The 142,923-nt window shown below is 46.6% G+C and overlaps 3 protein-coding genes across 3 annotated transcripts; 1 reads left to right on the forward strand and 2 right to left on the reverse strand.

The window, feature by feature from the left end:
- Positions 1-347: 347 nt before the first annotated feature.
- On the forward strand, positions 348-84,975 carry Snx30 (sorting nexin family member 30). Its single transcript, XM_051162754.1, has 9 exons — positions 348-729; positions 44,392-44,583; positions 55,665-55,775; positions 65,380-65,538; positions 70,878-71,073; positions 72,409-72,608; positions 76,809-76,895; positions 80,443-80,595; positions 84,522-84,975. The coding sequence occupies exons 1-9, from the start codon at positions 574-576 to the stop codon at positions 84,579-84,581; spliced, it is 1,314 nt and encodes a 437-aa protein (XP_051018711.1). The 5' UTR covers positions 348-573; the 3' UTR covers positions 84,582-84,975.
- A 7,907-nt stretch (positions 84,976-92,882) lies between these two features.
- Positions 92,883-100,492, reverse strand: Slc46a2 (solute carrier family 46 member 2). Its single transcript, XM_051166409.1, has 4 exons — positions 99,248-100,492; positions 97,834-97,917; positions 97,077-97,233; positions 92,883-93,017 (listed from the first exon to the last, which is right to left on the reverse strand). Exons 1-4 carry the CDS (start codon positions 100,380-100,382, stop codon positions 92,960-92,962), a joined length of 1,434 nt encoding a protein of 477 aa, XP_051022366.1. The 5' UTR covers positions 100,383-100,492; the 3' UTR covers positions 92,883-92,959.
- Positions 100,493-130,591: 30,099 nt separating this feature from the next.
- Positions 130,592-134,949, reverse strand: LOC127198445 (major urinary protein 20-like). The gene is made up of 7 exons (XM_051156415.1): positions 134,842-134,949; positions 134,405-134,541; positions 133,521-133,594; positions 132,219-132,329; positions 131,761-131,862; positions 131,520-131,603; positions 130,592-130,714 (listed from the first exon to the last, which is right to left on the reverse strand). The coding sequence occupies exons 1-7, from the start codon at positions 134,941-134,943 to the stop codon at positions 130,632-130,634; spliced, it is 693 nt and encodes a 230-aa protein (XP_051012372.1). The 5' UTR covers positions 134,944-134,949; the 3' UTR covers positions 130,592-130,631.
- Positions 134,950-142,923: the final 7,974 nt, after the last annotated feature.

A 142,923-nucleotide genomic window follows, 5' to 3' on the forward strand; every position in this document is an offset into this window, starting at 1 on the left:
TAAGGGGACGTCAGTGTGGATCTGAAGACATCCCACACTGCCTCTTTAAATGACCTTCTAGTTTCCCTACTCGGTGTTCGCTAGCGCCTCTGAGCCACGTAACCCTTTACCGTTACTAAGATAAGCTCCACGTTTCTATTTTGGGTTCTTTCGGAGCGTTCAGCAACGCCGGAAGACCCTAACTCACTTGAGCGCATTTGGAGCTCTTGGCCTCCAGCCCCCGGCCAGTGGGCGCACTTCCTGCCGGGAGGTGGGCGGGGCGAGCCTCCTCTCTCAAGCCCCGCCTCTCCCTGCGTCCCGCCCTCCCCTCCCTGCGGGCCGTGGCTCCGCGGGGGCGGGGCTGTGAGCCGTGGGCGGCGTGGCGCTGCTAGCTGGGCGCAGGGCGGGAGGTGCCGGGGATCGCCGTAGCTTAGCGCGCGGAGCTCGGGTGTATATCTCGGGAAAGCTCATTCTCACGGGTAGGAGAAGCTTCTGGTGGCGGCGGCCCTCACCAGCTAGCGCAGGGCCTCGGGCCGAGTGGGGCCGAGCGCTGCGGGAGGAAGCGGCGGCGGCTGGCCCCGAGCGCAGCGCGCCATGGCGGGCGGGCCCCCCAAGGCCCTGCCGTCCACGGGGCCCCACTCCTTGCGCGATATGCCGCACCCGCTAGCGGGCTCCAGCAGCGAGGAGGCCGTGGGAGGCGACAGCACGCCCAGCCCGGACCTACTGATGGCCCGCAGCTTCGGTGACAAGGTGGGGCGCTTTGGGCTGGGGATTCCTGGGGCGGAGCGGGGGAAGGATGATGGATCCAGGGCCACCTCTGACACCGGGCCGCGTTCACCCGGGCTCCCCTTTCCCCGGGGTTAAGCGTGTTCTAGCTCCTACAGCCCTTGACTAAAGCTTGTCCTCTCACTGCCCCCGAGGGGTCGCAACTGCAGGCTGAGCGGCCAGAGGGCATGTGTTTCCCTGGCTGAGACTGGCCTCAAGCGCGGGTGACAGCTGGTGGGGAGGGGTTCAGGTTGCAGCGTGCTTGTGGGGGCCCGGGGCGTGTGCTGCGGTACTTGGCCTCTCTATCTGGGAAGGTAGTCCCTCGACCCTGTCTCTAGGTTCATTCCTTGAAAAGGAGCTGCGGAATAGGAATAACTTGTTGGCGCCTCCAGTTTCTCTGCACTGCAAAGAAGCAAGAGTTAATGGCTAACGGCTTTCCGGGGTGGGACTGAGCAGCCTTGCTCCTCTTCACCCAAGTCGGTCATGTAGGGAGTGATCTTTGTTTAGGTTTGCTGTTTGCCCCAGGAGTCACCTGACTCCGACCTCGGCGGCGGCGGCGGCGGCGGCGGCGGCGAGGAGAGTCTCCCTGTGGTTTTCTGTCTGGGGCTTCATTCACCTCCCATAGCGGACCACATTGATTAGGTTGGGCAGTAGCTGGTTCTGTGGTTAAAGGAAAGAAAGCTCGCCCTTTGACCTTCTTTGTGCAGGGAGAGACTGTCGGTCTTTGAGCTATGCTACCCTCCTGCTGCTTTGAGAGGCTGCAAAGTCCAGCGAGGAAGAGGAAGCATCTTTCCCCACCCCCCATCGCCATTTCAGCAGCGGCCAGGATTTTGAGCAGTGATTGTATCTGATCTTCTGCTGCCACTTTGTCATGAGTTGTAGCCATTCCAGCTGTTCTTAGCACTTGAGATCAGGCTTTCTCCCTCCTACCTAATATTAATGGAATCAGGAGACTTTTCTTCTTCCCTTTGATGGGAGGGCAGATGTGAGGGTAAAATGTTCGCCCTAAGCCCTCAGAATGACCAGGGAATGATAAGGATTTATAAAGCTAATGAAGTTGATGGGTCGAACAGCTCAAAATAAGTTCTTGCATGCATACCTGTACCTCTGTGCTTGTTGCTCTTTACATATTTTTAGACTATATGAAGACATAGGTAGCTTGCTTTGCTTATATGTTTGACATTCAAAAAGTGATTGTTGAATGCCTGATTGGTATTTTCTTTTCTTTTCTTTTTTTAAAAAGTAATTTATTTAATTTTATATGCATTGGTGTGAGAGTGTCAGATTACCTGGAACAGGAGTTACAGACAGACAGTTGTGGGAATTGAACCTGGGTCTTTTGGAAAAGTAGCTACTGCTCTTAATCACTGAGCCGTCTCTCCAGCCCCGGTATTTTCTTTTCTTATTAGTAGAGAAATTGGTTTCCCCTCCCCCTGGTTTTTTTGAGACAGGAGAAATTGATTTTTAATGGATGGAGAATGAGAACTAAGGTTAAACCTTGTGCTTGCTGGCTCGTTCTGCATAGGAAATTGAATTATTTCCTTAGTGCTGTGTAACAAATTAGCCCAGAATTTAGCACCTGAAAATAGCTGTCTATGGGCCAGGAACCCGGGTGGTTCTGTGTCAGACCTTTAGGAAGGCTGCACGGGAGGGCTCTAACCTCACTTTTCGGCTCCCTCAGTGGTTCTACACAGGCCACACCACAGTAACTGGATTCTACCAGAGGACGCAATCTGAGACAGCCCATGGAAACTAATCCTCAGAGTGTCATACCTCTCTGCTATACCTCTGTCGGCTATAGAGGGACACTGGAGGAAGGAGATGTGAGTCCTAGAGAACACTAAGAAATGGAGCTCACTGTGACCATCTTGGAGCGTGTGTGTGTGTGTGTGTGTGTGTGTGTGTGTGTGTTTTGCCGGGAATCGAACCCATGGAAAATGTTCTACCACTGAGCCAAGTCCCTTGCCTCATGTACAGCCATTTTAAGTATTCACTTATGATCTACTCTTGGATAGTTAATCCGAAGTGTAGCCATTTTACTAATGAGTACTTGGGAAGGTAAGTGATCTGTCCGACTAAGACCTGATTGGTTGGCAGGAACGAGGCCCTTGCCTAATTATGGGTGGTTTCCTCCACAGGGTCTGTTCTTGAAGGCACTATTATTAATTATTCAACATTTAATAAGCACCCTTCCAACTGTGGGGAGCATCTAAATGACACAAGCCTCAAGAGTCCGGTTCACAGTCAGCACTTTTCCTTAGAGGCTAAGCACTGTAGTTTCTTTCCAATTGGGAGTAATATTCTCTTGTCTTGGCATACATGTGCTCTCCTACGCTTTTAAAGAGATTTATTGTGTGTTTGAGTGTGTGTGTGCAGGTGCCCTCAGAGGCCAGAAGAGGGTTTTGGTTTGCCTGGAGCTGTGAGCCTCCCGACATGGTGCTGGCAGCTAAACTTGGTTCCTCCAGAAGAGTAGGAAGTACTTTTAACTGCTGAGCTCTCTCTCCAACCCTTCCCTAATATCTGTAAGGAGAAGCTAACCAGCCTCAGAAATGAGATCAGTGGAAGGGGATTTAGGTTGTCAGCTTGCATAGCGAGTGCTTTTACTGCTGAGCTGTTCTGTTGGCCCCCTAGTTAAGATTCTTTTAAAAGGACATAAAACCCGAAAAAACAAGCCGATCGTAGGAAAATGTACAAGTTTCATTATTGAAAAGACCCAGATATTTTGGCTTCAGGAATGCCCGGAATCTGTGAGGACAGCCTTGGGAATCTGCCACTGGAAACAAGCAGGAAGGGTACCTCTTCTTGATAGTTTGGACAAAGCTCTGTCTTGGCTGGAATTGGGTCAGGCACACACACCTGTGTTTGTGACTGATCAAGCAGAGCTAGAATTCAGTTACCTTTGGCTTGAGGCACATTTAAAAAGTAGAATATGCAAATTAAGTGTATATAAAAATATGCCTGTAGGATGTGAAGAGTAAGACATATTTCTGTCAGTTGAGGAATAAAATCAGCTTCATGCTTCCGACCCTCCATCTTACAGCGTAGAGTCTTTTTTTGGGGGGGGGGTTTGAGACAGAGTTTCTCTGTGTAGCCTTGGCTGTCCTGTGCTCACTTTGTAGACCAGTCTGGCCTTGAACTCACAGCAATCTGCCTGCCTTCTGCCTCCCGAGTGCTGGGATTAAAGGCGTTCGCCACCACGCCCAGCTCAGTGTAGAATCTTAGTAATATTTTAGAAGCTACTCCATGCTCAGGCAGGAGGGGATGGCTTCCACAGGAAATTGGGATAGGCGACCAGTTCTGTGGAGCCCTTGACCTATTCCACAGGAGACCTTCCCCCTGAATTCCTGGTAACACTAGGGGTGGGGAGAAACTACTAAAAGCAGAGTGTTTATGTTACCAGAGGTAAGAGTGTGTGTGTGTGAAAGCCGGGCGTGGTGGCTCGGGAGGCAGAGGCAGGTGGATCGCTGTGAGTTCGAGGCCAGCCTGGTCTACAAAGCAGGTCCAGGACAGCCAAGGCTACACAGAGAGACCCTGTCTCGAAAAACCAAAAAAAAAAAAAAAAAAAAAGAGTGTGTGTGTGCGCGTGTGCAAGCAGGAAGCAATGAGTGCTCACTAGAGATACTCCATTACATTGTGTGTGTGTGTGTGTTCATCATTGGGTGCCTTCTTCAGTCACACTTTACCTTCTTTTGTTTTGTTTTGTTTTTGCCATACAGTGGTGGCACATACCTTTAATCCCAGCACTTAGGCAGTAGAGGCAGACAGATATCTGTGAGCTTGAGGCCAGCCTGCTCTACACAGAGTGAGTTCCAGGACAGTCAGAGCTACAGAGAAACTCTGTCTTGAAAAACAAACAAACAAACAAACAAAAACCAACAACAACAAAAAAAGAAAAGATAGGGTCTCATTATCTAGGTCTGGCTGTCCTGTTATTTATGAGGTAAACTAGCCTGGCCTTGAACTAGCCTTGCCTCTGTCTCCCAAGTGCAGAGATTAAAGGCATGTGTCACCAGCCTTGGCTTCTATCTATCTAATAATTAAAAATTATTTTATTTTATACATATGGATGTTTTGCCTGTTCGTATATCTGTACTGCGTGTGTGCCGGGTACCCAAGAAGGTCAGAAGAGGGTGTTGTATCCCCTGGGACTGGGTTTACAGACAGTTGTGAGCTAGCCATGTGGATGCTGGGACTCGAACCTGAGTCTTCTGGAAGAGCAGTGTTCTTAAGTACTGAGCCGTCTCTTCACTCTCTTAACAATTTTTGTTTTCTTGAGACAGGGTTTCTCTGTGTGACTCTTAACAATTTTTAAATTATCATTTTAATTCATCTCTTGTACTTTCTTACTATCTGCCTTTATGATCCTGGACTTCACTGGATCACCCAGTGAGGGCCTTCCCCCACCCTTGGTGACAACTGGATCACTCTAGTTTTGAGATAGTGTCAGTTGGGCTGTGTTTTAGGTAAATACAGAACAGTCAAGGTGGGGTACAGAAAGACAGTAGAAAGTGTCACAGTGAAGCAAGCTAGCTTAGATCGTCTCAGTGTCTTGGCTATAGTGAATGGTGCTGTTGTGAACAGGAAGTGAGCATGGAGATCTTTTTAAAAAAAGATTCTTTGTGTGTGTGTGTGTGTGTGTGTGTGTGTGTGTGTGTGTGTGTGTGTGTGAGAGAGAGAGAGAGAGAGAGAGAGAGAGAGAGAGAGAGAGAGGGAGGGAGGGAGGGAGAGAGAGAGGGAGGGAGGGAGGGGTGGGGACGACGACGACAGGTTTTTGCTATATAAGCCTGGCTGTCTTGGAACTGTATAGACCAGGCTGTCTTGAAACTCACGGAGATCTACCTGCCTCTGCCTTCCAAGTGCTGGTATTAAAGGTGTCTGATACCATATCTGATTCACTCTTTAGTTATTCCGGGGTCAGAGGTATATGCCACCATGCCTGGCTTTGTTCCAAAATCTCACAAAGCATTGTGGCTAACTTTTCAGGTTTGGGATCATTTTTCATCTAGGCTTTCTGCATTTAGACTTTGATAGTTTCTGGTAAGGATGTCCAGCCTACCGTGGGCTCCTGTGTCCTGGAAAATGCTGGACAGTCTATCTGGAGCGAGAAGACTGTGGGTGAGACAGCTCACAAAAAGTCAGGTGGAATCCCCACAGCCTTACAGCAAGATGGGGAGCAGAGAAGACAGGAGGATCGCCAGGAAGCCGGAGGGTCAGCTAGCCAGGAGAGACAATATAGGCCCTGCCTCAACACAGTGGAAGGAGAGAAACAACACGCACGCACGCACACACGCACATGCAATAACAAAATGAAGTGTTAGAACATCCCTGTAACATAACCAAAATTTAGACTGGGAAATGGAGGCATTTTAACATTGAGAAGTTTGTGTGTCCCAGGCCACAGAGCTTAGCAGTCACGCATGTATCACAGCGACTGTAACCATCTGTTGACGTGTCTCTTTGTCACTGGACCATGAGCACGCAAGAGGCGGATGCCCGCTTGCCTTTGTCTACACCTGCAGCATCTAGCACAGAGCAGGCACATCGCTCAAGAGATCCAAGCTCGAAGGTCCCCGCACCCCGCTACACCAATGGGGCACATGCTTTCTCAAACAGCGCTCCCCAACCCTTTTCTGAGTAGCCTGGCTTCCCACTCTGCTCCTCCAAACACACACATGGCAGTAGTTCTCATTGGCTGCTCTGGCGGCCAAAATGAAGGGCTCAGAGCCCTCTGCTGCCCGTGGCCAGTAAACTTTAGTGCGCATAAGCCTCTGGTGTCCCGTGGCCAGGCTGATGTCTATGTAACTATTCTGCTATGAGAAGCTCTTGTCTGTCATGGGGAACATCTGTCTTCCCCACGGCCGCCACTAGCTCTCAATTCCCAGACCACTATGGCGACTTGTGCCCTCCCTTTATTGTCAATGCCCTTTGTATCTAAGTGATTTTTTAAAAAAGATGTATTTATTTATTTTCTGTATATGAATGCTCTATCAGCATATACACCTACAGGTTCATTACAGACGGCTGTGAGTCACCATGAGGTTGCTGGGAATTGAACTCAGGACCCCTGGAAGAGCAGCCTGTGCTCTTAAGCACTGAGCCATCTCTCTGGCCCTTTTCTTTTTTCTTTTTTTTCTTGTTATGAAGCCTTCCTGGTCTGGTACTTGCTGTGTAGCCCAAGCTAACCTACCATTCCCTAAAACACTTTTTGTCTAAGTTCTGGACTCAACTCCTTCACCCTGCACTCTCAATTCTACTCAGACCTTCCAGTGACTGCTCATCTGAGAGAAGAGTTCCCCAGGGCAGCGCTCATTTGAGCAGGCTGTCAACAGTGAGCTTTGGACAACCCCTGTCCTGAAAGAACTCATCAGCACCACGTCCTAGTCGTCTGAACACATCACTAGCTCCCTTGCTTTCCGTCTGAACCCATCTAGGAAGGCACAGATCCGCTCCGGCCGCTCGGACTAGGAGGCCAGTCCCTCCCTCCTTCACCAACACTTCCTGACCCTTCCTCCTCAGGCGCCAACTTCAGTCTCTGCTAACCTGACCTTTCACAGCCAGACACATTCCCTCACCCAGGCACCCTATAACACTGGCTAATATTTACCCGAACAAAAGAGAAGAAGAGGAAAAGCTAACATCCATGTTGCTGACCTGAAAGAGGTCCTCAGTCTCTTCCTGCCATGTCTTCTCTTTACCATTCTCAAAATCCATTTCCTTGTTTCTGATGCTTAGTCATTTGCTGCAAGCACAGGTTTTCCCCATCTTGGGAGCTTTGCTTAGGCACTTCCTCGGGTGGTGCTTTCCTCATACCTCCACTTCATCCCTAAAAGCCTCCTTAAGTGTCAAGGACCAGATGAACGCACAGACCCTGCCACGCAAGCCCACCGGAAGACAAACACAAATACCTCCGTAATGGGACTGACCAACAAGAAGCACACAGCACCTTGTTGACACTCTCCCCACATTTTCACTCTATATATTTTTGTTTGTTTGTTTTTGTTTTTCAAGACAGGGTTTCTCTGTGTAGCCCTAGCTGCCCTGGAACTCCCTCTGTAGACCAGGCTGGCCTCGAACTCAGAGATCTGCCTGCCTCTGCCTCCCCAGTGCTGGGATTAAAGGAGTGCACCACTGTGGCCTAGCTTCACCTCATTTTTTTTTTTTTTTCCACTCCCTCTTTTGTTTTTGTTTTTTTCAAGACAGGGTTTTTCTATGTAGCTTTGGCTGACCTGGACTCACTTTGTAGACCAGGAACTCACAGAGATCCACCTGCTTCTGCCGTCTAGCCTGGGATTACAGGCGTGTGCCCCCACACCAGGCTTTACTTCATAGTTTAAGGTGATTTTTTTCCCCCAGTTTTATGTAAAGTAGTATCAACAGAAGGAAACCAACTTTTATAATCAGTCATACTGCTAATCAAGCTGGCTCCAGAATTCAAATGATCTTGCCCCTCTTTTTTACTTCTGACTTTATTTTATTTTGAGTCGGGTCTCATTATGTAGTTTTATCTGTCCTAGAGCCCACTTTATTGTAGGTCAGGCAGGTATCGAACTCACAGAGATCTTCCATGCCTCTGCTTCCTGAACCTTTGGATTAAAGGTGTGTGCCACTGTACCTGGCTTTGACTTCATTGTTAAGTAGGTACTTGGTGCATTATGGGAAACAATTGCAGGTTGAAGACAGAGGTCAGGTCTTTCTCCCTTACCTTCTCCTCTCATCTTCAGAGGGAAGCTGGGTAGGCTGCTTCCTATCCAGGGAGGAACAGCCTGCCGCCCTGCTAGAGTCTACAGACGTGACCAGTTTCTAGTAAGGTCAGCTGCTCCACTGACCGTCCAGTCCTGAGCATGACAGGAGCTTCTCTACCGCTGCTCTCGATGGCCTCCCCATGCCCTGCTGGCTCCTGAGCTTCCTCATCACCTAGGCAGCTAATCCCTGTTCTGCGCTCCCTCGGACTGAAGTACCGTTACTGAGTTTTGTTCTCCAATTGGATCACGCCAGACAGAGAAATCACAGTGAACATCCAAGAATGTAGGAAGAACATATGGAAGAACGTATCGGCGATGAAGAGAAACTACCTTACCGCACTACCTTGATCTCACCTCACCCCAGGGATGGAGGGCTCTCTGTGACCGCTTTCCAGGCGATACACATCAAGGCCGTATCAGTGGAGTTGAGACTCAAAGCACGGGAAGCCAAGGGCAGGGCCTTAGAGCACAAGGGTTCTTAGTGTGTCAGGTGGTACCTGCAAGGGGCCAGGTGAGATAAGGGAAGGGAAACATTTGCTGGATTTAGCAATAAGGAAGTCAGGGAGGACCCTGAATAGCAAAGTCAGAAAGCAGATAGCAGGAGGCCCAGGAGTAAGCGGAGGTTACAAGTAGAGGGGAAGGCAGCATACATTCCCTCTAAATTTGTTCGCAATAAGTAAATAAATAAAATAGCAAAATCCAAACACATATTCATATATGCATAAACAAGTAATAAATAAGTAAATCAAAATAACAAAATAACAAAGGCCAGACAGATACATTCATATATGCATAGGCAAACATTAAGTATGAGATGGAGGGGAAGACCATCAGGGAAAAAAATTTCCTGACTGTGACTTTGAGTATGTTCAGATGTAGATGGAAATGCGCCAGCTGGGAGTGTTGGCTGCCAGTTTACTACAATGAAATGCCCTGGGGACAAGTCCCTTTCATCAGAAGAGATTTAAGCTGTGAGTGTGGATTGCAGACTTGCGTATGCAAAGCTTGGGGTTTCAGTCTGTCTGCCCCCCACCCCCATACACACACACATACACACACATACACACACCACACACTGAGGTTTTGGGGGCTCAAGGGCACACTGCCTCTATCAGCTTACTGTGCAGGACTCAGGAAGCACAAATCGGGGCTCCACAACCTTCCAAAAGCAGGAGGCTTCCTCAGTCACTCAGCTCCCACAGTTCTTAGCATCTCCCGGTACTACCAGTCTGGAGGCCAAGTTCTCAAAGCTTGAACTTCAGAAGTTGGCGAGACACAGATTGTATCCATATCATAGGAGGGAGACCCAGGTGAGGAAGAGAAGCGCCCCAAGAGTGGACTGTACCCAGGATTGGCCATATCAACTCCCACTAAAACAGCGAAAAGGAAGGCTACAACTTCAGATTGTGTACTTTATTGAGAGGAAGTTCTGTCCTGTGGCCTCTCAAGTGTGGTTGAGGTCATTGGTAGAGTGGGAAGGTGGAGGAAGTGGAAGAAAATGTGAGGAGTAGGCAGAAGCCTATGGCCAGCCGCTGGCCTTAGGGACTGTGGAAACAGAACCCAGCACCTGCGAGCTCCGTCCAGGATGCTGGGGAAGGACGTGAGCAAGTAGAAGCAAGGAAACAGTGAACTGGGGCAGCTGTTGAGGTAGGCCTTATGACGTAAAGCAGATGGGGTCTGAGGATGTAGTTCAGTCAGTAGAGCGCTTGCCTAACATGCAGGAAGCCCTGGGTTCTAGCCCCAGCACGCTATAAGCCCTGTGTGGTGATGCGCCTCTGGACCCAAACACTGGAGGTAGAGACAAGGGTCAGAAGTTAAAGGGCTGCCTCAGCTACATAGAGAGTTTGAGGCCAGCTTGGGCTCCATGGTACCTTGTTACAAATAAGCAGTAATAAATAAAGCAAGTAGAGGTGTTGGGAATGCAGCTTCGGGGCACGGCACTATCATGAGTTAGGGCCTCGGCTCACTTCCTCATGCCACAAAGGAGGCCAAAGATGAAAGGAAAGGAGCCAAGGGAAAATGAGGTTGGAGAGCCAGTGTCGTCTGGTTTTGTTTTTGTTTTTTTTGGTTTTTCGAGACAGGGTTTCTTTGTGTAACAGGCCTGGCTATCCTGGACTCACTTTTGTAGACCGGGCTGGCCTCGAACCCACAGCGATCCTCCTGCCTCTACCTCCTGAGTGCTGGGATTAAAGGCGTGCGCCACCAAGCCCGGCTCAGTGTCGTCTGTTATTAGTGACTCTGAGGTGGAAGAACAGGATTGTAAGGCAAGGTGACTTGTGGCTCTCTGAGTCAGTGGGCATCAGCAGAGCCACTGTAGAAAACAGTACAGAGGGAGGCCCTACAAGCCCCCATGTTTCTGCTGGGCCTGCTCTCCTCTCTGAGACCTGGGCCACAAAAGCACAACTTGGCTGGCCAGAAGCTAAGTATTTTTGTTTGTTTGTTTTTGTTTTCTGGTACCTTCCTCTAAAGCACCCTTCTGTATGTACCATGTGGCTGCTTGGCCACCATGTGGCTAATCTCCAGGCTAGCTTCTTTCCTTTTTTTTCCCCTCTCTGCTCCATTCTCCTCCTCCTCTCAGCTGCTGCTGAGATTTACAGATTGCCTGTTCTGGAGGTTTTTCTTTTAAATTGTTTAAAAATTGTCTTGGGAAAAAAAATTGTCTTGGAATTTTTTAAAAAGGCAAACAGTGTAGATATTCCTAAATCATTTAAAATGGAGTTACCAGATGACTCGGAGATGCCTTTTCTACACACACACTCCATGCAGAGCAAGCGAAAGCACCCCCTCTAAGACACCTGTACATCCATGCAAAGCAAATGAAACTACTCCCCCAAGATGCCTGCACTGCGGCTACAGAAATGGCTCAGCAGTTAGGAGCATTTGCTGTTCTTGCAGAAGACCTAGGTTTGCTTCCGAGCACCCGCATGGTGGCTCACAACTGTCTATAGCATCACTTTCAGGACTCTGACACCCTCTTTTGGCCTTCAAGTGCACAATATACACTTGGGACACACACATTCATGCAGCCAAACACTGGGAGGCTGTAAGTTTGACCAGTCTGGTCTACATACTGAATTCCAGGCCAGCTAGAGTTACAGAGTGAGACCCTGTCCTAAGAAAGGCAGGCAGGCTGGCAGGCACACAAGCAGGTAGGCAGCAGTCAGGCAGGCTGGAAAGCACACAAGCAGGCAGGCACACAGGCAGATAGGTACACAGGCAGGCAGGCACACAGGCAGGCAGGTACACAGGCAGGTAGGTACACAGGCAGCAGGCAGGCACACAGGCAGGCAACAGGCAGGCAGGTACACAGGCAGGTAGGTACACAGGCAGCAGGCAGGCACACAGGCAGGTACACAGGCAGGTAGGTACACAGGCAGCAGGCAGGCACACGGGCAGGTAGGCAGGCAGCATTTGAGAAGTGAAATAGGTACAGCATGACAATGAGAGGAAGAGCATGCTACCAAGGGAGTTTCCCTAGACCTTCATTGCACACTGGGAGCCTGTTCAAGGGAAGGGATGAGGCTGCCATTAGCCAGTGGCTGAAGGCTGCTTGCTGGAGTGGTGAGTTTGGGCATTAATTAACAGTACTCTTCAAGCCAGGCGTGATGGCGCATGCCTTTAATCCCAGCACTTGGGATGCAAAGGCAGGTGGATCTCTGAGTTCCAGGCCAGCATGGTCTACAAGGCAAGTCTAGGACAGCCAAGGCTACACAGAGAGACCCTGTCTCGAAATTGCCCCCCGCCCCCACAAAAAACCAAACCAAACCAAAAATACAACAGTTCTCTTCAAACTGCCTAGTGGGGACACAGAGCAGGTTCACCTGGGGAGGCAGTCAGGCTGAGAACCACAGGCTGGGGTTGGCAGTTAGACTAGAGGGCGCTGAAGTGGTCAGAACCTGCACGGACAGCACCTGTCACAGTTACTATGAAGTTTGTGTACAGTGATGTGCCTCTGCCAAAGGGGCTAAGTTTTGAGTCAGAGAACGAAGTAGTTGATTTCCTAATGGGCAGAAATAGAAAGCCCGATCCACCCCTCCCCCAAAAGTCCAAAATGTAAACCTGCCGGCACTAATTGTCCAGTGGGAAACACAGTGGAAGGGCTGGGGGTGGTGAGCCTGGAGAGGCAGGTGGATGGGTGCACGGTTGGGATCTGTAGTAGAGTTACAGCAAGCAGGTGGGAGGCCAGTCACGTGGTGAGGAATGGGGAGGAGCAGGGCCATTTTGTGGTTTTAAACAAGGCCCTGATGATCATGCCCCTAGCATGGCTGTGGTATATAGAACTGAGAGCTGGGGAACAGGTGGTTGCTGGTGGGGGTGCAGTTCTGCAAGGCTCTCCTCGCTGGACTCTCTTGAGTGTGCTGGTCAGTTCTTGCTAATGCTAGGGAATCAGTTCCCTTTAACTCAGCAAAAAGGGGCACGCGAGGGGTGGGAGTAAGGTGTGTGATCCTGTTGACAGTTGCAGCTGGAACCTCTGAATGACACTGGGGATGGGTCACAGTCTCAGGCCAGGGTCTTCCATGGGGACGTGTGGCAGCTGTTGCATCCCTCACACGCCACAGCTCCATAGCCAAGGTGTGCGCCACCATACCCTGCTCTGAGCCGCAGGTCTTAAGAGCACATACTGGGGTTGGAGAGATGTCTCAGTGGTTAAGAGCACTGTCTGCTCTTCCAGAGGTCCTGAGTTCGATTCCCAGCAACCACGTGGTGGCTCACAGCCATCTCCACTAGGATCTGATGCCCTTTTCAGACATGCAAGTGTACATGCAGATAAATAGATATTGGGAGGCAGAGGCAGGTGAATCTCTGTAAGTTTGAAGCCAGCCTGGTCTACAAAGAGAGTCCAGACCAAACAAGGCTACACAGAAACCTTGCCTCCAAAAACCAAAGAAAAAAAGAAAAAAGAGGGGGAAAAAAAAAAAAAAAAGAAAGAAAAAGAAAAAGAAAAACAAGCGCATACTGCTTTTACCCACCAAGTCATCTCTCCAGGCCTGTTTATTTATTTAGGTAGAGTTTTGTATGTTGCCCAGGCTTTCCTTGAATTTTGGGCCCAAGTGATTCTCTTGATTCAGCGTTTCTGGTGTTTGCCACTACGGACACATGCCTGGCCACAAAAAAATAAACTTTTAAAAAGTATACACTATAGTAGTTTTTAGTATAATTATGAGATTACTTCTGGGCTCTAAAACATTTTCATGTCTCCAGAAGACCCCTGTGCCCATCTTTATTTTCTCATTCCCAGCTCCTAGCAACTACGGACTCTCAGTCTGCACACTGGCTACACAGGCATTCCACAGTGGTAGAATCATAGGGTATACGGCCTCTATGTCCGGTTTCTGTCGCTTTCTCTGATGCTTTAAAGGGTAGTCCGTGTCAAGTGTGTCAGCACTTCAGTCCACTGCTCTGTCCCCCAAGCTTTCCTGGCCTGACTGCCATATAGTTAGATATATTTAAGACGTGCAGCTCGATGGTGTGATATTCATGCATCATGAAATGACCGCCACCGCTAAGCTATTTAAAACACTTATCACTTCCTGTGGTTACTTGTTACTTTATTTTTGGTAATAGGCAAGAACATTTCAGTTTTCAGCAAATTTCATATATAAAATACACTGTTATTAACTGTAGTCACCATGTTATATATTAGGTCTTTACAAGTTACTCACTTTATGACAGGCAGCTTTTGATTTTTGACTAACACTTGCCTTTTCCCTCAACTCCTCTACCCCTGGCATTGTACTGTTCCTTGATGTGAGGAATACTCGTTTTATAAATATGCCCCATTTTTATTCTTTCATCAGTTAATGGACATTAGGTTGTTTTCTAGGCCTTTGTCCCTCTTTTTTTTTTTTTTATTCCCAAAAGCATAGAGAACATAACCTATATAATTTTCTTATAATAGCTTTGATACATGAGGTCAATGGTCACTTTAAGTAATTAATTTTTTAAAAAATTTATTTGTTATGTATACAGTGTTCTGCCTGCATGTACGCCTGCACACACGAAGAGATCTTTAGATCACATTATATATGGTTGTGAGCCACCATGTGGTTGCTGGGAATTGAACTCAGGACCTCTGGAAGAGTCGTCAGTGCTCTTAACCTCTGAACCATCTTTCCAGCCCTAAATAATTAATTTTTAAAACTATGCTAGGGATTGAGCACATGACCTCACCATGCTTTGAATTAGATCTTCAGCCTTTTTCTTTTCTTTTAGTTTCTTTCTTTCTTTCTTTCTTTTCCTAGAGACAGGGTTTCTCTGTATAGTCTTGGGTATCCTGGACTCACTTTGTAGACCAGGCTGGCCTCAAACTCACAGCGATCCCCTGCCTCTGCCTCTCAAGTGCTAGGATTAAAGGCATGTGCCACCATGCCCAGCATTTGTTTGTTTTTCAAGACAGGGTTTCTCTATGTAGCCTTGGCTGTCCTGGACTCTTTGTAGACCAAACTGGCCTTGAACTCAGAGTGATCCACCTGCCTCTTCCTCCCTGAGTGCTGAGATTAAAGGTGTGTGCCACCACCACCTGGCTAGAACATTGTTTGATAAAGAGAAACTGTACTGACTAAATGACAGCTCTATACTTTTCCTTTGCTTGACCCCTGATAATGGGTATTGTTTTTGTTTTTGTGAAGTTCCGTTAAGACACTTCTTGGGGGAGGTGATCAGTCTGCATTTGTCTCTTTTGTGGCTTATTTTACTTAGCGTCATGTCTTCAAGGATCACACATGTTGAAATATATGACAAGACTTTCTCTTTGTTAAAGCTCAATAGTATTCTACTGGAATAGCCACTGTAGCTTTCTTTTTTTCTTTTTTTAAACAACATACTTATTTATTATTATGTATACAGAGCTCTATCTGCAGGTACACCTGCAGGCCAGAAGACATCAGATCACATTATAGATGTGAGCCACCATGTGGTTGCTGGGAATTGAACCCAGGACCTCTGGAAGAGCAATGCTCTTAACCTCTGAGCCATCTCTCCAGCCACCACATTATCTTTCATTATCCATGTATTAAGGGACATTGGGTAGCTATTTGCCTCTTGGCTGTTTTGAAAATGCTACATTGAGTGGAGCAGGGCTGGAGAGATGGCTCAGTGGTCACCAGCACTCACATGGAGGCTCTTGACTGTAACTCTAGTCCAGAGGATCTGAAGCTCTTCTCTGGCCTCTGCAGGGACCGCACACATGTGGAAGGTCCTTGCACTCTGGAAATGTCATTAGCTTAGCACAGGTCAGGCCTCAGACATTGCTACAAACAGTGTCTTCCTGTAATAGAACATGAAGGGTTATAGACTGACTGAGTTACTACAGAAGTGGAGGTCTAAGCCATCCCAGGACAGCTGGGTGAGGGCAGCAGGGTGTGCGCAGCAGCAGGCTTGTCCTGCTGCCTTCAGCACATCTGCTGGAGAAACTGCAGCACCCTTCCCTGTGCCATCTGTCCAGGCACACAATGTGCACACCGTTAGAAAGGGCAGGCCGCTTCTTGTTTGTTCCTCAGAGATTTGTTCAGGCCTATCATGTGCTCTGTCTGAGGGAGTCTGAGATGTGACCTCTGAGGACAGACACTCAGACAGAGGAAGGTCAGGGGAAAACTTTGGGTTAGCTGACTTAGATACACACAGTGCATGGGAGGGACACAGAAGGCTTTTCGTTCGGTGGTGTTTTTTGTTTTTGTTTTCTTTCTTTTTAAGACAGGGTTTCTCTATGTAGTCTTGGCTGTCCTGGACTCACTTTGTAGACCAGGCTGGCCTTGAACTCACATTGTACCGCCTGCCTCTGCCTCCCAGAATGCTGGGGTTATGGGCGTGTGCTACCATAACTGGTTTTTGTTTTGTGTTTTCTAAGTTAAAGAACTTTGAGATTTGACTGAGGTCTTGAGTAGCCTACTTTAGGTAACAGCTGCATTTTGTATTTAATTAACGGTCAGTTTTGGGATTTTAATGAGGAAAACGGTTTCAATGGCTGTTTTCTGGTTTGACAATAATGAGAATTTCCCCACTCTTTTTTAGCCCTTAGGCATTCATACTCTCTTCCTCCTTCTCTCTTGCTCCCCTCCCTTCCTCTCTGCCTCCCCTTTTCCTTGTATGCATGTATGAGGAGTGCATGCAGCTCCTCAAATGTCACCGTCACTTTGGTGTTTTGAGACAATCTCTCATTGGTTCCTAGACTGACTGGCTGGCCAGTGGACCTCAGGGATCTTCCTGCCTCCATTTCTTCATCCCTGGGATTCCAAGGTGGTGGCCCATACCCAGCTATTTGATGTGGGGCTGAGGATCAGACTCAGGTCTGTAGGATGCGTGGTGAGCACTTTACTGGCAGAGCTAACTCCCTACCCCGGTCCTTAGATTTTTCTAATCCAATTGGCATTCATTACCAGTATATCCACATTTGACTATGTAGTTTCTTTTAACATTTTTTTTTTTTTTTTGAGACAGGGTCTCTCTGTGTATCCTTGACTGTCCTGGACTCGCTTTGTAGACCAGGCTGGCTTCGAACTCACAGTAATCTACCTGCCTCTGCCTCCCAAGTGCTGGGATTAAAGGCGTGCACCACCACCACCCGGCAACATTTATTTATATTGGTATTTTGTCTGTATGTTTATATGACGGTGTTGGGTCCTGGACTTACAGACAGTTGTGAGCTGCCATGTGGGTGCTGAGAATTGAACCTGGGTCCTCAGAAGAGCAGTCAGTGTGCTTAACCATGGAGCCATCTCTCCAATTCCCAACTATGTAATTTGTGAGGCCCAGTGTGCAATTCAAATGCATGCCTTCTTTTAAAAAAATATTAAACATGGGGGCTGGAGAGATGACTCAGCTGTTAGGAGCCCTGGCTGTTCTTCCAAAGAATTCCAGGTGTAGTTCCCAGCACCCACGTCGTAGTTCACAGGTGTCCGTAACTGCAATTCCAGGGCATCTGCTGCCCTCTTACAGCTTATGTTGGTACCAGGCATACACATGATACACACACATATGTGTAGGAGACAAAATACCCATACGCATAACAAATTCAAGTATTAGGTGTCTTGGGGTGGTTACCACAGGCTGTCAAGCTCAGCATTGGAATGCTTCTGAACGCAGGGTCCTGTACAGGTGCACAGATGGCACGTCCTTGAAAGAGCGCCCCCCCCCCCCCCCCGCCCCGTGTCCTTAAGGGCACTAGCTTCCAGGTCCAGTTAAGATCATTGTTAATCTGTGCTGCACTCTAGGTCTGTCCTGTTTCCATTCTGTGTGTGAGGCAGCTGGGCTCACCAGGCTTCCCTTCGCTGCCTTGGTTGACAGTGTGGGACACCAGACCCTTCTGTAGCACTCTCTGTTCGTAGCACTTAACGGTCTCCCCGAGCCCCAGCCCTCCTGCTGGCCCGTTCCTTCCTTAGCCTTGCCTCTGCTGTTTCCCCTGTTCTTGTCTCTTCTGCACCAAGGACATCCAGGGTGTGCTCTCTCATTGTCCTCACTGTCTCTCAGCGATCACAGTAGTGTGTGCTCCGGTCACCATTGCTAGCACTCATGGGGCCCATGTTTTGGAGGGTCCTCTGTGGTGTTCTTTCAGTGAACTACTCCCTTGACGTGCCTACTGTCCCGTTCCTCTCCGACAACCAGAAAAGCAAACAATAAGAGGTGAAGAAACATGTTCGGGGCTACAGAGCTGAAAGAGGGTAAGGCTGGGATTTGAACTTGGGTCTGTTCAACTTAGGGTCCTTCACCAGTGTCATAGAGCACAGCCCTAAATTGACCATGTATGTAGATCGTGGTCTTCAGATAATCCCTCTTGTGTCTTACCTGCATTGGTTCCCTTTTCTCAGTTTCTGACTTTTTTTTTTGGCTTTAAATTCAGTGTAGCTCTCTGCCATCTTATGGTCCCATTACACCATGGGCTTCTTGGATGAGTGGTCTCAGTGTACTGTTTCCATCTGCCTCACCATCTGTTTCCTTCTGATTCAGTGCCACGCCCACATCACTCAGGTTCCGCCCCATGAGTCTGGTTAAATAGACCCAGTAGTTGTTTCTCCACTGTGGAATCCCAGGTTGCTAGAGCTGAGAGGCTGTGGACTTCATTTCTCATTTCCCCCAAGGCTGTCTATCTTTCTTTCCTTCTTTCTTTCTTTCGGGGGGTGGGGGAGGGTTTTGAGACAGGGTTTCTCTATGTTGTCTTGGTCATCCTGGACTCGCTTTATAGGCCACGCTGGCCTTGAACTCACAATGATACACCTGCCTCTGCCTCCCGAGTACTGGGATTAAAGGTGGGGGCCACCACGCCCCGCTTAAGGCCGCCTTTCCAAGTTGAGGAACCTGATCCATCAGACCAGAGCTACCCAGGCGGCTCGTGGCTCAGGTGGCCTCAGGACCGTCACAGCCATTTTCTCCATCTAATGCTTAGTACTCCCTGAGTGAATGGACTCTTCCCATGTTTGGCCTTTTCCTCTACGCTCTGTGGCCCCACCCAGCCCTGGTTCCTCCCTTCATCCATTTCTTCTAGAGATCTCAGGATGGCTTCCATACTGTAGAACAGCTTAGGATTGTCACAACTGCATCTCAGCCTCAGCTTTCCAGATTTTTGAATGATTACCACTTTTTGGGTCCTGTAGTCACCTGTGCAAGAGTATTTCAAACCATACCTCACCTCCCCTCTCCTAGACTTTTTCCTGCGTGAGCTTTACTGTTCCTGCATGTGTGTCTTCATTTCCGCTGTTGCTGTCAGCATTCACATGAAGGCCATGGCTGTTTTATTCAGCCAGACCCCTCAGACTCTGAACACTAGCCAAATTCCACACACCTCAAGGACTGCCTTGCATGTTCATTCCCCCTGTGTGGACATCGTTTATTCATCAATGATCTGTTAGCCAGCCTGGCTTTCTCTGGTCAGGGACCTATTTGTTTCTCTTGTCCCTATCTAGCAAATGCTGCCGCAGCCAGCTGATTTCCCTCACTGAGCTGCCCAGCATGGTTCGTGAATTGTTTCCAGGAATATGGCCGTGTGGTGGAACAACAGGAGCACATGGCCTCAGCCCCCTCGCCGGGTTGTAAGATCTTCATGTTGCCGTTGAGTGGAAGGAAAGGAGGGGCACTGCAGGAGGGGTTTTACCTTGAGACCTCAGTACTCCAAGTAGCCTGTAAACCGGGAGCATTGCCACCACCCGAGGGCTTGTTGGGGATGGACACCTCCAAACCTCAGGCTGAGCTCCAGAGCTGCAGGATCTGAATCTGTGTTCTGACTGGTCCCCTAAGTGAGTTGTGTGCATATCAAAGTATGAGTGGGATGCTGGGTATGGTGGCATACATCTGTAATCCGAGTATTTGGAAGGCAGAGGTCTGAGGAACGTGAGTTTGAGGCCAGCCTAGGCTATATAGTAAAAATAAACATTTTAAATGCTCCTCTTCCTCTCTGTCCTCCCTCCCTTCCCTCCATTCCTTCCTTTCGGTGGGAACACCATCTTAGAACAGGTTATGAGCTTTAGCTGGCTACTCAGCTCCTCTGAGGAGCTCTTAGGCAGTAGTGTTGCCTTGGTCCTACCTTGAACAGTTTGGATCCCAGCTGGGTATGGTGGTGCAAGCCTGTAATCCTTAGGGAGGCTGGGGCAGGAGGCTTGCGAGCTTGAAGCTAGCGTGGTAACACAGTGACACCCTATCTGAAGAGAAGAAAGGCCAGCCAAGATTGAGGTGGCAACTTCCTTTGATAATTCCTTTTCTGTTTGTTTTTCTTCTACAGGTAAGTGAGCACAGAAGGGAAAAGGCTGTCCTTTCCCCCACCCGTTAGCATCACGCAGGACCTCTGTACTGAGTCGCGTCTGTCTCCTCATCCTTCCTCTAGTCAGTGCCGGGGGCTGTTGGCTGGCATTTGGGTACTCCTCCTTCACTGTAGGAGGCTCCTTGACATGTGGGTTGCCTTAATGGAAGCTCCACTTCTCAACGAGCCCGATGTCAGGGTCCCTGCAGCTGCATCCTCGGGGCTCAGACAGGCATCGCTGACCCTTCACTGGGCTTCTGGGATGCCACTGTTCTGTTCTCCTTTGCACTTAGCTGGCTGCCTGTTCTCAGCTTTCTTTGCTGGTTCCTCCTTGTTTCCTTCCACACACTGAGATGCTCCGGAACTCAGTCCTGACGTCGCATCTCTGCCCAGTGTCCCTAATCTAGGCTTCATGTCTATAAATACCACGTGTGCTCAGGGAGGACAATCCTAGACCCTCTCCTGAGTTCCAGATCCCCATCTCTCGCTGACTTCTGACACCCAGACCTGCATTTCCAGAGGGCTTAACTTCTCACTTAGCTAGGAAGTGACTTCTTCCAGTCTTTGCTGCATCAGTCCTCACATTCTTAGGCCAACAAAAACCTACAAATCTTGAGAGTATTTTAGCTCTTCTCTCTTTCTTATCCTGGCCCCAGCCTTCCAACAGATCGTTTAGAGATGATACCCAGAAAATGACCACTCTGGCTCCCCTGGCCCAGGCAGCCTCACCTTATGCCTGATTTGCCATTATCATCTCAGGACTCTCTTGGCCAGCCATCCTGCTTCCGTCTCCCTCACTTTCAGTGAGTCGCTTTTGAACAGCAGACATCTAAGTTCGTACCATGTCCTCACTTTGGGGGCACTTCAGCACTCACAGCCCTCCTCCGTCCAGCCACTGCTAACTTGCCTCAGGCCTTCTGGGCTTTGCTTTCCCTTGGCTGAGCTGTCCCAGATAGCACTGGGACTCAACAGTTTACAACCTGTAGCAAGTAGTTTACCTTATTCCTGGCTTCTCTTTCTGATGTTTCTATTATCCGTGATCAGTGGCACCCCAAACATCTTGCACGGAAAGCTCCAGAAATTAAAATTGCACTGCAGCTAGAGAAGCTTGTTAAAGTCAACACCTTTCTACAATGTCCCACCCAGGTCACAGATGATGCCTGGCTCAAATGTCTGTGCTGGATGCACTGACTTCTCATTTCCTGTTTAGTAGTGGTCGTAAGTCATCAGTTTAACTCTTGCTTTACTTAAGATGGCCCCACATTAGTTAATTTTCTCGTCTCTCACCCACCACCTCCCCACCCCCCGACCCCTGACAGCACTACCAACTGGGGACCAAATGTGCAAACATTGGAGCCTTTCTTTTTCCAACCACTACAGGCCTCACAGTGCAAGCATAGTGAAGCTGGCAATTGTATTAGAGTATGTTGTTGTGGCCGCTTCATTTTTAACAGTGACTGTTAATCTCCTGGTGTGCTCCGTGTACAGATTAAACTGCCGCCTTTGTGTCTGTCTAGGGAAATCATCCATAGATCCCAGCATGCGGCTCTCTGTCAGCACTTGGTGGGGACTCCCTTAGAATGTACACCCTATGGGGGAGGGCGACTGCTGTGCATGCTAGTGCCCTCTGTGCCCCATTTTCTCCATTTCTACCCTACTTTATGTCGATTAACAGCTCTTTTGCCAGCAAATACAGAAACACCTGTCTCTCCATTGCTATAAACCACTCAAGGGGAAGAGCTGTTTGGTCCGCTTATTGATGTACTTTCAGTGCATGAACAAAACCTAGGATGGTATATACATTTGTTGACTCAGCAAATGAACATGTGCTAAGTGATGTTCCTATAAAGGGATTTGGTTTAATGTTGTGTTTAATAACAAAACAAAGGGCCTAAGTAGCATCATTTGGCATCTGGCTCCCAGGTTGGCCTGGAAATTGGTCCAGGATGGCCTTGAGTTCACAGCTATCCTCTTGCTTCAGCCCTTGAGTGATAGGATTATAGGCATAAAGTACCAGGCGGTGGGACCTGGGAGAACGGAACCATAAATGAGGCCGACTAAAGTCTCATACAAGAGCCAACTTGAGTTAGCGCCTCAGACAGTTTTTACTCTGAGGGTCACATGAGTAACGTTCTCATGAGTTCAAGCTGTCTACAATCACAAGGACAAGCTGCACATGGCAAAACCGTGTTTTTCCACAGAGGCATATAAAGGCTAGTTTAACCATTTCATTGAATAACAGTATCAGGCAATAATGAGTAACCCGAGGTAAACTCACTCCTGTCCAGTGCACCTGGTAGGGGCACAAAAACACATTTATTCTGTGTTGTGAGGAAACTGAGGTCACAAGACTCTTGGAGCGTTCTCACAGGCACTCAGAATTCCTCTCTTGTGACTCTATTCCAGGACCATGTTCTGACACAGAGTGAAGTGCTTGCTGTTTGGTCATGGGGACACGTGTTTGGCTCCCCAGCACCCATGTAAAAAAGCTGGTGGCACATTCTTGTAACCCTGATGCTGTGAGGATGGAGACGGGGGCTCCCTGGAAGTCACTGGTCAGCCAGGGTAGCCCAAATGGCTAGCTCTGGGTTCAGTGAGAAATCCTGTCTCAATGATATGGTGGAAAGTTGAGTTTCCTCAACTCTCTTGCTGCCACAGAATTCTCTCCAGGTGTCCTGGGAGGCCTGCCCTATAATTTTGGGTGTGGTTGAAGGGTTTTGTACAACTCAGAGCTTATCTTTGTAGCATTCAAGATTAAATAGCACTTTATTTGTGGTGGAATGAGGTCCAGGTGTGGGGCTGTGGCACTAACAGCGACTTCCTTCCTTCTTTCCTTTCCTTTCTTTCCTTTCCTTTCCTTTTCTTTCTTTCTTTCTTTCTTTCTTTCTTTCTTTCTTTCTTTCTTTCTTTCTTTCTTTCTTTCTTTCAAGATTTAGTATGAACACAGTGTGCTGACTGCATGTATGCCTGTGCCCAGAAGAGGGCACCAGATCTCATTATAAATGGTTGTGAGGCACCATGTGGTTGCTGGGAATTGAACTCAGGACATTTGGAAGAGCAGTCAGTGCTCTTAACCTCTCAGCCATCTCTCAGCCCTAACAGTGACTTTGACTTTCTAAGCACCTCTCAGTTGGTGATTTGGACCAAGTGCTTCATCTCCACCTTCAGCCACAGTTGTGTTGTTGCTTTTCTCCAATCATTCTGATTCTTCTAGGCGCCCCTTACACAGTGTGTAAGTGCAGACTATGAGAACATGCACAGGGCACTGCAGTGTTCCAAGAGGACTTTTTTTTTTTTTTTTGCTTCAGACATTTTTATGTGAAAATACATCTGTCTTCATCAGATGGTTAAAATTTCCATCAAGAGGACTTTCATCTCATCCAAGCCACTGTATATAGATGACTGTGCTTTCAGACGCTGACCTCGGCCTGTTTGCTCCTTAATGCACAGCAAACAGAAGCACAACGTTTCATTTCCCGTGTGTGTGTGTGTGTGTGTGTGTGTGTGTGTGTGTGTGTGTGTAATTAAATAGGTATGAGGCTGGCTACAGAAGTCTTGCTGTGGGCTTATTAATGAATCAGACAAACTTTATTTTGTCTGTGGGGTTATAATGTTGCAGTAAACGAGGGAAGGGAATCTGTTCATGGTGTTGACAGTGCGGCCAGGAGCCATTCTCCTGGGCTGCCCGTGTGCCTCTCAAGGCAGGAAGCGCTCCTGTGATGTTGAGAGCTTGCCTTGGAGAGATTGCTTCAAGGCTGTAAGTGCAGGCAGGGCAGGCTGCTGCAGGACGAGCCTTTGAGGTTGCCAGGAGAATCACGATAAAATCTCTTACTGGCTGTCCCATCAATAAATAGGGCATAGTAATAACAACACTCACTTCATTAGGTTGTTCAGATAACCTAATGAGATTCAAAAGGCTCAAAAGCTGTTTTTGTAGGTAGTTTCTGGTAACTTTAGTGAACATATTTCAATTTTTTAAATTTACGTTTGTGTGTGGTGTGCTGTGTGTGTATGTGGTACGTGTGGTGTGTATGTGGCGCGCTTGTATATGGTGTGTGTGTGTATGTATGGTGTGTGTGTGTGTCTGTGGTGTGGTGAGGTGAGTATATAGGTGTGTAGGTGGAGGTCAGAGGACAACTTGTGGGAATTGGTTCTCTTCTACAGTGTGGATCCCAGGGGTTGAACTTAGGTGCTAGATTTGGCAGCAATTGCGATTTACCCACTGAGCCATCTTGTAGGCCCAAGATGAACAAATTTTAAATGATCAAAAGGATTCTTCGCCTCTGTTGTTTATTTGTTTGTTGTTTTTTGAGACAGGGTTTCTCTGTGTAGCCTTGGCTGTCCTGGCCTCACTTTGTAGACCAGGCTGGCCTCGAACTCACAGCGATCTGCCTGCCTCTGCCTCCCTGAGTGCTGGGATTAAAGGCATGTGCCACTACTGCCCGGTGCTTTTTTTGTTTCTGATAAAGCATCTCACTCTGTGGCTCACGCTGGCCTTGAACTTAACGTGATCTTCTGTCTCAGCCTTTCAAGGGCTAGGATTAGAATTATGAGCTACAACCTCAGCCCTTTGCCTGCTTTTGGTAACTTTTGATGGTGGAGAGGTACACCTTATAATAGACGTGAGTGATGAAGGAAAATAAAGAATCGAGGCTGAAGAGACAGCTCAGCAGTTAAGAGCATCCAGACCAGAGGTCTGGGTTTGATTCCCAGAGCTCACATGGCAACTCACAACTGTCTGTAACTCCAGTCCCAGGGGATCCACTGCCTCTTCCGGTCTCCTCAGGTACCAGGCACACATGTGGTGCACAGACATACATGCAGGCAAAAAACTGATACACATAAAAATTACTAAGTAAGAATTTAAAAAATGAAAGGAAGACTGCTTTCTGACAGGGCTTACAGCAAATGCATGAGGGAAGGAAGGCTGGGCGATAGATCTGCTGTGCTCCAGCAGTGAGGTGTTCTTGCAGTCCTAAGCACTGGGCTCCAGCCTCGATGCATGAGGCCATGAGAAACCCTGTGTTAAAAAGCAAGGTGGGCAGCATCCTTGAGAAAAGGAGCAGCCCTGGGGTTTGCTCTCCTGCCCTCATGTGAAGGTGTACATGTCGTGAGTACATCCCTCCACAGTGGCCCAACACACACACACAAACACACACACACACACACACACACACACACACACACACACATAAACACACAGACAGACACATACACACTCACAGACAGACAGACAGACACATACACACTCACAGACAGACAGACAGACACAGACACACATACACATACACACACACACACACACACACACACATAAACACACAGACAGACACATACACACTCACAGACAGACAGACACACAGACACATACACACTCACAGACAGACAGACAGACACAGACACACATACACACACACACACACACACACACACACACACACACACACACACACAGAGCCAGAGGCGATAAATCCAGCTCTGCTGTGTCTATCAGTGGGAAGAAAACCCTGAGTCAGTTCCAGGAGTCATTTGCTATGACGTTGAGATAGTCCTGCAGCTGAGCGTCCCACAGTGCATAGTCACTATTATGTTGTTTACAGTAGCAGACTCTGATCTCTTCCTGGCACACATTTTCCTTTCCTTTCCATTATTTGATTTTTCACCTTGTTTCAACAAGACCAAATTACCCTGGGCTCATTGAGCGTGTAGATATTGAAAAGCAAAGGAAGGGCCTTTTAATATGAGTGCTGCACACCTTGAAGAATGGCTGATGTCGTCTGGCAAGAAAACAGTCTTTCCTCCCAAAGGAAACAGACGAGAGAAACCAGACCTAGTCAGGGAGTTCGGACTCCATTCATTTATTCATTAAATATTTATCAAGTGTTAGCGATCGGCTGTGTGCTTACAGCCAAATCCCCATTGGACAAGCCTCAGTGCAGGATCTTCCAGGCTTCCTCTGCCCCAATATATTAAAAGGTGAAGGTCTCAAACTAAAAATCTTACTGTTTTTGGCTTGTCAGTATGTAGTAGAGGTGTTTTTTTTTTTCCCCCTCAAGACAGGGTTTCTCTGTGTAGCCTTGGCTGTCCTGGACTTGCTTTGTAGACCAAGCTGGCCCTGAACTCACAGTAATCCGCCTGCCTCTGCCTCCCAAGTGCTGGGATTAAAGGCATCACCACCACCGGCATCTGGCATCTAGTAACTTTACTAAATTCTTGTCAATTTTCAATAACTTGTATTAGTTTCTTTTCTGTTGCTGTGATAAAACACCAGGGCGACTTACAAAAGGAACAGTTTATTTATGCTTTGGTTCCAGAGGGACAAGGACTCAATGCCATCACAGTGGGGTGGGGAAGCCTGGCAGCATGACAACCCTGGCTGAAAGCTCCCATCGTAAACTGTAAGCACTGGGAGTGGCTCCTGCCTTTGAAACCTCAAAGCCTGCCCCTACTGGCATGCTTCCTTCAGCAAAGCCACACCTCCCAAGTCTCCCCAAATAATGCCACCAACTCAGGACCAAGTAGTCAAATGCCTGAGACTATGGGGGACATCGATCAACCAAAACACTGCACTGTCTACTTAGAAAATCCAAGGTAATCACATTTTGAAACTCATCGATTTTTTTTTTTTTTCCCCAGCTGGCTGGGTATGGTGGTGTAACACTATCTTTAATTCCAGCATCTCAGGAGGCTGAGGCAGGTGAATTTCTGTGAGTTTGAGGCCAGCCTGGTCTACATAGCAAATTCAAGTTCAGCTAGGGCTACGTGGCGAGACCATGTCTCAACAACGACAGCCACAACCCCGAAGAGAACAGAACAAAACAAACCAACCCTAAGCCAAATTTGGTTTGAGCTGGAGGGATGGTTTAGTGGTTAAGAGCACTTACTGCTCTATCAGAGGATAGGAGCTCGGGTCTCAGCACCCAGATCAGACAGTTCAGCATGTACATTGTGCACACACACACATGCATCCAGAACTAAAACCAATCAAAACATTTTATTGCATTGGCCTGGACCTATGAAATTCTTAGATGGGGTTATTCTTGTCCTGCCTTTGTCAAAGGGGCATGCATTGAGTGTGTTTTCCCCCATTAGCTTTGTTTGCTACTGGTTTATTATTAAGTAGAGAATTTTTTCCACTCATTTTTTGTAAAGACTTATTTATTTATTATGTATACAGCATTCTGCCTGCACATCAGAAGAGAGCACCAGATATCGTTGTAGATGGTTGTGAGCCACCATGTCGTTGCTAGGAATTGAACTCATGACCTTTGGAAGAGCAGGCGGTGCTCTTAACCTCTGAGCCATCTCTCCAGCCCCTACTCATTTTAATTTTATGTGTAAGAGTGTTTTGCCTGCATGTATATCTGTATACTAAGTGTGTGCCTGATGCCAATGGAGGGCAGAGAGGGCGTTGAATCCCCTGCTACTGGAGTTACAGACTGTTGTGGGCTGCCATTAGGTGCTGGGATTGAATCCCGGTCCTCTGGAAGAGAGGAAATGTTCTTAACCACTGAGCCATCTTTCCAGCCCCTAATTTAAAATATCAGGGATCGAATTGAATGGTTATGATAAAGTGTACCATTTAGCATCTATGGATGTTATTATATTATTGGATATTTTTTTCTGTATGAGTTGGTTTTGTTTTCCCTTTTTCTTTTTTGAGACAGGGTCTCACTATAGAATCCTGGCTGGCCTAGAATTCTCTGTGTAGACCAGAGTGGCCTCAAACTCACAGAGATCCACCTGTCTTTGCCTTCTGAGTGCTGGGATGAAAAGTGTGTGCCACTATGCCCAGCTGTCAGTTGATTTCCTGATAATGAGCTATGCTTATATATATACTTAGAATGTGTCCTACTTTGCTGTGAATTTAGTTTGCTAACGGTTCAAAATTTTCCTTATTTTTAGTGAGTGTGTGTGCATGCATGAGTGTGTGTGCGTGCGTGCGTGCGTGCGTGTTATGGCTTTTGTGCAGGGGTTGGAGGACAACTCCTGGGGTCAGTACTTGCCTTCCACCCTGTTGAGGCACGATCTGTCTTGCCCCTGCTGTGCAGTGTACCCCAAGTAACTGGCCTGTGGGCATCTTGTCTCCACTTCCCACCTCCCCAGAGGAATGCTGGGATTGGTATTACAGATGGGCTACTTCAGCTAGCTCTGGTTTTGTGTGTGGACTTGGGGGGATCAAATCCAGGTTGTCAGGCTTGTGTAGCAAGCACTTTTCCATGGAACCATTTCTCTGGTCTTGCTGGTATTTTGTATGGACTTCTGAATTTATTTTTTAATTTTCTGCTTATCCAACCCTCACCTCTTTTCTCTATTTCCTATCTGAGCTGGTTGATCAAATTTGCTGTGTTCGGTTTTTTTCCCCCTCTGCAATCTCTTCTGTGTTTCCATTTGACTACTGTTTGTAGCTATATTTCTTTATTAAAAAAAAAAAAAAAAGATTTATTTATTATGTATACAGTGCTCTGCCTGCACATGCGCTTGCACAGCACAAGAGGGCACCAGATCTCATTATAGATGGTTGCTGGGAATTGAACTCAAGACCTCTGGAAGAACAGCCAGTGCTCTTAACCACTGAGCCATCTCTCCAGCCCCTCCCCAGGATCTTTAAATAAAAAGAAAATCCTGCCTCATCCCAGTCCAGCATTTCCCGTGTGGCCCATTTAGGTTTCCTTCCTTCTTTCCTTCCTTCCTTCCTTCCTTCCTTCCTTCCTTCCTTCCTTCCTTCCTTCCCTCCCTCCCTCCCTCCCTCCCTTTTCTGTTTTTTTTTTTTGTTTTTTGAGATAGGCTGTCTCTGTATAGCTCTGGCAGTCCTGGAACTTGCTTTGTAGACCAGGCTGGCCTCGAACTGAGAGATCTGCCTGCCTCTGCTTCCCAAGTCCTGGCATTAAACGCATGTGCCACCACCGCCCAGCTTTTTTAGACAGTGTGGCCTGGAACTTGCTGTGTAGACCAGGCTGGCCTTGAGTTCACAGAGATCTCTCTGCCTCTGCCTCCCTAGGGCTGGGATTAAAGGCGTTCTCTGTCATGCCCAGCCCTATATTTATGTAGTGTGTGTGTGTGTGTGTGTGTGTGTGTCCGTGTGTCCACGGCATTTGTTAGAGGTCAGGGGACAACTTTTAGGGGTTCTCATTGTCTACCTTGTTTTGAAGCAGGGGTCTTGTTTCTGGGGCTGCTACCACACCCATCTTTGTACATAGGTGTAGACATCAAACATCCTGTGACAGAACCAAAGATGCTCCTTATATTTGACGATAGCACAATGTCTGGCCACCAGGGCCTGTCCTGCCACAGGTGATTCTGAGGGCTGTCAGCCATGGTAAGATGAAATTCATTAGGCAGGACTATTACTGTCTGTGGCTGACAGGAAAAGCACTTAGGTTGCTGAAGACAAACGGGTGCTGTAAAATGCATTCGAGAGCTTTGCCATTGGCGTGGCTGAGGATGGAGAGGAGGCCCAGGATCTGTAAATCATTTTTCTTTTAGCTCAGACAGTTTGACAGCGCCTTAGACCCATGAAGCACCACCCCTCTTCCTGTTTGTAGGGTCCTTCCTTCATCTGGCTTGGGCAGGATTTTGAGTGTATTTGTTTTCAGTGAGGCCTTGGGGTCAGGGGTAGTTGGTAATGTCGGCCCAGTTGATAGGGGAGATGGCAGTGGTTTCATTTTGATACTGTGAGCTGGGTGTGGTGCCTTTCAGGAGGTTGGATGATTGCCGAGAACTTCAAGGCCAGCCTGGGCTCCGAGTATATTCCTGGCCACCCCACGCTGTACAATAGAGCGTGCCACTCAGAACATACATGCGGGCAAAACCCTGGCACTCGTCTCAGTTCTCTGGAGAAACAGACTGGCAGAGTGAATCTATGTATATTAAAAAGAGATTTATTGGAGTGGCTTACAGGCTGTGGGCCACCTAGTTCAGCCGTGGCTGCATCTTAGGGCGATGTACGACTAGCATGCTGTGAGGAGACACCACGATCACGGCACCTCTCAATAAGGAAACCATTTGGTTGGGGCTGGCCGACAGTTGAGAGGTTTAGTCTGTAATCGTCATGGTGGGAAGCATAGTGGCGTGCGGGCAGACATGATGCTGGAGAGTTGAAGAAAGCGAGAGTTCTACATCTGATCAGCAAGCAGCTGGAAAAGAGAGAGGCGCTGGGTCTGGTTTGAATATTTGAAATCTCAAAGCTCACCCCCAGTGACACATTTCCTCCACCAAGGCCACGCCTGCTCCACCAAGGCCACGCCTGCTCCACCAAGGCCACGCCTTGTAGTAGAGCCACAGTCAGAATTTACTTGCTACTGCTTACTGTCACCCTTTCGCCAGTTCCCCATTCTTTTTTTGTTTTGTTTTGTTTTTTCAGTTCCCCTTTCTTAAGCTCTCACCGTTAACAGAATATTTACATATTTATTTAGACTGGGCTTATCTATGTAGCTCAGGCTGACATTGAACTCATGATCCTTCTGCCTCAGCTTTTCAAGTGTTGGGATATTTTTTCACATCTTAAATACATGAAAAATAATCGGAGGTTTTCTTGCATGTTGTAATATGTAAAAACTAATGAGATGAAAGTTTCAGTGTCCTTATGTGACAGCGCAGTTACAGCCTGCTTGAACTGTGAGGACAGATACCGTATGGTGCAGACGTGAACATATTTTCTCTGTGATTCTGAACAATTTATAGCCCTTTGCTGTGAATTGTGATCAGCCTCCTTAAGCAAACCAACATGAGTTTTTTTGCGTTTGGAATTTGAGAAGTAGACTATTTGAGAAGGTCCTGATTATCATTATCCTTTAAAAAATAGTTAATCAAATTCTTCATTGGTATCCATTGAATAGTATTATCTCCTCAGCACTTGAAGTTCCACAGTTATCAATTAATATCAAAGCTCAGATTTATTCTATCAATTTAGGTGTTCTCGGGTGCGTCAGTCAGGAAGCTCTTTGGATGGGGTCTGTGTTCTCTGGGGATAAGTGTCCCTAACCTCATGCATTAACCTTGATATCAGATGGACCATCCACAGTGGTGCCTGGTCACATGTTTCCCCTCAGTGCAGACACTGGTGGGGTTCTTGGTTCATTTTCCTGGCATCCATGGGGGATTAATGGTGATGAAATGGAGCTGCTTGGACCTGCTCTGGAGCTGAGCAGCAGTATGACTTGATTTCTTTCTCTGATACTGGTGGAGCAGGACTTTTGCTGTTCTAGGAAACACATCTGGAAGGCTGATCGTGGTCTGGGATTTCCCTACATGTCACACCTGGAAAGAAGAGAAGGTGGAGTCGGAATATTTTGTTCAGTTGGTACTGTTTAATCAAGTCTTTGGGACCATGATCAACTTTCCATATTCTGTTCTTAGGGTCACACAGAGAAAATAAAAATCTCCCCTCAGCTTCCAAGTTATCCTAAAGGCTAAGTGAGCCCAGATGTGTGAGTGACTTACTTGCCCGGTGTCTGGCAGAGAACATGCACTTAGAATACTTTACTGTCCCCACCCTTGATTTGTAGCCATATGGGATCACTGTGAAAAATACACAATTTTATCTCCAAATAAAAGTTGTTTAGCTTTAATTCTGATTTTGTTCTTTTTTTTTAAATGTTATTATTTGATATTTTGAAATAGGGTCTTGCTATATCTATGTAGCAAGGCCAACTTTGAAGTGGCTGTGTAGCCCAGGCTAGCCTCAAACTTGCCATCTTCCTGCAGGTGATCTGGAGTTCTGGTCTTACAGGTGTGTACCAGCATGCCCAGGTCATCTTGTTTTCTAAGTCTGCTAACAGCCCAGGGTCCTGGGTGCTCAGCTGGACATCTTTTGTGTGTGGTCACATCCCCACCCCATTCTTTTATTCTTTTGGTTTTTTAGGACAGGATTTCTCTGAATATCCCTGGAACTTTCTTTGTAGACCAGGCTGACCTTGAACTCAGAGATCTACCTGCCTCTGCCTCCTCGGTGCTGAGATTAAAGGCCTGGCCATCTTTTGCTCTCTTGTTAAGGGTGGAGTCAGATGTCCCAAGAACGCTGTATAATGGCAGTCTGTAGAATGTCACCCTGACCTCCTCAAATGGATGGCGAGGTCCCAAGGTGAGAACTGCTGGTATGTGGTAGCCCAGATTGGTTATCGGTGAAGCAGACCAGAATCTGGAACAGGCCTCGGTGAGAAGACGATGACGAGCACTATGCGTCCCTGGCTTATAAGTGTTTGCTGGACAGTTATTTCGGCAGCACTTGCTCTCTTGCCCTAGGATGCGTCTGTAGGATTAGTGGGGTTGTTGATTGGGGCTTTATTTGATTTTGCCTGAAGGACAGCACCATCCAGTTCTCTGCAGCTTTGCTTCTGTTGTTTCCCCCGCACCTGGGAGACATTCCAGAGAATATCCTAGTCTTTGTCCCTCACCCTGTTTCTGTTGCAAGGGCATATGCTAAATTCTAGAGAAACTAAATCTGACAGAAAGTGGTGGGAGGGATCTTAGCTGCCCAACCTTAGCGCTGAGAATCCCTCCTTCGCTCTTGCTCTCCTGACACCGCCTGGGAAGGTGGGTAGTCTCTGCCTGCCCTAGCTCTTCCATCCCCTGCTGCCTGTGTCCACTCTTCTTTGTTGTGTGCTTTTTCTGAAAAGCTTAGGCGCGACCACCACCTTCCCACATCAAGGCTGCTCCATCCTTTGTGGAGCATGTCTTTAATGCTTTCTTAGGATCCTGGAGGCTGAGCTCATCTACTTTCCAGGCTGTGTTTCTTGCCACTTCTCTCCCATAGCAGCTCACACCCATCCAGGGTCCAGTCTTCAGCTGATGCAGCACTCTTCACATGGCTGCCTCCCCCCCCCCCCCCCCCCCCCCCCCGCCTCCTCATTGAAGGGTACTCTCCTGGCTCTGGAGAGTTTGTACTGTCAGTATCCCTGGGCAACCTGCCTCCTGAGCAGGGTGGACCTACCGTCTTCTAGTTAGCGTGGGTGAGTCTGAGGGGCTGGCCTGGGGCCTGACAGCTGTTGAAGAAACAAGCCAAAATCATCCTGAAACATCCTCCAGGAGCAAGACTGCGCCCCCTCCTTCCCTCTGGAGTGCTGGTGTTCTCTTCCTCTGTGCGCTTCTCACAGTGTATCAAGTTGCTGTGCTCTGTGCTGCAGCCTACACGCCATCCCTGCAGCCGGCCCTCCTCAGCTTGCTCTTTTCCCCAGAATAGCACCTGGCAGTCATCGAGAACGCCTTGTTTGGATTAAATACATGCACAAATACATTCTGCTTTCTCATACCCTCTCAGCTGTGGTTCGGGGGCCTACAGCACCTGTCGATTATGCCGCTTAAAGCCCGTGTGTTGGGAAACACCTGTATTTTGGTCTATAATATAAATAGGAAGTGATAATTATTTGTGTTTCTCTGCCATCTCAGAGAGACATAATCAGGGATCTTATTACTAGAAGAAAGGTGCTTAACACATGTTTAATTATATGTATTTTAGGAATGTAACCTTTTAGTTAAATTTTATCCAACAACAGCTGTACCTGGGAGAAGGTTTGAGGCACATTAGCTCCTGCAATCTTTTAGCCTTTCTCTACACCAGCTTTAACCAACAACAATTATAGTCTTCAATTTGGACAGCTGGTATTATCCTCCGTCACGTGAGATGTAAATAGACTCGTCTTCAGCAGGTGTGGTGGTGCACACCTGTGATCCCGGCACTCAGGAGGCTGGGCCTGGGCTGCCTAAGGGAGACCCTGTCAGAACCAAAACAGCAAAAGGACAAAGGTGTAGAAAGCCTCCCTGTTACTGTTCTCCTATGTACTGGTGTCAAGACAAGCCTGCAAGTCTCTCGCTATCGTGAGACCCCATATCCACCGTGACGCCAACACAATGGTGTTATCTCCTTTCCAAGTTGGCTTTAAGACACAGTTTAGAGACAAGATTGTAAGGTTTTGGCTTCATTCTTTCCTGGGGCTTCTTCCTTTATCTGTTGTCTGCTGTCAAGTGTCATCTGTTGTCAACTGTCTCTTCTTTGCAGGGCTCATTTCTGCAGCTGAGCTCAGAATGGCAAAGAGGGCAGGACTAGGACTGGTGCAGCCCGTGTCTCTTTACAACAGGGACGTGCTCTGAGGAATATGGTTCTAGCTGGTTTCCTCATGGTGTGGACTGACACAAACCTAAGGGGTGGTGGAGCTTGCTGTATGCTGAGGCTACGTGGAATACAGCCTAGGTATGGCCACCCAGCTGTACAGCGTGTTACTGTGTGGGGTCTGTGTAACTGAATAAATAATCTACATACAAGAAAAGGGGCAGTGAAAGCATGATGTGAGCAGCAGGCTGGCCTCGGAGCCTATAGTACAGTGAGTGTGGCGCTGTGGGGACTCAATGTAACTGCATCCGCTGTCACTTGGTATAGTGCAGCCCATGAGCTCTGTGCCCGCAGGCTGCAGCAAATGGATGCAGTTTTAAATTTGATGACAATTCATGTTAATGCAATAAACAAAAAAAAAAAAAAAAAAAAAAAAAGACCTTTTTGACATTAAAAAAAACAAAACCATTTAGCTTGAAACACACCTTTTTCTCCTTTTCCGGCTGTTTGTCTCTTGCTTATGACAAGTCCTGGGTACTAAGTCCAGAGCCTCATACATTTAAGGCTAAGATCCTTTTTCTCTTATTCCTTAATGTTCGAAATTTTTATTCCCACATTACCTATTTACTTTGTGTGTAAGAACATGTCAAAGTATGTGTGTGATGGTCAGAGGACAACTTGTGAGGGTACTGGGGATTGAACTCATGTCATCAGGCTTGGCAGCAAGTGCCTTTACCTGCTGACTGCCTTGCTGGCCCATCCTTAATTTTTTTTTCTGTGACCAGACTCTTGGCACAGTGGTTTCTTCTTTTCCAGTGACTCAATTAGCTGTGGACATAGGGAGGAACCACCCTTATATGGTCTGAGCCACATTGGTAGGGATGTGAGGGTTAGATCTGGAGCAGCCATGGACCACGTGGTGGCTCTGCAGGCGAGCACCCATCTGGACTCTGGAAATGTTCTGTGGGTGTATACCAGGCTTCTAAAACAGGTGCCTGGGGCACTGTGTTTGGCCTCAACTTCCCAGCACAGTGTCTCCAGTAATTGCTTTTGGTAAGCTGTAAATTGAAGTTGACGAACACCTCAGTGCTAATGCTGAGAGACCCCTGTCCTTTCTATGGGAGGAGAAAGAAAGAAAATGAAAGCTGACTTTAGAAAGTGTGGCCTTCTGGAATACAGTCACAGGCTGCCTTCCAGGTCAGCATGTTCTGGCCTTGTGTGTGTCGTCAGTGTCAGGTGTGGGTTTGAAGACTTTCTGCTGCCACAGCTGTAGGGTGTGTATGTCACAAATCCTGAGTGTGAGAGTACTCTGCCAGAGGGTGGTTTGAGTTGTGTGCCCATTTCCTTTCCCAGATCAGAAAGGCACGTTAAACTCTGTGGCCCTCCCTTTTTCCACAGGCAGTTTTAAGACCCCCAGAAGTTATATTCTCTCTCCCAAGGAAGGACACACATGTCAAGTGGCAGAATTTGACACATAATTTTTGCCTCTGGGATGCCCACACGTTCCAGAGTGTGTTGTAACAAAGCGGTGAGTGTTTGGTAGCGTCCGATGAAAGGCCCCTTTCAGCCTTATTGAAAATGTGGGACATTTAAAGCACTTGGCAAAGGGAGAGCTGTGAAGACTGTCTTCACAGTAACATTTGATGCTTGTCCCTGGTCTGTGCATCTGTCCTGTCCTGTCCTGTCCTGTTCCTTGCCTGAGTGGCTTTTGCTTTCAAGAGAGCTTGGTTCAGGGTGGCCAGGGTAACCCATAACTATTTAATCACACAGAACATAACTAGTGACAGCTAAGAGTGTTCTTTGCCAACTTTTCTGACACATCTGTGTGGTTCTGGGTCCAATGATAATTCAAAAGCACATGAACCAGGGCCAAATTTTGTAAGACGAATGAAGGTATGGGGACTGGAGGGATGGCTCAGCGGTTAGAACACTTGCTGTCTTTGCAGGGGACTAGGTTGGGTTGCTGGCACCCACATGGCCGTTCACGCTAACTCTAGTTCTAGGAGGTTTAAAGCTTTCTTCTGGCCTCCAGACACTGTATGCACGTGGTGCACATTTATGCACACAGGCAAAACCGTCACGCACACAAAATAAGTAAGCAAGTAAGTAAGTAAGTAAATAAGCCTGTGCTAGGTACCTTCTTCCATGTAAGGAGCACCTGTGTTTTGTTGCCTTAACTTTCTCTAGGGACATGGAGGCTTATTCCCACCCCCCACCCCAGACCAAAGTAACAATTCCATCTAACTAGCTTAGCAAAGCGGTGAGTTTATTTGGGCTTACTTAGCAGGGTGGGTGGTCCCACACTGCCCTGAACCACCGAGTCTCATCCCTGCCCGGGTGGGACCTCCCTTCACCCGCAATCCCTTTACAGCTGGATAAGTGAGTCCCCTTCAGTTTACCCCTGTATGTTCCATCTGACTGTGTCTGACATGTCCCCCATAGAGTGCATGCACCCCCGGAGAGCTGTGAGTGGGGCCCAACCCAAATTGTAAACTTACTTAAAACATGTGCATCTGTTCTTTTTTGTAACTTGATGGTTGCTCCTTGGGCATGAACTGTGTGGATGACAACTTTGTGTTGCCCGAGCAACTCCTAGGCCATATGCCTTGGGGGCAGATGTTAAATGCAGCTGTGAGGGAGAGGGACGGGAGGGGGTGGCTCAAATCTCAGATGAGAGTCTAATGATCCCCCCTTCCCGGGGCACAGCAGTAGGCTCTATCCTGAAGCTCATTTTTGGGTGGTCACTGTCGCTCTGATAAGATGCTAAAGGCCGTTATACTTAGAGGACAGTGCTCCACAAGTGTGGTGTGGGCCAGCCATGCATGCAACCTGGCTCCTTATTTATATCATTTGAATGACCTCCTGCCTGTCACTTCAGAGTTCTTTTTTTCTTTCCTTTTTTTGGGGGTGGGTTGTTTTTGTTTTTGTTTGATTTTGGTTTCTCTGTATCCTTGGCTGTCCTAGGCTCGCTTTGTAGACTAGGCTGGCCTCGAACTCACAGCCATCCACCTGCCTCTGCCTCCCAGGTGCTGGAATTAAAGGCGTGCACCACCACCACCCAGCTTGTTTTTGTTTTTTTGAGACAGGGTTTCTCTGTGCAGCCTTAGCTGTCCTAGACTCGCTTTGTAGACCGTACTGGCCTAGAACTCGCATCGAATCAATCTGGCTGCCTCTGCCTCCCTGAATGCTGAGATCAGAGTCTGTCCCTTTTAGTGTAGAACAGCTTTGATGACTTCTGGGGTGGCGGGGTGTTCTCTGCTTCAAGGCCTTGTGGGATGCAGGTGCAGAAATGCCAGTGGAAGAATGAACGTTTTATTCAGCTTTGTGGGTTTTGGTTGCAGGATCCCAAGATCAGGTTGGAGGGGGGCAGAGAGAGAGAGAGCTGGTCTTATGCAGATTTGTTTTTAGGTGGAGTTAGGAAGACTTAGTCTGTCTTCTTAGAAAGCTGTGTACTTGGATTTTGAAGTCCTCCAGGTAGCACATGCATACAATGAACACACGAAATACCAGAGAAAGCAAGAAAAGAAGGCTCACTGTAGGCTTCAGTGTGGGGCTCCAGTTCATCAGGATGGGGTGGGCATGGAGGCAGGGGCATGAAGTGGCTGCTCACATCACGCCTGTGCTCAGGAATGGAGAGAGAGGATCGCTGCTGCCCCGCTCTCAGCCCATATGATGTGCTGCCCACATGGGTGGGGGGGGGCTAGAAACTGCCTTACAGACACGCCTACAGGTGTGCTTCCATGGTGATCCTAAGTCCTGTCAAAAGACAGTCAGGATCTTCCAGGACCATCCATTACACCTGGGGTAGCCACAGTCTTCTTGCTGTGGGCCTTAGTTATTTGAGGACAAGCTTCTGAGCATACCTGTCCTCCTTTAGTGGTGGTGACTCTTCGGCCAGCAGTGCCCAGCCTCCCCGTGCCTTGTTTTTCCATTTGGCAAGTCTCCTCATTCTTCTGAAGCTGCCCCAGCACCCTTCGCTCTCAACCTTCGATGCCCAGAGTTCTGTTACAACCAGCTTTGCCCTGTGCCATCATGAGCTGTTTTGGCATTCATACCCTAGCTAGACTGAGTTGTTTCAACACAGATGGTCTCGGCCCTGTGTTTCAGTAGCCCTGAATCGTCACTTTGGCTGACATCTCTTGGATGCTCAGTGTGTTCTTGAAAAAGTGGCTCCTCCTTAGAAGACATGGGTAGGAATCATGTTTAAATTAATCTGAGAGCTAGGCAAAATCCTTGCTTCTAAGAATGTCCAGAGCAGGGACTACAGTCTGGAGATTCCTTCAAAAGTTGAATAACAGATCGTGGAAACCTTGCCAAAGAATGTGGACTGGGGCTCTTGGATTTTGAAAATCGTTGAAGGTGTTCTTTTTTTTTTTGTTTTGTTTTGTTTTTTGTTTTTTTTTGAGACAGGGTTTCTCCGTGTAGCCCTGGCTGTCCTGGAACTCTCTTAGTAGACCAGGCTGGCCTCTGACTCACAGAGATCTCCTGCCTCTGCCTCCCCGAATGCTGGGATTGAAGGCGTTCTTCTTACATTGGGCTGATGGATGCATTTTAAAGGGTGGGCTTTCTCGTAGAAAAGCCAGGGAAACACGTTCAGTTCCTAAAAAGCTTTACCAGCTTCTAATTGTGGAGTATATGTCTGTGAGCCCACATATAAGGAAGAGTCTTTGTTATATATGAAGCAGTCAGAGTCCAGACTTTTAAAAAAGTGTAAACTTACCTCTGGACAGTGCCAGCCTGGAAACCGGGCTGTGGCGGCCTTAGGACTTGGTGGATGTGTACAAACCACTGTGGGGCTTTGGAGAATATTTGACGTGGGGTTTCTAGGATAGTGGTGGGGAAAACGGAGCCTTTTTGCGGCTAATAATGAGGAGGGAGGGTCCCAGAACATGGACAGACTGGTTAAGACATGTTTAAACAACTCCAAGGTTAAAAAGGGTAAAGCCTTTAAAATTCTCTACCGTTTGTATCACCATTTCCTCTCTGTAGTTTAGGAAATTATACAGACATTGTATAATTATATACACTAGTCAGCTTTACTGAAATAATAAACAACTCCCAAAGTTCAGTGTTTGCAACAGACAGTGATTTCTAGGTCATGTTGTGTTTTCTGGCTGTGAGTCAGCTGTGCTCACTCTTCCCTAGCCGTACATTTCTGAAGGAGCGGTCCTCTTGGGGACCGGCTAGGTGGAGAGAAGAGAGCAGGAGACCGGGAGATGCAAGAGTTTCTAAAGCCCGGCTTAGGTCTGGCCTATGGCTGCAGTCGTCCATCTGCCATTGGCTGGAGCAGGTCACGTGGCCCAACCCAAAGCCAGCGGTGTAAGGTGTTTTTCTGTGAGGAGCCACTTGGCAACAATAGGAATGTGTGTGCCTCTCAAGGGAAGAGGGGTCAGTCACTTGGGTGTCCACTGACTGTCCCTCTGTGTCTTCTACCCCTTTTCACTGAATAGTATTTAGTATAAGTATTTAGTGTATTTAGTGTAAGCGCACATGCGCACAGAGAAACTTAAAAAAAAAAAAAGAAAAACAAAATCAAACAAACAAAAACCTAACACATAACCCCTGAATTTTAAAATATGGTTTTAGTTTACTTTGCTGTTGGTGTATACCATAATTTCCTCTTTTTCATTTGATAACAGCTTATTGGCTAAACCCTCATAGAGTGACTTGGGCGGTTTCTCCATGTTTTATATGTGTGTCTTCGACTATCTGAACAAGGTAGGACTTGAGCTCAACTGTAAAACCCCTGGGGCCTTGCTGGTTGTGTATTTAGGTTTTCTGTGCCTACTTAACTTCACTTTGCTGCGTGCCCACCCTTTCCCAGGGCTACCAAGCTTGTGTAGCTTGCTGGGCTTCCTGGCGTAGTTACTTGTAATCACATACAGAGATAAGATCTAAACAGTTACATTTTTCTTTTTTCTGTATTGGTCAGGCTTTGTAAATTTTACTTTACCTAATCCATCTTTTAAAATAATTAAATTTGGTTTTGTTGCTTTTTTGTTTTTGTTTTTTGTTTTCAGTATATGTTTTAAGCTTTCTCACTTTAAAAAATGAGAGCATAAAGCAGATGTGGCCTAACATGTTCATTTTCTGACTGTGTTTGCTTTCTTGGGTCGGAATGCTGAGATAATGTAGGCTCAAGGTTTTTGTTTTCTTTTTGGTTTGTTTACTGGTGTCTGAGATGGTAAGAGCGCATGTCTGCTGTTGGCCTTGCCTTGGGACAGGTAGATTACTGAATTGCCTCTGTTTCTGCTTGATGTTGCTAAACCTGTTTTCTTGGGTTTCTTACTCGAACAAACAAGAAGAGGATGAGGGGAAGGCAGGCAGGGTCTTGGGCATTCCAGTTCGTGAAAGTTGGTTTGACTCATCTCAGTGTCCTGGTTCCCAGTGGCCTGGTTTCCATGGCAGAGCCCCATCCCCACCCGCCTCAGTGTTTTCACTGCATGCCTTGTGCCAATGGGCACACCCAGAGTAGTGGGTTCATCTGCTCACAAAGATGCGCCCTGCTGGTTACCCTAACCCTCACTATCTGGCACCAGTGTCAGAAACTTTCCTTTGTCTCACTGTCCTGCCACAGCGACCCATTCCCCAACACACAAACATACTCACATAACTGCATTTCCAAATTAGGGTACACATGAAGGGGTTGGGATAAAGACATTTTCTACTTCTCTGTGAGCCCCAGCAACAGTAAATAGCTTCAAAACCTGTTTAAAGGTGCCTCATGGGTCCCCTCTTCAGCAGCGTCCCAGTTATGTTTAGTAGAACTTTTTAGAAAGTCTGGCACGTGGGTGGCACCCTGGCATCCTGCTTTCCAGAGTCACACTGCCTTTCTGTTATCTGTTTCCCCAGTTCTTTTTCTTGTTTGTTTGTTTTTGTTTTGTTTATTTGTTTTTTATTTTTGATTTTTCGAGACAGGGTCTCTCTGTGTGGCCTTGGCTGTCCTAGACTCACTTTGTAGACCAGGCTGGCCTCGAACTCACAGCGATCCACCTGCCTCTGCCTCCCAAGTGCTGGGATTAAAGGCATGTGCCACCACACCCAGCGAGTTTTTTTTCTTGCTGATTCTTTAGGTGCTAGGTTGGCATCTAAGGAGAGGAAGACAGAAGCTGCTGGTGGTTAACTCGCAGAGACTGTCTAGAAGTCTAGATTTATAATTTTCTATTTATCTATATATCTCTTCCTCCTCCTCTCTCTCTCTCTTTTTTTTTTTTTTGAGATAGGGTTTTTCTCTGTAGCCTTGGCTACCCTGGTCTCTCTTTGTAGACCGGGCTGGCCTCGAACTCACAGAGATCCGTCTGCTTCTGCCTTCCAGAGTGCTGGCATTACCACTGTGACTGGCTCCTATTTATTTTTTTAAGCAGAGCCTTTCTACGTAATGCAAACTGAACTCAAAACTCGTAATCCTCCCGCCTTAGTGCTAGAATTGCAGGCATGCTCCTCTGTGCCCATCTTGGGTTTATACTTTTTATAATGGGCGTGTAACGTTTTGTCTGTCTTGCTACTGCCAACGTTGTCAGCCCTGGTTGTTTTCAGGTGTCATGGTGTTTCCTGTTCTGTTCTGAGCTCATTTTTAAGGCTTTTCCCTTTGAGTTGATTCTCCACAGCGTGTTTAAGATGAACTTCACAGTAGAGTCAGCAGCCACCAGTCTTCTGTGGGATCTGTGTAGGACTTTCATTCTTCAGGTGTCTACCGTGCACGCGAACTAGGACAAACTGGGCAGGTACAGGCCGTGGACAGAGCGCTGTCCTCTCTGTGGGTCACCTCGAGCCGCGTTGCCGGACTCCTCTGAAATGGGGTCATCACATTGCCCGAATTTTTCCAGTGGTGTTGAAAGAGCAGCTGGGCTGTTTTTGCGTGACTTGTGTTTTTTGTTTTTTGTTTTTTTTTTTTTTTTTACTGTAGATGCTACTCTGCTTTCATAAACCTCATGTTTAACATGATGAGGAATCTTGCCAGAGGTTTCTGCTAATTATCTTGCCAACAGCTGGCCGTGATAGATCTTGAAACTGAAGTTCTTTAAACCAGGGAATCTGTAAAGCGTTGCAGCTTTCTCTCTGTCTTCCTCGGGTATGGGGTGAGGCACAGGGGACAGAGGAAAGGTGTTCTTACATCTGCATGTGAGGGTTGACAGTTTCCAGCAGTGAGTGTTTTTAATATATTCACCAGCAAACAGTTACCACATTATATCAGGGCTATTCTAGATAGGTATTGACACAATAAAAATAGTAAGGAAATGAATTTGAGGTACCAGCCATATCTCTACTATGATTTTTCTTTTCTTTAACACTGATGTGCTCATGGTAAACCCTGCCCCAGTTTACAGTGAAATGTAAAGGTTCTTAACAGACAAATCAACTTTGTTTGCTTGTTTTTTTTTTTTTTTAAAGAACTGACTAGTGACATGGAATCATGTTCTCATTGTTCACACACCCTCTCCAGTTACCCCCACATGCTGACTCCCTCCCTCGCTCGGTACTGTGCAAATGAGAGAACTAAGGAACAGTGCGGCAGCTAGCTGCTAGCAGAGTCAGGCTTTTAAATGGACATTGTGGCCAGGCTGCCCTTTGAGATGTTCTCATGTCCCAGGTGTCTACTGGGCATCTTCCATTGGGTCAGCTCTACAAATCATTCATTACCTCCTCCTGCTCCTGCTCCTCCTGCTCCTCCTCCTCCTCCTTTTTCTGAGACAAGGTTTCTCTGTGTAGCTTTGGCTGTCCTAGACTCACTTTGTAGACCAGGCTGGCCTTGAACTCACAGCAATCCACCTGCCTCTGCCTCCTGAGTGCTGGGATTAAAGGCATGCGCCACCATGCCCGGCTCATCACCTTCTTTTGAATACCCTGTATGGTGCAGTCTCTGCTTTCATGGAATTCACAGACGAGTAGAGCATGAGAAAGTCATACTCGGGAATGTGCAATAAAGTTCAAACAATGATAATCCTGAGAAGAAAACAAGGCTGGAGGAGTTGAGGAGTCATGAGGGGTTATGGGGTTACTTCTCGATTTAATTGGACTGAGAAGACCTCTCAAGTGGGTATCATTTGATCAGCAGCCTGTGTGAAGAGGGGAGTAGCCGCATCATGATTTGGGAGAGAGAGCACAAGTGCAAAGGCCCTGAGGTCACAGCAAGTCAGGGCCAGCCAGAAGGCCAGAGATCCAGAGCAGGAGGAACTGGGGGAGAGAAGTGGTGGAAGGGCAGGTGGGGGAGGGGGAAGGGGAGGGGGAGGGTCAATAGTGTCTGCTCAACAGGAGGGAGTTTCGACTTGTGTGATGGGATGGTTTTGAGAGTCTTATACAAGGAAGTGACATGTTTGGATTTATATTTTAAAACCTTTTTTTTTTTTTTTTTTTAAAAACAAAAAACAAAAAACCAAACCGGGATCTCACTGTATGGTCCTGGCTGTCCCAGAACTTGCTATGTTTACCTATTTATTTTTAATTATCTGCATATGTATGTGTTTGTGTATGAGCTTGAGCACATGAGTACAGGTGTCTGAGGATGCCAGAAGAGGGTGTCAGGTCCCTTAGTGCCGAAGCCACTGGAGTCATGAGCCACCCTATGTGTGTGCCCTCTGCTAACACCTGAGCCTTAGTTTTGTTTGTTTGTTTGTTTGTTTTTTAGAGGTACCCTAGCTGTGGTGTGGAGAACTGGTTGATGATAATTTAGCCTAGGGATGCTGTTCCAGGGTCTGCATTTGTGTTGGTCTTAGGAGGTGTTGCCACCATGAGTCACCTACTTGAGAGTCCAGGTCACACACAGCAAACTCCACTGCTGGGCCCTTCAGCTTACCCCGCCCTTACTGATCACCCCTAAGATCTCTGTGTTTTCTTACTGTGTTCATTTCTCATGGGGCGGTGTCTTGTGAGTCATTTTGTGATAAACTTATGACCCTGAAGAAAAAATATTGGTTTTAGTTGACTGGCTTTAAAAACAGAAGATTCATGTTTACCTAGAAGGATTTATGACTGGAGAATGGAGAGGAAGAATAGCAAAGGAAAAATTCCATGAAAATTTTTTTTCCTGGATTGAGCTCGGTAAGGGAAGTTGTTGAGGGTCTCAGCGTGGTTGGCTGCAGTTGGCGAGCTTCTCTGCTCGTGCGGTTTGTAAGGCTGTTCTCTTCTTCTTGCAGGATCTCATTTTGCCCAATGGTGGTACACCAGCAGGCACTTCGAGCCCAGCCTCTTCATCTTCCCTTCTGAACAGACTTCAGCTTGATGATGACATCGATGGTGACACGAGAGACCTCTTCGTCACAGTTGATGATCCCAAGAAGCACGTCTGTACAATGGAGACCTATATCACATATAGGGTCACCACCAAAGTAGGTCGCTCGGTTTCAGAATGTCAGGCTCTGCGCTTGTGCTTTCGTTTTTGTCTTCGGTCAGTTGACAGGGACTAGGGTCATCTGGAGCAGGAAGCCTCAGGTAAGGAGATGCTTCTAGAAGACAGGCCTGTGCCAAGTCTCTGGAGCATTTTCTTAATGACTGATGTCAGAAGGCCCAGCCTGGTGTGGGTGGTGCTACCCCTGGCCAGTTAGTCTGTGAGGTATAACAAGGTAGCTAAACAGGAGCCCGAGAGCAAGCCAGTAAGCAGCCTTCTGCCCTGGGTCCTGTGTGAGTCCCTGCCTCTAAACTCCTGCCTCGACTTCCCTCAGGGGTGAGCTGTACTTGAGATGTGGAAACCAAACAGACCCTGTCCTTCATGGTGCTTTATCACAGCAATAGGAGGCAACCTAGAACAAGGCTTGGGACTGGGGTCCTCTCTGCCTTTGCTGTCTTTCCTGGCCACTTGTATTATAGTTACAGGAGAGAGTGCTTATATTAAAGGTTAAAAGGATCATATACTTTTTTTTTTTTTGGTTTTTCAAGATAGGGTTTCTCTGGGTACTGGACTCACTTTGTAGACCAAGCTGGCCTCGAAATCACAGAGATCAGCCTGCCTCTGCCTCCCTGAGGGATCATATACTTATAATAAGTTTATATTCCTAAAATGAGGAGAACTTGTGGCTGAAGCAGTTTAATCCCTATGGTACCTCTATATCATGGGACAATTGTGCTTACTGTGTTCATTTCACAAGTTGCATGAGCTTCTATCAGCTTATGTCTCATCCCTGCGATGGGACCCTGATTGTAATTTGGCCTAAATGAAGTTAAAGACAGAAGTAAGGGGCCTGAGACTAAGCCTGGTGACTGTGTGCCATGCCATCTGCCAGACAGACAGGACAGAGCACTGGGACTAAATTGAACAGTGTTCACAACAATCCTAAAAGCCTCGTGTTTAGTTAGAGTTTTATAGGTGAGGAAACTGAGTAACTTGTACCTGGCTACAAAATTGTTAAGTAGGTTTCTAGTGAATTTGTAAGACTGCCAAGTTCGTGTTCTTTATATAATTTACTTGTGAAATATTACCTTTAGTGCTTACGCTTTGTCACAATCGTGGGGATAGAACCTAGGGCCTTGTACCCTCTGGGCAAATGCTCTATCTCTGAACTACATTCCTAAACCTGTGGGTTTTGTTTACTTTTGAGTCTTTTTTCATATTTAAAATAGTACTAAAGTTTTAGAGTTAGAGAAGGGTTTCTTAGCTGACATTTTGGGGTGAACAGTACTTTCTTGTGGGTCTGTCCTCAGCAGTGTCCCTGGGCTCTGTCCACTAGATGCTAGTAGCACCCCCCACCTATCTCCAGCCCCCGTTTGAGCCAATCAGAAATATCTTCACACATGGCCAAATATCTGCTGGGAAGAAAAATTGTTTAATAGGAAGTTACTGATCTAAATCATCTACTTTATGGCCAGGCATGGTGGCGCACACCTTTAATCCCAGCACTTGGGAAGCAGAGGCAGGCGGATCTCTGTGAGTTTGAGGCCAGCCTGGTCTACAAAGAGAGTCCAGGACAGCCAAGGTTACATGTGAAACCCTGTCTCGAAAAGCAAGCAAACAAAAAAGTAAATCGTCTACATTACTAAGGAGAAAATTCACACTGTCACTTTGAATTTTAGAATTTAAAAAGTGCTTTACAAAAACAAAACAAAAAGACATGAAAGTGGGATGGGGACTTGGTGGGGTTGGAACGGGATAAAAGGGAGTGGTAATGAGTGTGACTAGGATACATTGTGTGTGAGTGTGTGTGTATGCATGTGTGAGTGTGTGTGCATGTGTGAGTGTGTGTGCATGTGTGAGTGTGTGTGTGAGTGTGTGTATGCGTGTGTGTAAGTGTATGTGTGAGTGTGTGTATGCGTGTGTGAGTGTGTGTGTGTAGTAGTGTGTGCTTTAGTCAGGAGACTGTTGTTTTTCTGTTTTTCCTCCACCACAAACCACACACTGCAGAAGGAATTTCAGACATTTCATGAACCTTTATGGACGGTGTCAGTATCTCAGATAAACCACATCTCTCCGTTCTTACTCTTTAGTCCTCCCGCCTGTGTTGCACTGGGAATTGAACTTAAGGCCTCACCCATGCCAGGCAAGTGCAGTACCACTGACCTAGTACCCAGCCTCCTTTTTTCTTTTTCAATTATAAAATAAAATTTATTAGTGATTTATTTGGACAGGGACAAGGTCTTGCTGTATAGCTCAGGCTGGCCTTCTACCTCAGCCACTCAACCTCTAGGATGACAGTGTGTGCCTCTATACCTAGCAAATACCTATATTTTTAACGTAAACATTTGGTGGGTTCTATGCCTGTTTAAATTCTTTGGAAAGATAAACAGAATGAAATCTGTTCACATAATTCTTCATCTTGTCCTGGATGGAAATACTATGTTTTAAAAGTCACACAAATAGTAAAATACGTGTTTGTAAAACACAAACAGTTCCAAAGACAAAATAGAGAGTGGAAAACTTGTCCTCCCTGTCCCTCCTCAGCTGGGCAGTCTTCTCACCAAAAGCAGCAGTTGCTGCAACTTGGCGACCGCCTGCTTCTCCCTTTCATGTATGGGCGCACACGAACACTTGGAGTGCACACTGTGTGGGTCGGTGTATGCTGTTCTCTCACTTTTCCTTCCGCTCGGCAGTGGTTTTGAAACCCTGTCCATGTCCACATGCCCACGTTTAGCTTAGTCTCTGAGTCTCTGCCTAATTATGCAATGATTATATAAATGTCTTTTTTTTTTTTTTTTGGTGAACATTTAAACCATTCTCCGATTTTTAAAAATCATCCCACACCATCTTTTCTGCACCTGGATCACACTTGAAATTGTGTCCTTTGATGTGTATCTGCCCCATTATCACCCCAAGGGATGCTCACACACATACAGCGTTCTCAGAGGGCCTAGTTCAAGGGGGCGCTCACACAGGTGTGGTGTTCTCAGAGGCTCTAGCATGATGTGCATCCTTTTTTTTAAAAAAAAGATTTATTTATTTATTTATTTATTTATTTATTTATTTATTTATTATTATGTATACAGTGCTCTGCCTGCATGTACAACTACATGCCAGAAGAGGGCATCAGATCACAGTATAGATGGTTGTGAGCCACCATGTGGTTGCTGGGAATTGAACTCAGGCCCTCTGGAAGAGCAGACAGTGCTCTTAACCTCTGAGCCATCTCTCTAACCCCCTTCTAGGAATTCTTAACATTTGTTTACTTTCTCTTGAGGTGGGCTTACTTTTCACTCTGTAGTCAGTGAAACACAGCTCACGTTTTCCTTGTCACTGTTGGCAGCCTGGTAACAGGGTGATTGCTTTGCTGGCATAGCAATGCTCTACTCATCCTGCCAGTTTCTATACCACTTGATTCCTGCACCCTGTAATCCACACACAGACACAGACGCACGCACGCACGCACGCACGCACGCACGCACGCACGCACGCACGCACGCACGCCTTGCAGGGCTTAGCTTCTGTGAATTAACTGCTATAACTCCCCATCTCTCCCAGGCCTCTTCTCTCTCCTGCCTTGCCTGTCTCTCCCCTTCTGCAGTCTTATTTCTGTCCTTTCTCCTGGAATGATTTGATTCCCTGTAACTGAGAAACAGCCACTCCCAAGTTCTAGTCCTGGGTTTTCACTTGGGTGTGATGAATTGCTGCTGAATTCTTACTTTACTATCTCTCTTCTTGCACTCCTGACCCTAGAGTTGCTGTTCTTCCTGTTTTTAAAAGTGGACCAGGGTCAATATCTTGATGATGTGTTTGGAGTGCTTTTTTTGAAAGCTGTGACACATGATAGACAGTGATATGTGGGAATGAGACAGAGGAGAGATGGGGTCACAAGAGTCTTATACCCAGGACTTGCATGTTGAGGCCCTCAGACAGAGTTGGTGGTCAGAGCACAATTGCTACAGTTTTGAGGCTGATTCCTCATCCTCTAAGTGATGGTGTAGGTAGTGGTGATGACGATGATGAGAGACAGGGTGGTGGTGGTGATGGAGGTGATGATGAGAGACAGGGTGGTGGTGGTGATGGAGGTGATGATGAGAGACAGGGTGGTGGTGGTGATGGAGGTGATGATGAGAGACAGGGTGGTGGTGGTGATGGAGGTGATGATGAGAGACAGGGTGGTGGTGGTGATGGAGGTGATGATGAGAGACAGGGTGGGTGGTGGTGATGGAGGTGATGATGAGAGACAGGGTGGTGGTGGTGATGGAGGTGATGATGAGAGACAGGGTGGGTGGTGGTGATGGAGGTGATGATGAGAGACAGGGTGGTGGTGGTGATGACGATGATGAGAGACAGGGTGGTGGTGGTGATGGAGGTGATGATGAGAGACAGGGTGGTAGAGATGATGATGAGACAGGATGGTGGAGATGATGATGATGAGGGACAGAGTCTCACCCTGCCTGGCCTGGAACTCACAGAGATCTGCCTACTTCTGTCTCCTAAGTGCTGGGAACTAAAGGTGTGTGCTGTTTTGCCTAGCTATTAATTCAGATTGTTTCTTTTAAAAAATCTAAAAATTTATTTTATGTGCCTGCATGTTTTGCCTGCGTCTGTGTCTGTACCACACGCATGCCTGGTGCCTCTTGGAGGCCAGAAGAGGGCGTTGGATCCCCAGAAACTGGGGTTGCAGATGGTTATGAGTTGCTCTGTGGTGGTGGGGCTCAAATCTGGGTCTTCTGGAAGAGCAGCCAGGACTCTTAACCATTCAGCTTCCTCTCTGGCCCCTCTAATTCAGATTCTTTCTGACACAGTACAGAGATGTAGTGCCTGAGCTGAAATTGGCCGAAGGCACACTGCAGCGGAGTGCGCCATCAAATGCTTTCCTCTATGATGGAGGTTAGTCAGCCCCTCTCAGGGCTGGCAGCTTCTGGCTCATAGAAATCACAACACAGTAACAGCTAATTATTAGGCACTTAGCCATGTGTCTATCCATTTTGTGATGGAAATTTCAAATTTTATTTTATGTACTTACTCTGTTGTAGAAAACTTAGAAAATGGAAGTAAGCTAAAATAATGAAATGAAAACATGCCTATAAACTCATAGTCAGAGTAACTGTGGTTAGCGTGACATTTGTATGTCGCCAGCTCATTGACTGCATTGCAGAAATTGTTCTGTGCTGGCAAGTCCCAGGCAGCACATTTTGCTGTTGTCTCTGAGATCTCAATCCTGTTCCCACGCCGCTGTCCCATTGTTTATTTTGTGAAAAGTGCTTTACAAGTCCTGCTAATCTTTACACAGTGAATATTTCAACTATTCTTAGTTTTGTTTTGTTTTGTTGTTTTGTTTTGTTTTGGTTTTATGAGACAGGGTTTCTCTGTGCAGCCTTGGCCGCCATGGACTCACTTTATAGAGCAGCATGGCCTTGAACTCACAGTGATCCACCTGCCTCTCCCTTCCAAGAGCTGGGATTAAGGCATGCACCACCACACCTGGCTTATTCTTACTTTTAAAATGGAGCTTAGATACAGTGACATGAATAGAATTGCTCAGTGACATGTGGCTAATGTGCGGTGGGGCTGGAGATGGGGGCCAGAGTTCATTCTCTTAAGAACTGTGCTGGACTTCTGCGGTGGCTAGTTTTCGGTTTTTGCTGTCACCTGGAGATGCTCCCAGGGTTATGTCAGTCAGCAGCAGCTCCTTTGCTCTAGCCAGTTTCTCATCAGATGCCTCAGTAGTCTAGAGTGTGCATGCTTTGAAGACGAGTGGCCAAGGAGTACAGGATCATAGTGGACGATTGACAAGGGTGTGGGGGACTGTGGCTTGAGCAGTTTCACTCGTGTGGGTTGCAGTCAGTTAATGTGAATGGGGGATAGGGGGTAAAGATGTGAGTGCTTAGCTGGGCAGTGACGCAAGAACAAAGCACCAGGCAAGACCAGTAACTGCAAATGAACATTTGAGTGAGAGAGCTGTGTGTGTGTGTGTGTGTGTGTGTGTGTGTGTGTGTGTGTGTGTGTGTTAGTTAGACAGAGCCTTGCTGACTTCAAACTTGCTGTGTAGCCCAGACTTGCCTAGAACTCATTTCTGATCCCGCTGCCTCTGCCCCCTGAGTGCTGGAATTAGAGATACGCATCACTATGTAATATGCTTACGTGTTTTTTATTTTTGAGCATGAAGGAGAATTAAGAGCCAGATGGACAGGGCTGGCAAAAATGTAGACCTAGAGGTGAAGATTGGAGGGCAGGGCAGGAGTTGCTGGGAAATGGGACATGTAAGGGGTGCGCGCACGGAGGACAACCATATGGGCTGACAGGAGATGCACACACTTTCCTCATCCTTCTGGGAAAAGGAAGGGAAGCTCGCCTCATGACAGGAAGTTGGATTCTTTGCTTATAGCTGTGGTTTTCTCTGGGACAGAGTGACAAGATCATCTGGAAGGAAAGAAGGGAGGTTTTTAAGTGGGATTTAGAAAATTTCAAGGTGTCTCCAGCTTTTTAATAACTGGTGATGGGACTGTTGAGGCTGCTTGGTGCCAGGAGTGCTGGCGTTGCTTGGCAGTGTTGGGGAATCCTGTTGTAGAGTGTGTTTTTCTTGGCCTGATATTGCTAAAGGTTCAGGTGTTGCCAGAGGACATTTTTAGCTTTTGAGTTTGTGGAAACTAGCAGTTGGCTGAATTAATTTAGAATTATGGTCAGTTTCATTAAACCCACTATGGACTCTGTTGCCATTGGAGACTGCTTTTGTACAATCCAGATTTTTTTAAAGAGTCTATTCAAAATCTTTGGGTGCCCACGATATAGTCTATAGGTTAGAAGTTACTCATATGTAGGGCACTGGGCTTCTCAGAGCCATATGCCTTCTAGGCCTGGTGGAAGTGGGAGGGGGCGCTGGGAGGACCGTTTGTGGTCGTGTAGCCTAGGTCCAGGCTGTCCTGCTGCCTGCTGATTAGATTGTGGGTTGATGCTGATGTTTCCAAAGGTGACTAAAGAGGTGCTCATGTGGAGCCGCAGTGCGGAACTCCTTCACGGTGAGTTCTCTACGTCACTCTGCTTGGTAACTGTCTCAGAGCGACTGCAGTGGCGGGTGATCTCTGTAGGTTCTAGACACACTGTGATGATAGAATTGAGGTTCTCTGCTGCCTGTCTGCCTCCTCCCTCCCTCCCTCGCTCCCTCCCTCCCTTCCTTCTCTCTGTTCACTGATTAGAGAATAGAAACCCTGAATTTCACAGGAAAACTGGCCGAACTCGTCCCTGCAGCTTTGTTGGTTGGTGTTTTAGGAGTACTTGAGTCCTTTCCCTCAGCTCCTCTCCAGAAAGTCACAGCAACACGCTTGGCCCGCTTTCAGCAGCCTTGCAGTATTGTGTTGCAAGTGTGCTGTGCTGGCTTCACTCTTGGCTCTACTTTGCTAGGCTCCCTGGCCTTGTTTTTCCTGATTCTTTCTCACCTATTTCTAATTTATGTTATTGGATTGTGTTTTATGTGTCAGTATGTCTTTTGTGGAACAAGCTGTGGTAAAAATAAATAAATTCTGAGTTGAAAAAGAAGAAGCCTTTCTGTACCCTGCTGTGTCAGGCTAATATCTCTGGCTATAGTAGATCCTCTGTGGGCCCTAGTGGAACCTTTAAAACACAAGCATTTTGATGGGGCTGGAGAGATGGCTCAGTGGTTAAGAGCACTGACTGTTCTTCTGGAGACCTGGGTTCAATTCCCTGCAGCACATAGCAGCTTCTCGCCACCTCCAGTTCCAGTCCCAGGGGATCTGATGCCAATTCCTGGCCTCCTTAGGTACCAGGTACATAGATGTACACAGTGACACACGCAGGCAGAACACCCACACACTGCATGTAACTCGGTGGGTAAAGCGCTGGCCTGGCCGCACACGGTAAGACAGGACTTGAATCTGGACCTCACAGAAAGCTGGACGTGGCAGTGCAGCTTCAATCCCTGTGACAGGGACGTTGAGGCAGGAGGATGCCCAGAAGCTGGCACACACGGTGCTGAACATCAAGAGATTGTCTTGGTGTGTCTGGGGGTATCCATCTTTAATCACTCTATTTGGGAGGCAGAGGCAGGTAGATCTCTGAATTCAAGGCCAGGCTGGTCTGTAAAGTGAGTTCCAGGCCAGCCAACCAGGATTCATAGTAATAACCCAGTCTCAAAATTTAAAAAAAAATTGTATTTTTAATCCAGCAATTTTACCCTTAGGAATTTATTTTAGTGGGATTAATGGATGTTTAATGGGATGTTCATGGATACCTTGTGATGTTTACTGTAACACTGTTTACTGATTAAAAAATCAGAAACAATTTAAATAGGGATTTGGTTTAATCATGTTATAGCCACTTAGTGGAATATTACATGTGTGTTCAGTGATGGTAAAGATCTGGACACAAAGATGTTCAGGGTGTATTAAAGTGATACAGAAACTGAGTGAATATGCATGGAAAAGTGGAAGGTTACAAATGTTAAATACTAATTTCATTTTCTATTTAGAGGGACTATATCCATTTTCATGTTTTTCACTCATTATTTTTCTTGAAGTTTTAAGATGAGCAAATATGCCAGCAGGTCTTGGTGTACACCTCTAATCCCAGCACTTGGGAGGCAGAGGCAGGCGGATTGCTGTGAGTTCGAGACCAGCCCGGTCTACAGAGAGAGTCCAGGACAGCCAGGGCTACACAGAGAAACCCTGTCTCATAAAACAGAAAACAAACAGCCAAACAATAAATAAAATGAACATATATAACCTAGACAAACAGAAGTGTGGAGCCAGGTCTCCAGATACAGAAATGTTTGTAGTAAAAACATAGCTGCTTCTTGTGCCTTTTGTAGTTACCACTTACTGATTTCATAGGGTAGAAATGCAACGTAAATGGTGGCTTATGGAATTGATTTGGTGAACATAAGAAATGTGGTTGTTTGATCATGGAACATTTAGGAAGGGAGAGGAGGGAGAGGCCCCGCTCCCGTCACAGTGAAAACAAGTTGCTTTCCCTCACCACTGCAGACAGTCTGCTGGGGTCTTTGGGTGTTGGGAAGGGTCTTGAAAGTATCTCTCCCAGTGCTCTTAATGTTGGGAAACTAAGACTCAGGGAGGCTCCTGCAGTTCATGGATCTGCCTTGTGTGCTAACTGCCCCCCGGGGGCCGCAGAGCACAACACGGTCCATCCATTGGTGATGCTCTCCTCATGCTGTGTCTGAGTCCATCCGCAGTTCCACTTGCTCCGAAGGCCTTCTGGTGACTTGGCAGTACGCAGTGTGTCTTCCCCCAACTCTTTCCACTCTGCCTGCCTTGGCGTGGGAAGGCTGTGTTTCATGGGGGCTTATGATTTGAGGGCCTGGGGTGGGGGCTGGCGTAATCCGTGAGGGTTAGCTCTCCCTTCCGGTTCCACTCAGACCAAGAGCACAGCTTTGGGGAGAATGACACCATAATCTCAAAGATCTCAAAGCCAAAGCTGTTCACAGCTTTGTTTGGTAGATGATTCTTCCTTAGGTGTTTCAAAGATTGTTCTGGATGCCTCAGATTCAAACAGACTCTGGCTTTGAAAGAATAAATTATAAAATGTGGCTCAGATCATTTTTACCTTACACTTTATCTCATGTTTCGGATCAGCAGCTGCTGCTACCTCCCAGGGCAGAATGGTGTGACTGAGAAAAGATAGTAGTTAATAAATGAAAAATCATCTTTTAGTTTAACTTCATTTTATTTAATGTTGGCTTATTATTAAAGTGATCTCATTGCATTTCAGAAAACTGTAAAAATTCAGGCTCAGGATAGATTAACATTTTCTGCGACACAGTGGCATTTTGTTATTTATTTATTTATTTTTGATTTTTCAAGACAAGGTTTCTCTGTGTAGCCTTGGCTGTCCTGGACTTGCTTTGTGCGTAAGGCTGGCCTTGAACTCAGATATCTTCCTGCCTCTGCCTCCAGAGTGCTGGGATTACAGGCAGGTCCCAGGGTGCCCAGGTGTGTGTGTGTGTGTGTGTGTGTGTGTGTGTGTGTGTGTGTGTGTGTGTGTTTTGTTGTTGTTGTTTGTTTTGTTTTCCTAGATGTTTCCTCATCTAGACCTAAAATGTAGTATGCTGAACACATTCCGTTCTGGTAGAATATGATAGATGAAACAAAATGTTTTTCTGTTTTTGTTTGTTTGCTTGTTTCTGTCTCACAGTATAGCCTTCCGGCCCTGGAACTCACTGTGTAGGTCAGGCCATCCTGGAACTCAGAGTTCCCTTGCTTCTGCCTTGAGTGCTGCTATTGAAGGTGTGCACCACAGCACCCGGCAAACGCCTTAGAGTCTGCCTGTAAGGGAGCTGCCGTCTTCTGTTGTCTGCTAGCTTGTTTCCCTGCACTTTCAGCAAGGTGTCTGCGCATGTAACAGGAGGTGAAGGCATCATTCCTTTTCACGATTTGTGTCTGTTCAGCAGCAATATCTGAAATTGTATTATTCTGGGGGAAAAGCCTAACAGCCCTCTCAGAGTTAAGCCAGAGGAAATGAATCAAATGTTCTAGGGAATCCTGAGGAATAGCTGAGTTTCATTTCCTGAGGGTAGGAGAACACACACACACACACACACACACACACACACACACACACACACACACACACGCTCACGCACGCATGCACGTGCGCGCGCGCTCACACCAAAAAACACAACACCAAGCCAAACCAAAGTTTCCATCCTAGTTCTTACTGATTGATTGATTGATTGGCTTTTCAAGACAGGATTTCTCTGTGTGGCCCTGGCAGTCCTGGAACCCTCTCTGTAGCCCCAGGCTGGCCTTGAACTCAGAGTTCTGCCTACCTCTGCCCCCTGAGTGCTGGGATTAAAGGTATGAACCAGGCTCCATCCTAGCTCTTTGACTTTGTAGCCTGCTGGTGAACTGCCATTTGGCTGGCTCATGGGGGTGGGGGTGGAGGGGGATGGAGGTGGAGGGGGATGGGGGTGGAGTGGGGGTGGGAGGGGGGTGGGGAAGTGAGTGTGTTCTTGCTGTATTTGATTACTCTGAATGTGTTTTTCCCTCCTCCAACCAGAATCCACTGTTACTCACTTATGCGTGTCCCTGACTCTCTTTTTACTTGCAGAGCACTCGGGTAGAGTTTGACTTGCCAGAATATTCTGTTCGTCGAAGATACCAGGATTTTGACTGGTTGAGGAACAAACTGGAAGAGTCACAGCCTACTCATCTCATTCCCGTAGGTAGTAAGTCACGGCAGCTTGTTTCTCACTTTCCCTGAGTTATACTCGCATGGGTGTTGCTCAGCCCTTTGCCTCTGCAATGATGGCTTCACACTGCATCTTATACTAAGTTCACATACCAGAGAGAGCTGTTGTACCTCATCTTCTCAGTTACTGCTCTGCTCTGCTAGCTTCTTAGGTAAGGGGGCATAGAGTTTTACTTTTTACTTTTCTCCCATCCTCCTTTCTTTTAAAAAATACTAACTTGTGTGTGTGTGTGTGTGTGTGTGTGTGAGTTAAACCAGAGGAAATGAATCAAATGTTCTAGAGAATCCTGGAAATAGCTGAGTTTCATTTCCTGAGGGTAAGAGGACACACACACACACACACACACACACACACACACACACACACACACACCTCTTGCTTTCTTGTTGATGTGTGGTTACTGTTGTTTCTGTTGCTCCATGTACTCCTGGCCAGCTGACTGACACACACACACACACACACACACACACACACACACACACTCGCCTCTTGCTTTCTTGTTGATGTGTGGTTACTGTTGTTTCTGTTGCTCCATGTACTCCTGGCCAGCTCCTTCATGAGCTTCTGGGCGAGTCCTCCTGCCTCTGCCTCCCATCTTAGTTGTAAGAGTCTGGGATTGCAGATGTGCACCGCTGCATCCAGCTGTTCACATGGCTTCCAGACTGAGCTTGGCCTATGGAACTTCTTCACCTAGCTCTTTGACTACCTGACCTGTCTCCTTGTGTCTGTCTCCTTCTTATGTGGTGCTGAGGATTAAGCCCACTTGCTAGGTATATGCTCTATGCTGAGCTGGGCCCCCACCCTTTTTACTATTGTTCTGAGACATGGTTTTACTAAGTTACCCAGGCTGACGTTGAGTCATTTTGTAGCCTAGGTGAGCCATAAACTTGCACCCTCCATCAGCCCACTGAGTCTCTGGGACTACAGGAATACACCAACAGGCTCAAGTTTCTATTTTTTCCTGATAACAAGATATCACCTTATTTCCCAAGCTGGCCCAGAACTCACTGTCTAGCCCCGGTTAGCCTCATACTTGTAGCAATCCTCCTGCCTCAGCCCTGTGTAAAGCTATGGTGCCTGGCTCAGATTTCACTTGCATTATGACTTTTTTTTTATTTTTTGAAAAGGGGGGACACCCCATCTCTTTAAAGGATTGAAGTTTGATGTGGGTATGCTAGCTCATACCTATCATCCTAGCTAGCACTTAGGAGACAGAGGCAGGAGGATCACTGTGACTTCAAGGCCATCTTGGCGTATACAATGAGCTCCATCTAGTCTTGGCTACAGAATGAGGCAGTGTCTGGAAAAACAAACAACAACCAAAACAAAAAGATTGATGCTTGGAAGCCAGTCGAGTCTCACTGAAACTGCTTTCCCTCCTTGGCAGACATTTTTCTTGAGGTCTGGCAGGCTCCCAACAAGGCGAAGCCGATGCTTCAGCTTGTGGCTGACGGGGGCCGGAATCTAGCACACCATTCCTTCAGGACCACAGCTTTTTATTTAAAATTCAAACAAGAAAACCACTTCCCCTGGCTCCACTGATGCAGCATATTACGGGGCCCACCACTTAACAGCTCCCTGCTGTTTTTTCGTTTTGTTCTGTTTTTGTTTTTAACAGCTGATAACTAAAATTCAAAAAGACCGAATAATCAGCATACACATTAAGTAGTTTTCTAAGCCTTTAAGTTATGGTAGTTACTATTTGGGTCCACACTGTCTTTGGGGCTTTAGGAGAGTTTGGAGCACGCGACTCTTTAGAGGCCAGTTTATTACTTAACGAGACCTTGTCTGAATAAAGCCCAGGGTTGCTCAGCTATTCCATTCCTTCTGCTCCTCCCCACTTCCTTTGCCCACCATGGGTGGAGGACGCTGCGTGTGCTATGAACGCTGGGTGTTTTTAGGGTTTTGAGGTGATCTACATGGCTAGGGCTGGGCAGGAAGTGATGGGGTCCTCAGCGATTGGTCCTTTCCCAGGCTTCTCCTTGACCACCGTAAGTCCTGCCTGGGCTTTGCTTTTCTGCCCTCCAGTCACTTAAGACTGTGCCTGGAAAAGCAGTAGTCATCTTAAAGCAGCCAGAACAAATCCTTAAAATAGAATCCTACTTGGCCAGATTGGCAGCTAGTGATAGTTTTTCTTTTTTTTTAAACATATGCTTTTTATTTCAGAACAGCTTTAGAGTTATTCTGAAAATAGGAGAGCAGGGTCTTACACATTCAATGTCCGGTTGCATCCATGGCTAACACTCTACACAAATGTGAGGAGCTTGCCGTTTATTATTTAATGAACATCATTTACTCAAACTGCTTTATTCAGAGTTGAGTAGTTTTTACCTAATGCTGTGTTTATTCCAGGTCCCCAGCCAGGACCCCGCGTTACATGGAATGGTTATGCTCCTTTGGCTGATTTTGCTTGTGACAGTGGCTTTTGATGACCCTGACAGTTGGATTTGCTAGTGAGGGGTTTCATACATGCTTGGGTGGACGTTCATTTGAAGGCTCTTTTGGTTAGGCCACGAAAGTGGAGTAAGGTGTTTTAGAGAAGAAAGCACGAGGAAAGACTGTTAACCCAGGTCACATGACTCGAGGGTTTGTTTGGGGAGTTTCTGTTCCCTCTTCTCACTTTCCCAATAGCTCAAGCTTTGCCCCCCTTTTTGGCAGCTAGTGGTTTGTTGTTTTTCCTTGTGGTTTGGCACTTGAGAATCAAAAGCTTGAGAGCGACCCCTGCTGGCGGAATGTAGTACTTCGGGTCCAGCGCTGAATGTGTCTCAGCTTCCTTCAGTGTACTCTCCGCTGCCTGGGTAGCAATGACGGGCAGGAAAGGGCCTTAGAAGCAGGCCGACACCTAAGTTTCTCCACAAGTTCTTGATATTTAACTGAAACGGAGAGATTTAATTCAGGAAAGCATTTCTGCTTTAAATAGAGAAGTCAAATGAGAAATGAACTTTTGGCATCACCCTCCACCCCAAAACCATCTTACAGAAACTGTTAGAAGGCGTTCCTCTGTATTTAAGCACCATCTTTGAGTTCTTCAGTAGTCCTTTGTAGGAGCATAGGTCCGGGGAGGGATTTTAAGATAGACCAGGGACTTCTGCGATGGGGAACTTAGTGTCCAACAGAGACTGAGGTATTAGCGCATCAGCTCAGTGGCTAAGAGCACTTGTTGCTCCATGCAGAGGACCCGGGTTCTCAGCATCTACACGGTGGCTCCCGACTGACTATAGCTCCAGTTCCAGGGGCTCCAACACCTTCTTTGGTATCTGCAGGCACCAGACACACATGTGGATCATAGATGTACATGCAGGCAGAACACCCATACACGTAAAAATAAAAATGTAAAAAAGAAACTGCAACTAAGATCTGAACAGAAATGAAGAACTCAGAAAGTGTGCAGCATAATTATTGATTTGTTGGTTGTGCCACCAATCTGAGGTTTTGGAACTGTAAGTTTCAAATGAGTGAACTGTACGTATACGGGTAGGGTTAGACTTTTTAAAAGGAGGGAACGTAGGCCTGAGAAAAGGCCAGTGCCTAAGAGCATGCACTCATCATCCCCGAAGGAAATCTCACACTCCTCACATGCCACCGTCCCATCTCTCCAGCCTGGTGGCCTCTCTGCCTCCGGTCTCTGTAGGGGTTGTGTTCTTTCTTACACTCTGGGCATTTCAAGGCTCACTCACAGAGGAGCACCGGTTAGTACTTCCTTCTTACTGTGAGGTGATGGTCTGTGTGTGAGCATCCCTCAGTCTGTCTGTCCTCCCTGAGCGGAATGTCATCTGTTCTCTCCTCTGGCTGTCAGACGTAATACTGTCGTGGACGTTTGTGCGCAAGTCTTCCTGTGGCCGAGTGTTTTCATATTTGGATGTAAACCTAAATTGATGTTAAATTATACGTTACTCTGTATTTACCCACTCGGGGAACTGCCAGGCATTTGACATTCCCTCACATTGTGTGTGAGTTCCGGTTTCTCCGCATCTTTGCAAACAATGATTATAATCTGTCTTTAATTATAGCTGTCCTGGTGGGTGTGAGGTGACATCATATTGTGATTTTTAAAAGATTTGCGTCTGCCTGACGGCTGAGAGCATCCTTTGTTCTTGGTGGGTATCTGTATGTCTTCTTGGGGAAGTGTCTGTTTTGGGTATGTGCGTGTGAGTGCCAGTGCCCTTGGAGACCAAAGGTGTGGCTGTCCCTGGAGCTGGACTTACAGGCGGTTCTGAGTTGCCAGATATGGGTACAAGGACTCAAACCTGAGCCCTGCTGAGGAGCAGAATGTGCTCCTAACCATGAGCCGGCTCTCCACCTCCCTTTTTGCCCCCTTGAAAATTGAGGGTTGTTGTTGTTGTTGTTTTGTGTGTGTGTGTGTGTGTGTGTGTGTGTGTGTGTGTGTGTGTGTGTGTTTGTAAAGGAACTTTGAAATCTGTTTGAATCTGTTGGGAAATGAGAGAGTGGTCTCGGGGCATCTGTCGCTCTCTCTCTCTGCCCATTTCAGACCAGCTGTCGGCTGTGCTTCCTGATTTGGCTGCTTCGGTTAGGAGTCCTCTCAAAGCTCTGGTTGAGTGTTCCCAGCATGCACAGAGCCCCGGGTTCCATCGCCAGTTCCCTGTGGGTGGAGGAGTGGGAGTCATCACTTCACTTGGACTGCACTGAAGCCACAGGACGTTGTAAGCAGCTAACCAGTGGCTCTGGGAAGGCACCGGATGCTTGACTGTCGTCTCCTCAGGAACTGTAGTCCACCTGCTTTGTTTCTACTCTCTGTGACTTCAAACTTGGCATTCTTTGTGGGTTCTAATGGAAAAACCCAGTTTCCGGCTTCTTAGACCCACCCCTTTCTTTTGCCTGAGGAAAATCACAAGATGATTTATAAATTGATTGTCTTTCCTTTCAAGTCAGGCTTTTCTACTTTGTCTTCACAAATCCTGGCCTGCTTAAAGTACCCTGTCTGCCCCATGCTGCCCCTGTTGTGCCTCTGAGGGTTTAACATAGTTCCTCACATACAGTTAGCATGCACTCCCAACACGGAGCTACGTCCTAAACCACGGAGATAGCACATGTGCTGTTAGGCTTTTCATCGCTGACAAATACCTAGCAGAAGTAATTTGTTTTTTTGAGACAGGGTTTCTCTGTGTAACAGAGCTTCTGTCCCCTGAGTGCTGGGATTAAAGGTGCATAACACCATGCTCAGCTACCATAACAAATTTTTAAAATATAATGTTTTTATTTATTCCTTGAGAATTAAAATTACTTCTTTTGTTCTATTTTACCTTTTTTTCCCCCTTGGCCAGTACTGGGGATCGAACCCAGGATCTCATACTTTCCATCAGGCTCCAGCCTGAGCTCTCATAATGCACATTCAAGAGCACACCACCTTGTTCACAGGAGATGCTATTCTTTATGCCTAGCAGGATCTGTGTACGGGTGAAGCAGCTCCCCATGTGCCCCTCTCCCTCCTCAGGCAACCATCACTCTTTGCTTTGCCTCTGTGTGTGCTCACTGCCCGCATCACTGCTTTGTTCATTGTGGCTGGCTGCACCGCAGACAGATGGATGGCTAGACGGGCATGCGCAGGCTTGGAAGGTGATGTACACTCATCTGTTGAGCAGTGTGGTGTTGAAGCCTACTTGCAAAATAAATGTTTCCTTTTCCTGGAGGACAAAGGATGTGTCTGCTATGTAGCTTTCTTCTCATTGGAATTAATGAGAACAATTTGTATTGCAACAACTGGTCTTCCAAATTTGAAATGATAAAATGACTTCATTTTTCTAGCCAAACCCTCTTTTTAAATAAAATATTTACTTTGTTTTTATTTATGCGTTTGTGTACACACTTATGTGCCATCTGCAGTGTGTATGTAGGTGCCCATGGAGACCAGAAGAGGGCTCTGGGTCCCCTGGGGCTGGAGTTACAGGCCAGTGTGAGATACTGTCCTTTGCGAGAGCAATGAGTGTTCTTGACCAATGAAGCATCTCTCTAGCTTCTCCCTCCCTTTCTGAGGTACTTTTAGCTTACTCAGTAGGGAAGTTAATCGTAAAATATTGATTGAACTTGCAAGCACTTTGAATTAAACTTGAGTTGACACTCATTCTTGATGGCGTGGCTTTTAATCTTGATGCCTCTTTACCTGGCAGTGATTCTTGCGTTGGAGTGGGGCTTTCTACCAAGTTGGTAAGGGTAGGAAGGGGCAGGTTGGAGTGGTGAACTGGCGGCTTCTATTCCATCAGTCTCTTTCTCTAGCCACCAACCCCTCACCAAGAAGCTCCGCCTTCCACTTCCTGTCCTTCTGCCCAGCTGATTGGCCAAACAGCTCTTTATTGACAACTATAACATCCACCCAAGGCATTCCTCCACTGTGGCTGAAGAAGACCTACTGTGTATCCAGCACATTTTCTTCATTGTTCTTCTGTTGCCCCCTAGCTTAGCTGGTGTGAATAGTCCGTGTGGTGCACCAGCTTAGAGCCTTTCTGGCAAACACCCAGTTGTATAACAGGGTTATTTAGCAGATCTGTTTTCAGTTTTGTTTTTAAAAAATACTTAATAAACAATTTATTTGCAGATAAATAATGCATGTATACCATACCTAAACATCTAGAAACTAATATACCATAAGGATATAACCTCAGAACTGTAAATCAGAGATGAATGCATCTTCGTTGAGCTGGGATACCAAAGCTGAGGCACTGCCTGCTGACTGAATCCTTCTCTAACGTCTAATCATGTGGGAGCAGTGCTTTTTGTTTTTTATGCTTAAGTCAACAATGTCAACACAAAACTATCCTTTGGTCACTCTAAACTTAACAGTCCAGATGATTTTATTTGCTATACTTGAACATGTAAAAAAAATACAAGGTCCTTCTTCAAAGGGGAAGTTTCTTACTGTTAATCAAGAGGTTAGTCCACGTGGATGGAGAAGTCATTTTAAAACGCTGTGCTTGTTGGACTGGTTTCTAATCCTAGCCTAAGTGCAGGCCTGAAACTTAGGCTGCCATCGGGAAACCATGGTCTGAGGTTAAATTTTGAGGCCTTTAAAAGCACCTTCTTGGGCTGTTTTATGCATGGATTAAACACATTAGTAATTATCTCTGAGTCACCAATAATGTATCAGTATCAAATTAAGGAAAGAAATCAAAGCGTTTCCCCTTGGTGTCATTTAACCAAGAGCGATCCAGATTTGAAGTCTCTGTGTTATGCTCCCTGCAGTCTTCTGTCCTCTGAATCTGTGCCTGCCTGAAGGCTGTCTTGTGACTATGGCCCTGTGTCTGTGCCTTCTCTGTGTGTCTGTCAGTTGTGTGAGCTGTGTGTCTGTGCTTAAACAAAGGGATACGTCACAGACGTCTTTAACAGTTTTACAAGGGATTACATCACTGGCTCCGACTGATCCCCACTGACCCTGACAACAAACAGTACTATAAATGTGTTTAATATCCAGTATCCATAAGTGTTGTATCCACCCCTTATGGTAGAATTTAGAAAGCTGCTTTCAGTCTCTGTGTTTGCTGCTTTCAGCAAATGATACACATGCATTGTTCTGGTTCAGGGGCGTGGAGGAGCGCATAATTTAAGATAATAGCTCGCATTAGTTTAGATTGTAATAGTTGATTCCATGAAACATCCGAGGCAAGTAAGGATGGCTGTTCGTTTGTTCCCTTAAAGGCAGGCTAAGCAGTTTGAGTACACAGTAAGCTAGCAGTTAAGACTCAGATGGCCTCAAGGTGTGTTGTTAATTCTGGCTGTGTGGTCCAGCAAAAGTTCCAGTCTCTTAAAATACTAGAGATATTTTCAGGATATTGCATTGCCACAGTTATGTTTGTTGTTTTTTGTTTTTGAGACTAAGTCTTACTATACAGCCCTGGCTGACCTGGAACTCAGAGATCTGTCTGCCTCTGCCTCCTGGAGTGCTAGGATTTAAAGGCACCTGTTACCAAGGAAGCAAGCTTTTAGTCACTGAGGAAGCTCCCACTTGTTTCCATAGTGACAGAACAGTTTTTCATCCCTAAGCTGTAGGTAGTTAAGGCTTCCCTCTTGTCTACATCCTTCCCAGATGTTTTTGGGTTAGTTTGTTTGTTTGTTTTTGTCAGAACCCAGATATTTTAAAATTGTGTATAGCAGCCGCTTTTCCCTGTTGGAGGGGTAAGAAAGACACCTTTAAACCATGCACTTGAGCAAGACAGCAAGGAAACAAATTGAAGCTCGTAGGTTCCTGGGAGTTTAAGTTGTTTAGCAGTATCGGCTCAAAGATTTATGATAGAGAAATTTGAGTGAGGTGACAGAAGTAAAGAAAGTCCCATTTTGATTGCAAATCTAAAAGGAAAATTAAGAGCATCTTCAGCTGTGTGAGTTTGCCCACGTCCTTATTTCTTCATTTACCATGTTCCTGCACCCTTTGAACTGGGAACACAGTCTTAATGTACTTTAATAAATGCTTGTGTGCTTGATGTCATCTGCTCCCCTTCTTTAGTGTGTCTGGGTGTGTATATGTGTATACGTATGTAGGTGGCATAGGTACACGTGTGTCTCTGGGTATGTGTATGTGTATACATATGTAGGTAGTGTAGGTGTGTGTGTGTGTGTGTGTGTGTGTGTGTGTGTGTGTAGAGGACAGCATTGGTGGTGTTCCTCTGGCATTTTCTACTTTTCTCTTGGGGGCAGGGTCATGGAGTCTTTCACAGGCCTGGAGCTCACTAAGTAGGCTGGACTGGCTGCCCAGCAGGCCCCAGGGATCTGCCTGTCTGCATCTTCAGCACTGGTTTTACAAGTGCACACTGCTACACCGTCTCTTATTATCTATTTATTTATATTTATTTATTTTGAGACGGGGTTTCTCTGTGTAGCTCTGGCTGTTTTGGACTCGCTTTGTAGATCAGGCTGGTCTTGAACTCACAGAGATCCACCTGCCTCTGCCTCCCCAAGTGCTGGGATTACAGATGTGCACCACTGCGCCTGGTTGGCTCTTATTTTAAATGTGGATTCTGGGGCTTGAACTCAGATCTATGTGCTTGTACAGCAGGCCCTTTACCAACTAAGCTGGCGTCCCAGCCTTGGCTTTTTTTTCTTAGACACTGTCTTCCACCTTCTCTTTATACCATCTTTGCATATGTAAGGACAGTGCAGCTGCATTTACTGAGCAGGTGTTGACATCTCCGCCTGTCAGGGCTGTGCTATAGTGTTTGGTTCTTCTCACGTGAAGCTGACAGGGCAGGTGTGATTTGCTGCAGCTGTGTATCCCAAGAGTCTTCACTGATGATAACATAAGATCTAATATATTAAGAACCACCACTCATGGGCTGGAAATGTAGCCCAGTTGGTAAAGTGCTTGGCATAAAATGTGCTGGGATATGCCTGCAAGCTCAGTGTGAAGGTGGAGGCAGGAGGCGGAAGTTTAAGGTCATCTTCTGGTACATAGACTCAGGCTTGTGGCTAGCCTGGGCTACATGAGATCCTGCCTCAAAAAGAAGGCAGACAGACGACAGACAACCAAACGATACCCCAGCACTGTTCTCGGACAGATGGGTAGGAGGAATTTGCTGGCCTGGTGAGTTTTTCTCCACCATCTTGATCGCTTTTTCTTCTGTTTTCTAGCCACTTCCTGAGAAGTTTGTGGTGAAAGGTGTCGTGGACCGTTTTTCAGAAGAGTTTGTGGAGACCAGAAGAAAAGCTTTGGACAAATTCCTAAAACGGATTACAGATCATCCTGTACTCTCTTTCAACGAACATTTCAGTGTGTTCCTCACTGCTAAGGTACAGGCAGAGTTGTGTGTGTGTCTCTGTAGAGGTTCACTCTTAGGCTCCTTCTCAGACTCTGCTTGGCTCTTTTGAGAGCCACTTCTGAGAATGGTCCTCTGAGGTGGGCATCATGAAGGCCCTCTGCTTTCTTGCTGCCCAGTGCATTGGCACGGTCTCTGTTTTAGAATCCAGCAGGAAACACCTCCCCCCACCCCCCGCAAGAGCAATGGAAGTCAGTGTTGTCCAGTAAGCACTTCTTGGCAGTGTTAGTAGGTGAGACTTCCCAATGATAGGACCCAAAGCGAGTAAGCATGCTCTCCAGGGCTCACAGCAGACTCCCCAAGTTTGATGAAGTCAGTCTGTCAGTCTGAGCCAAGTTTTCTTTCTTTCTTCCTTCCTTTCTTCCTTCCTTCAACACTTATTTTTATTTTATGTGCATTGGTGTTTTGCCTGCATGCATGTCTGTGTGAGGGTGTCAGATCTTACAGGTGTGAGCTGCCATATGAGTGCTGGGATTTGAACCCGGGGCCTCTGGGAGAGCAGTCAGTGCTCTTAACCACCAAGCCATCTCTCCATCCCCTTGAGCCGAGTTTTCATTCTCACCTCTTCACAGTTAGTTTCCCTGCATGGATGCCCGCATAACACCCCTCAAGAACGCTGTAAACAACTGTGACTTCATTTTTCAGACAGAGACCCTGAAGTTCAGAGAGATTAAACTCGTTCAGTCGGTATCACTAAGGCTTGGGTCCTGTGACTCTTAAGGCCTCACCTTCCATCTGTATCACAAGGCCTGGGCATTGCTTGCCGACAGCACTGTTCCTCTTAGGTTTGTTTTCCAATCATTTGCCCCCCCCCCCCCAAAAAAAAAAAAAAAAAAAAAAAAAGCTTGGCTTCTAGCGTGTTGCCAGCGACTGTTCAAGCTCAAGTCGGTTGTTCACTGGCTTTGCGCTTCACTTGGTGTTGGCAGAACTGATCTGAAACCTAAGGCTCCCCTCACACTGGGCAGAAACGGGGCCACACGCTCAGACTCTGGGGCAGCTTAGCTTCTCCCTAGCCAACCCATTTAGCCTCAGATTTCCTGCATTCAAGACATACATAATGCGTTCTAATGACAAGGGTGTAGAAGGCTAGGTCCATTTGTTGTTGTTGTTAAGGTGACAAGAAAACAGACGTGTACGGATGGCACATGCTGACATTTAATGCTTCTGAAAGATTCTGTTCTCCACTCATGGAAACTCTCTGACAAAGTGCTTTTAAGCTTATGTTTTTAACTTCAGTTGATGGCAGCCCGTGCACTAGCTCCCCCTAATGGTCGAACCTGTTTTAAATGTAAGCCTTTCTCAGTGTACTGACGCTTGGGTGTGGGTTTTCCAGTTTCTTGTTTTCCCAATGTGCAGGTCAGCTCCGAGGTTGCAGGTCCTTTTCCAGAAGCCCCAGGCTGTCCTCAGTACTGAGGGAAGTAGAAGGGGATGTGGCTTGGACTCCTGGTCACTAGGAATCTGCACAAAGAATGAATGGCATACAGTGTGTCCTGGAGAGAGATGACGTGAGGCTCGGGGCAAGCAGCATGGCAGACGTTTAAAGATGTATAATAAGGACCTTCAGTATCTCCATCAAAATCCAGTTGGTTCCATGGCGGGGGATGCTGGAGAGCGGCCCTTAAGCAGAGAGGTGTGCCTGGGCTTGCAGAGGTGCAACTTTTAATTCCAGCACTTGGGAGCTGGAGGTAGGGGGTTAGGGATTCAGAGGCATCCTCAGCTAAATAGTGAATTGAAGGCCAGCCTGGGCTACATGCGCCCTTATCTGAAACAGAGCAAAGCCAAAACCAAAACAAATGTAGCCCTGTTTTAGTATCACTTATCAAACTAAACTCACCAGTAGCCCAACTTTTCTTAAAAAAACAAAAAAGACAAAAAAAAAAATGTGATGTGAAATTACTATCTTAGCCATTTCTAAGTGTACAGGCCAGTAATATTAAGTATAGCCACTGCTATGCAACGATTCTCTTGCACTTCTAGAACTTTCCAAATCTGAAACTATGTACCCATGAGATAGCAGCTCTGCTTCTCCTCATCCAACTCCCCTGTATTCCCCTAAAACATACTATTGCGTGGGCTTCCCTGGGGAGATGTCAGCAAACATTTATCATTGCCCAAGGCAGGGTACCAACGACAGACTGACATAATGGTTCCTCCAGAGCCGAGCCAGGGAATTTATTGGGTTTTATTTACAGTGCCCGGGGAAACGGTTACTTACAGGAATATGTATGACTAAACAGCCACACAGCAAAACAGTCTCACCCCAGCGCAGGTGGTGGCTTCCTTGTAGTCGCATAGATGGGTAGGCCCTTCTCTTGACTTCCGTGTTGTAATAGGCTCCCTCGGTCCACAGAAGAGTTACACACAGCCCTCAGGAAGGCCTGGGAAGGAATGGCTGGGTGATGGCGTGATGAGCTTCCTCCTATGGGTAGCAGTAGGCCTGAGCCTGACAGAGGCCCCTTGGGTCGTCACAGCTGCTTGATTAAGGGCCTAAGCTGGGAAGGCAGTATCTTCCAGCATGTGGTGTGTCCAGGTGGTTCTTAGGTGAGCCACTTATTTGCAGAGACAGACCCCTTGGTCATGATAGACCCTCATTTCAAATTAGACATGTCCCCAGGAAGAAGCCAGTGGTGCTGGGAGAGTGTGAGGAAGCTCAGTGGACTGTGTTGGGATCACAGCCTTCATCTGGAGTGGAATGGATGCATCAGTGGATAGGTGCTACCCATAATGCCAAGTGCCTGTTTTTTGGCTGACCCGGGGCACATGTCTTAAAAGTGGGGAGTACGAATTTAAATGAGCCAATTGAGTCTAGCCTCCAAAATATGTCACTGGTGGAAGGAAGTCCAAGGACCCAGCAACCATGAGTGAGGCTTCAGTGACAGCCCTGAGACGACTCGGCACCTTATGGGAGATGGAAGCTTTAGAATATTCTCCCAGGTGCCTGACTTGGAAGGGAAATGAGGTAGAGAGGACCTACATGGGCACGGACAGCCTTGTCGTCAGTAACTCATTCTTTACCCAGTCAGGTCATGAGAAAGCCACAGCCTTGCTCTGTAGCCCCTCTTTGAACTGAGGGTGAACTTTCTGTTTGCATAGTGTTGTGCATATGAGCAGCAGACGCCAGCACCTCGCCTGGTGTGAAACCATCTTTGAAGGTGACACAGGACAGCCTAATGATACAATTTAGGGATGGGAACAGGCTTGTTCCCTAACAGGCCATATACACTTTTGCTTTGGTGCTGTTTTGAGATAGGGCCTGTGGCGATTGGAGTAAAAGAGTGGTCCCCATATGCTCATATATTGAATGTGTAGTCCTCAGAGAGTGGCACTGCTTGAAATGGATTGGGAGGTGTGGCCTTGTTGGAGGAAGTGTGTCACTGGGCGTGGGCTTTGAAGTTTCGAAAGCCCACATCAGGCCCAGTGTCTGTCAGTCTGTTTGCTCCCCTACCCCCACCAGTATGATCAGGATCTCTGCCTCTGCCTTCTTCCCTTCCCCCTCCCCTCCTCCCTGCCCCTCCCTCTCCCCCCTCTGTCTGTCTGTCTGTCTGTCTCTGCCAGTGAGTCAGGATGTGGTTCTCAGCTACTTCTCCAGCACCAGGCATGTCACTGTGCTCCCCACTGTGGTGATAATGGTCTACACATCAGAAACTGCAAGCTAGCCCCACTTAAATGCCTTCTATTTTTTTCTTTTTTTTTCTTTTTTCTTTTTGTTTTTTTGTTTGTTTGTTTGTTTTGTTTTTTGTTTTTTTTTTCGAGACAGGGTTTCTCTGTGTAACCTTGGCTGTCCTAGACTCACTTTGTAGACTAGGCTGGCCTCGAACTCACAGCGATCCGCCTGCCTCTACCTCCTGAGTGCTAGGATTAAAGGTGTGTGCCACCACGCCTGGCAAATGCCTTCTTTTCTAAGAGTTGATTGGTCCTGGTGTGTCTTCACAGCAATAGAGCACAGGATAGGGCCTCACTCTGTAGCCCAGGATAGCTCCTTTCCTCATTCCTCAGCCTTCAGAGCACTGGATGTGAGGCGTGTGCTACCAGCTCAGCTCTAAGAGCTTTTGTTTGTTTGGTTGGTTTGAGGGACAGGGTCTTACTGTGTAGACTAGGCTGGCCTTGAACTCAGCCATCCACTGCCTCTGCCTCCTGAGTACTAGGACCAAATGTGTGCACCACCACGCTGTATACTCTTATAAAATTTGGATACAAGAGTTTTAAACGCCTAACATATTTCCCACTTTGCCTGGACCCACAGGAAGTTCAGAGCTTAACATTTGTTTACAGTGTCAGTAGTTCAGTGAGTTCTGTAGCAGTGCTGCTGTTGCTTCTTCTTAGTACCCTACCCTCGCCCTCCTTCTGTGGCTCTAGTAGGGTTTGAGTGAGTGAGTGAGTGGAATGAATATTAGGCATTTAATTTTGTCCTAAAGACAGCACGGGGTATTTTTGCCGGAAGTTTTAAACCTTCTGTTAGAAAGAGTATTGCATTTAAAGCAGGGAGTAGATTTGACAAGAGCAGTGGCTCTCAACCTTCCTAATGCTGTGACCCTTTAATACAGTTCCTCGTGTTGTGGTACCCCCAACTTGAAAAAAAATTTTATTTTTGTTGCTGCTTCATAACTGTAATTTTGCTACTGTTATAAATCATTTCGTTTACGTCCTCCCCCAACAAGGGCCAGCAACCCACAGGTTGAGAACTATTGGACTAGAGGGTCTAGGGCCCAGACACGTTGACAGGGAATCTGGGCATGAGCATATGACTATGAGTCTGGGTGGGGGGGGTCTGCTGTGTAGTGTTTTTCTCCAAGCATAACAGCCACCATTTTGTCAGAGCAGCTATGACTTTTTGCAACAGACCTTCAAGAGTAGGGCCTGGTGACTATTGATGTCGCATCATAGAAGGATGCATGTTTGTGGTGGGGCGGGGCTTCGTTGGACCACCTCACTGGATCTCAGCCACTCCCCTTTTACTTCACAGCTAGCTGTATATAATTCTTCCTGATTGCATATAGCCCCATGGTCGTGGGAGATGCTAGTGTATATAGACTCTGGGTGTTGCTGGGGGTCAGGGTGGAGTGGGGATATCCCTCTTTGCAGCTTTGGGGAAGTCATCATCCATGCTGGGGTGAAACTTTCTTGTGGCATGGCTCCTCAGTTTGGATTTTGGACTTGTGCTATGGAATGCCCTGTAAGGGTAGATGGTGCTTGTCTGGCCTCCCCAGGGAAAGAGTTCCTGCAATGGGGCTGTGATTTCCAGTGAGCGGCTGCCTTCAGGAGCTGGTTCCCTCAGCCCTGCAGTGTGACTGAGAGGTTCGTTGTTGTCTGCAGGACCTGAATGCCTACAAGAAGCAGGGAATAGCATTGCTGACCAGAGTGGGTGAATCAGTCAAGCACGTCACCGGAGGCTACAAGCTGAGGAGTCGGCCTCTGGAGTTTGCTGCCATCGGTGACTACTTAGACACCTTTGCACTCAAGCTGGGAACCATCGACCGGATAGCCCAGCGGATCATCAAAGAAGAAATAGGTGAGCTCTTTGTTGAGATTGATGGTGCCCACAGTGACAGGAATGGCTAAGGCAACCTGCAGAAATGCTGAGTGACAGAACTGGGGGGGAGGCGCTGGCTGTGACTGGAACGCAGTTTGCACTCAGCATGGCACTTGCTTTTCCCATGCCCTTCGTCCACAGGGCCAATGATTGCAGAAATAAACTTAGCAGGGAGATGGCTCAAAAGAAGAGTGTAGTGACCATGTTTGCCAAGGTTATGACTCATGAGCTCTCCCTGCCCTGCATCACTTCATATCTTACCCCCTCCCCCGCCCCCCCCCCCAGGGCAATGATTGCAGAAATAAACTTAGCAGGGAGATGGCTCAAAAGAAGAGTGTGGTGACCATGTTTGCCAAGGTTATGACTCATGAGCTCTCCCTGCCCTGCATCACTTCGTATCCTACCCCCTCCCCCGCCCCAGACCCCGAGCTGGGCAGTGAGCCGTTTGTCCACTTACAGAAGGATAGGCCAGACACACCTGAACAGTGGAGATAATTGTGGCGAGACATGAAACACATCACACAGGCCTGTTTGTTCCGTTACTGCCATTTCCTAATAGTTAAACAACAGCAGTCGTATTCTGTCAAAGTGACAGGAATCCTGATGGCAAATGCAGGGCCAGATTTACTCTGTAGGGGTGAAGAAATCAAATTTTTTTTCCTTATTCCCTGCAACCACTGATAGGATCATTGAGTGAAGAAGGGAGTCTATGCTATAAGACTAGACAGACCTCTTTTGGCAAAATGTTCCCTATAATCTTACTGTTTGTCCATTGCAACTGGTTTTGTTTGTTTTTCCTTTTAAAAAGAGCTCCCCACCTTCAAGTACTAGAGACACAACTCAGGTTAAGAGCACTTGTTACTCTTGAAGAAGACCTGGCTTCAGTTCCTAACACCTACATGGTGCCTCACAACCACCTATAACTCCAGATCCTGGGGACTCTGAGGCCCTCCGAACCCATATGAGCATCTCCCCCATTGCTTTGTAAAGTGTTGCCCTTGACAGCATCATGAGTAGGGCGAACTATTTTGGAAGAAGTTCTCTGGATTTGGCTTTTAGCCATTTTTCCCTATAAAGCATTTTGGTTCCTATTAACAAGAATCCTGGATATTTGTCGTATGTTAGTAGTAACTTATATTAGCTTTTAGGGGAAAAAAAAGTTAGGACTATATTACACTTAAAGGAGAGCATGCCCTGGAAAGAGAACAGCCAAGGCTGTGCGTCTTAACGTAGAGGGGTCTTGACTGGATTCCCAAATCAGTCCTCCCAGTGAGTGCTCCCCAGCCAGATTCCAACTGGCTTCTCTTCCTCTAGAATACCTGGTCGAGCTGCGGGAATATGGGCCTGTGTATTCCACGTGGAGCGCCTTGGAAGGGGAGCTGGCAGAGCCCCTGGAGGGCGTGTCAGCCTGCATTGGGAACTGCTCCACAGCCTTGGAAGAGCTGACAGATGACATAACAGAAGAGTTTCTGCCTGTGCTCAGGGAATACATTCTGTACTCTGACTCCATGAAGGTAAGCTGCCATGCTGTGCACACTCATCAAAATGTACGAATCATTGCCTGTTTGCGTGTGGTGCACGCCCCTTCATTGTAGCTGGGAAGACTGAGACCAAGGACATCTAGATAGAACATATAGTGAGCAGAGGGTGTGAGTTAAGTGGAAGAAAAGGTTGGAAGGCATTTTCCGTCAGTGTTCTCAGGGTTAGGAAATCAAACATCTACTAAACAGGTGTGGGCTGCTGTGGCGAAGGATGGTTACATAGCTTTGGGAATTAGAAACATGATTTCTCGGGGCTGCCTTGCTGGAAGAGCGCTGGCTGCTCCTCCAGAGGACCCGAGTTCAAGTCCCCCCAACCACATGGTGGTTCTTAATTGTTTGTAGAGCCAGTCTCAGGAATTGTTTCCAACCTCCTCAGGCAACAGGCACACTTATGGGGTGCACAGACATATAAGCAGTCAGAGTGCCCATATGCCTAAAAATTTATTTAAAAAGCAATTGATTTGTTAAGTAAAATTGGTAAAGTTGGAAAACATGGTTGAGGAAATCTTAGAAAGTAAGACCAAAAAAAAAAAAAAAGTAGTTGGAAAGTCAAACACGACTGCAAAGATGCCAAAACTGCGATAGAAGGCGAGGGACATTGACATCCTTGACTTCAAGAGTCAGCATCTTTCTGAGAATTCCTGACTGAGGGAATAGGACTAACCAAGGGAAGGGATTAGGAAAGAGATAATACGAGAACTTGAAGGGAGAAAGAGGTAATATATAAAAGATGCAAGAGTGAAATGGCTGTGGTCTAGCGGCAGCGAGCTGTGCGGACACAGATGTATGCATCTCTATACAGCATAAGGATGGCTGCCCCTCATGCCCCTCAGGGTGCCTCACAGAGCCTGGCTGAGAGCACAGCTTCAGGGGACTCCTGTGATGGTAGCCCCAGCTAGAGAAAGGATCTGTCTTCCTAGCAGCGTGAAAAGATACACGGCTGTATGTTGAAAGCCCATCTCCAAGCAGCCCCCTTCAGGTAGCCAAGGATGGCCCTGAACTCTTGATCCTCCTGCTTAAAAACAGAGGTACACTGAGTACTGACTTACAGGCCCGGAGGTGAGTTGGTTGGTGATTATTGGAATAGAGGCTGAAAAACCCAAACTCCTGACCCCAAACCTGCAGTGCATTCTCATCTGTTACTTTTGTGTGTGTGTGCATGCACGTACATGGGTGTGCGTGTATGCAAGGGGCTTGGATGAGATTTTCAGCAGACAGTGATGTGTGTCATTGGTTCCCTGCTTTTGAATAGTTATGCTAAAAGTCCATTTTCATATTTTACTTCTCCAAGACAGTCCTATAGTTCCTTTTTTATTTTTATTTTATTTTATTTTTTTCGAGACAGGGTCTCTCTGTAGCCTTGGCTGTCCTGGACTCCCTTTGTAGACCAGGCTGGCCTCAAACTCACAGCAATCCACCTGCCTCTGCCTTGCCTCTCAAGTGCTGGGATTAAAGGCATGTACCACCACTGCCCGACTAGTTCCCTTTTTAAAAAAGCTTGCTTGCTTCCTTCCTTCTTTCCTTTCTTTTTTTGAGGCAGGGTTTCTCTGTGTAGCTTTGGCTGTCCTAGAGCTCACCATACAGATTAGGCTGGCCTTGAACTCACAGAGATCCTCCTACTTCTGCCTCCTGGGTGCTGGGATTAAAGGCGTGCACCACCATGCCCGGCAAGCTTTCTGGCGTTTTATATTTGTGTGAGAGTGTGTTTACGGGAAGCCTGGACGCAACGCTTGCATCTGCGTGTTAGGCGGGCTGCAGGACTACGCAGCTCCTGCTGGCTTTGACTAAACCAAAGTGAGTCTTTGAGGAGGCCTCTTGGCAGCTGTTGGAGCCCGTTTTCCCTTCCCACAGTTTGTGAGCTCTCAGCCTGTCCAGAGGAAGACATGGCTTGAGCTCAGGGGGAGATGTATTGCGATCCCTGCTGTATACTCACGGTTGTGGTATTATCTTGGAAACAATCCAGTGTTGATGTTGAAAGTCAAACCAAAGAATATGTCTGTGACTCCTCCGGGTGGTTTTGTCATTGTAGGCAAAAGGCTGTTTGCCACAAATGGTTCACCGATGACAGTTATAAGTCTCTTCGTTGATACTGCTGGTTCATTGTAAATATTCTGGGCGACAGGTATTAGGTTTGATAATTCTTTTGTAGAAAACTTCAGACATGTACAGAAGTGGGTGGGGTTAGCAGAAACAGGAGGGCTTCTGGGCCTTGCTGATGGTTGTCAGCCTAGGTGCAAAAAAATTATAAACTCTAGGTCAGGTGAGAGGCCTTGTCTCAGGATGATAAGGTGGAGATTAATAAAGGGGACACACAGTGTCCTATGGGCTCTGTATGTGTGAATGGGTATGCAATGTAACACAGACACACACAGACACAGACAGACACACACACACACACACAGACACACACAGACACACACACACACACACACACACACACACACACACACACACACACACCCCACATCCATTCCTTGAGTCACACGAGCCACATGTCAAGTACTTGACAGGCAAATGGGGCTAGTGTCACCTGTGATAGGGAATGTTTCTGTTACAACAGAAAGCTCTATTGGTGACATTCATGAGTGGCGAGTGAACATCAGTGCTTAGGAGAAGATGAACTGTGACAGGTTATATACTCTTCAGAGTAAATTCTTCAGGGGAAGACTTGGGGCTCCCAGTGTTGGTGCTCTCTTTAGAAGATGGGCCCTCGAATGGCCTTCACATGTTTGAACATATCACCTAACACTTAGGCCAGCAGTGGGTCCTTCCTGCCCTGACTCCGTGCTGTGTTAGAAGGTCCCTGTGTAGACTCTGTGATTAGAAACTCTCTAGGTAACTTGTGGCTTCTGAGTCGGTGGGTAAGAAGGCTCTCCATCCCTGTTTTGCCGTTTTTTTAATGTAGCAGAAGGTGGAGAGGAAGAACTGAGCTGTGTCTTTTCTTCTGCAAGCCCTTAGGGTCTGAGCAGCAGAGCTGAGACTGGGGGAAGGGAAGGGAGCCCAGGGCACAGGCTCAAGGCGTGGTTCACTCTCGGGTGCCGCTGGCTAGCTTGGACTGAAGGGTGAACATGCTTTATGCTCGGCACTGAGCGCCTGGCTTGCCTCACTCGGTGCCTCCCAGGCTGGCTGTCATTGAGCTCCTTTGTCACCCCACCTCGCCAGCTTGCTGCATGGTTCCAGGGACTCAGACCCATCAAGCAGAGCTCTTGGACACATGCCCTTTATATGTCAGGTCTGCTCTCAGACTGAACCCTTACGTAGGGACCGAGTCTCTGTATCCTGTACATGACACAGAATAGAGAACAAACAAGTGGCCAATGGGACACATCAGTCCACCAGGGGTCAGCTCCACAGATTAAGGAGTCGGGAACTCTCCTGCAATCATTTTATAACTTGGCGATGGTAGCTAATTAGTGTATTCATGAAAATGCTGTCACCACAGAAATAAGCATGAGGTAATGTCTGTTAATTAGCTCAATTTGGCCACACCATAATATGCATGCACTTTAGAATACTTTATGTAGGGTCAATATGTATGATTCTTGTCAATTATATAAATTAATAATCATAATTAAGAACTATTTACACTGGGCATGGTGGGGCACTCCTTTAATCCCAGCACTTGGGGAGGCAGAGGCAAATGGATCACTGTGAGTTCCAGGCCAGCCTGGAGTGAGTCCAGGACAGTCAAGGCTACACAGAGAAGCCCTGTAGATTTTTCCACTGAACCCGGAGGTGGCCATGCATTTCAAGCACAAAGCCCAGTGTCTGTCAGGGGTCTCTGGGCAGTGTGGCAGGGGTGCACAGCTCCCCCACTTTGCTCTTCCCAAGATTTGTTGCTGTCAACATCAGGAGGGGTTCCTCCATCAGGATTGGGTCTTCTTCCTTCCCTCCTGTCCTCAGAGCTGGTGCTGTGTGGGGAGCTGGTGCTGTGTGGGGAGCTGGTGCTGTGTGGGGAGCTGGTGCTGTGTGGGGAGCTGGTGCTGTGTGGGGAGCTGGTGCTGTGTGGGGAGCTGGTGCTGTGTGGGGAGCTGGTGCTGTGTGCGGAGCTGGTGCTGTGTACAGTTTCAGGCCCGGGAGCACGAGGCTGGGCCTGCGACACTGGGAAGTGGGGAGGGCCGGGAGTTCGAGGCCCCTTTGCAGAGATCACATGCGTCTCTCCACCTTCCACAGGGTGTGTTGAAGAAGAGGGACCAAGTTCAAGCAGAGTACGAAGCCAAACTGGAAGCTGTGGCTCTGAGAAAGGAAGATCGTCCCAAGGTCAGCACAGCACCCAGCCGGGGCTGGGCCGAAAGCTGCAGGCTCTTTGCTGTTTGGGGGTCAAGAACTAACTTGTACAATACAAGCTAGCTGTCCGCACAGGAGCTCTGCATGGTGGCTCTGCGTGCCTAGAACCACGCAGCAAGCTTGGTACAGGGAGTGGCTACTGAGGACGGGAGCTCTTGACTCTTCGTTCTTAGATTTAGCAGTAGAACCTTACCACTACCCATCTTTTGTTCTCTTTCATGTTGTGATTGAAGTTGTGTTTGTAATCACAGAAGGCAGAGGAATAGGGAATGCTATTAAGGTAATAGTGAGGACCAGTGTTCAGGTAAATAGTTAGACATCAGACCTAGTCATCAGTCCTCCCCTCCGTGGAACAGACTTGGTGAATTTGGAACCCGACTTCACATATAGAGATAACACTCCTTGATTATGTGTGCGCCTTATTTATTTATTTATTTATTTATTTATTTATTTATTTATCTATCTTAATGTTGCCTCACATGATACTGTGCTAGTCATCTGAGACTCAGAGGGGGCAGAGAAGTGAGTCACAGAGCAGCTTTTGGAGTTGCCTAGCCTTTTGGGAGCAGACGTGTCTGTATCCGGGATAGCAGGTAGATGCAGGTCTGTTGTGTTGATTCCCGTGTCACCATAGTGATCCATACCAGCATCCTATGGAAAGTGGATGAGATGGCATGTCAGTTACGTTCCTCCTTGTTCTGACTAAAGGAAGGGAGGGTTTGCTTCAGCTTACGGTTGAGGGTACAGTCCAGCATAGCAGGGGTGACATGCAGCAAGAGCATGAAGCAGCTGGTCACCTGCTGTCAAAGCCAGGAAACAAAGAGCCACGGCCGCTAGTACACAACCTATTTTCTCCTTTTTATTCAGTGGACAACCCTAGCTCACAGAGCGGTACCCACTTCAGTTAGCTCAGTCTAGAAACATATTCACAGACATGCCTGGAGTTTGGTTTCCAGGGTGACTCAGTTTCATCAACTTGGCAATCATGTTAACCATCTTGTTGCTGGGCCAGAGCGTGTAGCTGCTGGACACCCCACCCGACCCCAGCACCCCGTCTTCTCGTGCCATGGACTGTCTGTCATGGGTTCCTGTCCTGTGTGCTTTGAGGAGCCCGTGGTGGCAATGACAGCAGGCGCACAGCCTCGTCCTCACGCCGCCCCTCTCCCCGGAGGACTTCTAGCTATTCTTGTCACTGGAACGCAGCTCCACAGGCCAAGCCCACACCTCAGCCTCATCGAAGAGGAGTGACATGGAAGACTAGATATTTAAATATTTTCTTTTTCATAATTTAGCCTTAACTATAAGGGTAGAGGCCACTTCAGGAAAAGAGAAGTAACTGTGCTCTCACGTGTAAGGTCTAAAGAAGTTGCACTTACAAGGACAGAGCCAAATGGTGGTTGCTGGAAAGTGGGGGATTTAGGAAGGTGTTGGTCATGAGGCACAAACCTTTAGTTATGGGATGAACGGGTACTGAAGATCTAATGTATTTCATGGCTGCAGTGGATGCTAATGTGATTATGGTAATTATTTCATGGTTTATATGCATATCAGGTCACATATCTTCAATAGGAATAATCTCTATCAATTAAGTGGTTTTTTTTTTTAAAATCTAGAAGTCAGCCAGAGGTGGTGGTGTACACCTTTAACCCCAGTACTTGGGAGGCAGAAGCAGGCAGATCTCTCTGAGTTCGAGGCCATCCCAGTCTACAATGCTAGTGTAGTACAGCCAGGGCTACACAGAGAAACCCTGTCTTGAAAAACCAAAGGAAGCGGGCGGGGGGGGGGGGGGGGGCGGACCAGAAGCCACTTTTTGTCATAGTTTACTTTTTTTTTAATTTTAAAGATTTGTTTGTTTGTTTTATGTATATGAGTGCTCTATCTACATGTACACCTGCAGGCCAGAAGAGGGCATAAGATCACAGCATAGATGGTTGTGAGCCACCATGTGGTTGCTGGGAATTGAACTCAGGACCTCTAGAAGAGCAGCCAGTGCTTTTAGCCACTGAGCCATCTCTCCAGTCCCATAGTTTGCTTTTTATTGCTTTGATGAACACCACATCTAAAAGCAACTGGGAAGGAAAAGGGTTTATTGCACTCACGCACGCACGCACGCACTCGATCTTCCTGGTCACAGTCCATTGAAGGAAGCTGAGGCAGGAACTGAAGCAGAAACGGAAGGAACGCTGCCTGCTGAGTTGCTCTGACCTGCTCAGTTCACTCAGGACCACCCTGCCCCGGGGTGGCTGTTATGTGGGTATCAGGGATTCGAACTTAGGTTGCTGTGCTAACAGCTCTTCCTTGCTGGGCTCTTCCCCAGCTCTGCCCGGCAGCACCCATCCATTTTCCTTGGATATTGCCATTCCACTGTCTGTCAGACACGAGAAGCGTGACTAACAATACCTCAGTCACAAACATGAAAGTGTTGAAACAAGAAGGAATGCTAGGCGTTACTCACCAGTTATTGTCACAAGACCACGCAGACCAGAAACAGTTTCAATGCCAGCTCCCTGTAAGCTGTCAGCAGCCCTGGTATTCCTAATGTGGGGCAACTTCACAAGGGAAGGTGCTCAGTTCCCTCAGCCCTACTCGTGCCATGTTGACATTGTCCTGGGTGGTGGGAACTGACTCTCAGTAGTTACTCCTGTAGCTTGGGGATGTTTGGGCTCACAGGTCTAGGGACTTAAAACCTTCAAGGTCTCATTTGCTTCTGGCAAGTGTGGGCCTAGCTTTGGGCATGTTGAGCCCCGATCACCGTATGGGCCCAATAGAGCACTTGAGTTAAGACAGAAAACCTGGCTTTGGAAAAACCACTGTGACCTGGAAGCCCCCACTGGCCGTGTGCATGGATGCTGCTCACCACAGCAAGCTGAAGGCCGTGAAACCCCGGGGGCACACTTGCTTTTCGAGAAAGTCTTTCTAAATCTTAAGAAAAACTGGAAAGCACTTGCTATGTTATGCTTCAAATTCCATTGGTACCCTTCATGGTTTTCCTTCCGGTCTTGGATCGTCTGGTTACCTCACACCCAGGCTACAGAAGGACACCAAGTTTATGTCTGATGTGGCATTCAGGGGAGAGAGCTGGCTGGTGTCCCCTTACCACAGTCCCTCAGATAAATGAGGAAAGGCCTTGTCAGACATCACAAGTATTAGACTAGTTCTTGTGACCCGAGAAGGAAACCCTTCTTTTCGAGTTCTGACACGATGTGGGACTGTACCCAGGATTGCTGCTGCGTGTGCAAAGCTGAGTAAATCCTAAAGCATCCCAAGCCCCCAGGGGTGACACACAGGGGCGCATCCCCGTGTGTCTCTCTGCTTGAGTGGGGTGGATAATATTTGGGCCAGGACAGTGCTTTTTTTACAAACCCTTCCACGGGTCCTAGAACCCCCAAGGCTCTGCTTCCCGGGGAGCATTTTGACGTTTTTTTTAAGTTAGCATTTGGCCCCCTGCACATGTTTGAGGAGGCGCTCACAGTAGGAGAAGCCAACTGCACTTCAAAGCCGTGACTGTGTCCCCGTCCAGGTGCCAGCAGATGTGGAGAAGTGCCAGGACAGGATGGAGTGCTTCAACGCTGACCTGAAGGCAGATATGGAGAGGTGGCAGAACAGCAAGCGCCATGACTTCCGGCAGCTGCTCGTGGGCTTGGCGGACAAGAATATCCAGTATTATGAGAAGGTGAGGAGCAGGCCCCATGCCACTGTGGCTCCTAGAGCCTTTTTGTGGGGAGTCTTCCGGAAGTCCCTAAGCATGACCCCCTTGTCCCATCCCTAACTTGCCTCACCGCAGCTGCCCTGGATGGGCTGTGCTGGGTTTGGGAACAGAGAACCAGCTGTCCTCGGCTCCTCGTGCGCACTGCTAGAGGAAGCGGCTCTTTGTTCTGCGCAGCCGGCTGCTTCCCAGACCCAGAGCGATCGTACGTGGGCACCCCAGTTAATGGAGGGTTTGGGGTTACTTCATGTTACCTTGTGGTTCCACATAAAGGGTTCTTTATTCCCACTATGCCATGGACCCCTTTAGTCATCTGTTGAAGCTGACAGACTGAAACAGTGCTTGTTTGTCTTTTTTTTTTTTTTTTTAATGTATATAAGTGCTCTATATTCATGCACACCAGAAGAAGGAAATCACATCCTGTTACTACAGATGGGTGTGAGCCACCATGTGGTTGCTGGCAATTGAACTCAGGTCCTCTGGAAAAGCACTCACGTGCTCTTAACCACTGAACCATCTCTCCAGCCTCCAATAGTGTTTAATGTCGAACTTTAAAATACTCTTTTTAAATACCTAAATAAAGGAATATGGAATTACCGAAGAAAGCAGTGCTATTAAAAAAGACTTTTATTCATGTATCCTCTTGCCGTATGGACCTCAGGTTTAGTATTCCCATTAACACACAGACACACACACACACACATACGGGAGGGGAGGGTAAGAGGGAGAGAACTGTCCCCTCAAATCAAGGCTCACTCCTAATGTATCTAACTTGAAGTCATTTCTGGTAATGAGTCTTGATGTCCTTTGTCCTAACCTTATAGTTAAGCAATGGCCCAGTTTGAGTTGAAATAACGTGTGGCCTTGAATTTCAGCTGTTCTGACCCTGTGGGAAGATGCCAGGGGCAGGCATATCTCCTAGATTGTAGCTTTAGGACATATCTGTGGTGACAATTTGGGGACTTTGGTTTCTTTATAAAAACACAACCAGGCCTAGTGGTGCACACCTGTAATCCCAGCACTCTGGGAGGCAGAGGCAGACGGATCGCTGTGAGTTCGAGGCCAGCCTGGTCTATAAAGTGAGCTCAGGACAGCCAAGGCTACACAGAAAACCCTGTCTCAAAACTCTAAAAGACAAAACAAAATCAAAAACCACAGAAATATTGTAAGAATATGTTTTTGTTTTAATCCCAGGAGTGTGATATGGGGCTGCTTCAGATTGTCCACAGCCGCTGACTATGATTTGCCTCGTGCTCTAGCAGGGGCATGGTTTTGCCAGCTGCAGATAGTTTCTGTGACTGCATGACCTTTGGAATTCTAGAGGATATATAAATGCTAGGGCCCTGAAAGGCAGGGTAGGCTGTTGGCTAGTTGCTGGTTGCTGTTGGTTACAGTTTAAGTAGTTATGTACAAAGAAAAAACAACCAGAAAAAGTTAGTTATTCTGATGGTGAAGATGAAACTTGCCCCCAAAGAGCTCGACACCCCTGATGAACAGGAGATAGTCTAACTATGATGTTGCCCCTTTCCGACACCCGACTATTCAGGGATCTCTTTCCTCTCTCTCCTTTTTTCTCTCTGATCTAGTCTTAGGAGATTGACAGGGAAGAGGAAAAGGGGTAGAGAAGGCTGGAAGAAAAGAGAACCCACAGAGTGGTGAAAGGTCAGCACACACGTCCGTGGCCTGGGCTGGAGGCTCTGGGTGACAGGCCTGCACTTTTCCGAGTTTGCTAATGGAAGTCCAGGAAACAAACGCAAGGGTGGGAAGAGGAGGGCGCCTCCCACCCCCCCAACCCCCCCCCCCGACTTCTATCTGGAGTCCCGGCTGCTTCTGAGTTGGATCTGCTCATTAAATTTAACACTCCACCACTGCTAAGAGGTGTGAGCATCGGAAGAAGCCCTGAGTGAGGGAAGTCCTTAGTGACTATGTATTCTTGGCCCATTCCCAGGCCTCCAACCCATGGGAAATTGACAATTGTGTGCGCCAGACTTTTGAGGGATAGCAAAGCTTCCTTTGTGAACAGTTGATCAGTGTGCTAAGACTACAGCTGCAGGTGGCAGGGGGCCTACCTAGCCCTCCCTTTCTTCATTTTTGTCTTTTTTTTTCAAGATGACTGTGAAGATCAAGTAAAATGCTCATGCCAGTTACCAGAACGAGCCGGCATGTGTCAGACACTCAATAAAAGTTACCTCTATGCCCTTATTTCCCAGTCTAGACCCCGCCAGGTCCAGAGTCTCCGTCCTGCCTGCTGTAGATGAATCCACCATCTCTAAAGTCCAGAATGCTAACTCAGGGCTTATGGCTGTGTCTTTCCATTGTACCATGAACAGGGTCCTGGTCTTGAAGTTTGGTCTTGGCTTCTACACATAGTTGATTCTCTCCCCCCTCCCTCGTACTTTTTGTATGCAAGGGATTGTATACAGAGTTGATCAATAGCAGGATTTACACAACCCTCTAGGCATGCTCAGTGCATCAGAGATAACATTAACGATAGATTCCCAGAGAGGTAAGGGTGCACAGTAAGTATGCTGAAGGAAAGCAACAAAGGAAAAAAAATGCTGGGGGTCTAGTGGAGTGGGCAGGAAAGACCAGGCTATGGAAATAACATTTATTCCGAGCCTTAGAGTAAAGATCTGCCAAACATATATACTCGGGGCAAAGGGAGCCACCTACACAAGGTCCCTGAGCAAGGAAAGAGCTTGGCACATTTGAGGACTGAAAAGAAAGTTTGATCAGTCATGGTTCCTGTTGGACATACAGAAATCCCCTTGTAGCTACGCAGGGGTGGCCTAGAATTTCAAACGCTATGACCTTCCCTGCAGGCCCGTTGCTGGAAGCAAGCTCCTTCCAGCCAGCTTCACCAGCCTCAGAAGGCAGCAAGGAGCGGTCTCAGCACCCCTCTTTCTGCCTGACAGGATGCGGCCTCTCTGCCCACTTCTGCAGAACTCCCCTCCAGGTGACTCAGGGCAGATTCCTCCTTCACCCCAAGCTGCCTATAGAGTGGGCTTGTCCTGCCCTGTGTAAGAGGCTTTTCAGAGGGGGGACAGGGTCCACTGGGCCAGCCACTCTCAGCGACAGTGCCCAGGTCTCCTGAGCTCTAGCTGTCAACCACATGGTAATGAATATAAAGTACATAACAGTACTTGGACCAGTGAATGGCTCAGTGGGTAAAGGTGCTCGCTGCCAAGCCCGACAGCATGAATTTGATCCCTAGAACCCCCATGGCAGGATGAGACTCCTTCAAGATGTCCTCTGATCTCCACATGAATGTGCTGGGTACATGTGCTCCCACCCTTCTCTCTCTCTCTCTCTCTCTCTCTCTCTCTCTCTCTCTGTCTGTCTCTGTCTCTCTCTCTCTCTCACACACACACACACACAGAAATAAATGTCGAAATTATCTAAAGTGTCCCAAACAAGCAAATCAGACGTTATCTAAAGTGTCCCAAACAAGCAAATCAGACGTCAGGTTGGTGAGTAAGAGCAGGTTTTCCACCCACCCTGACTCAGGCGACTGACTGGCCTTTCATGTTTACATCCTTGTACAAGCCCCACCCATACCTCCAACAGTGTCTCCATCCCAGCTCAGAACCGATGTCCTCATCTAGAGTTTCTGGTCTGGGTCTGGTTTTTGTTTAGTCAAGGCAAAGATTTTTCTTAGCGTGGATGGATCCATCTTCACTCACCGGGTGTTAGTCTTCACACTATCAGGAATGCATACCAGCCTTGTAAGGACATTGCACTTTCATAAAGATGGGGGTGACACATTCCAGACGTAGGCCTGTTACCTCCCCTGTTGATAATAGTATTGATAACAGGTGTGGGCACCACTCGCCAGAGGTGACCCAGCAGGATCAGAATTAACAGCTGACCTTGTGTGGATGGTGTCATTTCAGTGCCTCATGGCGTGGGAGTCAATTATTCCACTGCTGCAAGAGAAGCAAGAGACCAAGTAGCTTTGTTCTGGGAACAGAGAGACTCTTCTGCCTCCACAGGGCATGGCATCCTGGACCAGAATGTCCCTGCAGTGCCGGCGAGGTGGCCGTGGGAAAACAGCACAGCAGCGCCTCCCCACCCCCTACACACACAGTTGTTTTCAGTTAGTATTTATTTCTTGGTGGAGTCTCGGAGGCTAATCATCTCTCAGCAGAACCGGTACCTCCGTGTTGCCAAGGCCCCTCCTAAATGGAACACTACGAAGACTTGAAACTGAGGGGCAGGACCACCCCCACCAGATGACATGTGACATCACTTTGGGGGAAGCCCAGTTGCTGTTGTGAGACAGAACCCAGGTCCCACTTTTCAGGGACACGGGGCGACACGAAGAAAGCAACTGTGGCGAGCTGTGGAGACCCACTTTCCCCCTGAGGCTCTGCACTTTCCCCCTGAGGGCAGTGACCTGTCCTGGCATGGAAGGAGGGGCGGGCACCTTCTTGGAAAGTCCTTCGTTGGCAGTGGCTGTGGCCTGCTGCCCGCTCGTCATGAATGGCATCTATATCCTTGTTTCTAGTTCACATGAGGCCATTTAAATCAGTATCTGTGATGCTTGAGTGAGCAAGCCAGCGTCCTTGTCCTTACACGATGCCTCAGGAAGCTGAAGGGAATGCGCCCAGATCTTGTTTCTGACACCAGAGTGCAGCAGATGAGAAGCTTTTTGGTGTGAACTGGGGGAAAAAAGGTGCATTTTTCTCTGTGAAGGTCTGGTGTGTGCATTTCACTTGTTAACCGTCATCGTGGCTGGGGTTAGACCTGTTAGGAAACAGCTGCTGTTCTGTAGTCAGTGTCGCTCCCGTGTGCCAAGCCCCAGCTCCAACATCTACTTTGTGTATTCTGCCTTTACCTCACCAAAAATGTCTACTTTAATACATCCTAGCGTGCCCACTGGTTATTGGGCAGCCTTGCGGTGAGGACTGATGTGTTGCAGTGTTATGACCGTCAGTTTGTGAGCTCAGTGTGAGTGTTCTGCATGGGTGGTTTAACTCTGAAAACTCTGTGGTCAGGAAGAGGAGCACCTGCAAGTCCCTCAGGGACGAAGAGCAGCAACCCTCTCTCTGCTTCGGTCTCTGTGGAAATCTCCATTTGCAACCAGAATCTGGGGGCTGCTGCCTGTGCTTCAAGTCTTCACTTGAAATTCGTATTTAATTGCCATAAAACCAACAGTCAGAACAGATCTCTCCCGTCTCATCGGTCTTGCTGAAAAGAAGCCGTATATTGAGTTCTTTCGTCAGTGGCTCTTGGCTAAAAATTAATAAATCTGAGCCACAGGTAAATGGAAGGGCTTTGTTTGTTGAGCTTCACATACGAGTCAATTTGCAAATCCAGTCAGACACACAACATGCTAAATCCTGTCGTCCCCTCTAACACGGAGCTGACCATCTGCTCCGTGTTGGTCAGCTGCGTCTGGACCATCAGCTAGACAGCGTAAAACCATCTGTCTTCTCCTTGCGTCTGACACACTTGTGATTGATATAATAATCCCTGCATCTATCGGTACTTGTCTAAACCCCATCGGTGCCATCCCAGAATCCTGTGATGTGAATTTTCTTTGGTACAAGTAGAAATGACCCGCTGAAGCAGAAGAGTAAGAATAGTCTGTACACCCAACTCCAGGGACTCGGCATCTCATTCTACCTCTAAGCCATCGGGTTGGTGTGGGTATGAGTGCTCAGAGCCAACCCAAGCATGCTGGTAGAGTCAGGGCGTCTACCTAGTCACCCACAGGCCTCCATGACCAGCCCAGCAGTGATGTTCGTCTTTGGGAGACATGACGCTTTGCTTTGTGGACTGTACGCTTGAGAAGTGTCCGGGTGTAATGACGCTTGGAAAGAATTATGGAGATGCTAAAATTTGATGGCCAGCTGGTTACTGAAACCCCAGTCAGTCCTGGGTGCTGGTTAATTATGTAAGAAGTAAGCCCTGTAAAAATATCCCCAGGCTGCACTGGGGAGTATAGGGAGGGAAGTGGGGTCCACAGCTGTTCCCTCATGTGACATGGCTCTCATGCATCTTGACATGTTTGTCTTACTCTGTTTATGTCCCTAGTAAGCAATGTCCCGAGCCTTTGAGTTTCCAGAAAGAGCTGGAATCATGGAGACTTTCTGTCCCCTTGGAACGATGTCAGTGTTAGAGCTGGGGACACCCATGCACAAGGAGGCACTCTTGTCCCTGTCTTCAGGCTAGCAGCTGGAGGGCTGAGGAAGCTGGTGCAGATGAAAAGGGGGACAGTCGGCAGTGAAAGAGGCCCTCCTGCTCCCCCCTATTCCTGAGCTCCCTCAGTGTCTGGAAGCTCAGCAGTGGTAAGCATGCGCAGGAAGCATAGCTCAGAGATCACAGTGCCAAAATGCCTCAGAGAGGCTCCATTCCTTCCTTCCGGAGCCCTGACGTCACAGGCTCCTCTTGCTTATTTTCCACGGGACTTTGCCTCCAGGGTGCATGGTACCAGGCAGAGGGATGTAGATGGCTTTTGAGGTTCAAACACGTGAAAGTTGGCCCTAGTAACTGCCCAGGCCCTGAGAAATGGAGGCCTTGCTCACCAGGTTAGAAATCTGTAAAGGCAGAAGAGAATCCTTAAAGCCAAGAAGACATGAGGGATGAGATCATTTAGGGTGCAGTTGTGGTTTGTAGCAGGGAAGGGTACTTAATACTAATGCTGGGGGCTGGTAGGGGAAGCTGCTCTGCTCTGCTCTGCTCTGCTCGGCTCTGCTCTGCTCTGCAGTGAGGAAGAGGGAATGACTCCAGCCCTGGTGGGGCTGTGTTTCACCCTCTTCAAGGCTGAGCAAAGGCTGCCTGCAGGTGAACAAGAAGCAGGTTAGGGAGCCAATGGGCTTGGTGCTTCATCAAGCTGCTCCTCAACTCACCATATAGCTAGCTCCCCTTAGCGGAGATAAAGCCCGGCATGCCTGGGGATGGAAGCCCGTGGAGTGTGCTCTAGTTGTTAAGTGAGAGTGTATCTGCAGGAGGACACCATACGTGCATGATGGTGATGGATCTGTTTTAGGGCAGCACCCAAAGAACATTCGGACACTGGCTTGGTCCTGTCCTATGGCACTGAAGCCAAGGGAAGTCATTTGAGTCATGGGCTCTTGTCTACACTACACTATACTGAGCTGGTTGGGGTGGGTAGAACAAGCCCAGGGCCTGCCTTGGAGGCTGCATTGGCCCTACTGATTTGGGTCTTGGGGTAGACTGGGACTAGTCTGACTAGGTGGAGGGGCAACTTTGAAGGGTGTCCTTCCCCCCCCCCACCCCATACACACACCCGAGGATCAGCTGCCCGTGGATTGGGCAGGCACATCCTGGGTCCCACCTTCCCACCGAGGGACTTTGGAAATCAAGTAAGCTAAGTATGTGACTGGGGGACTTTGGTCATCTTCATTTACAAGATCGTGTTGGGAATTTGGGGTTGCCCTCTCACTTCAGAAAGCCTTCACACGATGGCGACAGATCGGATGTGCCTTCTTATCACCTGGGCTTTTCTCTGCTCAGGCAGCAAGTGGCACTTAGCAGTACAGTTGAGGAAAATGACCTCTCCTTGGCCAAGCAGAGATGCAGAAGCTGTGTTGCGGCTGCTCGCCTCTTCCCTGGTTTATAATTTAGTGAATAGTCAGGGATCCAATATTTTGCCAACCCACTCTGTAGGCTGTCAGGGTTCCATTTTGAAGGTGTCTCCATGGTTGCACACATCAGAGGATGGGTCACTCGATAGCTAAGAAGGCTGACAGACTGTTCTCTCTTAGTCATATCTGTTTGAAATACCCCTGTGTATGACTGTCCAACCCTTTATGTGTAGCCAAAGCCCCACGTTACCAAAGTAGTTTTTAACTACTATAATTTGTCAATAAGTGTTGTGTCCTGGGGGGTGGGTGGGTGCTTTTAAGAGACCAAAAAGATGTGTCTCATATTTATGTACTTAGCACTTGAAAACCAACACAACCAGAAAAAGCCACAGACTGTTAAAAGCCTAATTGTAGTTCATAACAATTTGTCAGTACTTATTAATTGCCTTACTCTTCAGCTAGTGTTTTAAACAGTCTTCGCAGGAAGTTTTACACGCGGAAGCAATTGGTCTAGAAACTTAATATAGGCAGCCTTCAGTCCTCTTCAAGTCACATGCCGGAATGTAAGGGCAACGGAGGGAAGGTGGCCTTTTGGGTGGCAAGATTAAATATTGCTGTTGCCAAATGGCATGTGAAATAATATCAGGAAACAGGGGCCACAGCACGGAGAGAAAGACATAGAGTGGGGGTGGAGGATGCAGACAGTCCCAGCAGTAACAAATCACACGGCTTCAAAGAACCCTCTAGAGTGTGACAGCACGAACGGTCTGTCCTGCTTCCGTACAGTGGGCTCCAGAGCACAACTGGGGTAGAGCTTCTCCAAAGGCTGAAATGCCGAGTAACTGTACAGCCTGTTGTAACCCTTTCAGTACCACAACCAGAGGTGGAGAGTTAAATACACGCCTCTCCACACTGTCCAAGCATCGGGCGGTTCAGGGCTCTCCACAGTCCACATCAGAGCAGGCAACACCTGGGCATGCTGTGGACAGGCGGGGTCACAGCCTTACATTCTGCCACATAGAGACCCACACTATGATGCTGGGGGGGGGGGGGTGGGGGGTTTCCTAGACTGCAAGCAGCGGTTTGGATTGGCGTGACAAAGCAATGGCTGCGTCAGCTGGGCCTTCATCCAGGGACACACCAGCACAAACCAGCGTCTTACCAGTCAGCACTGTCCACCCTGACGGTGCTGAGGGTTGGGCCTCTCCCCCAGAGTCCCTGCTCACTGTACTGCTGTGTGCCTGTTCCCTTCATGCCTGAGTCAGGAATGCATGGAGAGACAGCCCACATCGGACAGACTCCCACGAAACAAACTGCCAGCACACTTTCTAACTTGTATTTTAACTGTTCAAGGGGAGGGGGGATTAAAACAAGTTTTTGGACTGTGTTTTTTTTTTTTTTCCTTATTCTTTAAAACTGTTCTTTAGGTCTAAAACTTGGAGAGAAAGAAGCAGGCTTCTGAGGTATGCAGTCCCGTTGTGTGCTCTCTCTTCATGTTGCCATTAAAGCCAAAACAAAAGCTGTGAACAGAAGTGCTTGAGAGAGTGCGTGTTGACAAGAAAGTGATTTATTTACAGATCCAAGTCTCTGTCTCATGAAACTACCAAAAAAGAATGTCGCCTTTTTTCTTTGTTATGTAACTAGAGATTATAAAAAGAAAAGAAGAAAGTTGTTGTGTTGCATTTTTGATGCTGGCACAAGGTCCTTGTCTCCTTTGGGTTTTCGTATATCTGTATGTGAGAAATTCTGTTTGTTGTTTACTATGGAATTAGTATTACATTTTGAGGTAAACAAAGAATTTGTATTGCTTGATAAACTATTAGCTTGTAAATAAGAAAATTCTTTACCTCAGTTAATTTAAGTAATGGACCAATAAACCTATAAAAGATGCTTTATTTAACTTGGGTCATGTGCTTATTTGTCCCTGTTAGGACAGGAAAACTAGGCACCTGCTTTTAGGCTTTTTAAAATTCTCTCCAAACAGATGATAATTTGCTTGTGAGAATCGGAACATATAGAGTAACTGTAAAGACACACACGTGTGCACACATAAACTTCGTATTCACTTCTCCATAGGTCCTGCCTCAGTTTGCCTTCTGCGGCTTACAGCTTGGCAGGTGAAGAAACTGCTATAGTGTCATTGTGATTGGCAGGTGGGTGTTACCGGAGACTTCTTCCGGCACAGAGCAGTAGGGAGCACATTATTCCGGGTCAGGCAGCCACTTCATGATTGGTTGGTTGATCGTTTGTTGTTGGTTTGGTTTTGTTTTTTCTGCCATGTGTTAGGAGGCATTTCCAAAAAAAGGAAAGCCTACAGTTCATGAGAGTTAGTGCTATTAAGAAGAGGCCAGTTGTCTCGAAAAACTAAAAAGGAGGAGGAGGAGGCCAGGCTGGAGAGAGGCTCAGAGTTAAGAGTGTGTATTGCTTTTGCAGAGGACACAGTGTGAACTCGGTTCCCAGTACCTATGTCAAGTAGCTCACAACCACCTGTAACTCCAGATCATCCTCACTCACACATTCCCACTACACACACACACACACACACACACACACACACACACACACACAGTTAAAAATAAAATGAAGCTGGATGTGGTGCATGTGTTTAATCCCAGCACGTGGGAGGCAGAAACAGGCAGATCTCTGTGAGTTTGGGGCAAGTCTGGTTTGCATATTGAGTCAACCAAGGCTGCACAGTGAGGTGCTATATGAAAGGGGGGGGGAGGTGTATGCCAGATATTGGAAATCAAACAGACATTGGAAATGGGCTTCATAATGATGCTGAGCTTGGATTAGTAATAATCCAATCATTAATTGAATTAATCCAACATCATTAATTCAGTGTTACAGTGATGTAAAATGGGGCAGCAAGATGAAATAAAGAGATTTGAGACTTAACTTTTATTGTCTCCTTTGATAACTGTTGGAGCCTTCAATACTATGACCTTTGAAGTACAGACAAGCCTTCCCTACCAGGGTCTTGACAAGCTAGTAATCATGCACACAGAGCAGAGCACGTGTGTGCTGGGCATCTAACACCTTTCCCCACCTCCCCTTTTTAAGAAGGTACAGAGTTCAGATGCTGGAGGGTTGGGGTTAGCCTGGAGACCTGGGAAGTGGGTAGAAGGGACTGGTGAGATGATCTCAGCAGATGAAGGCGCTTGTCACTAACCCTGGGGACTTGAGTCCAATCCCCGGGCCCCACATGATTGAAGAGAACCTAATCATGCAAGTTCTCCTCTGACCTCCATGAAAACCATGGCAAGAAGTGATAAAGAGACTGTAATGGGCAGCTGGATTTAAGAGAACTAACTGAGAAGGGACTAGGTCAGAGGTGCTTTGGAGCCTTGTAGCCTGGGAGGTGGAGGTGATGCTATTAGGGCAGAGAGAAAAGATGCGGTAATCTCGGATGGTGAGTGGGGGAAATCAGGGTGTGTGAGCTATCTTTCGGGAGCTGGAGGTGTTGACTCAGATGTATGGAAATTTCTGGGGTCCATAGGGAAAACCAGATTATTAAAGAACTAAGGGCAGTACCTTTAGGGGCCTCAAGAGTTAAAGAAGTAGAGAGGACAGGAAGAGGACGCAGGGAGGTTTTGAGAGAGGAGGAGGGATTAAGTCTTGATCATTCCTTGGAAGGGAACCGGGTACAAACTGTCCAGATGCCCTGGCATTTAAATGCATGCTCTGTATTTCACTCCAGTGTGAGAATGCTCCGTCTGAAGGTACAGGGGGGTCCTACCAGAGGAAGAAGGATTTGTACTCACAATGTGAACGTTGATTTTATTAGAAGATGATTCCGCCTCGTGAGCAAAATGGGCAATCAGAATAAGCTGCTGCTCAACACTCCCTGTCGTTTTACACTGTCCGCTCAGGAAAGTATTGATTCAAAGTGTTCAATTGCATATAGTCCACCTAGCAAGTCTGCTGGTATTTGCTGGGTTGTGCTGCTGTTGCTGGGTTTAGTTTAGTTTTGTTTGTTTGTTTTGTTTTTCAAGACAGGGTTTTTTGTTTTGTTTTGTTTTTTTGAGGCAGGATCTCCTGTGTCCCAGGCTGTATCTCAGACTGGCAGTACAGCCAAAGATAGCCTTGAACTTGGGATCTTTCTGCCTCTACCCACCTCCCACCCCCAAGTGCTGGGATTACAGGTGTGCGCAAACATGCCTGATTTATGTGGTGGCAAGATTGAAGCCAGGGCGTTGTGTATGCCAAGCAAGCACTCCACCAAACTGAGCTGCAGCTTCCTAAAAGCAACAAATGTAGCACTGTCCTGTACTTCATTGCTGTTTCCTTCCAGCTGAGGAAAGCTCTACCAAGAAAACTCATTCCTCTCCCCCCCCCCCCCCAGCCCCCAGGATTTTATGTTAGCTTGAAAACTATTTGTCATGCAGACAAAACTGTTGTCCCTTTTTACGTAATGTCCATTCCATGTTCAATCCCCTTGGGCTGGTGAAATGCGGGCTTTAGTCAAGGCTTCCATAGAACTTGTTGCACAGTGCCCGTGTGACTCGGTATCCCTCCGTTGGAGCCCTTTGAGACAGTGATGGAAGAAAGGGGCTGAATGGAGCCCAAACCCCTGTAGGACCTAGGATGCCTGTGCAAGCGGCTGGTACACTCAGACCCTGCCTGGCAGAGGCATCTGAGAATTAGGAAATTTCCTCCAATACCCAGCAAGTGATTTCCCCTCCCACCAGGGACCCTGGAGCCACAGCCGGTCATTGGAAGGCTGGGACTTGGGTTTCATGGGCAGAACCTGGTCAACGCTGGTGTTTTCAGTTGCTTCATTTCTCTGTGCTCTCTCCTTGTTGCTTCCTCAGGGCTTGTTTGTAGGCCACAATGCTGTAAGATTTACAAAAGAGAATTACAAAAAGAGACCTGGATTGAGGCAAAGGGGATTGCTTTTCCTCCTCACCTTTGCCTGGGTCATCCCTCTTTCTCACGGATGGAGAGAGAGGTTGGTGCCATTGTACACCTGGGCATTACTGAGTGAGAAGGTTGGCTCCAGAGAACTCTCCAGACTCCTTCCAGTCCTGGGATCATGAACTTCTCCCTGTCTCTGGTAACACCGTGAACTGGACAGCTGCCCCATCTTCCTAGCATCTCTTTGCCTCTCACTCTTGCCTAGTGATGAGTTCTCATGAATATCTCAAATAGCAAGGTTAAGCTTCACTGATCCCAAGCAGAGTTAGCTGTCAGTCACCAGTGACCTCTGAAGACCTTGTCCACACCCCGTCCCTAGCACACACACACACACACCAGGGTTGCAGTTGCTTTTACATGGGTGCCGGGGATCCGAACTCACATCTTCAGGCTTACACAGCAAGCATGTTATCACATCATCTTCATAGCCCCAAATCATCCTTATTGTCTAGACTGGAAGCCTAGGCTAGGGCTGGCCTGGAACTTCTTCTGATCCTCCTGCCTTCACCTTCTAGAGCTGGGATTATGGGATGGCCCACCATGCCTGGTTTATGAGGAGCAGGGGATTGAGGAGCAGGGGACTGAGGTCAGGGCTTCATGGCAGCCAAGCTCTCTACCAATTTTTTTGCTACAGCCCAGCCTCGGGTGCCACAGCTTTCTGACAAAGCATTTGTTCATTAGACAAATCCTTCTGGAATACTTCTTAGGTGCTGAGCTCTCTGCTGGACCCAGTGGACACATGGGGAGCCACATAGCTGTGGTCTCTGTCCTCTGTAAGCCTACAGTCTGGTGGCAAGTATATTAAACAGACCAACAATCATGGTCACCAACTAGTGTGCCATGAAGGAAAAAATACAGGAGCTTAAGCAAGACTAATTTAGATCAAGGTAAAGGGAGAGTTTTTGTTTTCTCATCTATCGAGTCTTTATTAATTATCATATATGAAGTACTTAACACAGCTGGGCGTGGTAGCAAGCACCTTTAATCCCAGCACTTGGGAGGCAGAGGCAGGCAGATCTTTGTTAGTTCAAGGCCAGTCTGGTCTACAAAGTGAGTCCAGGATAGCCAGGGCTACACAGAGAAACCAGAGAAACCCTGTCTCAAAAAACAAAACAAAACAAAAACAAAAAACAAAACAAACAAACAAACAAAAAACAAAAAAATAAAAAAGAAAGAAGAGAAAAGAAAAAGTATTTAACACGTTTGCTAGTGCCATTTTTTTTAAAGCCTAGGATGGAGATAGAATATGAATTCACCTAAGTACATACAGAGGTTGAAGAAAGTGAATCATTCTCTTCTGGTGGATCATATTGTCTCTATGCAACACAGAACACCTGTGAGTACATGTGTGTGTGTACATGTGTGTGCCAGTGCATGATACACACTTGTGTGTGGACGTATGTATATGTCTGTGTATACACATGTGTGTGCTAGTGTATGGTGTACATGTGCTTGTGTGTGCATGTATGTGTGTGCATGCGTGTGTATGTGCATGGATGTGTATGTGTGCTTGTGTATGTGTGTGTGGTGTGCAGGGTAGGAAAAGGGGTTGAGCAGCAGCAGACCCTCACACATACTTGCTTAGCTTCCAGCTGTTTATGTAAAGAAGAGCAGTCATAACTTTATGACCTACAGTGGCAAGTTAGACTTGTTCCCTATTATTGTTTTTGAGTGTTTATTTGGGTTAGAAAGACTTTGTAGACCTCCAGTGAAATGGGATTGGTTACTTGGATGAAACTATTAACCCATTACACGGTTCACCAGGGAGTTGTGACTCCCTGAAGCATGTGTACTGCCTGCCAGCTCTCACCAAGTCAGCCCAACCAGCCAGCATCCAATGGAAGGGTCTAAGGTTGGAAAGTCCTAGACAATTCTGGTTCAGTCCTCACATCCTAGGACATGAGTCTTGGCCATGGGCCTCTATAGTTGGCTAAGAATCCCCACTTGTTTGATTTTTATGTCTTAATTTCCTCAACTAATAAATAAAGCAAACAGCCTTAATGACCGATGGCGCCCGTCCCAGGAGGCCTGGCAGAGACCTCTATTATGATATGACACGAGGATCCAGAAGAGGCCTCATCACAGCGCCCTTTCACTCCATCTTCAGGTGTCATCTACTCTCCTGCCAGCAATACAGCTGCTCCTAGTGCTGCCCAGTAACCAGGCAGGTACCTCTAAGAGGAAGACTGTCAACTCTCTTGTCCGGTACGGCATGTTCTGTGGTTGTCCTGAAAGCTTCATGTCTCTTACTGCTAGCTAGCTTCCCACTACTACATGAGAGAGCTGTAATTCAGTGGCAGGGACATGTGGCTACTGACCACTTAAAATGTGACTACAAAATAGAATTTACTGTAAGGATAACAATACATGGCTGGATTTCAAAGATTCGGTCAATTTACAAAGTAAAACATCTCTATTGCCTGACCTGTACGCTGATTACATGTTGAGATATTTGGGTACCAGATATATTATTATAATGAATTTCACCACCACCACCCCCCCTTTTTTTGGAGACAGGGTCTCATATAGTATGGGCAAAACTCAAGTTCATGATGACATTGAACTTCTGACCCTCCAGCCTCTACGTCCTGAGTGCTAGGATTACGGATGTGTGCCACCACTCTGGATTATATGACGGAAGCTGAGGTTTGTGCATTCTAAGCAAATGCTGTACCCATTAAACAACACCCTCAGCCCACCTTTTCTGTCTTAAAATGTGGCTCCTACTGGATATATATATATATATGGGCACACACATGTAATCCCAGTACATAGGCAACTGAGGCAGGAAGATGCAAGTTTGAAGTTGGCCTGAGCTTCATAGCAAGGCCATCTCTCAAATAAACAACAAACAAAAAATTGGGCTTCTTTGGTCCAGGGGATGGTTTAGCGGTTGAGAGCACTTACTGACCATGTTCAGTTGATATCACTGGGTGTCCTGCTCTTTTCTGAAGAAAAACAGAGGAGCAGTGGGTCTTGGGGAGAAGGGAGATTGGGGAGGGCATGGGAAGGGTGGAGGGAGGGGGAAACAGTGGTTGGGATGTGTTCTATGAACTAAAAATAAGAGGAGGAGGAACACTTGCTGCTCTTACAAAAGACTTGGGTTGGCTTCCTAGCACCCAGATGGCTGCTCACAACCATCTTTAACTTCAGTTTTGGAGGACCCCCCAGCTCCCTCTTCTGGCCTCTGTGGGTACTGCACACACACAGTGCACAGACATGCAGACAAAACACTTGTGAACATTAAGTAAAAATAATAAAAATTCTTTAAAAATAAAGTGTCTCCTTATTAAGTTTAAAACACACACACACACACACACACACACACACACACACACACACACACACACACACACACACACCCAACACACACACACCCAACACACACACCTACCTACCTTTGGGGTTCACACTCATTTCTAGTAAAGCCATAACTAACCCTAGCTTTCTTCTCATTCTGTTGACCTCTGGGATAGTGCCTTGGAGCAGGTGCCTCCTCTTCACTGCTGAGTCCTCCTCCTGCCTGTGCTAGCCTGGAGCTGAGTGCTCTGGTTTCACAACTGAGACAGTCTCCCACTGGAAGAGGTCAAAGGCTCGTTGCCTAAGGCTTTGTGAGGCTCACACTGTGCAAGGGCCACCGAGTCCTTTCAAAGCACAGAGAAGAAACAGTCCTTGCAAGGGACAAGCTGGATAACTCTTGCCTAAAATGATAGAAACTAAAGAGGTCAGAATGGCTTATGCAAGTTTCTAACCTAGCCTCCAACGGTAAGAAAGTATACGAAGCACTTAGAAGTAAATCATCTCACCAGAACCTTCCAGATTTCTGGAGCTGTCTATTTTTTGCTATGATTTAGAGATTGCTAGACTATCAGTTTGAAGGAACTTCTTTATGATAAAGTTTATAATTAAAAAAAAAAAAGTCTGTGATTGACCTAAGCACCAGGGCTCAACCCACACAGCAGACAGTTTCTGTCTTACCCAATTGGGACAGTAGCCAAGAAGGAGAGTATGGAGGAGAGGATGAAGCAGGTGCCGCTGAATTTGTCCAGGGTGAGCTGGTAGATCTTGTTATATATGGTGGATGTCACCACCCCGGTCAGGGTTAGACATAGCTGCAGTGTGACGAATACCTTCCCTGCAGGAGAGACAGGTTATCAGCAGACGTGCTCTTGTGCCTACCTGGCCTCTGGGGAGCTCCAGGAGACCCCTTCACTCTCCTAAGGACTCCTTTTCAGTCTTCAAGGCTTAGTTCACGGGCATCCTGTGTGCATCTAGAGGAATCTTCCCAAAATATCTTCCTTTGCCTCTGGCTTTGTAAGTTTTTTTCCCCCACCCTTATTTTTCCATTCCTTTTGTCCTAGATAGAAACAAGTATGTTCCTTATGAGTTTGAGGATTCTTCTAGAACTGACTCTCTCTGTCTCTGTCTCTGTGTGTGTGTGTGCTTGTGTGTGCATGTGTATATGTATGTGTGTGTTCATATGTGCTCATAGGAAGGCTGGAACTAGGCATAAAGTTCCAGGGATCCTCGGCCTCCCAGCCCTGGAATTACAGGCATGCGTTTCCCACCAGCATTTTATGAGTGCTGGAAATCCAATCTCAGGACCTCACGCAAGCACTTTAGCAAGTGAGCTCTCTTCCCCAGCCCCACTCTCGGGTCTTCTGAAAGTCTGTGCCGCAAGCTGAGCAGTTGCGACAGTCTGGGCCGGACATCCTGAGAGGGTCCTTTCGCTCACCATAGGAAGAGTCCTTTATGAGTTTGGACATGGCCGATCGGATGGTTGTGGTGGGGATAAGTGCAAACATCATGATGGCTCGGGCTGCAACAGATCATAAGAACACTTCTCATTTGAATCCAGCTTTGACCCAGAGGATTAGAACAAAGCAGAGGCTTCCCCTTCCAGCCTCTCTTTCCCCACTGGTCCCCACGGCCTTGGCCTGGAGGCGTGAAACTGAGTGAGCCAGACTCTGAATCCCTCGACATTCCAGAATGGGCTTCCCCGATTCAGCTGCTGCTCCTCCCTAAGGCCAAAAGCAGAGTGAGTGAGATGGGGGTAGGTCAGGTAGAGGAGAGGGGGGAGCGTGAAAAGGGCTGGAGAGAGGGGCACGCTGTCCTTTGTACAAAGCTTTCTTTTACAAGGCTTTCTGGGAATGGATGCCAGGTTACCTTGCCATTTTGCTAGCTGTCTCTTGGAGGTGTATGGCCTGGGGGCAGTTCTGATAACTATCTAGAATCTTCTTTTCCAAGTTGTTAGCTATTAGGCACATGAAGCCTACGTAAGGTAACATGAAGTAAGCCTCTGTTCTTCCATTGAACCAGCCACGTAGCAAATGCTCAATAGCCACCTATGGCCAGTGGACGTTGCCTTGACAGTTGGAAGCCACTCCATGGCTGCAGAAAGTTCTGTTGTGGTGAGAGTCTAGAGCTTTCTGCTTGGGGTATCTGACCTCTGTACCCCGGGGAAGCCTCACCCCACTGTCTTGTAGGAAAGCATTCCATTGGTTGTAGGAGCCAGTTATTGAGAAATTTTGTGCATTGCTGAAAAGCCCTATTTGGTCCTAGATGATGAAGGGAATTTTTGTTTGTTTGTTTGTTTGTTTTTGGTATGTCTTATCTCTTTAAAGCTAGAGAGGAGAGGACTGGAGCAGTCCTCTTTAGCAGGTAAAGGCGTGAGCTGCCAAATTTGAGAACCCAAGTTCAATTTTTGGAGTTCATGCGGTGGAAAGAGAAAATAAACTCAGCCATGTTGTCCTCTGACCTTCACAGGTGCACTATAGCATGCACATCTCCACGGTCTGATTAAATAAATACAAATGTAAAATGTACTACATTTTAAGTGAACTTCAAACCCATCTTCACCTAAGGACTGTGCTTAGGTGAAGGACTGTGCCTTCCATACTGACTCCAAGGTCCATGGACCACATCTCCTTGACCCAGAGCCATGGGTACCACTGTGGCAAGATTCGGTCAGCCATACAGGAAAATGCCCAGCACAATACAGATAAGCCTCTTCCTATCTCCCTTGTACTCCCTAGACAGCAAGTTCAGTCCTGGTACTGAACTGGGGCTCCTAGACCACACTGTCCCTTGGCATCAGACTATGACACAGAGGGGCAGCAGTGCCCTGCTTCCTCAAGCCCCAGACTTACCAATGAAGTACATGTACGTCTTCTTTACAAAGGCCATGAGAAGGGCTCCAGACCCAAAGGAAACCATCCCAATTATGATCATCGTGGTGTCCTGGAAACAGCGGGAGAAGACGAAGACACCCAAGAAGCTGGTGATGACGACCATGTATCCAGAAGCCATCCCGTAGCCCAGCTGCACTTGGTTCCAACTGAGAGGCTCCTTTAGCACAAAAAGGCCCATGATATCTACTGTGCCCACAAGGGCCACGTCATAGACGAGGGCACCCACAAATAGCAGGACAACAATGTTTCGGGAAGTCCTCCCTTTCCCAGGAGTTGGAGGGGTCCCTGGTACATCCTGCTTGTCTTGTTGATCCGGATCCAGAGTTCGATAGGTGCCCACCATGCCAGACACAGTATCTACGGTAGGGTGCACCTTGTTGGGCTTGGACCCAGACTCAGGGACCTTCAGCACAAAGAGACTGTAGAAAAGGGCAAACCCCGCACAGCCCACGCTGCATGAAGTTAATAGGAGGCCATGCGCCGAGTGCCCAACCATCTGCTTGAAGAGATGCCCCGAGGTCATGCTCCCACAGAACCCGGCTAAACCCAGGACCAAATCGATGAGCATGAGGCGCAAGGAGCGACGACCTTCAGAGCAGCTCAGGGATCCCAGTGCCATGGCCCCGGACCAATAAGCGGAGAAACCCCCGCATAGCCCGTTGAGCGCCACTGCTCCGTACATCACCTCCACCGGCCAGTTCAGCATCACTTTGAGCAGGAGTCCAGTGCGGGACAGCAGGAAACCCAGCATCGACGTGCAGATAGAGATCTTGCGGTGGTAGCGGTCACTGAGCCAGCCCAGTCCATAGGCAGACAGCAGGGGCGTCAGGCCCACCACGAGGTTGTAGATGATGTAGAAATTGGAGACGGCCTTCTGTTGTTGGTCCTCCTGATGCCCCCTGAGCGAGTAGCTGGCACTATTATTAGAAGCGCCTCCATCCCCGGATGCGAAAGACTCCTTCACTACTAGGAGTAGTCCTGCATCGTAGAGGGAGCTGGCCACCTGGGTTGAAGCCACCACAGGCTCGATCCACGTCCTCACCTGGAAGCCAGAAAGCCGGCTGCCCCATGGGCAGGTGACCCCGGGACCCATGTGACCAGTGTGATAGGAGACAGGGCTCCCAAATTTGGCTGCTTACAGAAGGCCAGGACTCAGTCCCAGAGAGTGCGGTTTCAGGTGCTTGCCTTGGGAGAAGAGCTGAGGCGCTTGTGTGACAGCAGCAGTTTAGCTGCCAAGGGACTAACTTGGCTGCCCCTCCTCCTCCGGTCAGAAAAAGCAGTGCTCCGCCTCTATCTCCACGTGGGTCTGGCTTAGCAAGCTGGAGACCGCCCAGAGAAGCCTCAGGGCCAAAAGTACTCGGGAGTACTGGGGAGTACTCGCAAACTTTGGCTCCCTCCTCGGGCACCTAGAGCTGGCCTTACAACCTGCCTTCTACTGACTGCTTAGGACCAAAAAGGGCTGAAACCCAGGTAAGCGAGCTCTGGGACCCACCCAGGGAACGTTTCCAGATTCTTCCTCTTCTGGAGGCGGGTTTGAGCAGGGCTCCGATGCCTAGGCTTCTGTTTGAGGTAACTGAGGTGGCAAGTTTTCTTTGTTGAAGCTAACAGGACTCTTGTGTCCACAAAGCTCTGGGTTCTAACTTCAGCACCACGGAAGCCAGCAAGGCTGGAACATGCCTGCGGTCCCAGCACTCTCGAAGCAGAGGCAGAAGGATCAGAAATTCAAGGTCATCCTCAGCTACATAGAGAGTTGGCTACAAGAGACCCTGTCTCAAAAAACAAAACAAAACAAATAAACCAAAACAAAACAAAAACTCACAAAGGAACATAAAAGATGGCTCAAGAGATAACAGTGCTGCTACCAAGCCTTGTGGCCATCGGTCAGTCCCTGGGACCCAAATCATGGAAGGAGAGAGTCCTTGATATTCATCTGCATACTGTGGCACAGGAACAACACACACACACACACACACACACACACACACACACACATTAATTAAAAACAACAACAAGGATCGATTTGTAAGAAGCTAGTAGCACAAACTTTCAAAGAAGTTAACTCAGTGGCAGCTCCTTCAGGCCAGAGGCCTCTCAGAGAAGAGCCTACTTTAGGCATCTTTATTGACTGGCCTTTCCTGTGGGGCTCCAGTCTCAGCTCCCAGTCCCCGATGCCCCAGCCCCAGCAGGGTGTGGTAGAGCTTAATAAACACAGTGGGTTCCTCTGAGTAAAGACAAGAGCAGAGAACCTCTCTGCTTCCTAATAGTTGCTCTTCCTGTCCCATGACGTCATTCCTGTCTAACCTGGCCTTCGATGTCTGCTTGCCCAGCCCCTTGCTTTCTCCTTCAAATACATGCTTCTGGAATGAGGGTCAGGGTGATGCAGGGATTAAAATACACCAAAGAAGCTGGGTGGTGGTGGTGGCAGCACACACCTTTAATCCCAGCACTTGGGAGGCAGATGTAGGTGGGTCTTTATTCGTTCCAGGGCAGCCTGAACTACAGAGTGAGTTCCAGGACAGCCAAGGTGATAACAGAGAAACCTTCTCTTGAAAAACAAAAATATAAAAACCAAAAGAAAAACCAAACCAAACCAAACAAAACACCCCTCAAACAACAACAAAAACAAGCCACCAAGGGCTTTCTCTTCCACATGAATAGTTTTTTTTTTAAATTGCCCAGCCTGTATTCTTGTCTCTCCATCTTCAACCCAGACATAGTTATAATCACACGGCTGGCATGAATTCAAAGTTACAAAAAAGACACACAAGCCTGCCTGGGAGAGTCTAAAAGGCCCGATGACTAATGTGCTGCCACAGTGGGGAGGGATTAAGCCCCAGGCAGCTCTTGTGTAACTCTGTGCCCCTTTTGGTAGTTTTTAAGTGGGGTGTCTTATCTACTTCTTGTCACCACCTCAGGTTCTTCTGTACCCAGAACCAGACAACTCTGAGTTCTGCAAAGAGAAAGATGTAGCCAGTCTACCGTTGAGAGATGCGCCTTGAAGGTCTGGCTCCCAGCCTGTGTTTCTCCTTCTCCCTTACCTTACTTAGCCTGTTTTTTTTTTGTTTGTTTGTTTTGTTTTTTGTTTTTTGGTTTTTTTTTTAACCAACCCATGCCTGACTCTCCTCCTCCATTCCTAAGATTCCAAGGCAAGCAACCCAGCAACCTGCCCCCGTGCATGGCTGAAACTCCAGGGTTGGTGGCAGTCCCGGAGTTCAGCAATCAGCGAAGGTACAACCAGAGGGACCGCTCCAGCCATTTGATCAAAGGAGGCAGGAGGAGACCTTCCCCAACCTCTGACGGGCTTTATGGGTTCTCGGCTCTTTCCTTCCTCTTGTGAAATGTAAAGAACTTCTGAGAGATTCCTAGGAGACCCAGGAGAAGCTTGATGCTAGCCAGCCTCGGGTCCTCCAGGCTTGAGAACGGAATCTTCTGGTCTGGAGCTAGTCTCAGGCTGGATAAAGTCTACCTCAATTTAGACTACTGTAGCTTGGATTCTATTTTCCTCATGTTCCTACTCTCTCCCATCTCTAAATGCTGGGCCCAACTGAAGTCACTCCTGGCTGTCTTATGTGTCCCAGGCTGCTAGGAAGTTGAGCCTTAACCCTCTGCCACATTAAAATTTAGCACTGTTCTCAGACTGTCTTAATTTGCTTATTTCCAGATTTTCTGGAAACGCCTTCTCTCCACTCCTAAAGCACTACTGATGGAACAAATCCCACTGCCTTGCACGTCAGCTACGAGGATTGCTTGGGAATCTAATCTGTAGCTCATAACTAGCTTCACGAAAGAGAAAAGGTTAGGCTTCTTATTTCCTATATGAATAAAGGCATACTAACTAGTCCGTGATCTCATGTTAGCATAGGCTAGCCTCAGAGTTACTATGATGCCAAGGGTCTCCCTTGAAGTTCTTCTGGTCCTCCTGCTTCTACCCCTTGATGGAATTATAGGGAGCATATTGGGCTTGTGTGGTGCGGGGGATGGAACCAGAGCTTTGTGCATACGAGGCAGGCTCTCTACCAACTCAACCACGCCCCGAGCCCTACCTTAGTCCACAATTTCTAGGGAGAAAGGTGGCATCTAATATTTACCGAACTCTTACCGTGTACTAAGCACATTATATTAATGAGTTCAATTAATTGTCCCGGGAATGTCTATGAGCCGAAATCAGAGATATTGAAGTCATTTGCACAAGCTCACACAGAAAGCCAGTACTCTGTATCAGGCAGTCTTCAAAAGCCTACAGCTATGCAGAAAGAATGCTGCGGGCCATTTGAAGATGCCTTCTCAACCAAGAGGGGGATGGAGGGATGCAGACACACCATTGTCAACACGGGCAGGGACTTGCTGTTGCTCAATGGTGGATTGCAGAAATGAACAAGAGGTGTGGTTGAAAGTTTACTGCATTTACATCCCAGATACTAGGAAATATACTTTTGTTACTTTAATAAATGACCCCACATTTATTTTACAAAGGAACAGAGAAGACCGTCTCCCTCAAGTTGTCTCCTGACTTCCACATACTTGCTGTGTGTGTGTATGTGCATGCACACACACACGTGTACATTTTTAAAAGGTATCTAGCTTATAGGGAAAAATATAAAATATGATTATTTTTTCTAACCCTTTAAGCAACATACATAAGAATCAACATGCTCTCTTTTTTTCAAGTGTCCTTTTCAAAAGTGGTGCACTCCTTTAATCCCAGCACTCGGGAGGCAGAGGGAGGTGGAGCTCTGTGAGTTCGAGGCCAGCCTGGTCTACAGAGTGAGTTCCAGAACAGCCAGGGCTACAAAGAGAAACCTTGTCTCAACGCTGGCCCTGAAACTGTGTCCCTCAGCTTCTGTTCTTATTATTTGACAATTCCACACATGTATATGCTGTGTTTTAGTGTCTTCAAGTTGCCCATGTTTCAGGAAATGGGACCCACTCCTGATTGTGCCAGCAGCCATAATTAAACTCAGTGGGTCAAAATAAAATAATAAAATAAAGATAGCTGAGAGAGATGTCAAACAGCCCACTGTTTCATTTGGAATCGTTTGAGGTCTTCCCTTCTCATGAACGGTCAGTGTAAGAGTCTTTGCTCTTTTGTTTGGCAGGACTCCGTAATCCCCGTATAAACAGGCACAAAGCTGAGTAAGAGGCACGGAGAAGGGGAAGGCAGAGAAGTCCAGGGGCACACAGAGGTGGGCGGGTGTATGGGACAGCCTCTGGCTTTCCCATAGAAAACCCCTCACAGCTGATATGCAGGGCAGGGTGCTGCCGGTCCCCATGTTTGCCTCCTACATGCTAAACAAATGCATGTTTTTTATTGCTAGTGCTTTTGGGACTGAGGTCAACCTTTCCATCTCCATAAAACTGAAAATAAGGAGAAAAAAAAAATATCCTGTGAAACCTAAGTATATAACAGAATAGGGCCTGCGAGGTGCATCGGCTGGTAAGGACGCCTGCCAAGCCCAGCAACCTGAGTTCCATAAATGGCTGCTGATGATGGAAAGAGAGAACCAACTCTCACAACTTGACCTCTGACCTCTACATTCACACTGCCCCATGTGCACACTCAATAAATTCATCAGAATTTAAATCTATATACAACCACAAAGAAAGATATGCGAATTCACCCAAGAAGGCAGGCAGATCTTGGCAGCAAGCATGCAAGTGTAGAACAGAGATTTACCTGCTGTTTTACTGGAGTGCTTTCTCGTCACTTGGGCCTGCAGATGCCTGATAGGTGCCTAAGAGCTAGGACAGAAGCTTGGCCTCTGTGCATTCCTCGTGCCTCCGTCCCATTGGCCACCTTAGACTTTAGGTCAGATCCCTGTTCACCTCTGTATTTAAGAAGTGCTCACCCCTGCAAGGCTGAAGGCACCAAGAGTGACTAAGATATGGTTAGTACTTGAAGAGTTATAATCATCAATAAGTTGTCACCTGCTGGCCCTTTGTTATGTGATTTATTGTTAAATTATTATTTCTTTGAGAATTTCACACATACATGCAATGTTTTTTGATCATATTCCTCCCCGCCTAACTCCCTCACCTCCTTCCAACTTTGTGTACTCTTTTTTTTTTTAACATTTAATTTTAATTTATAATTCTCTGTGTGTGTATGTGTGTGTGTGTGTGCGCGCGCGCGCGCACGCGCCTGTGTAGGGTAGTGGGCACTCGAGTGCAGGGGCCTGAAGGTGTTGAATCCTCTAGAATTGGAGTTACAGGTGGTTTTGTGAGCCACCTGGCCATTGGTGCTGAGAACCTCTGCAAGAGCGACACTTGTTGCAAACCTCTGAACCATGTCCTCTTGCCACTCCCACCGCTTTTACAACCCGCCAGGTTCGATTTGTGCTACCCATATGTTCACGTGTGTGGAGCCATCTGTTGGAACATGGTCAGCCACCAATGGCCACATTCTTAAAGAAAACCCACTCTCTCCGCTACCCCCAGCTGTCAATATCTCCAGCTTGTGACCCCCTTTCCCTTGCCCACTGGAGTGAGTGTTAGCTAACTAGATCTTGGACAGGCAACACCACAGTTGCTTCGACTTCACCAGTGCTGTGGTCCTCTCTTGTCCAAAAGGCACTGTTCCACTACGGCCCTGCCCAAACCCACTACTACTGTTCTGCTAAATGAGCATATGGCAAAGCTTCCCTCTAAATTAATATCTCTAATACCCATAGTTTAGTGCAGCCCAGACCTCATCAGAGGGGCTTCTTTGTGAAAAGAGGATGGTAGTTAATGCACAAACAGAACTGGTCAAAGTGTCTGTTGAGTGCTCAGCCACAAGTGGGCCATCTGTATCACAGGCTGCCCTCCTCCCCTCAACTCAGAGCCCATCACGGAAGAGGTGGCAGAAAGGCTGTAGCTTCTAGCTTTATGATGTGCTCTGCCAGACGTCTCCTGTCGTTGCCTTAGCCCTGAAAGAAGGTTGGTTGACCTGACTAACCACCATGCCTTCCGACTTCCTCTTTCTCTGAGTCATTTCTCCTTGCAGTTGTTGTGGCTTCCAAGATGAAAGACCAGTAAACATGTTGCAATGCGAGTCAAAACCACTCTGTAGGTAGGAGGTTTCTTGTCACCATCCAGCCCCCTCATGACACTTCTGAGATAACGATCACCTAGACCAGTGTTGTTCCTTCCTTATACAGCCCACAATTCTTCTTGGCACCTCAAGAGCAAGCCGAGGTTGCTGGTCCCCATGTTTGCCTCCTACGTGCTAAACAAATGCATTTTCTGCTACCACCTACTATTATAGCCTCTGTGGTCATTTTGGGCAAGGGCTGAGCTTGGTCCATTGCGACCACCAGAATCAGGCTCCTGCCTTGTAACTCTCAAGATCACAGCACTTTTCCTTCACGTGTTTGCCAGTGGTTGGGCTGTCACTACATTAAGGACACAGCTCAAGTCCCTTTGTATGATCACAGACAGTCCTCCAGCTATGGTTTTACTGCCAACATATTGTAGCAGATGGGAAGAAAGTATGCTCTCCAAGTAATTTTTACCTGATGAGGTCATAAGTGAACATTGTGGTCTATTTGCTTTACTTTCCCTTTCTCTTCTGTTTTGATACAGAGCCTCACACGGCCTATGCTGAGCCTGTGCAGCCAAAGACGGCGTAGAATTCCTGATCCTCCTGCCTCCTCCCCTCAAACCTGCGATTACAGATTTCATGCTGTAAGCCACCATGCCTGTGTCTGTGGTACTGGAGGCTGAACTCAAGCTTCCTTCATGCTAGGCAGGCCCTCTCATGCCATGGCCTCAACTCTATCTGATTTCCAATGGAGATGGTGTAGGTGTCTAGCTGGGAAATACCTTCCCTCTCATACTGTGTTGAAATGCAATTTTTTCCCCCATTCTGCTGGATTGCTAGATCCTGGCTCAAGTAAATACAGTGAATATAGCCATGCAACCTCTTGGGAAATCGATTCATTGGCTTTCACCCTGAGATGGCATCCTATTAATAATAATGTTACTTAGTTTTATAGATGAGGAAACTGAGATTTACACAAAGTCACACAGAGCCGGGACCTGGGTTTGTGTGGGTTTAGAGTCTATGTCATTTTTACACTGCACTTGAAATAGTCAAGAAGAGAATTTTTTTCTTTTGATTTTTCGAGACAGGGTTTCTCTGTGTAGCCTTGGCTGTCCTGGACTCACTTTGTAGACCAGGCTGGCCTCAACTCACAGTGATCCACCTGTCTCTGCCTTCCATGTGCTGAGATCTAAAGCATGAGCCACCACCGCCTGGCGAAGAGAAACATTTTTAAAGGGCATTTGATTGTTGAACATTTTCCATCAAGTAGTGTGAATTTATTTCTATGATATTTTCAAACTCAAGTGGTCCATTCATTCATTTATGAATCGTCCATCCACCTATCCATCCATCCATCCATCCATCCATCCATCCATCCATCCATCCATTCCTCCATCCACCTGCCTACTCATCATTTACAAACATTATTGAGTATCATGCTTAATAGAAGGTACCAAGAATGCAAACTCTTGCCTTTAAAGATCTTTCAGCCTAAAGAGTTATTATGAAATACTCATAGGGTTAGCAAGATGGTTCAGTGGGTAAAGGCACCTGTCCCCCAGCCTCACAGCCTAGTTCAATCCTAGGACTCAAATAATAGCAGCTCCATAGAATCAATTCCCACAGATCCACAGGTGTGGCACACGTACCTACCCACCCATACACACACACACACACACACACACACACACACACACACACACACACACACCTCCTTTAGCAAACACACTCATAAAACAAAAATAATAAATAAATGCAATATAAATAAATGGCACTCATCGTACCAACACTACATGTTCTGTTTCACACATGAAATTATTGACACCATGCCACGCCTCCCCTTTCAAGACTGGCTTTATGAGATTGGTCTCCGTCCCGGGCTCTGCTACTAGGCTGAATGAGCTCATAAACAACCTGTTCAACACAGTAAAGGAAGACATGGATTGTGTCTGCTGCCCAGAGCACATCAGCGCAGTGGTACCTGCACCTCACGTTTCCTCTACGGAGCCATCCGCCAACCCTCTCTGCTTATGTGTTTGGACTTTAGCCCCTTTGTAGAACACAGGTGGATAGGAGGCCCTGTCTGATCACAGCATTGTGTGCCCATGAGTACAGCGATGGGAATATGACCCAAGTCTGGACCTGCCAGGCCAAGGGCTGGGCTTGAGCACTTGGGAAAGAGAGGCTCTCCTTTTGTTCCCTGCTGCTTTTGGACCAAAAGGGGACGAGCACCTAAAGTTTCCCTTGCCTGAGATTCGAACCAATACAGAGCAGAGCAGAGCTGAAAACTGGAGGGTCCAAAGCCCGGTGGCCTCCTATGAACTCCTGGCTGTCATTGTGCCTGAAGCTAAATTATCTTGTCACCTTTTAGTAACAAAAGTTACTATACTCATTAAAAAAAGAATAATGCCAGCTTGACTTGTATTTTCTATTGTAAACACAAGAGATTTGATTCCTCATGCCCATAATTACTTCTCTCCACTGACCCTCGACCTTATTTGGCTGCAGACTCCCTTGGGTTTTCTGGCTGGTTCTCAACCGGACTCATCCACCGTCACCCTCCCCACTAGCTCCAGCCTCTTCCTTGTTGCTTCTTCAGCTGCTTCCACTTCGGTGGTTCTCTGCTCTTATCAGGGCCCACTGACACCTACACGAATCCAGATCAGTGCTTTCCCCTGTTCCTTTATGGTCCAACTTGATGGTGCGGTGCAGCTCATTACTCTTTGCAAACTCTTTGTTCCTTGTTCTCTGTCTTTTTAATGTGTGCCAACCCTGAGAGGGCTCATGTAAGTAGCGGAGGGCTGTCCCGAGGAGTCTCACATAGGGCAGAGGGCTATCGCCAGGAAATCTCAAACGCCAATGTCAAAGTACCCAGGAACTCCCACATCTCTGCAGCCACCTTCCCCTCTTCCCCTCTTCCAAGATCCAAAATTGTTCTGAACGTCACCATATGTGGTGTGCATGTGTGTGTTTTCGTGTGTGTGTGTGTGTGTGTGTGTGCGCGCGCGCGCGTACATACAGAATCCTGAAGCTGACATTGGATATCTTCCTACAGGCTCCTAGACCTTAGTAGGCCCCTCCTAGCTCAAAGCCCCCCAAACCAAAGGCCAAGGAGCCGAGAAGCTAAGGCTAAAATCCCCAAACCCAAGGAACTAAAGTGCCAAAGACCCTTTCTATTCCTACAAACTGTCTTAAATACCCCTCAACTCAAAGTCTCTCCTACTCTTTAATTCTTGTCAGCTGGTTTCTTGCTCTGCCTCTTGACCTAGGGTTAATCTTATTAAATCCTGTGTACAAATAGCTCTCGGATTAAAGGCTTGTGCTAGGGCTTAACCATACCAAACAAAAGACAGGCTTTTACAGCTGACAACCTCAGGGATCACACTGGGATCAAATATTCTGGACTTGGACCTAATTTCAGATCCCAGCTCCCAAGTGAAAAGCCAGATATGACTGCACATGTGCCTATAACTTCAGCACTGTGGGGGAGTGAAGACAGGAGTAGTGCTGGAAATAACTCAGAGAATGAAAATAGTTTGATTTGAATCAGCGTACGATTGTGCCTACATCTGTGTATTTGTTTTTATCAAAAATTATTGTATTTCATGCAAACAGGCATCCTACATGTCAGGTTGCCTATTGAGTCTCTAGCACCCGGCGTCTGTGGGGGAAGTCAATAAATACTTGTAGAGTGGTTAATGGATGGCTAAAAATTAAGATTTCAAAACCCGTTTTGCGTTCATTAGACACCTTCTGATTTAGCGTGCAAGAGAGCTAGACGAGGGCACAGAGTTAAAACCTAGACCTGTGGTCCACTGGGGCTGGAGGAGGCAGAAGTGTGGATGATCCGTGAGGGCTGCTTCAGTTAAGCGCGAGGTGAGTAAAGCTGGGAGTCGGTGTATGGATGCACCTGAAGCCCAGCTCCTGCATTACGCTGTAAAGACTTGTATATCTGCCAGACCTCACATTACCTATTCTTACCCCAAAAGGAGAAGGGGAAACAAGAGGAAGAGAATTAAAATGTTTAACTCCCTCGATATTCTCAGCAAATTAATTATGATATTAATTTTCTGTCTTTTAAAAAAATGCCTCTTTTACTTGCTGGGCATTTATGGTCATCTATCTTTTTTTATTTAATCAATTTTCTCTACTATTTACTCTCTCTGTGTGTGTGTGTGTGTGTGTGTGTGTGTACGTATATGCCATAATGCAAGTATGGAGGTCAGAGGACAACCTATTGTAACTTGGACTCCTCTTTTCACCATGTGGGTCCCAGTGAGCAAACCCGGGTCATCAGGCTTTGCAGCAAGAACGTTTACCCACTGAGCCCTGTCTCTGGTCTTCGTGATTCTTTAAGGTGGCAGCAGTTAGTTGGGCCTCACATCTGACTTCTAGCATCTTAAGTCACTCTTTGTCTGGTCTTCAGAATTAAGCCAAGAGGTGAGGTGATGTTTTCTCCTCTTTGTTGTCATGCTTTTTTCTTTCCCAAGATTGAATTTTCCTACCTCTCAGCAAGACACAGTCATGACTGAGTACAGGTTCTGAGGTAGAGTACTTGGTACCTCTACTCAGTACTTGGCACCTCTCCTCAGTACCTAGGCAATCTCAAGAACTCTCCTATTGTATTTTCCGATCTATAAAATAGGTCTTATATTAAGATCCATGTTGTGACTTGTCAGGATACAATGACTAACGGCATGCGTATATTTCAAATAGCCTAGTAAATGTTGGTTTCTGTTATTATTCACCTGATAGAGTCCCACTCGTCTCTTTCTAGCTGCCAGGACATGGGTGATATAATTGTCTCCGGTAGAGGTAAGTACTTAGTCTCAGCTCTTTACGCAGTTAGGACTCTGCACCAAGCACTGGCCACTTGAGTTTTTGAGTGATGCCTGGCAGGTCCATAGATGCCAAGAACATTCTTATTTCATATTATCTCCACTTGAATCCCCTTCATAGAGGACAGAACCTGCCGCACAGCAAGTCCTTCCGGATGCAATGCGTGAGCCAGTGACCGGGCAGGTCCCATTGTACTGCAGGCGCAGTACATTTTAAGCTGAAACTAAAGACACCCAAGGCTTCTTTGAAAATCTGGGTCTATAATTCCAAGATCACTCAAATGAAGACTTACCTGTATGTATGCATCTAATACCATGTATGTGACTTAAAGTAACCCCTGGAAAATAAAGATGTGCTTTGCCAACTGACCCACGACTAATGAGGACACTGTGTACAGACAGGATGGGAATAGATTCAGTTCTCCTTCTCTTCCTTGCAATATAGTTTAATCTTATCTTCCCTGGCCCACAGTCACCTATATTATTGACACATTTCTGAAGTCTTGGACCAGTGAACTCATCATGACCATCCAGGGAACATGCCCCCCCCCAAAACTTGTCTGATTTTAGCTTGGAAATGTCCCATGATAACCCACTTTCTTGGGGAGCACATATACTTAAAGTGAAAACTACATTTAATCAATATTCATTCTCACTCTGCACATGCAAGGCCGTGCAATACGTCTCTGCGTTTGACTGGTCAAGACTGGCCACGTAGTTAAAGTTGTATACAATGTATCTTCCCAAGTCTATTATTATACACCGTGAGTTTTGTTAGATACAATAGAACAACGACCATCTGAGTATTAACATGATAGGTACGCAAATCCAGCATTTCTGTAATTTTCTCACTTGCCTTTGCTTAATCTTACAATTAATTAAGACCATAAATATATTAGTTTACTTCTGAATCAATGTACAACCCTAGGATGTAAGGAAAACTCCTCTTGTGGGAGTTCCTGCAGTAATCCACATGACTTCAGGGTTTCTTGGTGGTAAACATCTATTTGGCAGCAATTTGGAGAAATCCAAATCCACAACTCTTGATGAGCTGTTGCTGCTGTCTGCACAGGGAGATGGCCGGGGTGAACAGGAGGGCAACACTGCTCCACCGTCATGCTCTAAGGTGGCCAACAGGCTAGGCTGAGAAACATTTTAAGTTTAATGCTATATTTTATGCCCAACGACGATCACACTTGTAATATTGTATATAAGCTAAATGAGGTATAGTCTCTTATATAAACATCAGATTGCGGGCGGGGGGACCCATAGTGCCCAGGGACACAGCTGAGGAGCAGAGCCTTGCCTGGCATGTGCAGGGCCCTGAGTTTGATTCCCAGAACCATAAAACTTGGTTAAATTGTAGAACCATATAATAAATTCATCTCCAGGCTTTCCTCAGGGGGACAAAAAGACAAGTATATACTTAAATATAGTTAGATCTCCATGTCTTGATCCACCGGTATCTGGGATGGCTCAGAGGGTGGGGGTCTATTGGGAATGGGTGGCATCCAGACCAAAGACACCACGCAAGATCTGAACAGCCACCTCTCCTCCTGCCTGGACAGGGTGAGAAGCCGGGAGACTGAGAACAAGAGGCCAGAGAACCAACTTGAGGAGCATCTGGAGGAGTTCCGGGGTCAGGATCGGTTCTACCTAAAGACCATCGAGCACCTTCGTGGTATTGTAGAGCAGCAACAGCAAAGTTCTAACGCAGAGAGAAGCAGGGTACTGCCTCATGGGGATCAAGGTGGCATCCTGCATGGGCATGCGTGTTTATATATCACCCATTTGTTCATTCATTCCCCCACTTATTGTGTATGTGGGCATGTGCACATAGGTGCACATACATGGGCACTTTTTCTAGGAGCGTTTCTCATAGGCCTGGAAGTTGCCAAGTTGACCACCAGATGTCGCCATTGCAAAGTACTTGGTTCTTCACAGTCTTATGAAAACATTGTGGAAACTCAATTGTGTGGTGCGCTTACTCTGCTTGGTGGCTTGACAAGTGAGCAAGCACCCCCTTGGACAGTGGCATTGGTCCTGGCTCTACCCAGTCCTTGCCTGGCTCTCCGTTGACAACTGCAGGAACAGCTGAGCAGCTTGAGGACAGTCCAGGCAAGAAGGAAAAGAGACTTCAAGAGAGCAGAGATCTGGCAAAGGGTTGACAAGGAGCCAGAGGGAAGGACCTGGATCCTGGTCTCTAGAAGTTCCCAAGATCCACCAAGTCTTCCGGGCCCATTGTCTCGCATCCCAGATTGTGAGCTGTAAAGCTGGACGTTGCCAAGGGCCACAAATACAGTTCAAACATGGATATGCCAAGGTTTCTCTGAAATGAGGAAGATTATTTTCTGCGGGAGGCAGAAATTGGACAAACACAGTTATCTTGTTTGTTTGTTTGTTTGTTTGTTTAATCTAATGTACAATAGATACCACTTAAACTCAGTGCATCAGTGCTGAGACAGTGTGTGTGAAGGACTTCATCTCACTACCAGGGAAGCACTTTCAAGTACACACCCACCCAGCTCACCAGAAAACCCACATGAGCTCATCTCCTGCTAGGCAGGGTTGTTCTGTTGTGAAAGACTGTCTTGTGCAGTGAAATCATTAAAGGGGAGGCTTCGTGGGATTCAAGTTGAAGTTGGATGAGGATGTTCTGGCCTCTTTGGTGCTGAGGAGATGGCTTGGTGGCAAAGCACTTGCTGCACATCAGGACCTGAGCCTGCTCAGCACATACATGAAAGACAGGTGTGGCGGCACTCACCTGTAATCCATCGGCAGACTGAAGAGACTGGATCCTGAGACTCTAAGGGACAACCAGTTTAGTGAAAATGATGCGCTACAGGTTCACTGTAAACGCCTGTTCCAAGGGGTTGGAGAGATGGCTCAGAGGTTAAGAGCACTAACTGCTCTTCCCGAGGTCCTGAGTTCAAATCCCAGCAACCACATGGTGGCTCACAACCATCTATAATGTGATCTGATGCCCTCTTCTGGCCTGCATACTTAAAAAAAAAAAAAGAAAAAAAAGAAAGCCTGTTCCAAAAAGCAAGGTGGAGGGAAAGAAAAGATATGAAAGATAACAGAAGTCAACCTCTGGCTTCCATATGCACCCCCGCTCCTTTACCTCTTTCAGCTCACCCATACAGACAGAAAATCTGGGGGACGGGGACCACTTGAGTACAAAGCAAAGTTATCACCACTGGAATAGAACACCAAGCTCCCATGAAGGCGAAGGCAAAGACACGGAAGGAGTGCTGGAGGAGGACGGGGGGGGGGGGGGGGGGGGGGGGGGGGGCATAGAGGCTGTGCCTTTCAGAACTGCCTTGAAGTCTTGCTCTAGAAGGAAATCATGTGACCACCCCCCATCCCCCCATCCCTTCCTCCCCCACCTTCTCCACTCTCCCCCTTCCCCCCCCCCCCACCTTGCACAGGCCCCAGATAGCCACATGAAGTTTGATATTCTCCGCAATACAGCTCTGACCTATTTGGGGAGTGTCTGAATGTGAAGGCCCTGGGGCTGTGGATAATCTAGAGTAGCTGTTCTCAATTGGACCCGCCCAATGGATGCAACTGGGAACTGCAAGGCTTCCTAGCTAACTGGAAAGCCAGGTCAGAGTCACTGCTAACCTGCACTCTCTGCCTGGTGTTGATCTCTCCGTGGGAAGGAATAAAATGGTAAGTACTCTGTTTCCAAGAATGTTATATTCTCTGTTACACAGAAGTGGAAACACTTTCCTAACACATTGTGACTTTAGGGTGCTTTTTTTTTTTTTAAAAGGTGAATCTATCACAATTCTTTTCCTTTCTTTTTTGGCATACACACTTATATTACACATAAATAAAATAAACTACGTGCAGCAAGAAGAACCACGAAACAATCAGGAATTAGATAAATGTTACATTCATGGTGTTTTGTCTAATTGTTTTTGGCAGCCTTGCAGAAAACATCTTTCCTAGCTTGGTGAGTCTAAAATTCTGAATGTAAATCAATGTCTATCATATCTCATCCCTATCAACTTAAAGCATCTATTGAGACCTAAAAACATCTTATCCCCTAAACAACTAAGCTTAATTAAGAAGACTAAACTATCGGGTCTTCAACCTCATCAGGGACTTGAGAAGGAACAAAACTTAATTACCCGAGAAAACCATAAGTGCAGGTTAACAGTTTCCAAAATGAAAACATGACAGAGACAGTTTGCTGCCTCAACAGTCACCCAAAACTTTCTATAACATTGGAGCATCATCTTCAGTCTTTTGGCCCAATATATCTGACAGACATATTTGTGAGGCAGGAACTATTGAGGACTTGTTTACCTTGTCTTGGCAGAGTTTGGCTGTTGACTCTGCCTGCATCCAAGCTTGCCTATTTTTAGGCAGAATTCTGTCTGTGGCAGAAACGATGATATTTTGCCCAGCAGTTAGTTTGCCAAATTTGAAGCCATCTCCATAAGGGAGTTCTTTGATGCTCATCATCTTCTTTGAGGTAGGCTGGGTGTTGCCAGGAGTTAACCTGTCTTATTGTCAAAGAATCTTTAAAATATTAAAAGCATCTTTAAATGCCATATTCTGTAGGTCTCTGAGGCTTTTGAAGACCTTATCTAACTATTTTACCTTATCTATCTATAGGATCGAAACCTAGGATTATATTCTTGTGATAAAAATAGACTAGTAACTGACATGACCATGACTTGTTTTCAAAGATTTATTTACTTATTATATATACAGCACTCTGCCTGCCTGTATCTCTGCAGGCCAGAAGAGGGCATCAGATCACATTATAGATGGTTGTGAGCCACCATGTGGTTGCTGGGAATTGAACTCAGGACCTCTGGAGGAGCAGCCAGTGCTCTTAACCTCTGAGCCATCTCTCCAGCCCCCCCTTGACCATGACTTGATCAACTAACAATTTGCTTTTTCTGCAGCTTCTGTTGTTCTTTTATCCTGCAGCTGATAAACACGTTCAGCAAAGTGGCTGGATACAAAGTCAACTAAAAAAAAAAAAAAAAAATTCAGCCCTGCTATACACAAATGACAAACGGGCCTGAGAAAGAAATGAGAGAAACTACACCCTTCACAATAGCCACAAGTAATATAAAATATTTTGGTGTAACTCTAACCAAACAAGTGAAAGACTCATATGAAAAAAAAAATTTCAATTGTCTAGAGAAAGAAATAGAAGAAGATACCAGAAGATGGAAAGATCTCCCATGTTTGTGGATCAGGAGACTCAACATAGTAAAAGTGGCCATCTTACCAAAGGCAATTTACAGATTCAATGCAGTTCCCATCAGAATCCCAACACAATTCTTTACAGACCTTGAAAGATCAGTTCTCAACTTCATAGAGGATGCTCTTAAAAGGCTTGGAAGTATTTAGAAAAGCAACAGTTGGTCCTGATGACCACTCACCTTAATCATCACTAGTCTTGTCAAGAATACTTGAAACCCTCTAGACCTTGTAGTCTGCAGTTGCTGCCTCACCTAGATTACAGTTTGAATTAATTCAAGCACTGACAGAGGACACTCTTAAATCTCTACAGTAGATACTGTTTATGAGATCTGTTCTGCAGAAGCCCTGGGGACATAGTTGACGTCACTAGGACAGGCTGGCTTAATTCTGCTGAGGGCATACATAAGTTAACTGGGGTTAGTCTTAACACAGGACATCAATATTCATAGAGGTTGACTGAGCAGCAACAGCTATGATGGTGTGAGAACCAAAGGTATGTGTTAAGTTTTAATTATTGTACCTAAGAGATAAAAAATAAATAAATAAATAAATAAATAAAAATTAAAAAAAAAAAAAAAAGAAGAAGAAGAAAGAAAAGAAAAGAAACATGCCTCTAACCTGTAAAGCTCTTGCCCGAGGACAGATACTTGGGGCCATTGTTTATAGAGGATAACAAGCCGCAAGTTCTTACTCCCCTAAACAAGTTTGTTTGACTCAACTGCTCAACTGTACCAGATGTGCTTGACCATATGTTAGCAGGAATATATCCAGATGTTTGTCCCTGATTGTATGTGGGTGGGAGGAACTCAGGCAGGAAGTACATCAGATGTATGCTTGCCCTCTGACTGGACCTGAGGGGAAATACAGAAGCTTTATGGGTTTGCCTTTACAAGCCTACGCAAATGATGTCATTTCCTGGGAACCCTGGAATGGACCTGGCCAGAGTCCATCATCCGGGCCATATTTAACTAAAGCTTGCTTCAAATTAATTTGACTCAAATTTTGTGGGGTCAGTTTTTCTCTCACAATTTTGGTATTAACAGTGACTCATATGATAAATATTCCTCATAAGCTCATGTATTTGAGCACTTGGTCCCCAGTGGGGGTGCTTTTTGGGGGGCTGTGGAGCCTTTAGGAGGTGCAGCCACTGGGGAAGGGGCTTTAAGAGTTTATAGCCCTGCCCCTGCTTCATGCTCGTGGCTCTGCATATGGAAATGCAACCAGCCACCTTCCTGTTCCTGTTGCCACGCCTTCTCCGCCTTCATGGATTCTTAACACCCTAGAAACATAAGCCAATATAAAATCTTTGCTCTATAAATCGCCTCAGCCATGTTTTGTCAGCAGCAGAAATCAGTCTTTCCAGGTAAGAATCTGCAGGAGTCAGGCAGTTTGAAAGGAGGGATGGGTGTTGCTGAGGAGCAACCCTCATTAGCACTTTTGTGCATCTTCTGACAGCTTGTGTCCCAGACCTCTTCTTGTCTGACAAACGGCCTGGGGGTGGGGCGGGGGGAGTGATGCTGTCTCTCTGCGGTAGAAAGCAGATATGTTTTCTGACCAAGACAATAAGGATGACGGCTTAGCACTGCCCCTTGCTTGTTTAGCAATCACCTCAAACTTTACGTCTGTTCTGGAACTCTAGGTCTCCCCAGTTCCTGTAGTTCTCATTCCAACTGATGTCAATTCCACCCCCGTCTTTTCATTTCCTGTTGTGTGAGCCAGAGATCTGAGATGTTATTCTCTGTCACACACCCTCCCCATTATAAAATTCTTTTCCTGCAAACAATACCCCAAATCAAACCACTTCTTGCTGTCTCTCCCTCCTCCCACACTGGGGCCAGCCTGGACTGCCTCCTGTCTGTTCCAACTGCACAGGTGCTGCTGATGGACATGTCAGACCACATGCCCCCTTTGCCTGCCTCTCTGCTGACCTGGAGCTTTTGTCCTGAGATCTTTGCTCTTCTTGGCTCTTGCTCCCCTGTGGGCTTTTTGGCTTTCTCTGCTTGGCTAACTCAGCTCTGTCTCCCAGCTGCTAGCCTCTGAGATTATGGCCATCCTTGTCTGACACTGTTTCCTCTGCGTTCTTTCCATCTTTGAGTGTTTCTGCTGCAACCGCTGTCTTCACTGGGAAGCGTGTGACTTTTAGGGTCTTAGTAAGCTACAAGAAGAAGGAAAGACAGGCACATGTCTAATTTACTATGTTTACTCAGAGGCATGTGGTGATTTCTTTTTTATTTTATTTTATTTTATTGGTTTTTTGAGACAGGGTTTCTCTGTGTAGCCTTGGCTGTCCTGGACTCGCTTTGTAGACCAGGCTGGCCTCAAATGCACAGCAATTCACCTGCCTCTGCCTCCCAAGTGCTGGGATTAAAGGCATGTGCCACCACGCCCGGCTGGTGATTTCTTTTTAAAAGATTTATTTGTTATCTCTGCTTCTGTCTCCGCCTCTGTCTCTGCCTCTGTCTCTCTGTCTCTGTCTCTGCCTCTGTCTCTCTGTCTCTGTCCCTGTCTCTGTCTCTCTCTCTGCCTCTCTGTCTGTGTTAGTGCATTTAAGTTTATGTGCACTAAGTGTGTGCAGGTGCCTATGCAGGCCAGAATATGACATCAGATCCCCTAGAACTGGAGTTGCAGGTGGTTGTGAGCCAGTAGATGTGGGTGCTGAGAACCAAACCCAGGTCCTCTGCAAGAACAAGTGCTTTTAACAACTGAGACATCTTTTCTGGGCCCTGTGATAATATGGGTTTAAATGTTCCCCTTGTAGGTTGTTTTGATTTTCTTAGTTTCAGTTACCCTTGGCTAGCTGTGGTCTGGGAATATTAAATAGAAAATTCCAGAACTAACCTGAAAATTCCAAGTAACTTTTGTTGTAGTATACTACCACACTTACTAGATTAGCTGTTGTTGGTAGTCTTTTAGTAGACCCGGATTCTATATGAAACTTTATTGTGAATATGCATAGAGAAAGACCATAGAGTTTGGTGCTCTTTATGGCTTCTGGCATTCACTGCAAGGCTTAGGGTGAAACCTCAATATTAAGAGGGGACTTCTGAGGCTGGGGATCCTGGCAGCTGGGTCATAGTTAACGTGCAACTTTGAGGCTGTGGCCTGAGGAGCCAGGCTCTCTGGAGCAGCCTGATATGTCAGTTCTCCTTTCAATGAGTGGTTAGCCAGGGATTGCCCGTTATTCTCTCAACCAAAACCAGTTCCACTAAAAACTTTGGAAGTCCTGATAAAATATTTTTGAAATGCTAATTTCTGAGGACAGTAGTTAGTACTGAAGAGGGCTTGTGTCCAGGGAAGGCTCTGATTAAATTCTGTCTTGGTGAAATAACATCCAAGGGACAACGTCTTCTAAGACAGGAACAGGGATTAGGAGTCTTGCCACTGTCCTTGAGTTTCCTAACATAACCAAAGCATAGCCTGGTTTGACATTTACCCTAGAGATCGATTTGACTTTGATCTTTTTGTCTATGTGGGCTAAGGTTTAAAGGGAACAGTATCAAAACAAAACATTGCACCTCAAATCAAAACATTCAGTGCCTATTTCATTCAGGGCACGTTCAGGACTCTAGTTTGACAGCTTTGTTTACCACAGGGAAAGGACTGTGGGACAAACAGGTTTGGTGCATGGCTATCAGAGGCAACGTGAGGAAGAGGAGGCCAGTGTGCCTTTCTCCAAAGCACCCGTAGTAGAGAACTTAGACTTTGTGTGTCACCCTGAAAAACAAGGATATGTATATACCACCTAAATATATAAGTACCTGGAATCTCCCATGACTGTCATATTGGCAGAAGGACACGCCGATCGGTCTGTGAGCTTATTAAGGGATGCCTTTGGATTTATTGGACCAACTATATGGAAGAGGTAATAATAAGGATCAGTAAGCACTTTGATCCACCCAGACCTGCGTTTTGTGCATGGTGACAAATATGGGTCTACTTGCATTTTTCTACATGTAGACATCCAGTTAGGCTAGCACCATTTGTTGAAGATGTTTTCTTTTTTCTGTTGTATGGTTTTGGCTTCTTTGTTGAAAATCAAGTGTCCGTAGGTGTGTGGGTTTATTTCTGGGTCTTCAAGTCTATTCCATTGACCAACCAGTCTGTTTTTATGCCAATACCATGCAAGTTTTTGTTTTTGTTTTTGCTTTTTATTACTGTTGCTCTATAGTACAGATTGACATCAGGCATAGTGAAGCCTCTAGAAGTTCTTTTATTGCACAGGGTTGTTTTAGCTAGTCGGTTTGTTTGTTTGTTTGTTTGTTTTTCATATGAAGTTGAAGATTGTTCTTTCAAGGTCTGTGAAGAATTGTGTTGGTATTTTGATAGGAATTACATTGAATCTGTAGATTACTTTTGGTAAAGTGGCCATTTTTACTATGTTAATTGTTGTGGTTAATTTACTGATATGACCTAACATTGTTTATCATTAGGCCTATAATTATTATTATGGCAGTGTAACCCATTAGCAATCAATCAAGACACAGACACCTGTTATATTTTAAAAATAGCCTTAGTTAACCTGGGACAGGGCAGATATTATTACCCTAAACTACTTCCCAAAGTGGAAGTATCCCATACCTGCCCCAATCCCATGCCGTCTGCTTCTAATAATTTCTATCCAGCTCCCTCCCATCCATAATCCCATGTACTTGCTAACGTTCTTCATCTGGGCCAAATCTCCATCCATGCCAGCCATGTGCTTCTCTTCCATCTAAGCCATGATGGCACAACCTTCTTCTCTCCTCTCCTCATCCTCTCTTCTCTTCCCAAGATTCTCTCTGTCTCTCCAAGCCTGGGAACCGTAGTCACACCTATCTCATCTGCCCTGCCCAGGTGTGATGGCTTTTTATTAATTAACATCAAAATATATCAGACCAACCCCTAACAATTCCTCTTTTCTGTCTAAATAAAAGGCCATTTTTTATATACAGTAAGAACCATTTTTCTTTTTTATTAATTCATTCATATTATATCTCAATTTTTCAATTGTTTTTCCATCCCTTGTATCCTCCCATTCTTCCATCCCTCCCACTTTCCCCCTACTCCCCTCCCCTATGTCTGTGACTGAGGGGGACCTCCTCCTCCTGCATATACGCATAAGATATCAAGTCTCTTCTTGGTAGTCTGATATCCTTCCTCTGAGTGCCACCAGGCCTCCCCATCAAGGGGACATGGTCAAATATGGGGCACCAGTAAGAACAATTATGAAAAATTATAAAAATCAATAGGTAAGACTTACATACATAATGTCTAATCAAAAGGTATTTGGCAACCTCGAAGAAAATATTATCTGTCTTATCTTGGTGAGTCTAAAGTTTTGAACTAAATCAATATCTATCAAAGCTCAAATCTATCAACCTCAAAGTATCTATCTAGACCTAAAAGTATCTTCTTAACTCCTAAAGAACTAAGTTTAATTTTAAAATCATCTGGTCTTCAACCCCATCAGAGACTTGAGAAGGAATAAATTTAACTACCTGAGTAAACAGGAAGTGCAGGTTAGCAGCTTCCAAGATGAAGAGGGAGAGAGAGAGAGAGGGAGAGAGAGAGAGAGAGAGAGAGAGAGAGAGAGAGAGAGAGAGAGAGAGAGAGAGAGAGAGTTTGTTGCCTGAATAGTCACCCAAAACTCTCTATAACATTGGAGCATCATCTTCAGCCTTCTGGCCCAATATATCTGACAGATTTATTTGTGAGGCAGGAACTATTGAGGACTTGCTTACCCTGTCTTGGCAGAGTCTGGCTGTCAACTCTGCCTGCATCCAAGCTTCCCTTTTTTAGGCAGAATTTTTGTCTGTGGTAGATAAAAGGACATTTTGGTCCAGTGGCTCTTTTGCCACACTTGAAGCCATTTCCATAAGGAGTTTCTTCAATGCTCATCATCTTCTTCCTGGTAGACTGGGTGCTGCCAGGAGTTAACCTGTCTTATAGTCAAAGAATCTTTAAAACAATAAAAACAATGCCGTATTCTGTAGGTTTCTGAGGGTTTTGAAGACCATATCTAACTATTTTACCGTATCAATCTGTAGGACCATATCTATCTGTTAAACCTAGGATGTATATTCCTGTACTTGACATGACCCTGAATTGATCAACTAACAATTCACTTGTATTACCTAATTATCCTAAACAGCCTGCAATTGCACTATTAGAATATTAGAAGTAAACCATGTATTAATTGAGTTGTATATGTATAAACCTCATATTAGAGTAGGAATATAATGTGTGAAGAATATTAAATTTGAATTCTATTTCAATGTATCAAAATTAAACTTATTTTGCATCAATATATACAATTCTATATCAATGAATTAAATAAACCTTATTTGTGAGATGCAAATAAGGCTTTAAGTTGAGGAGTTAAGATTCAATAATCTACTTTTTGTCCAGTCATCTCTATCTATTTCTATATTATCCTTTTTTATTTTTAACACCTATCTCAATGCCCAAGAAAGAAAGGTAAAGGAAAAGAGAGAAGTCCCTGAGTCTAACCTCATTTTTCTCTCTGAATAAGACCAATAATAACTTAAAAATAACTCTCAATGACCATAAACATCTATATCCCAAGAAAGCAACCAAAAACCTACCCAACCCCCCTTTAAGGGAAATGGGGTATCTTTTTCTTAAGGTTTCTTCAGGCTGATTTGGGGTGAATAATACCTATGTAGAGGCCTAAATAAAATTGGAAAACATTTTTAAATGAGTTAGGGGTAGTATTTGTGGTCCAGTCTCTAAATGTTGAGAAATTCCAGGCTTAAAATAAGTCCTTTGTGGGACAGTCTGAAATGCTGGACCAATTTGGATCAGGAGTCTTCTTTGAAGCCGTCCTTTTCTGATGAGGAACAGCAACTAAAGCACTTGGGGCTGGAACATGAAGGCTGCAGGATGTCAGCATCTCAGCATGCTGGAGGAATGAATCTTGTCAAGTCTGATGCAGCATCAGTGTCAGTTCTTTTATTCTAAAAACATATAATTTCTCACAAGCATTATATAGTCCTAAAACGATGAATGTATTGGGTGTGCAGGATATACAGAACAATTAAGGATGGTTCTCTGCTCTTTGTATGAGCAGGAGAAGGACATCTGTAAATCTTCATCATCCATGCCATATGAAGAATGGCATCTAATAATAAATCATGGGGATTCTGTAACCAACAGGAAGCTTTGGCTATGCATAGACATTCATGTCTCAGCCAGTCTCAGAGCTATTCCTATGTAGTGGGATTAGCAATATAAGTTAATTGCTTGTTCTGCAGTTTGAATTCATGTAAACATAGACAGACTTAAGTTAGCGGTCTCTCTTTTATCCAGGTCTGTTTCATTTTGACCTCTTTCAAAGAGGAAATATAACATCACCATTGACAATGAACATACAATTACTATCTTACTGAAATCAAAACAGGATTGTATAGCTCTAAATGTCCTTCTCTAGGCTCTGTGGTGCCTGATGTACAGGCCAGAGAATGCTTCCTGTTTTAGAAACAGTCTGGTTTCTAAAATGTTTAAAGCATTAAACTTTAAATAAATATTATATAAACTCTCATTTTATTTTAGGGTTTATGTATGCCGTAGGCATCTTGCACCTGGCTTTTTACATTTGTTGTGGGTGTTTTTGTCTCATCTCTTCTTAACATGGGAGACATGCAGTTAATCCTACCAATCCATGAGCATGGGAGATCTTTCCATCTTTTGATATTTTCTTCAATAGGTCTTTCACTTTCTTGGTTAGAGTTAAACCATGAAGTAAAGTGGGAAATAGCCTTGAACTCATTGGCATAAGAGACAACTTCCTGAAAAGGACACCAGCAGCTCAGCCTCTAAAATCAATAATTAATAAACGAGACCTCTTGAAACTGAAAAGCTTTTGTAAGGCAAAGGACACTGTCAACAGAACAAAAGAACAGCATGCAGACCAGACTAGGTGAAGACCTCTAATAATCCTACATCTGACAAAGGGCTGATATCCAAAACATATAAAGAACTCAAAACATTAAGCACCAACAAACAAAACAACCCAATTAAAAAACGGGATACAAAGCTAAATAGAATTCTCAACAGAGGAATCTCGAATGGCTGAAAATCACTTAAAGAAATGTTCAATGTTCTTAGTCACCAGGGAAATGAAAAACAAAACAATTCTGCAATTCCATCTTACACCCTTCAGAATGGCTAAGATCAAAAACTCACGTCACAGCACATGCTGGTAAGGTTGTGGAGAAAGGGGAACACCTCTCCATTGTTGGTGGGAATGCAAACTTGTATAATCACTTTGGAAATCTATCTGGCAGTATCTCAGAAAATTGGGAATAATTTTACTACTCCTGGGCATATACCCAAAGGATGGGTGGGGTGTTCTGGTAGGACCCTGGCCAGCAGCTAGGACCTTTCCTTTATTATCTTGTTTTTCATTGGTTTCCCCTTTCTTTTTCTTTTCTCTTTCCCTCTCTACTCCTTTTCTTCCCCTCCTCCTAGTCTCTTTTATTTTTGAGAGGGAGGGATGGTCTTATAAACAGCCTCAGTTTACCTGGAACACATTGCATAGGTTAAGCTTGCTGGTCTCAAACTCATGACGTAGCCCAGGCTGGCCTCAAACAATGTGTTTCTGGTCTCCCTTCCTTTTTTAATTGTCCGTTTTCCTCTACATACTAAAGCTGTTTAAGCAGTAGATTACCTCCCCCCCCCCCTTTTCAAGATTTATTTATTATGTATAGTGCTCTGCCTGCATGTACACTTGCAGGCCAGAAGAGGGCATCAGATCTCGTTACAGATGGTTGTGACCCACCATGTGGTTGCTGGGAATTGAACTTAGGACCTTTGGAAGAGCAATCAGTGCTCTTAACCTCTGAGCCATCTCTCCAGCACCCAGTAGATTACCTTTTAAGAATATAGGTTTAAAAAAACAGTAAGGCACACACCTGTGCTTGCCCCATCTTCCTTGCTCTCTGTACATTCCTATTTTCATTTGGCATTGTTTTCCTTGAGCCTAGTGGTCTCCTTCAGAATCCTCAGCTGGCATACTATAGTTTTCATAGAGAAGTCGGCCACTATTTTAATGTCTTGCTGCTCACAAAAGCATCGGTTTTTGCTGCCTCAGTCTCTCACTGGAGTTCGTATTTTCCTGTTTGTCCGTGACCAGGCCATTTAAAAAGCAAATGTCAAAACCCCGTGGTTGGCTCATTTCCATGCCTAGCAGTGTTCTCAAACCTTGTTCTGGGAATTTAATTACTTACAAACGTGTTGACTTTATTGGATCTTGATTTTAATATCTACTAGGTAGGAAACTGGATGTAGGATCAGCATTTCTTTATTTCTGAAGCTCCCACAGGGTGGACTGTTGGGTCTTCCATTTACTTGTGGCCATGTCTATTAAGAGTATTATTGCTATCTAGACTTGAATGGATCTACAGTGCTACCGGAGTGCTTTAATTGCTCCTCTTCATTATAAGAAGGAAAACGAAGAATGTTACTTTCTAGAAAATAGTGGGGAGACAACTTAAAAAGAGAGATGGCTCAGTGGTGAGGCGCACTCACTGCTCTTGCAGAGGACCCCAGTTTGGTTCTCAGCACCCACAGAGTGGTTCACAACCATCCATAACCTCAGTTCCAGGATATTCAGTGTTGTCTTCTGACCTCTGCAGGCACTATACACATATACGGTACACATACACATATGCAGGCAAGTACATATATATCTATATATATATTTATTTTATTTTTTATTTTTTTAAAGAAAGACAACAACAACTCAAACTGCCAGTACACAGAGACTGCATGGAGGGTGGACAAGTCTCCATGGGGCAGTGTGAGGAAGATTCTGGAGGGACCTGTGGCATACACAGCAGTTCCCCCTAAAGAAGCACGGGTAAGAATCCCTGGAACCAGCCGGGCATGGTGGCGCACACTTTTAATCCCAGCACTTGGGAGGCAGAGGCAGGCAGATTGATGTGAGTTCGAGGCCAGCCTGGTCTACAAAGTGAGTCCAGGACAGCCAAGGCTACACAGAGAAACCCTGTCTTGAAAAACCAAAGAAGAAGAAGAAGAAGAAGAAGAAGAAGAAGAAGAAGAAGAAGAAGAAGAAGAAGAAGAAGAAGAAGAAGGAGAAGAAGGAGAAGAAGAAGAAAAGTAATGGAGGTTGCCCATCAGCTGACTCTGGGGGAGAGATTGGCTTGTGTTAGCTGTAGTCCCTGTAACTGCTGGGTGCCTGTGAGTGGAAGAAGAAGCAGAGAGGTTGGCATTTTAGAAGGAGTTGGCAGGACACTTCTGGCTCTGAAGATGGGGAAAGGGCACCAAACCAACAAATACAGCCTCTAGAAGCTCTAAATGGGATCCAGCCCTCAAAAAGGAGTGCCACTCAGAGTTCTATTCTTGGCTTTAATTTTTCTTTTCTTCCTTTTGTTTCCCTCTCTCTTTTTTTAAAGTGAAATTCAAAAACTGCCAAAAAAAACTAGGAAGCAGACAATAAGTCACTGTTACCGTTTGATTTTGTTTTTTCTGTTTTTTTTTTTTTTTTTTTTCCTGGCTGTCCTGGACTTGCTTTGTAGACCAGGCTGGCCTTGAAATCACATCAATCCACTTGCTCTGCCTCAGGAGTGCTGGGATTAAAGGAGTGTGCCACCACCCCAGGATGTGGTGCCATCAGAAGACAGTGAAGCTTTCAAGAGGTGGGTGTTGGGTCTGGGGTCACGCAAATGAAACACCAAGGACCCACTGTGAAAGGAGAAAATAAAAAGCTTTATTTTCCAGGCATAGGTACTCAATGTTGAGACTGAGACTGTGTCCCTGAGCTTCTGTCAGAGTTAGCTTATATAGGCAAAAACCACACTTAGCTCATACTAGGGGTTGCCAGGGAAACAGGGTGATCCCCAGAGTGGTTGGTTCTGACTCAAGTTATTTTTGCTAACTAGATGAAATGGGTCTAACTGGCCTTTAATCTGATTGGTCCTGGCTGGCTTGTGGTCAGGAATTTTTGCTGGCTAGCAAAGAGTATGCTGAATGTAAACATTTTATGGTGCAGGTGACCCGATACAGAGACTTTCCCCCAGAACTGGAGGCACACATGTTTTCCCTAGGAACTGCTGAGCACATCATTATTTTTAGTCAGTGATTCTTAGCCTGACCTCATCCAGAGAATTCTTCCCGGACCAGAGTTGGAGGTCTTTGTGCTAACAGTGGAGTCTTACTGCTTTTAATGTGGTCTCTTCAGTGGGCCCTAACAGAGGCCTTCAGGATACTGGGGTCCACCTCTGAAGTGCTCTTGGGGAATCCAGTTCTTTTCTAGTCCTTTGTGCTTTCTCCTGGCTAGGAAGTTAAGCGTGCTGTTGTTTGGTCCTATGCTTCCACGCCGATGGATACACCTCACAGGCACAAAGCATTGGGGCCACATCATCTTGGACTGAAACCTCCAAAGTGATGCACTTTGTGCTATGGTGTGTGTGTGCACATGCGTGCATGTGTGTGCACTGGTGCAGGTTTTCATGGCTGCATGTGTGTTCAGAGGCTAGATGTAACCCTTGAGTGTTGTCTGCCAGAGGCTGTCCAATGTATTTGGAGATCAGGCCTGTCGTTTGCCTGGAACCCAGGAGGCTGAGCTAGAGGCTGGGCTGGCTGGCCAGCAAGCGGAGCCCTAGGACTCTGTCTGTCTCCATCTGCCCAGTGCTGGGATTACAAGCATGTGCCACTATGCTCCACCAAATGGGTTCTGCAGATCAAACTCAGGTTCTCACACGTGCAGAGCAAGCTCTGTACTAGCTTGCTTTGTCCTCCTAGCCCTGGATAAGCCTGGATTAGATAGCAGTCTATCTAAATACTGAAAGGTCTGAAACTGGGACCATTCCTCCTTCCCTAAATCTATTCTCCCAAGAGACTTGGAGAAACGACAAGCCTCTTATTCTCATGGCTCAGACTGAAATTTGAAGACTGTCTCAGTTCTGTCCCTTACCAAGTGCACAGCCCCAAACCAAGTGTTGCATTTATGATTTAGGCTGGTGCTTCCAAGTCATGGAATAACCTCTGTTTTGTTTTCTTAAACTTGTTATCATCCCACTAAAGACCACTGGGAGCATATTTGTAAGTAAAACAAGGTTGGTTTTATTACACTACTACTAAAGTTTGGGAGAACCCATTCAGGGAAGTCCAGGCCATCTCAGAAAGAACCTGGGCTGGGGCGCTGGCTTAGTCAGCAAGACACTTTTCCCTGAAAGCTTGAGGACCTACGTTTGGATCCCCAGCATGCACAGAAGAAGGCAGGAATAGTGGTGCACATCTGTAACCCCAACACTGGGGACGCAGAAGCAGGAGCAGCCTGGGGTTTCCTGGCCAGTTGGTCTAGCCACATTCATAAGCTCTTAGTTTTCAGTGCAAGATGCTATCTCAGGGAACAAAGGGGAGACAGAGGCAAAGGAGATAGAGGCAGACACCTGACACTGGCTTCTACACACACACACACACACACACACACACACACACGCACGCACGCACGCACGCGCGCACGCACGCACGCACGCACGCACACACGCACAAGATAATCTTTATGAAAGGAATGAAACAAGAAACCGGCTACAGGATTTGGGGGTGTCTCAGGAAGCTCTTGTTTGGGTGCAATTGGGGAGCAATGGTGACTAGAGAGCCCAGTAATTCCCATTTATAATAAGTGGAGACAAAGAGAAAGCTAACCGGGCAATTGGTAGAGAAGCTGCTGTCCGTCATCTTAGCCAGAGAACAGCCATGTTTATAGATGACAAAATGACCTCGTGTTAATGATCTTGCCTAATTTTGATAGTTTATGAGGTTACTTATGTCTAGCAAGGCATTCTGGGCCAACCATGAGCATCAGGCCAACTTGTTGACATGAGGCCTCCTAGCTCCAACACTCAGGCCAGTCTGCCCTGTTGCTTCAGCAGTCACAGGCAGTTGTCTACTTGCTGTATGCCCAGGGGAGGACAGGAAGCTGTCCTCAGAATCATTCTGTCTCAGCCTTTGCTCCTCTGATGGGTGCATCCCTTCAGCCAGCATCCCTGTTGGGCCTTTGTGACAGTTGCCCCTGACCCTGTCTGCCTTGGTTAGCTGCAATCTACCCCCAGAGTGTGGAGAATAGCACAGTTCTACCCTGCCAACCCATCACTTCCCTGTTTTTGCTATTTCACACCTCATTTCCGGAAAGAGTTAGGTGTTGATGGGACAGGGCTTCAGGGTGAACTCAAGCAGCCATCTTGACCTGGGAACAGCCCAAGTTTTTCTGTGCCTTTCTCTGGGTTGTGGTCTCATGGTAGCATTTTCAAGCCGTTTCCTATCATTAACACAGTCCTAGGTTGGAAGTGTTATTTTGTTTTCTAAGCATTCTCAAGGATAGCTTAGGTTGTGCACCATTTTTTTTTTTTTTTTTGTCTCTTATACTCCAATAATAAAAATGAAAAGCTGGGTATGGTGGTCCATGGATGTAGCTACAGCCACTTAGGAGGCTGTGGCTGGAAAGTAGCTTGGACCCAAGGATTTCAGATCAGTCTGGTAGGCATAGTAGGAAGAGCATTGTAAGAATCCATTGGGGGTAGGGGGTCGGGGGTGGGATGGGAGGGTTGACTGGGGTTGGGTAGGGTCAGCATAATGGGTTGGCTTTCTCAATAGTGCTTTGCCATATTTTATCGAACCACACCAAGAACTCAAATCAGGAGTCATGTGCTTGAACCTAATTTAATCTCTTGATCTAGAGATCAAAACATGCTATCAGGAGCTTGGGCAGACTTTTATCTTTGCTTGTCCCTCTAAAAACCAAACTGTTCCCCCCCCCCCCCCCCGCCCCTAGAGGTATGTCCTAAACTGTGTTGGGCAGGCATGTGTCTCTCTGTGCTCTGCTGAGAAGAGACTATGGGTGGAGGAAATGTGCAGCAAGTCAAGCAACCAACCCAGGAGAACCAAACGGTAAGGCAGCATTCATGGGGGCTGGGGATTACTGTCGAGGAGGCAGAGTCCTGAACTCGGGTTAACTTCAGGGACATAAGGAAGAATCTTGGGGACAGGACCCAAGAGGTCCTCTCAATCACTCACTGTCAAACCCTACATTTTCCTGGACACAGACACATACGCTTAAGTGCGAGGGTAGTCATTTACTGAGCAGGAAGAGGAAGGCATTCATGCAGTTGTCATAGGGGTGGCAAAGAGAAATTTAAAGGCAGCCTTTGATTCTTGATGAGTCATCCTAGGTGGTTAGGGTCAATGCTGGAGAAGCGCGGATTATGTTTCCTGTGGGATAGGATGGCAATCAGACCACAGAACTTGTCACAGGATGGAGTGTCAATAGGGAAGGATGATGCTGGGGTCCTGGCGAGAAGTCTCCACTCAACACTGAGGAAGGCAGGAAGAAAGAGCACAGAGACCTGTTACGCATCGCTTGCACTGACTTCAGGACATAGAAACATTCTGTCATACAGAACAAAGGATGAAGAAACAGATCTTCCCCTGCAATCTGACATTACCTTACCGGAGTACAGGGATGAAAGGCATAGAATAAATGCTCTTTTCCTTATTGGTTACACTTGAGAGATCTGAGGTTGTTTCTCTGATCTTTGGTGTATAAAGCTCTGCAGGATTTTCAGTAAATGGAGGATAATGATAAAAGCCTTGGCAACTTTTAAAGACGTTCACACACTTTCCGAGCAACACTTTAGAAGAAATGGGAAAGAGAGGACAAAGGAATCTGCTCTCCAGCCTGGAGGAGCCGTTGATGATCACGCATGCAGTTCCACTCCCAGCTAAGAAGCCAAGTTTGTACAGAGCTCAAATGGAGATGTTATTATCAGGAGTGGGAGGGCGGTGGGCCGTTGGCCCTGATGAGCAGCTGCACTCACATCCCACTTCTGTCTGTTGTAAACTTTGCTTCTTTGTTGTTGTTATTGTTCAATCTTACTTAATGACATTTAAGGCTAAGCCCTTTTTACGCAACCATGCAACTATGTGAAGCACACATCCCTGTTTTCTTGCTTGGTAGGACTAGATCACAGATGCAGATAATTTAAAGCCAAATTTCAAGCTCTCCTCAACAGTTCCTTATCAGATGATTTTTATTGTGCTTTCGGGGCGCGATATTAATGCTTTTGGAAGGACTTCACCCGTGACCGCCCCCTCCTTGCTCTCACTGGAGGTTGCCCACCTGGAGGCTCAGGCCTCTTCATCTTGAGCCTGGGGACAGCGGTCTGCAGGGCAGGAACAAGAGCATGTTCAGGAACCATGCCCACTTTACCCCCCCCCCCCCACTTCTCCCACTCCACCCCTGCCCCAAGAAACTAGAAGACTCTCCAGCTGCAGCAAATGTCTGGTCACCCAATCCCTTGGGCTTGTTTCTTCTATGATATAAAATTCAGGATGAGAGAAATAGATGTGGCCTGACTTACCAGCCTTGGTTAGGTTAACAATATTTGTCTCAGAGATTCCATGCTTCTCACATAGCTCTGTAAACTTTACCTTGATGTCTGAACTCAAATCTGGTTCTCGGCCTGTGAAGAGAGTAACCGTGACAGCAGAGGTGGCATCTTCTGTATTGACTACAGAACTGAATGAAGGGACTGGGCTCCTCCATAGGGATGAGAAAATGAGCGACAACATGACTGACAAGCATGGGTATGACCTGTCCTGAATTTGGCACCCATAGAATATATCTCTGGCACAGTGAAAGATTTCAGAGTCCTCCCCCCATCACTAAGCCTAAGGGATGACAAAGGTAGGCATCTGTCTTCAGGAGGCAAGAACGAGGCAGTGAAGGGCCAGGCTTGGAAGACGGTATTAGAGCTATGGTTTCTGTTTTCTCTTCTTTTCTCACCCCGAGACCAGTGTCTGTATGAAAATACTCTACCATAGAGCGCCATCAGCTGGAATGTCTCCTCATCCTTGACATTATTGAGATAAAAGATAACGTAATCATCAGTGTCTACATCAAGTACAGTAAATGTATTGTTTCCGTCATCTGTGGAGGAAATGGAACACAGCTCAGAAATTCTTTGGTCCACAGGAAGTAATAGAAACCCTTTATCTGTCTTACCCCACATATAAAAAATTAAAATGTGTATCCTGAAAGAGGTGGGTGAAAAAAATGCCTGATACTTTCCATTTGTAGTTATCTGGACTTCATGAAGTAACTTCTAAGGAAAAGGATAGCGATGGGCCGACCACTAGGGGACAGTTAGCTGCAGCAGCACCCCAGCCTCTTTCAATGTCTCTGCGGCCTATGTACACAGCTCAGCAACTTCCAGTAATGTGTCTCCTTCCTTTGTAGGCTTGCTGTATCAAATGTCTGCATCTATGCCTGTCTAATATAGTGCATCCTGAGCAATGCGTGCACCAGTGGTAGTTACAGGGCAGCATCAGACAGCTGGCAGGAGACTAGAAGCCACCTTAGCTCACTTGTTCTACCTTCCTAGTGCCATGTGGGACACGTGAACCATGAGACCAGGGCAACTGGCCTGAAGCAAGCATGAGGTACCCTGAGATATCTCAATCTTGAGACCAACAGGAGTAAGGATGGCTCCCTCCCCGTCCTGTGCCTGCATGCCCCAGTGCATGTAGGCTTGCGACCCCCCATCTCTGCCAGTCTCGGAGGTAGTCACACAGCCTGGTGCAGGACATGTCCAGCTAGCACCTGGAATTCCTATCCATGGAAAGGAAGCATTTCCAGCACTTTAACCCCAGCCACTCTCCTAAGGTTTATATAGCTCTTATCCCCGCCCCCTCTACTAAAGACAGCTGTATCCCCCCCCACTAAAGACAGCTGTATCCCCCCCCCCACTAAAGACAGCTGTATCACTGGAATAGCAGTACTGGCCCAGCTAAGCCTCATTCTTTTGAGTCCAGCGTCTGTACACCTCAGTGCCTCGATGCCCCAAGGGAAGAGGTATACCCCGGGCCTGGGCGATGATGATTAGATAGCCTGATCCCATTAGCTACATAAACAATGATCAGGGAGTGACTGAGATTCTGAAGAGGACTGTGGGGGTAGTTCAGTAGTAGAGAGTATGACTAATATATACAAGGCCCTGAGTTCAGTCCCCAGCAACACACACACACACACACACACACACACACACACACACACACACACACCGAAGATATTAGGTTTTCTAAACTCCTGTGATTATATATATACTTGTTATAGACTTACATTTAACGTAATATTCACCATCATTTTCTGTTCTGTCACAAACTAAGTACTGTTCGACACACTTTCCATCCATACTGTAAAACAGAATAAGCTGGTATTTACCGAATATTGATACGGCTGGTTTCCCCTACCCTCTGTTCTGTGCCCACATCTCCAGTTTCTGATTCCATGTAACTTTGAATATTTTTGTAAGATTAGCAAAGGCTTTTAGTTGTGTTATTTCACTTATATTTGGTACTTTAGTAATCACGTATTTGCCCATTATCTTAAAAAAAAAAAAAAAAAAAAAAAAAAAAGAACGACAATCCCTTTGCATGACTGTTACAACTGTGACTGCTCCCAGCATCACTCCCACTGTGCTCCATCCCTGTGTTCCGACCATCAGCAGGAGTCCACCACAGGCCTCTCTCAAATTAGTGCTTTGCAAATGTTGCCCAATGAGGCCCCTCAGATCCACCGAGGATCGTTATTATCAGCTCCCTTTATTACAGGGAAAATGTGAGTAAAGAGGAATGGATTTTCTTGGGAAACAACCAGTGAGAAAATTTTAATTCATGATCATATAGTCTTAGCCTGTGCTATACTATCTTATTAATACGGTTTGGGAAATGTCTCTGACCTTTAAACATCCTGCTCCCAGTGGATTTATCCCTGTCACCTGCTATTGTCTTTGACTTTTGAAAACACCCTGGTTATGAAATCTTGGTTTAGTGTCAGATTGGGAGGGGCCCTAGTTTTGGATACAGACTCGTGTGTGTGTGTGTGTGTGTGTGTGTGTGTGTGTGTGTGTTTGTGTGTGTGTGTGTGTGTGTGTGTGTGTGTAGATGCCTGAGGCCATACCGGACTTCCATTTCCTCTTTCTCAGCTAAGAACAGCACACTTACAAAGCATAAAAGTGAAAGGCTAAGGACCCGTTCTCGAAGACATAGAAGAAGTCCGCAAAAACTCTCATGTCTCCATCTTCTTCTATCTTTTCTTTTTTGTCAGAGGCCAAGAGAATGGAATTCCACTCCCCCTCAATCTGTAACACATGAGTAAATGGTTAAGGGAGAAAGGGCAGGTTTGTGTATGGTCGTGTTTCAATGGGCCAGGACATGAGCGCACACAGGAACACGTCACACATCGTCCTGCCTCTGTCCCTGTAAGAACGAAGGTCCCCAAGCACCGTTAGATCTGAATGGCAAACAACTTCCACGTCTGAAGCCACTCATTTGTCCAACAGATCGGGGAGCCGCACCCCCTTCCCCTCAAAGGCCCACTTGGCTTCAGAGTTCGCCAGAGCGCTCTCCGAGTCAGCAGTCTCTGTTTCCCACAAATCTACCTGTATTGGATCAAAGTTCTTTCCTCCTGGACTAGTTTCTCCTTCTGCATGGGCACAGACTAGGGTCAGCCCCAAACCCAGCAGCAGCAGCAGCAGCTTCATGTTGGTAAGGACTCTTTGTCACGCCCGAGTCTTCCCGGGATGGTGGCTGCGCTTCACTGCTCCTTTGGCTTTATATACTTTCTGTGTTCAGTAGTTTGGTTCCCTGCCCTCCTCCTCCCTCCCGCTATCCCCCCACCGCTCCACCACCTTACCCCCACAATATGGGTCCCTTCCAGTTCCCTCAGGCTCTGTGGAATGTTTGTCCCTGGCAAGGATTGTCCCTGCCCTTTGCAAACTTGGCAATCTCATCTCCTATGGATTAATTTAATAACCTTACATTTCTCAAAACATAGTCTCAAGAAAAATAATGGATGCTCTAGAGAGCTGCCGTCTGGAACTGTTGTGACTTTGGCTCTGATTTGGAACCTGAAAGACAGTTATGTGTGTGGGGAAATGGAGCTGACCTGGGAGGTCAAAGTCTGTAGAAAATCTTGCTTTAAGATTCAAGTGGAAGCCAGGAGTGGTGGCGCAGGCCTTTAATCCCATCACTCGGGAAGGTAGAGACAGGTGGATGCTGTGAGTTCAAGGCCAGCCTGGTCTAAAGAGTGTGGAAGAAGATGTATTAATCATTTTTTTTTTAATTTTTTTTCAAGACAAGGTTTCTGTGTGCATCCCTGGCTGTCCTGGAATGGAGCTCTCTCTGTAGACCAGGCTGGCCTCAAACTCAGAGATCTACCTGCCTCTGCCTCCTGAGTGCTGGTATTAACGGTGAGCATCACTACCACCTGGCTAAAAGATTTATTTTTATTTGATGTGTATGAGTGTCTGTTTGCATGTATGGCTGCGTACCACGTGGATGCCTGGTGCAGTGGAGCTCAGAAGAGGGAGAAAGATCCTTTGAAACTTGTTCTTCCTGAGGACCTAGGTTCAGTTCCCAGCACCCACATAGCAGCTCACAACTGTTTTTTTCAGTTACAAGGAATCACACACTTTCTTTTGGGCCCTGTGGTCTCCTGTACACACATGGTGCCCATAAACTCATTAGGCACACACACATAAAAATAATAAAAATTTAAAAATAATTTTAAAGATTTTTTTTTTTGAGACAGGGTTTCTCTATATTATGTTGGCTGTCCTGGGCTCACTTTGTAGATCAGGCTAGCCTCGAACTCACAGAAATCCTCCTGTCTCTGCCTCCTGAGTGCTGGGGTTAAAGGCGTGCGCCACCACGCCTGGCTAATTTTAAAGATTTTTAAAGAAAGGTCTTTCTGAAGCTAAGCTGACAGGCCCCCACAAAAATCTCCCAGCCTTTATACAGATAGCATTTACACCAGAATCTATACAACTATCCATTAGCTGTTTTAGCTTTAGAGAACTTTGAACTTCAACAGACTGGATATAATCTCTTCATGTTTGTTCTTCCAGAGGTCCTGAGGTCAATTCCCAGCAACCACATGGTGGCTCACAACCATCTGTATTGGAATCTGATGCCTTCTTCTCGCCTGCAGGTATACATGCAGATAGAGCACATATACATAAAATAAATAAATGAAATCTTTTTTTTTTGTTTCTTGTATTTTGGTTTTTTATTAAATATTTTTTTATTTTTTACATATACATTTATATTATTACACACACATATAATAAACTACCTATAGCAAGAAGAACCATGACACAATCAGGAATTATATAAATGTTACATTCTTAGTGTTTTGGCTATTTGTATTTGGCAGCCTTGAAGAAAACATCTTTCCTATCTTGGTGCATCTAAAATTCTGAATGTAAATCAGTGTCTATCATATCTCATCATTATCAACTTAAAACATCTATCTAGAACTAAAAACATTGTAACCCCTAAACAACTAAGCTTAATTATACAATTAAACTATGTGGTCTTCAAGTCCATCAGAGACTTGAGAGGGAATAGTATTAATTACCTAAGTATACAGGGGGTGCAGTTTAGCAGCTTTGCAAATGAGAAGATGACAGAGACAGTTTGCTACCTGAATAGTCACCTGAAACTCTGTATAACATTGGAGCATCATCTTAATAAAATGTTAAAAAAAAAAAAAAGTATTGTTCAAAGTCATATTTGCTGATTGTGGGTCCAAGCAGAAATTACAGCAAGGTCTGCTTATAAAGACACATTGTTTTATTGGGAACATATTTTATATCAGTACAAATTTTATTTACCTTGGAACTAGAAATGTAGAATAGTGTTTAATGTGGGGAAATAAAGAACTCAAGGAAGAGGCATGTACTTAATATGTTTTGTTTTTATTTCAACTTGACATCAGCTTTATGTGGTATGCACTGTTTTACTCATCTTACTGTGGTATTAATTAAGACTCAGAAAGATTAAGTAACTGTTCAAGGTCATACAGCCAGTCAGTGGGAGTAGTTAGGTTTAAACCCAAGACTGTCTAATCCAGGAGCCCTCTGTGCTTATTAATGCCACTACACAGGTCAGGATATTTTTAACACAAAGGGAGGGTAGCTAAATAGGAGAAAGAGGAAGAAACAGCACTGTAGAACTCTGGATGTGTCTGCCTGCCAGGTCCTACTACAGAAATTGCACATGGATTTCTTTAAAATATGGAACTGTGGGTGTAGCTCAACATTGGTTAAATGAGGTGTGACTAGCAGCTTTCTCCGTGTGCGAGTATTTGGTGGACGAATGCGCCATTGGTCAACAGAGAGTTACTGATTTTCTTTCCTGCTCTTCTTCCTCCTCCTCCTCTTCTCCTTTTCTCTTATGGTGTGTGTGCGCATGTGTGCACACTTTGGTAGTATACGCAGAGGTCAGAACAGGACATCAGGGATCTCCTCCTATCTCTTTTAACCTATCCCCCCACCTTGAGACAGGGTCTCCCACAGAATCTGGAGCTTGCTGTGTTTCAGCTAGGCTGGCCAGCAAGTCCCAGCAATGCTTTAGTCTCTACCCCGCGCCCCCCCCAATCCAGTTCCGGGTTAAAAGTGTACTCATCCATGACCAGCTTTCTAAGGTGACCTTGCCTGCCCGGCCTGAGTTTACCCATGGGTCACCTTCACAGCACCTCACACACAGGCTGGTCTTGAACTTACTGTGCAGTTCTGAACGGCATTGGATTTGTGGCACTCCCCCTGCTCACTTCTCCTGGCTGCTGGGGTTTACAAGTTGTAGCATCACACCTGGCTATGGATCATTGCTTTTCTAGAACTAGGAGACGCTTCCATTGCAGAAAGCAACAGCCATTCCCTTCCACTCATGACTTCAGTTCAGGGACCTTCATTGTCACTAACCGTATTTATACGCCTTCTCCACCTGACACCACATGTAGACTGTTGACGCCACTGAAAAGCTGAGGCAGTTGAGAAATGACTGCACAAGGTGTGTGGGTAAGGGGTTTAAGGAATTTACTGTAAGCCAGCTAACAGCCTCCCCCTTAAAAAAAAAAAAAAAAAAAGTTAGCATTTCTAAAACTAACTGGATAATAAGAAATGGATTTAATGACTTTGACCTCAGCCTCACTCTCAACTAATTGAACAAATAGCTCACTCAGAAAGCCTGTGAAAACATTCATGTCTCTTTTATGATGCCAAAGTGTACTTGGTGCCAAGAAGAATATCAAGGAACACAAGCTTATTTGATTTATACCCCAGGGCAGAAACACTCCTTAGTCACCTAGCAGCCAGAATGATAGTACATGCTGCGGACACTGGCTCAACATCAGCTCTAAAACACCCTCCAGCGTCAGTGTCAGAGGATTCTTAGCTATGCTGGAATCCACCTGCTTAGCTCCCAAAAACCTCAACATGGCCCACTGGAAACCAGAGGCGGAGGCAGATGTAGGAGGCAAAGAGATTGTTGGCAGGTGACTCACGGAGGATGACCGGAGTTAGGAGGCAGCAGAATCGAGGAAAAGAAACTGTCCTGTATTAGACAGAAATGCTACGTCACAGTTTTGTTCAGTCACTGGAGGTGCATCCCCAAGGGGACCAGCATCTTAGCTCAAAGATGAGGGGAGTCCGAGGTAGGTGGGAACACTCCCCACAACCAAGCAGTCTTTTCTTCAAGGTTGGGGTGCACTCTACTTGATGGCTGGCATCCCATTCTGCTATCCCCAGGTAGTCTTTTCCTAAGAGGCCTTGAGTCCTCTTTCTGAGATGGGTAGCTGTCACAGGAATGGTGCAAAACAGATGTGCTTAACTCGGGGGAGTCTGTAAGCCCACGGAGGCCGGGAACCCAGCTTACACACTGCTGCATGCTCTTGAAGGCTGATCACCTTGGCAGACACATAGCTAGTGTTCATTAACTAGTATTTGAAGAAAGGAAAGTAGGGTGACACCAAAAGATGGAGGGGCTGGGGAGATGCCACAGTACTTAAGAGTACTTGCTTGCTTTTTTTTTTTTTTTGTCTTTTTCTTTCTTTATTTCTTCTTCTTCTTCTTCTTCTTCTTCTTCTTCTTTTTCTTCTTCTTCTTCCTCTTCCTCTTCTTCTTCTTCTTCTTCTTCTTCTTCTTCTTCTTCTTCTTCTTCTTCTTCTTCTTCTTCTTCTTCCTCTTTTTGAGGACCCTGGTTAAGGTCCCAGCACCCACATGGCAGCTCATGGAAGTTCATAACTCTAGTTCCAGGCGATCCAACACCCTCTGCAGGCACTGCATGCATGTGGTGCACAGACATACATGCAAGCAAAACACTCATACACATAAAATAATCTAATTAAAAAAACAGGACAACAGGAAATAGGCAATGGTCCTCTAAGAGGCAGGGAAAGTATATATGCCAAGACTGTAACAATTATGAGTGCAGGTAATTCAAAAGCCTGAAAGGAAAGCTACCTTGCTGGAGTATGGCGAGCACAAGGCTTACAAAGTGAGTCGAGGCTGGAAAGGGGGTTGTGTCGGCTTGTTGGAGCTGCCCTCAAGAAGTCATGCGCTATAGGTGACTTCAACAGCAAAAGTCAAATGTTCTCGTTTCTGGAAGCTAGGCCTCTGAGACCAAGGAGTTCAACAGGGTTTATTTTTTTCCTGAGGGCTTTCTCATTGGTTGAATTGCAGGCAGCTGCCTTCTTGTGTTTTTGTAATGCCCAAGTCACGAAACCGCCACAGACCACCAGAGACCAGCCAGATGCAATGTACACAGGGTCTTTTTTATTGATTAAGCTCTGGAGCAAGGACCATCCGTCCCCCAGAGGATGAGGAAGGTGAGCGGCCTTGATTCCTTCAAATACAAGGTTTATAAAGCAGAAACTGCAAGCGTGGCTTTCCCAACCTTGGCAATACATAATTGGGTAAGGGGCATGGAGGAAGCTAGTCTTCAGGTGGGTTTTTTGGTTTGGTTTGGTTTTTTGAGACACGGTTTCCCTGTGTAGCCTTGGTTGTCCTAGACTCGCTTTGTAGACCAGGCTGGCCTCGAACTCACAGCGATCCGCCTGCCTCTGCCTCCCTAGTGCTGGGATTAAAGGCGTGGGCCACCATGACAGACTTCGGGGGAGTATTTAAAGTTTTCATCTGCTGTAGCTGTTAAACTGTGGGTCTCCCATACAATTGGGTAAGGGGAAGCCGGCCCTAATCTGAGCTTTTGTTTGGATCTCAGGGAAGTGAGCCCCTCCTGCACGCCCCCCCATCCCCCCCACTTCCCCATCCCCCTCCCCAAGTCTAGCTCCCAGGGAAATTGACTTTAAGTTGATTAAGCACAGGGGGCTTCTGCTCCGGGAAGCTAGCCCTTGTCCAGTTCCCACATCTTTAGTAAGTATATTTCCTCGGAGCCAGCCTGTGTCCTAGTTTTTTTTCTTGTAAGGATACTGGTCCTATCGGGTTAGGGTCCCCCCCCCCCCCCCCCCCCCCCCCCCCGCCCAGGACCTCATCTTACCATAGTTACGTAGAGTTACCCTCTCAGACACTGTGAGTAAAGCTTCCGCTGTATATACTTTTGGTGGGCACGGTTCCTCCCGTATCAGCTTATAAGGGCCCGTGAGGAGCTCGGTAGGAAGCTGGGTTTTATATAAATGAGCATCCACTGAAGAATAAAGTACAGGAGGGGCATGGTCAGAGGTGTTTTCCCGAGTTCATCTGGCTGCATTTGGATAACAAATGACGAAGGAAGGCATAGAAGAGGCAAGGAAGGCGCAATCAGCTGTCCTCAATGTGTGGGTCACAACCTCCACAGGGGCCCGCCTATCAGATGTTTATGTTGTCATTCCTAACAGCAGAAAAATTAGTTATGAAGCAGCAATGAAATAACTCTATGGTTGGGGGGGGGGCAGGTCACCACACCATGAGGACTGCATTAGAGGGTCGCAGCCTTAGGAAGGTTGAGACCCGCTGCTCTGGGAGATCATGAAGGAAGTCACTGGAACATGCTGGTGAGAGATCGTGTTAGCTCACTCCCAAGAGAGCTGGGATGAGAGACTTGTACAGACACACACACATGGTGTTCAGAGAATGTGAAGTGTCAAGATCAATTTGGTGTTTTCTGTATCTTTATATAGATACATTTTAGAGTTGTTGTGATAAACACCATGACCAAAAGCACCTTGGGAGGGAAAGTCTACTTGAGCTTACTGCTATAGTCCATTATGAGGGGGAGTCAGGGGGCAGGAACTCAATGCAATACCCTGGAGGCAGGAACAGAGGCCACAGGAGGACATGGTTTTCTAGATTGTTCTCTGTGGCTTGTGAGCCTGCCTTCTCATGTAGCTCAGGACCACCCAGGGTGGCACTTCCATAGTGAGTTGGGCCCTCCTGCATCAACTGTTAATCAACTGTTAATCGAGAAAAGGCCCAGCAGCCTTGCCAGCAGGCCAGTCTCACAGAGGCGTTGTCTCACTTGAGGCTCTCTCTTTCCAAATAACTCTACCTTGTGTCAAGTTGAAGCAAAAAGAAAAAACTAGCCAGGGCAGTTATTGATGAAGGTTAAAAACCAAAACAAACCAAAACAAAAACCATCTCTGCATGAGAATCAGAATAAAACTAATGCTGTCAGCCAGTGTTTTGAAACCTTATGTCTGTATCCCTGCGTACCAGTGGATATGAAGGTGTTTGGTGATACACTGTTGACGGATATAAGTCGATGTGGATGGGTGAGAGCTGGTGAAGGTGCTGGATTTGAGCCTTGGTGATGTAGACAAGTCTTGCTTCTGTCTTCCTTTTCCTCTCGCATTATTCAGTCTTGTCATGAACTGTTTTGTGAACTTGTTGGAGTATGGTCTGGTGCCTTGTACTTGTTTGCCCCCGAGATTCTTACTGCAGACTGTCTTGTACCCCAAGCATTGCAGGTTAACCTTTCCTCCCTGTTTGACTAATAAAGGAAGCCGATACCTGGGCAGAGCGGGAGGAAGGTAGATGTGGTGTAGGTTCTCTGGCATTTGGGACAGAGAGGATCTTGGGAAGAAGAAGCTGACAGATACTGGAGAAGGAAGAAGGAGGAGAATCAATAGAAAAGAGCCACGGGTGCCCAGAGGAGGGACTTTGAAGTTCCACATGAGCGAAATGGCCCCGATGAGCAACCTTAGCAAGTATTTTAGGATTATGAATGGAGAACAACACAGATAAGAATTATTAGAAGCAGATGGCACAAGATGGAGTTTAGAATATAACAAAAGGTATCTTAGGAATTAATATCTGCCATACTCTAGGTGATAAGCCTATTGTAAAATATACCGTATGTCTGTGTCTTTATTGGCTGAGAAAGTAGGTTAAATAATACCACTGTAGTGATTATAAGCCTAATAATACACATTTTTCAGACCATACCATTAAATTAACAGCAACATGAATTATGCTCAGGACTTATCCCCCTTGCAGTGTATTAAGGTGAACCATCTATAACTCCCATTTTATAGGTCAAAAGTGAACTGTGTCGACAGTTCATGTTCAACTGAATGTTACCAATGCTCCTGTTGATGCTAATTCTTTTTCTCCCTGGAGCATGATCAATGCTTTAAAACGACATAATTTAAAAATAGTTTAGCCGTGAATGTGAAAAAGCTTTTGGGGCTGGAAAGCTGCCTCGATGGTTAAGAGTGTCCCCAGACATGCTTCCATGGTGAACAACAA

The sequence above is a fragment of the Acomys russatus genome, chromosome 2 (genome assembly GCF_903995435.1).
Source record: "Acomys russatus chromosome 2, mAcoRus1.1, whole genome shotgun sequence".
Taxonomy (NCBI): Eukaryota; Metazoa; Chordata; class Mammalia; order Rodentia; family Muridae; genus Acomys; species Acomys russatus.

Bases quoted from the DNA above. Each gene is read 5' to 3' on its own strand.
- LOC127198445 (XM_051156415.1), bottom strand. From the start codon at position 134,943: ATGAAGCTGCTGCTGCTGCTGCTGGGTTTGGGGCTGACCCTAGTCTGT. The intron at 133,595-134,404 runs GTAAGTGTGCTG...TCTGTTTTACAG, and splicing joins GCCTTTCACTTTTATGCTTT to TATGGATGGAAAGTGTGTCG. The intron at 130,715-131,519 runs GTGGGCAACCTC...TGCCTTCCTCAG, and splicing joins GAAGAGGCCTGAGCCTCCAG to TGTTGAGTGGAGACTTCTCG.
- Snx30 (XM_051162754.1), top strand. From the start codon at position 574: ATGGCGGGCGGGCCCCCCAAGGCCCTGCCGTCCACGGGGCCCCACTCC. The intron at 55,776-65,379 runs GTAGGTAGTAAG...TCTGTTTTCTAG, and splicing joins AGCCTACTCATCTCATTCCC to CCACTTCCTGAGAAGTTTGT. The intron at 80,596-84,521 runs GTGAGGAGCAGG...GTGTCATTTCAG, and splicing joins ATATCCAGTATTATGAGAAG to TGCCTCATGGCGTGGGAGTC.
- Slc46a2 (XM_051166409.1), bottom strand. From the start codon at position 100,382: ATGGGTCCCGGGGTCACCTGCCCATGGGGCAGCCGGCTTTCTGGCTTC. The intron at 97,918-99,247 runs GTAAGTCTGGGG...GATCTGTTGCAG, and splicing joins GACGTACATGTACTTCATTG to CCCGAGCCATCATGATGTTT. The intron at 97,234-97,833 runs GTGAGCGAAAGG...TCTCTCCTGCAG, and splicing joins CATAAAGGACTCTTCCTATG to GGAAGGTATTCGTCACACTG.